General features: G+C 42.7%; 1 protein-coding gene across 1 annotated transcript; it reads left to right on the top strand.

Annotated features, from left to right (window-relative positions):
- The first annotated feature begins 46971 nt into the window (after positions 1 to 46971).
- LOC149444259 (granulocyte-macrophage colony-stimulating factor receptor subunit alpha-like) lies at positions 46972 to 143136 on the top strand. Its single transcript, XM_089654739.1, has 11 exons — positions 46972 to 47138; positions 69255 to 69345; positions 71839 to 71987; positions 80784 to 80916; positions 94179 to 94299; positions 103878 to 104059; positions 110389 to 110513; positions 118249 to 118405; positions 124751 to 124853; positions 131089 to 131173; positions 139924 to 143136. Exons 2-11 carry the CDS (start codon positions 69273 to 69275, stop codon positions 140032 to 140034), a joined length of 1239 nt encoding a protein of 412 aa, XP_089510865.1. The 5' UTR covers positions 46972 to 47138; positions 69255 to 69272; the 3' UTR covers positions 140035 to 143136.
- The last annotated feature ends 1043 nt before the right edge of the window (positions 143137 to 144179 follow it).

Raw genomic sequence — 144179 nt, 5'->3', positions numbered from 1 at the left:
AGCTACTTGCCCTAAAAAAGAGCAAAAAAAAAGATCAGAGTTCTGCATACATTGCAGTCATTTTATTTCTACACAACCAATTTAAACCATTGCAGCAGTCATATTTTCTTTTACTTTTTCCAAAAGACATCAGGCTGGAAAGGCTACGGTAAAAAAAGCTTTTAAAATGATGGAGATGGATTTTGGATGGCCGTAAAAACAATTTTCTAAGTCTACCACGGGAGTTTCTTCTGGAGTTTTATGTACATCCAAATTCTATTGTACAGTTTGTGAAAAGCTGTTTAGTCTGGAGACCAGAAATGGACTTTTTTACTTCTCTGAAAAATTGAAAAAAGCATAATGTGGTGCCAAACATGAACACAGTCATGGCGTTTTCATCTACATATTTGTTTACCAGTTTTGATACCAGCTTTCCATGAATCAGCACAAAAACACAACTCTTCCAAGGAAACGGAGGTCATACTTATCTAAGTTAGAAATTCCTTTAGGGATATTAGGGAAAGCAAAAGCCTCCCTGACTAAATGTCATCACATGTTCTGTAAACTGGGTAATAGGTGCAGAAAACTGTTTGCAAATGCTGTTCGCAGACAGTGGACTTCTACCTCAAATTATCACTTTCCCTGGGAAATTTATATCTCACACAGGAAATATCTATTTTTTTTCCAAAATTAATATACATTTTTGTATATGTAGCAACCTCTAGTGTGCTACTAGGGTTAGTGTAGGTAAATTTATTGTGTATGACTCATGGTAACTGTGTACGTCTGTAATTAGGTTTCTGCAGGTTAGGCAGAATGGTTTAACAGGTTGGGACTCCACCTGGTTCTGGAGAACTGTGGAACCTTCCAGAAGCCAGTGGGTAGAAGGGGTGGAGACCTTTTCTTGATGTTTATGGGAGTCTAACCAATCTCAGGTTTGGAGGCCCTGATAGATGGGTGAGACCAACCCATAAATATGGGAGAGTAAGGCAGGCAGGGGAGTCGGGTGGAAGATGGAGTGCTGAGGAGACTTTCAGTGGCCTGGGAGGGGTCCCCTAGGTCTAGCGGGGCTGGCCTCCAGGCTGGGCTCAGGCTGGCTCAGGAGGATCTATTCAGCATCACAGTATGAACAGGATCAGGAGCAGTGGGAGCAAGGAGGACAGTGTGAGTATATCAAAAAGGTATAGCGAGCGCTACAGACAAAAAAGCACAAGCAGCTAGAACACCAAAAAAGGCAACCAACCCACCTTACAATAATCAATGATAAAAGAAAAGTAGGTGCAGCGCTCAAATCAAAAATGCAAATAATTCTCTATAAAATAAATATGTGAATGTCAGTAGTCAAACAGATATGACACAATGGTAAACAGTGCGTTAATGAAAATGTTGAAGCACACATAAAGTCCTCGTCCCAAATTAATGGTTGTAAAGAGGTGAAAAAAATCCTAGGAGCAGATAGAGTGCGCACTCACCAGAGGTGCGTTAAAATAACGCATGTAGAGAAATAGTTTCTGCAAGATCTCTCCAGCATCAGAGCTCTGGTCAGATCGCACTGCGTCCTATCCTCTGTCTCACCGCGAAGAGCAGTAGCCAAGTTGCATCCAACCGTGTGGGCGTCAAGGAACTCGTTAGTCCAGAGAGGCACTGTGGGAGATGGTGCTCTCAAAGAGAGCCCAATAAAGGACGCCACATAGTGTGATGCTGTTTGACTCAAGTTTGATGGTCAAAAAGGGGTGAAACAAACAAAAATACTGACCATAGAATGTTGGCCACATAAGGTGGCTAGATGTCCATAAGCTGTAGCCCCCCCGACGCGTTTCGTGCGATGCACGTCCTCAGAGGGTCAGGGCTTACAGCAGGACATCATTCCTCATCTATTTATACAGAGAAATGGCAATTGCGCTAGTCGCGGCGGCCATTTTGCCGGCGTCTCGCGCATGCGCAGTTGATCGGCGCCATTTTGCCGTAGATCGTTACGGGGAATACACTTATTCTCCTAGTGTCCTATTGTGTAGAGTGTATACCAGGCAGGCGCCATGATATAGGTGGGAAAAGAAAACAAAATCTTTGGCAAACAGCAAACGAACTGCTGACAAAAATACTGACAAAGATAAACCTAGGTAATATTGCTAAAAGGAGCATTATGCTATCCAGTGACATTGATTACATACCAGGAAGAGCATATCAACATGGGACTGGATGATTTGCTGCGATATATTCAAATAATATATATATATGCATATAGATGCTTGTTGCAGAATTTATATAATATAAAGTTGGGGGAGATTGCTCCATTATTTTGCTTTATTTTACAATATAAATGTCAATAGTTAATCAGTGACTGCCCACTGATGGCTCAGCAAAAGGAGTTAATAAAAGTTAAATATTAATTGAAAAATAAGAAGTTATAAGTGTAAATAGTTATAAAATATTTATGCGATAGCCATTTCTGCTGTGATAAATAGATGTAGGTAATATTAATACATTTAAAATTTAATGAATTTTATTAGGTATATATTTTAAAATAGGTCAGTACGGTATAGTATATTTCATATGGTCAGGAAAAAACACTCATAAAATCCAATAATAATACATAAAAATAGTACATAAAAGTAATATGTTATAAAAATACCTAAAAAACATATATGAACTAGAATAGAATAGGATAGAATTCACAATGACAAATGATGTTAGTGTTGATAAAAGAAGAGAGGTATTGTCAACCACATCTATTAATACAGGGCAAAAATATCAGGGCAACAATATCAATAGTTTCAGGGTAATGTAAACGCACATTAACTGTCATCAATAAAGCAATTCAAGTCAAATTCAATATTGAGACCTTTTGGATATAAGGATCCAAGGTCATATATCCACTTGGACTCTAATTGTGAGATAGCTCTTTTTTTATTTTGGCCTCTCCAATGTGCGTTTATCATTCCTATACCCATGAATATTAATGATGATGGATCTTGGTTATGATGCGTTTTATAGTGCAGGGATAATGAGTGATCCTTATAGCCCTTTCTGATATTGTTCACGTGTTCTTTTAAACGATCCCTCAATCGTCTAGTTGTTCGTCCAATATATTGTAAATGACAGGGACACTGCATTAGGTAAACAACATATTTACTTGTGCAGGTAATACAATCGTCAATCTTAAAGGTCTTGCCATTTGCTGTAGAGTTGAAACTTGTATGTCTGCTTGTAAACTTACTATTAGTACAGATCATACACTTTCTACATGGATAAAAACCTTTCATTTGTGGAAAGAAAGGAGTATATACAGGGGGGTCAAGAACATTTGGGGCTATTCTATTCCCAAGCGGGGTGGCTTTCCTAAAAGCGATCTGCGGTTTATCTGGTAAAAATCGTCTTAAAACTGGATCTGACATCAGAATCTTCCAATTGTTGCGAATTATCCTGGTGACAGATTTATATTGAGTTGAATAGTTTGTCACAAAAGGACAAACTCTCTCAGGTCTCTTGTTATCATTATTCTGCAACATCACATCTCTGTTAGAGTTGCCTACTTCTGTCATGGTTTGTGTTAGAGTATTTTCATCATAACCTTTCTCAAGGAACTTGGTTTTAATGGTGGCAGCCTGTTTATAGTATGTATTGACATCAGTACAATTGCGTCTAATTCTGGTAAACTGGCCCTTTGGTATATTTTGCAACCATGCCGGATGGTGGCAGCTTTCCAAGGGAATGTAACTGTTTCTATCAGTTTTCTTGAAGAATGACTCAGTTATAATTCTTCCTTCCACATTTAGCAAAGTTAGATCTAGAAAATTGATGCTCTCATGACTATAATTAAAAGTAAGACTAATGTTAAGAGAGTTAAAATTCAAAGTGGTAAAAAAATTTAAAAGTGATTCTTCATTGCCATTCCATATGAGGAGGATGTCATCTATGTATCTCCTATAAAAGGAGAGTTCGGGCCAGTCTCTGGCATAGATGACATCCTCCTCCCACCTGGCCATGAACAGATTTGCTAGGCTGGGGGCGAATTTCGCCCCCATAGCCACACCCTTAGTCTGTAGATAAAACTGCTGGTTGAACCAAAAGTGGTTCTTGGTCATTGCGAATTCCAAAAGTGTTAGAATAAAATCCTTCTGTAAAATTGGTATATCACTAAAATCATCTAAGAAAAATCTCACTGCTTCAATACCGTCCGAGTGGTTTATATTTGTATACAGAGAGGCTACATCAGCTGTAACCAGGAATGTGTCCAAATTGGTGGATAAGTCTTTAATATCATAAAGAACCTGCTTGGTGTCTTTAAGATATGCTGGTGTTTTCGTCACAAGTGGCTGTAGGAAATGATCTATATATTTGCCTATTCTAGCCGTTAAAGATCCTATGCCACTTATTATTGGCCTCCCTGGTGGATTAAGTGGATCCTTATGTACCTTAGGTAATATATATAAAATAGGGAGTCTTGGTGATACAGGGCATAGAAATGCTTTTTCTTTTTTACTTATGATATTATCCTCATATCCCCTTTGAATTATAGACTTGAGTTCTTTCTTATATTGAACTACTGGGTTTTTAGGTAACAGTAAGTATGTGTCTCTATCACTGAGGATATTTTGGGCCTCTTTAATATAATCACTTTTATTGAGGACTACAACTCCTCCCCCTTTATCCGCGGGGCGGATCACGAGGTCTCTCTTCTCTAATAAAGAATCAATAGCTCTGCGATTAGCGTCATGCTTATTGATTTTCTTTGTTTTTATAGTCTCTAAGTCACGCAGCACTGTGTCTCTAAAGGCGTTTATATAGGTATTGTTTTGTGGTGGAGGATTAAACAGAGATGGGTTATGAAGGTTAGAATTAATGAATCTACCTTCTTTAGAGGGTATTGGGGGTTTATTGAAAAAGTATTTTTTTAAAGATAATTGTCTAACATATTTTCTAATATCGACATATGTTTGAAACTTATTGAGCGGTTTATTAGGCGCAAATTTTAGTCCTTTATTTAATAATTTGATCTCTTGGGTGGTCAAAACTTTATTACTAAGGTTAAAAATCCCCATATCCTTTACATCTTTCTTTTCTTGAGATTTGTTGACCCTCTTGCCTCCCCATTTACCTCTTCGGTGGCACCTCTTTTTTGTGCCTTGTTCTCCCCTAAAAAATTAGCCTGCGGTTGATTTCTATTAGGCTGTTCCACATAAGTTTGTTGTGTATGTGTCATTCTGTAATCAGGTCTATTAGACTGCGATGCTGGTCCGTAATTCATATTTCTCCACGTAGAGTGGTTGGAGTTTCTCATATTGTTTCTAGGTGAGGAGTAAGGTCTGTTATTATATACCTGTTGGGCTTGGGTAGGTTTAGAGTATTGACGATTCTTATTATGATTGTAATTATAGTTATTTTGATAATTATTATGATATTCAGGTCTAGGGTGCCAGTCCAGGTTGCGTGTTCCTATATTATTAGCACCTTCTGCTAATAAAGGGGCATAGCCATTCTGGATAGGTATGTTATACTGGTAATCAAGTCTGGCAGGTGATTGACCCTGATTGTTAAATCTAGACGATGGGCCCCTTTGTTGCCAAGGGTTTTTTTTAGGTTTATTGGGATAGTAGGTGTTATTTGGCTTAGGAGGAATTTGTATAGAGGTTACTTCCTCTTGCTTGCACTGCCATTTAAACACCTGTTCATTTTGGTAATCCTCAACATCTCTAATATATTTTTTTCTCTTTTTGATTTTTTGTTCCTTTTCCATGTTCTCCATATGGATTCGCAGTTTGTTAGTCTCAGCTTTGTATTCCTCACTATCTTTGAAAGGTGTGAGTTTTTCTCTGACCTTATTTATTTCTTCGTCTAGGTATTGTAGTTTTTTCTGTTTCCTTACAATCAAAAAACGTAACAGCTCAAGGCCAACTTTATTAAAAAATTGATACCACTCTCCAGTTCCATTTATATCCTCAAATTCTGGGGATACTTCCCACCTCAGAGATCTTGGGACCATCCCTTCCTTAATGTACTTCTCTAGGAAGGAGATGTCCCATAAAGCTCTAATTTCAGCTGATGTGAGATTTTGTAAATGTGTAAATGTACTTATGAGGTTATCTGTTGGGTGGTCCGTGGTGAATACTTTGTCAGAAATTTTACCACGCATTGATCTTATTTCAAATATGTCTGCCATTATGGTAACCTTATGTAGCTGCTCAAGCTCAATATTGGTAAAAACAAAAATATGAAAAAGGTATAGCGAGCGCTACAGACAAAAAAGCACAAGCAGCTAGAACACCAAAAAAGGCAACCAACCCACCTTACAATAATCAATGATAAAAGAAAAGTAGGTGCAGCGCTCAAATCAAAAATGCAAATAATTCTCTATAAAATAAATATGTGAATGTCAGTAGTCAAACAGATATGACACAATGGTAAACAGTGCGTTAATGAAAATGTTGAAGCACACATAAAGTCCTCGTCCCAAATTAATGGTTGTAAAGAGGTGAAAAAAATCCTAGGAGCAGATAGAGTGCGCACTCACCAGAGGTGCGTTAAAATAACGCATGTAGAGAAATAGTTTCTGCAAGATCTCTCCAGCATCAGAGCTCTGGTCAGATCGCACTGCGTCCTATCCTCTGTCTCACCGCGAAGAGCAGTAGCCAAGTTGCATCCAACCGTGTGGGCGTCAAGGAACTCGTTAGTCCAGAGAGGCACTGTGGGAGATGGTGCTCTCAAAGAGAGCCCAATAAAGGACGCCACATAGAGTGATGCTGTTTGACTCAAGTTTGATGGTCAAAAAGGGGTGAAACAAACAAAAATACTGACCATAGAATGTTGGCCACATAAGGTGGCTAGATGTCCATAAGCTGTAGCCCCCCCTGACGCGTTTCGTGCGATGCACGTCCTCAGAGGGTCAGGGCTTACAGCAGGACATCATTCCTCATCTATTTATACAGAGAAATGGCAATCGCGCTAGTCGCGGCGGCCATTTTGCCGGCGTCTCGCGCATGCGCAGTTGATCGGCACCATTTTGCCGTAGATCGTTACGGGGAATACACTTATTCTCCTAGTGTCCTATTGTGTAGAGTGTATACCAGGCAGGCGCCATGATATAGGTGGGAAAAGAAAACAAAATCTTTGGCAAACAGCAAACGAACTGCTGACAAAAATACTGAAAAGATAAACCTAGGTAATATTGCTAAAAGGAGCATTATGCTATCCAGTGACATTGATTACATACCAGGAAGAGCATATCAACATGGGACTGGATGATTTGCTGCGAAATTCGCCCCCAGCCTAGCAAATCTGTTCATGGCCAGGTGGGAGGAGGATGTCATCTATGCCAGAGACTGGCCCGAACTCTCCTTTTATAGGAGATACATAGATGACATCCTCCTCATATGGAATGGCAATGAAGAATCACTTTTAAATTTTTTTACCACTTTGAATTTTAACTCTCTTAACATTAGTCTTACTTTTAATTATAGTCATGAGAGCATCAATTTTCTAGATCTAACTTTGCTAAATGTGGAAGGAAGAATTATAACTGAGTCATTCTTCAAGAAAACTGATAGAAACAGTTACATTCCCTTGGAAAGCTGCCACCATCTGGCATGGTTGCAAAATATACCAAAGGGCCAGTTTACCAGAATTAGACGCAATTGTACTGATGTCAATACATACTATAAACAGGCTGCCACCATTAAAACCAAGTTCCTTGAGAAAGGTTATGATGAAAATACTCTAACACAAACCATGACAGAAGTAGGCAACTCTAACAGAGATGTGATGTTGCAGAATAATGATAACAAGAGACCTGAGAGAGTTTGTCCTTTTGTGACAAACTATTCAACTCAATATAAATCTGTCACCAGGATAATTCGCAACAATTGGAAGATTCTGATGTCAGATCCAGTTTTAAGATGATTTTTACCAGATAAACCGCAGATCGCTTTTAGGAAAGCCACCCCGCTTGGGAATAGAATAGCCCCAAATGTTCTTGACTCCCCTGTATATACTCCTTTCTTTCCACAAATGAAAGGTTTTTATCCATGTAGAAAGTGTATGATCTGTACTAATAGTAAGTTTACAAGCAGACATACAAGTTTCAACTCTACAGCAAATGGCAAGACCTTTAAGATTGACGATTGTATTACCTGCACAAGTAAATATGTTGTTTACCTAATGCAGTGTCCCTGTCATTTACAATATATTGGACGAACAACTAGACGATTGAGGGATCGTTTAAAAGAACACGTGAACAATATCAGAAAGGGCTATAAGGATCACTCATTATCCCTGCACTATAAAACGCATCATAACCAAGATCCATCGTCATTAATATTCATGGGTATAGGAATGATAAACGCACATTGGAGAGGCCAAAATAAAAAAAGAGCTATCTCACAATTAGAGTCCAAGTGGATATATGACCTTGGATCCTTATATCCAAAAGGTCTCAATATTGAATTTGACTTGAATTGCTTTATTGATGACAGTTAATGTGCGTTTACATTACCCTGAAACTATTGATATTGTTGCCCTGATATTTTTGCCCTGTATTAATAGATGTGGTTGACAATACCTCTCTTCTTTTATCAACACTAACATCATTTGTCATTGTGAATTCTATCCTATTCTATTCTAGTTCATATATGTTTTTTAGGTATTTTTATAACATATTACTTTTATGTACTATTTTTATGTATTATTATTGGATTTTATGAGTGTTTTTTCCTGACCATATGAAATATACTATACCGTACTGACCTATTTTAAAATATATACCTAATAAAATTCATTAAATTTTAAATGTATTAATATTACCTACATCTATTTATCACAGCAGAAATGGCTATCGCATAAATATTTTATAACTATTTACACTTATAACTTCTTATTTTTCAATTAATATTTAACTTTTATTAACTCCTTTTGCTGAGCCATCAGTGGGCAGTCACTGATTAACTATTGACATTTATATTGTAAAATAAAGCAAAATAATGGAGCAATCTCCCCCAACTTTATATTATATAAATTCTGCAACAAGCATCTATATGCATATATATATATTATTTGAATATATCGCAGCAAATCATCCAGTCCCATGTTGATATGCTCTTCCTGGTATGTAATCAATGTCACTGGATAGCATAATGCTCCTTTTAGCAATATTACCTAGGTTTATCTTTGTCAGTATTTTTGTCAGCAGTTCGTTTGCTGTTTGCCAAAGATTTTGTTTTCTTTTCCCACCTATATCATGGCGCATGCCTGGTATACACTCTACACAATAGGACACTAGGAGAATAAGTGTATTCCCCGTAACGATCTACGGCAAAATGGCGCCGATCAACTGCGCATGCGCGAGACGCCGGCAAAATGGCCGCCGCGACTAGCGCGATTGCCATTTCTCTGTATAAATAGATGAGGAATGATGTCCTGCTGTAAGCCCTGACCCTCTGAGGACGTGCATCGCACGAAACGCGTCGGGGGGGCTACAGCTTATGGACATCTAGCCACCTTATGTGGCCAACATTCTATGGTCAGTATTTTTGTTTGTTTCACCCCTTTTTGACCATCAAACTTGAGTCAAACAGCATCACACTATGTGGCGTCCTTTATTGGGCTCTCTTTGAGAGCACCATCTCCCACAGTGCCTCTCTGGACTAACGAGTTCCTTGACGCCCACACGGTTGGATGCAACTTGGCTACTGCTCTTCGCGGTGAGACAGAGGATAGGACGCAGTGCGATCTGACCAGAGCTCTGATGCTGGAGAGATCTTGCAGAAACTATTTCTCTACATGCGTTATTTTAACGCACCTCTGGTGAGTGCGCACTCTATCTGCTCCTAGGATTTTTTTCACCTCTTTACAACCATTAATTTGGGACGAGGACTTTATGTGTGCTTCAACATTTTCATTAACGCACTGTTTACCATTGTGTCATAACTGTTTGACTACTGACATTCACATATTTATTTTATAGAGAATTATTTGCATTTTTGATTTGAGCGCTGCACCTACTTTTCTTTTATCAGTGTGAGTATATCAGCACACCCAGGGATTTACAAGAGGAGAGTCTGCCACATGTAGCAAGCTCTCAAAGGACAGCTGTCACGTACCTGATTGGAGACTGAAATGATGAGGTCGGTCTCACTTGTGTCACTAGCCCTGACCCCACTGGAAGTGGAACAGAGGGTGTCTAGGGACCAGGGGGACAAGAGTGCCAGAAGATGTTGTTTGCAGCACTTGCAGCTGGAGTTCTTAAAAGACTGATGGACCTCCGATTCAGGAACAGTAGTGATATGCAGAGCTGGTATGGTAGATCGCCAGGTGTGCACCAGAGCAAGGCAGGAAGCTGGGATGGGAGACAGGAGCAATGTCATAGGAATAGCCAGGGTCATCAACGGGTGGACAGTGAGGTACCAAATCATAAGCAAGCCAAAGTCAGGAGCAGGGCCGAAGTCAGGAACCAGTATCAAGCAGGAGAGTAATCAAGAGTCAGGTCAGGAACAAGCCGGGTCAGCAACAAGGAAATCACACAGGAACGAGGAGGAAACGGGGAACAGCTGAAGACCAGTCAGCACTCATCACAGGCAGAGGCACCTTTTAAATAGTCCGTCTGGTGCCAATCTTTGCCGTGCATGCGCACGTGAGTGTGCACGATTGCGCACATCTATTCGCCAGCCGTCTCATGGGAATTTCCTTACAACAGCGCTGTGCTTAATCCTTTATCCTTGTCCTGTGAGATTGTCAGAGCAGCCAGAAGGGCTGGTAGTGTCTGCAGGCTGCGGAGCTAGGAGCAGTTCTAAAGGGGAGAGAAGATTCTTCTGCATGTAGTTTGCAGCAAGCTAAACTAACTTTCAGAGGGGCTGCGACTCCCTAGCCCATAAGGGGCAGTTGCTAATGATCCGTAATGACTGACAGATTTCAAGGAAAAGAACAGTCCAGGATCTGTTTCTGTAAATAGGAAGGAAGTTGTCCCCATGCATTGATTCATTCAAGTTTGGCATCCCATAATCCCTATTACTCTATCCAAGTGTAGCACTACCCCCTAAGGAACCACTTGTATGTTTTCCACGGGCTCCCTTTTACTTGCCTCGCAGCCAGGCACAGTGTACTTCCACAGCCAAATACACTCACACACACTTCAGCTCGATGTCTTCAATAACCAGTCTAAGGGATGTTTTGTTTTTGGATTTTATTGTACAACTGAGGATAGGGATGGGGAATGGGGTAGGATACTCCAAATTAGAACTATTCACACTGAGGGCATGTAGCTGATCTCTTGAGCACATTTGAAGTCTTGGCTGAAAGCAGATAGCAGATTTCTCTCAGAATTGTTGCAGCAAGTAGTTTAGGAGTGAGCATAGTCCCTTTTTGCAGTAGTAGTAGGTACAGGGATGAGCTCCTCAGGTATAAGCCTGTTATGACAGACTGCAACAGTCCAAAAGTAACATAGCTGAGCAAAGTCACTGCAGTAGCAACACGTGGACAAGCTCTTCAGAACACTAGCCAGCGTTTCCCTTTTTTGCCAGACCCACGCTGACTATCAAGCACACAGAGTCCCCAAATTCCTCTATATCAGGACTGTCAGGCCCCACCCAACGGGATCTCTAGTGGTCCACAGTACGGTATTCCCCAGGACGCGGAGTCTAAGTTCTAGTCTGCCTTTTCACCAGAGCCCCTGATGGTGGGGATGGACTTGGTGCAAGACTGGAACCAGGTCGCGCCCCTGGGCGCACCCAGCTATGGTAGAGGGGTCCCGCTGAGGGTATGTGCCCAGGATGAGCCTGCTGTGAAGGGGCTGACGGGTCCAAGTTCGAGCGGGATGGATGGATGACCGCTAGGAGTGACCGTGGTCAGACTAGCCGGGTCGGTAACAGTGGGGACAGGTGCAGTACCAAGCAGTAGGCAAAGAGTAGTCAGGTCACACGCCGGGTTCAGTAACAGAGGGTCTGAATAGCAGTAACTACAGGCAGAGGAATGGTCAGGGACGAGCCGGGGGTCAGAACAGGAGAGGGTCAGCATAAGTCAGGACAGGCAGAGTTTGGCAACAAGGAAACGTACTTTACAGGAACAGGAACAAGACCTTGCGGCAATGAGGACATTGCCTGGCCGGTTTAAATAGCGCGCCCTGCACCATCATTGGTGCCAGGCGCGCACCTGTGTGTGCGAGTGCGCATGCGCGGCCGCAATTGCCGCTGCGGACGACCAGGTCCTACTGCCCGCCCGCTGATGTACCTGGGCGATCTGCACATGCGCAGATTCACGCGCCGCGGCGAAGACCGGGATCCCTGACAAGGACTCAAGAGGCTCATGGACAAAATGGTTGCCTCCTTCCAATCGTCCAGGTGAAATCCTCCAGTGATACCAGACAGGTTTTTCAGCAGATGGCTCCCCTCAGTCAGCTTACTGAAGAACCAAGGTCACTCTCTCTTCCTTCAGGCCTAGGTGGACCTACCTGAGGCAACATGGCAGCAGTTGCCACAGGTGAGACAGCCTGCCTCTAGCCTGTCCTGTGCAATCTGCTCCTGGGAAAGACCCTTAACCCATGTGCTCCTAGAACATAACTACTACTCTCAGCATGCAATGGGACTGCCTTCCCTTTCAATTGGCCAAGGCTGTATGCATATTCATGCTGTTCATTTGCCTAGCCCCTTCTCATGTTCTGGAAGGCTCTCAAAGCTTCCTGAAGGTGGGCAGAACTCAGACTAACTCCAACAGCCCCAGAGCAGCATGAGCAGACCTGACTAATCAATACACATCCTAGCACCTAACTAGGAGGGTGCTACACAAGTTATATCCCCTAATAAATCACAAAAACCAAGCTCATGGACTGTTCACTGACTGTGGATGCAAGGGTGGATTTTTAAAGTTTGTTCCCATGTGTTGCTTCCTGCTGTCCCATCAATGTTTGGCACATATTTTTTTTTTCTCCCAAGGTTTTCTTTTTCTTTCCTATATCTTTATTAGTTTTATAGTACAAAATCCACTTTATATCAAACATCATAAAACACAAAAACACGTATTTATTTATCTTTCCCTGTCACCCTATTAAGCCCCCCCACCCGCCTCCCCTGCTCTTCTTAACCCTTTCATTTACTTTCTGTTCTTCTGATGTTATTCTATCTGGCTTTTTTCCCCCCTCTTATCCTTTTTCCTTCTCTCTTTATCTTTCCCATACTCTTGTTCCTTTGCCTTTTACTTTCTTTTTTCATTACACTCCAACCACTTCAAAATATCTTTTTGATATTTTGAAGTTATGCCATTCTTCCCAGTGTAGCACACCCTTGGGTGGAACTTGGCTAGATATATAGGTTCAGCTCCCACCTGAATGGTGATACCTCCGATTATACCCAGAACACTTCGACACTCTGAGAATATTTTTTATGGGTTTTATTGAAGACAAACCCTGAAAAAGAACTAGCTGATTTAACACAGGTAATGTACATAAAACACAGATACCACTTTGCATAACACAGTTAGTAAGAAGTCACAATTCACTCGCCAAAGACTCCAAAACCTGACTAGTATCACGCTGACTAGAGTGACATATGAGAGTGACATTGACACATGAAACAATAACTGTTATTGAGATTTAGCAGCTTATTGACATTTGCTATAGCAGTACTATCTATAGCGGAAATGTCCTACCTAACCACTGGCCAGTGGGGTGAAACTTAGTCTCTCAACGTTGGGCCCCTTTAATCAATAGAAGAGCGCTCACTCTCTGCATGGGAGAGTATTTGTAATCCAGGGGTAGCAGGATAGCACAGTCTCCTTTTAAGCAGAATCTTCCAGTGAACATTGCAATAGAAGAAAAACAACACTTCAACAAATCTTTACCATACAGGTGAAATCCTGATATACTGACACTTGCTCAGTATATTCAAAACGGCAAGCTTCTGTGGGGATTTGGAACTAAAACACACTCTTCAGCCATAGCACAAGTTTTGAGGAGACAAACCAGTAATATACAGTGACAGAGCTCTCTCATCAATCAGCAGCAGGAAAAGCTAATTCTGAGCAGCTTGGGCTTTCCAAGATCTGTATCACTCTGAGAATTAGAGAGCAGGCTTTCTCATGACCATTCTCCAGAGATGAACAGCAAATGCAACAATATCAAAATCCCCTTTCATCACAGAGTACTCATTGTTTCCGGATTGTCCCCTAGATAGCATTACACAGTAGTAGAAATCCTCTCTCTTTCAGCAGCTCCAGACTTTGAGAGACACATGCACTTGAGTGGCTGTAATCCTGAGTGTCAGGCAGGACAATCCTTGGTTTGCACACTGTGCTCCTGCAACAATTTCTCTGCTACACACTCCCAGCCCAGTTTATGGGCAGCACAGAGAGTGAGACTTCTGTGACTTTACACCAGGAGCCCTTGCTCCATGCGGTCCCCTGAAAATGTCTCCCTCCCCACATGTGTTTCTTCTTCCTTTTTCCTCCCTCCTTTCCTCCGCAGCCAATCATAAGTTCAGCTGCAACAGTGCTGCTATGGGTGGATCCTTCTCAGCTGTAGCAACAACCAATCAGAGCACAGTCCTGCTTTTCCTGTCTGTCACTCACAAAGAGGGAAAAGAAAAAAAAATGCTTTGCAACTGCTGTTTAAAGATTTAAAGCAACCAGCACATCTCTACACCAGGATTTTTTACATTTTTCAATTTTATCCTCATCTATGTGGTACAGTTCTTTCATTATATATATATATATATATATATATATATATATATATATACTTGACTCTATTTATCCTTTCTTTTATTTTTATTATTCTATTGTTTGCCAGGATTTGGGAATGAGCCTTTTGGCTGCGCTTAGTAGATGGAATAATATCGCATTTTTATATTGCTTCACCAAAATCTCTGATTTATGAAATAAAAAACCCATGGGTCTAATGGTATACTAATCTTCAGTATCTCTTGTATATATTGAATTATCACTGGCCAGAACTCCTGCGTTTTAGGACAATCCCACCAAATATGTGCCATTGTACCCTTGCTCCCACACCTTCTCCAACACTGAGGTGAGACCTCTGATCTTATTTTGTGTGTCACGCTAGGTGTAATATACCATCTTACCAGACATTTATAATTCATTTCAACTATATTCATATTCACCGCCCTGTGTGTTAATCTAAACATTTTATTCTTTTGTTGCTCTTTCAATTTTGCTCCAAGCTCCTTTTCCCACTTATCCAGAAACATTTGGGACACCGGTCCATTTTTGTATTGTATTTGAGCTAAACATTTGCTCTAAAGGATACATTTCTTCCTCAGTCCTGTGGGAGTGGCTGTGGGAGCATTGCAACAAAATGTTTTATTTGATAATATCGTCATTCATCCAGTGTAGAAAATATTTCCTTATTTTTTAAATCGTGTAAAGAACATAATACCCCCTTAGCTACAATGTCTTTTAAGTGCGTATATCTATCATTTATCCATTTTCCTGAAATATTATTATTCCCGGATGGGAAAACTTTGTTCCCGCCAACGGAACTGACAATGAATTAAACTACCAATCCTTCGGCTTGTTCATTTCATCCCAAATCCTCAATACATTCCGTGTCAAAGTGCTTGTATCTTCATCCAGTGTGTGAAATTTATGTGCTATCCAAATAGTCCTATATAGTGGTGCCTTACTAAGTGTACTCTCCATTTGTACCCAACTTCCCCCCGGTGAATGATATATCTAGTGTAAGGGATTTCCGGCAAGAAGAATCGCTATCGGGAACGCGCATGCGCATAGGAATTCCTGCTGAAGAATTGTCGGTTGTGCGCATGCGCACAGGAACACGCGATCACGCATACGCACGCGCACATGCACACGCACAGCAAAGATTGGCACCAGACGGCCCATTTAAGGAGTGCCTCTGCTCAGGTTCAGTGCTGACTGGTCTTCAGCTCCCCCCGTGTCCTGCTTGTTCCTGTACGATTCCTCCATTACCAATCCGGCTTGTTCCTGACCCGACTTCGATTACTCTCCTGCTACCGGTTCCTGACTTTGGCTCTGCTCGTGACTTTGGCTTTCCCTTCTGATTCTGTACCGCGCTGCCCAACTGTTGATGACCCTGGCTATCCCATGACTCTGCTCCAGTCTCTTGTCCTCGCTACTTACCTTGCTCTGCTGCACATCTGGCAATCCACAGAACCTGCTCTGTCTATTATTACGGTGTTCAAATCAGAGGATCATCCGCCTTCCAAGGTCATCATCTGCAAGAGCTGCAAGCAACAACCACTGGTGCTCTTGTCTCCCTGGTCACTAGACTCTCTCTGTTCCAACATCAGCGGGGTCAGGGCTAGAGACACAAGCGAGGCCGACCTCGTCAATTCAGTCTCCCATCAGGTACGTGACATCCAGTCTGCAATTCGTGATATTAACACTGAGTTATAGTATATCTTGAAATCCAGCATATTTAATCCCATTTTCTTTTATTACTGCTAGAGATGAGCGAATCGAACTTGGCGAAGTGGAATTCGTTTAGAATATTAGGAAAAATTCGATTCGCACCGAATCCGAATTTTAGCAAACTTCGGATGCACGAATCGAATTTTTCCCGATCAGCCGGCAAAAAATGTCACTGCAGAGAGCTCCGCTATTTCTGACAGTTCTCTGACAGTTCCTTCACATTTACAGCGGTTGAAACATTGTATCTATTTGTTTCCATTTAGGATACAGATGTTTTTATTCGGAAATAAATAGATACAATGTTTCAACCGCTGTAAATGTGAAGGAACTGTCAGAGAACTGTCAGAAATAGCGGAGCTCTCTGCAGATACACTTTTTGCTGTACTGGAATTCTTCTTATTTTCATTCTTCTTCTTCTTTTCATTCTTCTTCTTCTTCTTCTTCTTTTCATTCTTCTTCTTCTTTTCATTCTTCTTCTTTTCATTCTTCTTTTCATTCTTCTTCTTCTTCTTTTCATTCTTCTTCTTCTTCTTTTCATTCTTCTTCTTCTTCTTCTTTTCATTCTTCTTCTTCTTCTTTTCATTCTTCTTTTCATTCTTCTTCTTCTTTTCATTCTTCTTTTCATTCTTCTTCTTCTTCTTTTCATTCTTCTTTTCATTCTTCTCATTCTTCTTTTCATTCTTCTTCTTCTTCTTTTCATTCTTCTTCTTCTTCTTTTCATTCTTCTTTTCATTCTTCTTTTCATTCTTCTTCTCATTCTTCTTTTCATTCTTCTTCTTCTTCTTTTCATTCTTCTTCTTCTTTTCATTCTTCTTTTCATTCTTCTTCTTCTTTTCATTCTTCTTCTTCTTCTTTTCATTCTTCTTTTCATTCTTCTTCTTCTTCTTTTCATTCTTCTTCTTCTTCTTTTCATTCTTCTTTTCATTCTTCTCATTCTTCTTTTCATTCTTCTTTTCATTCTTCTTCTTCTTCTTTTCATTCTTCTTCTTCTTTTCATTCTTCTTCTTCTTCTTTTCATTCTTCTTTTCATTCTTCTCATTCTTCTTTTCATTCTTCTTTTCATTCTTCTTCTTCTTCTTTTCATTCTTCTTCTTCTTCTTTTCATTCTTCTTTTCATTCTTCTCATTCTTCTTTTCATTCTTCTTCTCATTCTTCTTTTCATTCTTCTTTTCATTCTTCTTCTTCTTCTTTTCATTCTTCTTCTTTTCATTCTTCTTTTCATTCTTCTTCTTCTTTTCATTCTTCTTCTTCTTCTTTTCATTCTTCTTCTTCTTCTTTTCATTCTTCTTTTCATTCTTCTTCTTCTTCTTTTCATTCTTCTTCTTCTTCTTTTCATTCTTCTTTTCATTCTTCTCATTCTTCTTTTCATTCTTCTTTTCATTCTTCTTCTCATTCTTCTTTTCATTCTCCTTCTTCTTCTTTTCATTCTTCTTCTTCTTCTTTTCATTCTTCTTTTCATTCTTCTTCTTCTTCTTTTCATTCTTCTTCTTCTTCTTTTCATTCTTCTTTTCATTTTTCTTCTTCTTCTTTTCATTCTTCTTCTTCTTCTTCTTTTCATTCTTCTTTTCATTCTTCTTCTTTTCATTCTTCTTCTTCTTCTTTTCATTCTTCTTTTCCTTCTTCTTTTCATTCTTCTTTTCATTCTTCTTCTTCTTCTTCTTCTTCTTCTTCGTGCCCCGTGACTGCCCAAATGAGTGAAGTGTGCGGTGATTCTAAGATCGACGGCACTCATCTGCATGTCATACTGACTGACAGTATTATTTCTCTTCCCCAGCAGACTCCAAGGGCATTTAAATTAAAGGTACAGTGTTCTGCACTAATATAAAGGCTCTCTGAAGCCTAGAAACCCTTTTAATAAGTTAAATTCGCAGCGAATAAATTCGCATCGAATCGAATTTCTCCCGCAAATTCGGCGAATCAGCCGAATCGAATTTTTGAATAATTCGCTCATCTCTAATTACTGCATAAAACTTTATATTTAACTCTTGGTTTTTTGTTAACCCATACATATCTGAGTATCATTTTTTTGAGGATCCTAAAGAGAGACCCTGGTAAGTTTATTGGGAGCATATTAAATTTATTAAAGACTTTTGGTAATATGATCATCTTTATAATATTTATCTGGCCTATCCAGGGCAACGTTCCCATTGATATTTTCCTCAATTCATCCTTTATCTCATTTATTAATGGGATATAGTTTACCTGATATATATTTTTTATGGGTGACATTAATTTTATTCCCAAATATTTTAATTCTTTTTTCCTTTTTGTAAAATTTGTTTCTCGACCTCTGGTACGTTAATATTTAAAATCTCGCTGTTCGAGGGGTTCATTTTCAGGTTTGATAACTCTCCATAATCTTTTAGTATTCTCATTAAATTTGGTAATGTTAATCTAGGGTAGTATATCCATCTGCATATGTTGCCACTTTATGCTCAAAATCCCCTATCCACATTCCTTTAACATCTATACTATTTCTTACAGTTGCTAATAGCGGTTCCAAGGAAATCACAAACAACAACGGAGAGAGTGGGCATCCCTGTCTTGTTCCATTATACATCCTAAAAAACTTTGATAATGAGGCATTGACATTCACTGTGGCTGCTGGGCTCCTATATAAATCTTTTATCCACCGCATAATTCTGGGCCCAATTCCTAATGTCTTCAGCGTATCTATCATGAATCCCCATTCTACTCTATCAAAGGCCTTTTCAGCATCAATCGATAAGATGACCCCCTGGTACCTCTTCTCTTCCACTTTTTTGCTGAATAAGCAATGTTCTTAGTCCGTTGTCCCTTCCTTATCTACCTGGGATAAATCCCACTTGGTCTAGGTGTATCCAGTCAGGCATCAGCTCTTTCATCCTTAATGCTAATACCTTTGCATATCATTTTGTATCCGTGTTTAGTAAAGATATAGGTCTGTAACTGGTACACTGAGACCAATCCCTTAGGTAGAACTGTGATATATGACTGTAAATGTATAAATGTAAGGTTATGCACTTGGGTGCTAACAATATACATGCATCATACATACTGGGGGGAGGGGGTACAACTGGGGGAATCAATGGTGGAGAAGGATCTGGGAGTTCTGGTAGATCACAGTCTAATAATGGCATGCAATGCCAAGCTGAGGTTTCTAAAGCGAGCAAAATCCTCTCTTGTATTAAAAGAGGTATATACTCCAGAGAGAGAGATATCATATTACCCCGATACAAATCATTAGTAAGACCTCATCTGGAATATGCAGTTGAGTTTTGGTAACCAATTCACAAAAAGAACATTGGGGAACTGGAGAAAGTACAGAGAAGGGCAACCAAACTGTTAAGAAACATGGAGGAGCTCAGCTATGAGGAAAGATTAGAGGAACTGAATTTATTCTCTCTGGAGAAGAGGAGATTAAGGGGGATATGATCAACATGTATAAATACATCAATGGTTCATATAGTGAACTCGGTGTAGAGCTATTTACCCTGAGGTCATCACAGAGGACAAGGGGGCACTCTTTATGTCTGGAGGAAAAGAAATGTAATCTTCAAACATGGAAAGGTTTCTTCACAACGAGAGCTGTGAAAATGTGGAATAGACTAGTTGAATAGAATAGTTGGTTCTGGCCAGCTCAGTGGATTGCTTTAAAAAGTCCTGGATTATTTCTTGGATACACAGAATATAACTGGATGCTAACATTTATAGGTAAAGTTGATCCAGGGAATATCCAATTGCCTCTCAGGGGATTAGGAAGGAATTTTTTTCCCTGCAGGACCAAATTGGATCATGGTTTGCTGGGTTCTTTTTGCCTTCCTCTTGATCAACTGTGGGTACAGGATTATAATTTTTTTTATTTTTTAATGGTTAAAACTGGATGGACTTGTCTTTTTTTCAGCCAGACTAACTATGTAACTATGTAATGACTCCTCCCTCATCTCTGCCTCTTCTCCCAATGCATTCATGTATATACACCGTTTAGGGACTAGTTGTTCTTTGAACTTCTTATAATATCCCACAGTAAAATCATCAGGGCCGGGGCTCTTACCTGCAGCTGTACCCTTCAACGCTAGCTTCTTCTTTTGAAATTAAGCAATCTAAAGCTGTTAGTCTAACTTCATCCTGTCTAGGTAGACCAGCCTCATTCAAATACATTTGCCTTTTTCCCTTTCTCTCTTCCTCTGGTTCCTTCTGGTTCTTGGATTTTGCTCCGTATAGACCACTATAGTATCTCTGGAATGTATTAGTGATATCAGTGGTCAAATAAACCATTTTCTCCTTTTTCATCTTTAATTTTTTCAGTAAAATTCCTCATTTTCTTTTCCCTCAATTTCCTCATTAAGTATTTCCCAGGTTTATTCCCCCAATGATATCTTTCCTTCAAAACCTTATTAAAAATCTTCCTTGTTTCTTGTTGCATGTGATCCTTTAACTCTTCTCTTTTTAATATTATTTCCTGTTGTATATCTATATCTATTTTTCTTTTTATGCAATTGTTCCAACTGATATAGTTCTTCCGTTAATAACCTAATTTTTTTACCCCGTTCTTTCTTTTTCTCCTTCCCTATCACAATCAATATACCCCTAATATAGGCCTTATGTGCTTCCCATACAGTGGCAACCGAAACCTCCCCAGACACTTTAAACTTACAATATTGTTCAATTTCCTGCTTTACTCTTCTTTCCATTTCCAGAATCGCCATATATTTATTTTGTTCTGTTTCTTTCCAAACCATAGTCTCATTGTGACAGGGGCATGGTCCAATATAGATATGACTTCTATGCTAATTTTCACCAGAGACTCCAAGGGGTTTATTTACTAAAGCTGGAGAGTCCAAAATCAGACTCCCTTCTGCATAGAAACCAATCAGCTTCTAACCTCAGCTTCTTCAATGAAGCTTTGGCAATGAAACCTGGAAGCTGATTGGTTTCTATGCAGAAGTGAGTCTGATTTTGCACTCTCCAGCTTTAGTAAATAAACCCCCAAGAGTTTATGTTCAATGAACATATATCCAATCTTGAATACATCCTATGCGCTGCAGAGAAGAAGGTATAGTCTCTTTCTCTTGGATGCTTAACTCTCCAAGTGTCCATCAGCTGACATTGATGCAACTTTTTTTGTTAACATTCTTTAGGCTCCTTTCTCCCTCTGTCCGTGCACACGATGAAGCATCCATCTCCAGGTCCGTGCAAAAATTTAGTCCCCTGCCACAATCAGACTACGCCTTTTAAAGTCTGTAAGTTTTTTTTTCAATATTCCTTTCAAATATACCGTTGGATTTTTGTTAGAGCAATAAATATTTGCTAATGTACACTCCCTTCCCTGCAGGTTTCCGCTTAAGAATAAATATTGGCCTGCTGGATCTGCCAAATTTTCCTCCAAAGTGAATTTTATATTTTTTCCAAAACCTATCGCTACTCCCTTTGCCCGTCTTATTGGTGAGTCTGCATAGTACCAAGCTGGCAGATATTTAGAATATAGCTTAACATTTGAATCTCGGGATATGTGTGTCTCTTGAATACACCACTTGAATAAAACGTTGATGTATTTCCCTTTTAATACCTTATGCCTTTTTGTTGGAGTGTTCAATCCTTTTACATTATATGTCATAAAATTGACCATATTCATTCCTCCCATTTTTATCTGTTCTCCTCTATATTCCCTTTACGGGGGTACCAGTAAGCACAGTTTAGAACAAGAAGACCTTCCCCATTTACCCTTCCCCCCACCCCTCCCCTTCCCAGCCCTCCCCCGCCACCCTCCCCATCCTCCCCTCTTACCCAAAACACCTCTTGAAAACCCCTATGGCCTATTTTTTGCCCTTGAATCAATTGTGACTTACTGTCACGGTTGATTCCTTCTGGGTAAAGCTCTGAACATGACACCCGTTCAGGCCCCGATCTCTCGTATTTGGGTCTGAAATACTCTATCTTCTTCCTCACAGTTCTTCACTCACCTACCTAATCCTCTTTTGTCCCAGCTACAGCTATCTAACCTGTCTAGTATACACTTTTTCCTATGCCTAAGTGCCCCATTTAACCTATTCTCGGGGGAAGAGACCTTTTAAGAGAGAAGTGAGGGAAGGGTAAATCTAAACCTGGAATCACCACCCCCCCATCTTCCCCTTCACCTCTCTTCCAAAACTGTCCCCCCCCCCATCCGTCTATCTCTTTTTAGAAACTCGTTGCCATTTCTCCTCTTCTAACCTTACATTCTCTTTCCCCCCTTCAGACCATAATATCCAGAGTCTGTAATTCTAATTTTTCACAAAAGTCTCTTAAATCTTCTGGGAATCTCAGTTTCGCTGGTTTCCCATCCTTCAACCTGATCAAGCATGCAGGGAATCTTCATTTATAGCAGACATTCTTGTCTCTCATCTGATCTAACAATGGTTTCAGAGATCTCCTTCTAGCAAGTGTCTCCTGAGCTATGTTTGCGAAAATTTGCAACTTTGTTTCTTCATAATTTATGTCTGGTATCCCATGCAGCTTCTTCCATATAGTTTCTTTTTCTTCGTAATAATGAAACCGTACTATCATGTCCCTTGGGATATCTGATGTAACTCTTTGGGATCTACATATCCTGTGCACTCTATTTTCAGCTGTTCCATCTCTCCTCTCCCTATTTTTGGATTAAACAATATTTTCAGTGTCCCGTAGATCTTCTCCTTGAGACACTTCTGGTAAGGCTCTGATCCTTAGATTGTTCCTTCTATCTCAATTTTCCTGATCTTCTAATTTATATGATAGCATTCTCTCTTCCCTTCTCATTTCCTCCACTTGCGCTTCTAGTTTAATTACTTGGGCTTGTTTCGCCAATTTCTCCTGACAGGACTTGTCCCATTTCGCAGTGTAAAACCGCCATTATACTTTTTATGGAGTTCTCTAATTTTGCAAACATTTTTACAATTTCCGATTTTGTGGGCATTTGTAGCCTTGCTTCTTGTTCCTCCATATTCCTTTCCCCCTATTCACTCTTCAACTTTGAAATGTCTTTCAACTGATTCCTATCTGATACCTCAAAAGTCTCCTTTGATCTCCGATTTGCTTCTCCGTGACTCTCTGGGGCTTGTTCCTCTGGGCTTTTCTCATGCAAAGGCATATACCTCTTTATTCTACTTGTATTTAGATTCAGTTGAGGAGTTTTTGCTTCTCCTCCTTTGACAGATCTACTCTTCATATTCTTTAAGTTGTACAATTACTTACAACTTCAGGTAGGAATTTATTTCCAGTTTCCCGGTGTCCTTACTTGCAATACTGATCTTGGTTAGAATCTTTCCCCTCCTGGTTTTTATGAGGGTTACAATTCTCTGCTGTTCCCTTCTTTTTGTTCTTTGCCTTTTGCTTCTTTGGTGCCCCCTCCTTTCTTTTTTTAGACTTACTTTAATGATGTTCCGTTTACACCATTCCATCAACCTCTGAGACCTCTAGAAAACTACTGTTGTGTTCACATTTCTCCCAGCAACGACAATAGCATACATGACCTCAGCATTGGGGATTTACCGCCTCCTGCGGCAACTCACCCGCTCCTATATCCTGTATGCACCGGCCGGGCGTCAGCTGCTGGTTGTTGTCTTCAGGGGTCTCAGGAAATCTCCTTTGATGGTCCGGAGCTCCCCGGCTTGATGGTCTCCACCTCGGGTCTCTTTTCCTTCTGTGCAGCTCCGTCCTCCTGTCTCCGGCACCAGTTTCCTAGGGTCCCAGGCTTCCTTGCCACGGTCACCTGATCGATCACGTGGGTCTACCCGGTTTCCTTCGCTCTTTCGCCAGGTCTCTCTCCTCCTCCCGCCGCACCACAACTCATGGGCTCTCTCCACCGGTACGGACCCCTGGTTCCACCGGACCCACCAGTCACACCAGGCACCCCAGACCAGGCACACTCCAAGGCAGAATGGAAGAATAAGGAGATCAAGTGAGTAACATTGCTCGGCGGGCATCGGGAGCTCCTAGCTCTTGCAGCCGCAGAGTGCCATGCTCACGCCCCTCCTTCTCCCAATATTTCCATACCTTTAGGATGCCTGAAGTACTGCACTTCCGATGTACCTTGCCGCTGCGAGGTACATCACATCATCTTGCCCGTTGGTTACTGGGATATATGTGTCATTATTTCCCAGAAGTCAACAGGCATCCTCTGATCTGCAATGAGTGCGTTGCTCCTCTTTACACTGTGTAGGCGCAACATCAGGAGGTACATGTTTGGTAGATAGCTGCACTGTATCCCGGAAGAAAGTGCTGCACTTTGAAGATGGAAGAATAAAGGATCCTGAGAGGTCATTTTGAATGACAAGTGCGCGGTCATGAAGCACTGTACCCATATAAGATTTTTATCATTTTTTTCACACAAATAGCGCTTTCTTTTGTTGGTATTTAATCACCACTGGGTTCTTTCTTATATATATTAGTTCTTCCTCCTAAATTGTCTATAAACAATGGGCGGACGGGAAGCAGTTAATAATAATAATTAAAAAAAAGTGTGTGGGGGGGGGATTTTTCCAGCACACCACAAAAGGCAGACAGAAGTAAAATTACAAAATCTATTAATTCATTTTATTTCAATACATTTTGTAATTTTACTTTTGTGGTATGCCGTAAAAATCTTTTTTTTTTTTTTTTTTTTTTTGCTGTTGGTATTTATTCTATTTTTTGGATGTGGCACTTACTATAACTAGACCATAACCTAAGCTAATCCTTAAAGTGTTACTAAACCCACAACAGTACAATCAGTCTGTATATGCAGTAAAGAATGCTTGTTATACTCACTGTGGGACCTAAGGGGTTAATCCGCTGCATTGTGTAAAAACGCTGTTTGATCCTGTCTTCTCTGATCCTCCCCTTCTTCCACAGTCACCAATCCATCTGAACAACCCTAGAGGGTGCATGTGATCAGCACAGGACCAACCAGCGCTGTCCAGACAGAGGGTCAGGGGACATACAGTCTCATAGGACAGTCAGAGGTGAGTGAAAACTCTTCCTACAAGCTTTAACCAGTGCTCAGCTGGACACTGATATAAGTCACAAGACTGTTCTAACTGCTGATGAGAAAAAGTATTTTAGCAATTTATATTTACTAAAATAATTGCATTTCCATGTTGTGTGTACTGTGGGAGACCGGATATAGAGGATGCAGGGTCCGGGGAGCCCGGATATAGAGAATGCAGGGTCCTGGGTTTAGTAACACTTTAAGCTTCAAGTTTCTTCCAATACCCAGAATTTCTGTCTCTTCTGTGCCTCCCGTTTTCCAGGGTTTCTCTAATCTTCATGTATCCTCTGTGTGCCTCCAGGAAACCTATGTGCACCTTGGTGTCTCCGCATGCCTCGTGACACCAGAGCACCTTTGTGCATATCAGTGTCTGGAAGTGTACCCATTGGCCGCCGTGTGCGTCTGTATCCCTGTAGCTTCCCATGGTTTCCAATCCCATTTCTATGCTGATGGCACCCAAATCTATCTCTCTACTCCTCAACTCACCCCATCAGCATCCTCACGTATCACTGATTTACTAACAGACGTATCAGACTGGATGTCACACCACTTTTTAAAACTCAATCTATCCAAAACTGAGCTCATATTTTCTCCCCCTCATGCCTCTTCCCCTGATTCCTCGGTCAGGATTAATGGCACAAATATCAACCCATCCCTGCATGCCACGAGTGCTAGGGGTAACCCTGGATTCTGAACTATCCTTTCAGGCCCACATCCAATCCCTGTCCAAATCATGCCGCCTCAACCTCCGCAACATCTCCAGAATACGCCCCTTGTAACCAATGATACCACAAAGCTCCTAATTCACTCCCTGGTTATTTCTCGCCTCGACTACTGCAACTCCTCATTGGCTTACCTTTACATAAGATATCCCCCCTCCAGTCCATTATGAATGCTGCTGCCAGGGTCATCCACCTTACCAACCGTTCAGTGTCCTCCACCCCTCTCTGCCAATCCCTCCACTGACCTCCACTCAGTGTCCTCCACCCCTCTCTGCCAATCCCTCCACTGGCCTCCACTCAGTGTCCTCCACCCCTCTCTGCCAATCCCTCCACAGGCTTCCACTTGCCCAACGAATAAAATTCAAAATACTAACAACAACTTATAAAGCCATCCACAACTCTGCCCCCAGCTACATCACTAACCTGGTCTCAAAATATCAACCAAACCTCTCTCTTTGATCCTCCCAAGACCTTCTGCTCTCTAGTTCCCATGCTCACCTCCAGGACTTTTCCCGAGCTTCTCCTGTCCTATGGAACTTCCTACCCCAATCTCTCCGGCTGTCTCCTAATCTATCCATTTTAAGACGATCCTTGAAGACCCTTCTGTTTAAAGAAGCCTATCCTGCTTCTAACTAATAAACTGCTTTTTACTTCCTCCATCAGCTCACCCCCCCACAGCTATTATCTTTTGTATCACTCAACCCTTCCTCCTAGATTGTAAACTCTAACGAGCCGGGCCCTCTGTATCCTTTTGTACCAAATTGTATTGTAACTGTAATATCTACCTTCATTTTGTAAAGCTCTGTGCAAACTGTTGGCGCTATATAAATCCTATATAATAATCCCCAAGAGCTACCCTGTGCCTGCAGCGTCTTCTATGCGCCTCTGTGTCTCTAAATGCAACCCTTTGCTTCCTTATACTGTACATGAAATATTTCATCTGTGCATTTTGCTGTTTGGCAGGAGTTCAGCTGTAAGATACAAATATAAATGCAGATGACAATACATCTCAGTGAGGTTATAGGCATTTATCTGCAAAGTGAGAGACTCATAAATGAGCCCCGAGTTGATGCAAGTGATTCGTTCTATAATAGTGTAACTCCAGGGAGAGGACTGACAGGTTTTACATCATTATTTACAAAGCAACAAAAACCTAAAGTAGTTCTGTATATCATCTATAACATTATATCGAAAAGTATTTCCTGAGATATAGCAAAATTTGTCAGAGTAAGCAAGGTCTTTGGGTCCTAGAGGAGGGCTGAAAAAAAAACCTTTACATCCACCTGTGCTTCCTAAGCTACACCAAAGAAATTGGAATCCTTTAATACCGGACTGCTGGAGGGAATCTCACAGGTCATTTGATGGTCCTTTGTATAAGCGTCTCAGGCAAGAGTGTTAAATAATATGAGAGCCCCAGAACGGAGTAGTATGACTGTCAGCCATGGACAACACATGCTCTACTTCTTTCTTGGCAGTGACCAGTGCAGACCTCAGGGTCTCCAATGGTGATCAAAACAGATCTCATTGCCACCAGTAGTGATCAGAACAGATCTCAGTGCCACCAGTAATGACCAGAACAGATCTCAGTGCCACCAGTAGTGACCAGAACAGATATCAGTGCCACCAGCAGTAACCAGAACAGATCTCAGTGCCACCAGCATTGACCAGTACAGATCTCAGTGTGCCCAACAGTGACCAGTACAGATCTCAGCGTGCCCAACAGTGACCAGTATAGATCAGTGACCAGTACAGATCTCAGTGTGCCCAACAGTGACCAGTATAGATCATAGTGACCAGCACAGATCTCAGTGTGCCCAACATTGACCAATATAGATCACATTGACCAGTATGGACCTCCGTGTCCCCAACAGTGACCAGTACAGATCTCAGCGTCCCCAACAGTGACCAATACAGTACAGATCTCAGTGCCACCAGTATTGACCAGAACAGATCTCAGTGCCACCAGCAGTAACCAGAACAGATCTCAGTGTGCCTGACAGTGACCAGTATAGATCACAGTGACCAGTACAGATCTCAGTGTGCCCAACAGTGACCAGTATAGATCACAGTGACCAGTACAGATCTCAGTGTGCCCAACAGTGACCAGTATAGATCACAGTGACCAGTACAGATCTCAGTGCCACCAGCATTGACCAGTACAGATCTCCGTGTCCCCAACAGTGACCAGTACAGATCTCAGTGTGCCTGACAGTGACCAGTATAGATCAAAGTGACCAGTACAGATCTCAGTGTGCCCAACAGTGACCAGTATAGATCACAGTGACCAGTACAGATCTCAGTGTGCCCAACAGTGACCAGTATAGATCACAGTGACCCGTACAGATCTCAATGTGCCCAACAGTGACCAGTATAGATCATAGTGACCAGCACAGATCTCAGTGTGCCCAACAGTGACCAATATAGATCACAGTGACCAGTATGGACCTCAGTGTCCCCAACAGTGACCAGAACAGATCTCGGTGTGCCCAACAGTGACCAGTACAGATCTCAGTGTGCCTGAGAGTAACCGGTATAGATCACAGTGACCAGTACAGATCTCAGTATCCTCAACAGTGACCAGTATAGATCACAGTGACCAGTACAGACCTCAGTGTCCCCAACAGTGACCAGTACAGATCTCAGTGCCCCCAACAGTGACCAATACAGATCTCAGGGCAATAGTCAGCTGGGTCAGATTCAGATCAGGGATGAGAGGTTTTGCAGATCAGTTCTTTGATGCCTCCCCTTGCTCTAGAATGTTGAAGAATATTCTAGATGCAGTGGGCAGGGTTTAGGAGGGGCTAATATGCACTTTTAAGCGATTCTGACCAATCCCCAACAGGAGGCTTGGCATAGGGTGAAGTGAATGAGCCTGCTCAGCAGCAGGAGAGTTCATGTGGAAGATGTGAGGAAGCTGAGATGCAGTAGCCTGGAAGTGGTCCAAGTGGGAAAGGGCCTACCTACAGGCAGGGTGTTGGAAAGGAGGATCACTCAGCCTTGCTGGCCCCCAGAGCGAGGACCACCTGTAGAACCAGGAAAGGAGCCAGCCCAGCAGAAGGCCTGAAGGCAGTCACCTACCTAAATCTGCTTGCAGTACTGAGACTGAGTGAGTAGTCCTGCATCCCCTGGGCCAGTTAAGATAAAAAGAGCACTCTGGTGGGAAACCTGATTAGCTCCTTAGCAGGGACTGTTTCATTTTAAAGTGGTAGGCATTGAATTCCCTTACCCAGGGATTCCCTCAGGCAGCTGGATAAGAAGAAGATTATCTAGGGTCTGGGGTGGTATACCAGGAGCGGCTGGAAAGCTCTCCAAGAAGTTCTACTGTGTAAAGACATAGTTTGTCCTCAGTTGCAGTTCCATTGGGCATCCCATACACCCCTTACCCCATCCAAGTTCAATACCCCTAATAAAACTTAAAAAAACAAGCTCAAAGACTGTTTACTGACTCTGAATGCAAGCGACTCCTAAGAGGGTAGTGCTACTCTTGTATGCTGTACATGTACTGTACACGGTGTTCAAAATCCTTTTCATTGAAATCATTTTGCTCATTCTTGCCTGCTGCTCATTGTTAAAGTCAATGAGTCAAGACAATGGGGTTCATTTACTAGCGACAAATGAATTGTGTATTTTGCAAGTGCAATTGCACTCTACAAGGGCATTTGCGCTGAAACTTTGAAATTTGTGGTAAGGCTCTGCTGACTTCCATCGTCCAATCGTGTGCAAGCAAAAATGCTCTTTTAGTTTCCTTGCATGTGATTGGGTATTCTTTAAAAAGTGAAGCTTTACCTAATTTACTAAGCTCTGGAGAAAATACCCTTGCACTGCAATTGCATAGTGCACAGTCTATTTGCCTTAACCACTTGCCCCTCAGAGGATTTACCCCCCTTCCGACCTGGCCATTTTTTTGTGATACAGCGCTGCGTTACTTTAATATACAATTGTGCGGTCATGCCACTCTGCACCCAAATTAAATTTACGTCCTTTTTGCCCACAAATAGAGCTTTCTTTTGGTGGTATTTGATCGCCTCTGCGTTTTTTATTTTTTGCACTCTAAACAAAAAAAACCTGACAATTTTGGAAAAAAAATATATATATTTTTGACTTTTTGCTATAAAACATGTCCAGTAAAAAAAATTTAAAAATCAAATTTCTTCAATTTAGGCCAAAATATATTCTTCTACATGTCTGCTAAAAAAAATCTGAATACGTGTAAATTAATTGGTTTACATGAAAGTTATACTGTCTACAAATGGCGGTATATATTGTATTTTTTTTTATATATATACTAGTATTGGCGGCATTCTGTCACTGGGTGGGGGGGAGGGGGACTGATTAACTGCCACTGACATCCCAATGACACTAATACAGTGATCAATGCTAATAACTGTACTAATGACACTGGGCAGGAAGGGGTTAACATCTGGGGCGATCGAAAGGGTTACCTGTGTGCTGTTTTACTAAGTGTGCTGTGTGTGTTTTACTAGGGAAACATGCTGCTTTGTATTGTTCTGCTATGCAGAGCAATACAAAGCAGCATGTCGGTGCTGACAGGGGAGAGATCTGTGGTTTTTACACACAAACCTCTCCCCTGTCACTGGTCCTCGGAGATTGTGGGGTGCCGGCGGGGAATCTCCGGTCGGGGCCCGGTGATCGACAGCTGTAGACACCAATGGCCCCCTACCTGGAAATACAAAATCACAAATATATACGTGATTTTGCACGGCGCTGCCACCTTGTAGCAGTAGTTCTGCTATAGGGCAGTGGGGACCCAGTTAAAACCCCATAGACACAATGAGAATATCGTACGAAAAATGCCGCTTTTAAAGTGATCATACGATAATCTGATCATTAGTACATAGCAATTGTCCAAAAAATATAGGACAAGCACGAAAATTTTTATCATATGATACCGGATTGCACGATTTTAGTTTAACCAGTACAGTAGTCATCCAAAAAATACAATACAAATACATTACATTGTTCAGAATTTTTATTCTGTCATTAAAGAATTTTTGTAACTTTAGTAACCTCTTCACTTTTGATATGAGACTAGTATGCAGAAAAAAACAGACGGTCATTCGTCTGATATGCTAAATGTGTATACGGGGCATTAGTGAATCAACCCCATTCAGACAGAAGTCGCAGTATGAGGAGAGGATGGCAGGAGGAAGTTGACGTTGAAGGTTACATTTATCCAAGTCATGGTATAGCAGGTGAAAATTAGTCACATCCAACTGGTTTCTACTGGTGGGAGAAGTTCCACTTTTGTTCTTCCTGTTGGGGCTGTGCAATTGAAGAAGCAGACTGGCACAGTCATTCTCCAACCAAAATGGTGTTAAAGTAGATGCAAACACTAAATAACATTAAGGAGCATATTTATAAAACAGCAAATCTGACATTCAACAAACATTCACTGCAGGTGAGTCTTCCAGGTCCACTTGTTTTAAATGAGAGTAATTGATTCACCATCAGTGAATGTTCGGTAAAAGTCAAATTCACTGTTTTATACTTTTATTTTTCTAATGAACTATGTATCATAAACTAATGTCATAAAAATAAGAAAAATGTTGTCATCCTTTGATGTATCCGGGCCCGGACTGGCCATAGGGCACACTGGGCATGTGCCTGGTGGGCTGGGGTCACCGGGCTTAAGATGACTGGGCTGCACAGCGGGAGGCAAGCAGCAACCGTGGTCTGGACGGGGTTAATACAGACCGTGGCCACCGCTCACGTCCCACTGTGCGGCTATGCCCAAAGCAGGGCACACAGGAGAAGCGGCAGTGATGGCTCCTGAAGAGAAGCAGGAAGCTGACACATGGATACCTCCTCGGCCGACCTCTGCACTGAAGGGAGAACGGCGGCCTCTCTTCACCCACAGCCGTCGGCACACTGTGACAGGTCTGTAGGATGGGGCTGTCTCTTTGCTGGAAGGGCTGTCTCTTTGCTGCATGAGCTGTTTCTTTGCTGGATGGGCTATCTCTTTGCTGGATGACCTGTCTTTTTGGATGGCTGTCTATTTGCTGGACGGGCTATCTTTTTGCTGGATGAGCTGTCTCTTTGCTGGATGGGCTGTGTCTTTTCTGGACGGGCTGTCTCTTTGCCCAGTTGGATCCAGCAAAGAGACATCTCAATCCAGGAAAGAAACAGCCCAGTCCAAGGAGGAACATCCCCATCAAGCAAAGAGACGTCCCTGTCCGGCAAAGAGACATCCCATCTTTGCTACATGGGGCTGTCTCTTTGCTGGACGGTCTGTCTCTTTGCTGGACTGGGCTGTCTCTTTGCCCAGTTGGGTCCAGCAAAGAGACAGCCCAGTCAAAGAAGGGACATCCCAATCCAGCACAAAAACAGCCAAATCCTAGAAGGGACATCCCCATCCAGCAAAGAGACATCCCTGTCAGGCAAAGAAACATCTCGTCTTTGCTATAGAGGAATGTCTCATTGCTGGATTGGACCATCTCTTTGAATATATAGGGGGCACTGTGATTAGATCTCTAGGGGCACTGTAATGTAAAGGGGCACTGTGATACAAAGGGGACTGCACTGTAAAGGGACACTGTAATCAATACAGTGCCCCTTTACAGTACAGTCCCCATTATATTACAGTGCCCTTTTATATTACAGTGTGGAGGACCGACTCCGTGAATATTCTGTCACCAACTGCCCCCGCAAATGTTCTTGCCCCCCCTGGAAATTGGCTGCTCAGTCTAAAATGACTATTTTTTGTCCCAATCCGGGCCCGGATGTATCTCAATGCTTTTGATCTTAATTCCGGAGGGTGACTTATCTGTTTTCATGCATTCTTCCCTCTGATCATCAATGGACTAATTTAAGTAGGAATTCCCCAACACCTGAATTATTTTTCAAGGGTTTCTTTGGGGTAAAAATGTTTAGAAAAGCTGCTCTATGAAATAAGTTAGATGTGTATATTTTGGACTGAATGAAGAGTTGGTTGAAACCTGCATGCCCTAAGGATGATATCTAATCTAAAGTCAAACTTTTTTTTTTTAATAATAACCAAAAGCAAACCTTTTTCTTAGTTTGGACAAAGTGGAGAAGGATTAGAACCCCTGTCAGGGTTTTATTGCTGTCTTTACCCCATGACAGAGATTCACCCTCTCTATTTTTCCTGTTTACCCTTAACGTCAAAAGTGAAAGTAAAAGAAAATCCCAGATTTTGCATTGTCCCCTGAAAAGTAACACAGAAGAAATTTCCAAGGAGGGCTGGGTGGCCCCAAAGGACTCCCTTAATTTTCAGGGATGTCCTCTCACTTCCTGTTTTGGACAGCAAGTGAAGATAAATCTCCCCAATGGAACACAGATGGAAAAAAAGCTGACTGAGGTTATGTAATGCTACTCCTGTAGGAGCCGCTGGACAGAATGGGTCTTGTGTTCTATGCCTTGACTTTCTCAAGAACCTCAGCCCCTCTAACACACCAGGTTGAGTGTACAAACATACATTATCACAGGAATTTACTGAAAGTAATACTTAGTACCCAATAGTAGTGCTATATCAATGAAAACGGGCACCAAACCAGGTAGTAAAGGCAAACAATATATTATCACCCAATATAGTTGGTAACTAGGCAAATAAACTGGATTAAAATAGTTAATTACACAATTTAGCATACGTAGTTAACAGTAACAGGACTAGGCATAAAATGACATTTGGTGTCCAGACCAGCATAAATAGTAGCAAAGCCATCCCAAGTGCAGCAGTGAGCAGTAGTAAAGTTTAATCTACTGAGTGCTGGAACCATACTGACTGAGTATGCACTGTAAGAAAAGGAGAATGTTAGCAGAGGGGCCAGAGAAAAAAAGGAATAATTATTAAGGGAAAGGCAGTGCTTTGAGATGTTCTTCTGCCGGCTATCATTGGGGCCCTTTACAAGCATTAGTACACTTAATGACAGTCCCTGTTAACCTGCATGCAGTATAGATACGGAATAGTCTTGGCACAGGTGCATACTGGATGTAGCTCAGATGTCGTAAACGTTTGGTATAATGGGGTATAGGGATGGTATTGGTGCAGTCTAGGTTTGGAATAGGTTCGGTACAGAGTGCAGTATTGGAGCAGTATGGATTGGGTACACTTGATGTCCTGCTCTCAGTGGCTCAGTCCCTGAGCGCATAACCCTCTCACCAGTACCCAGGATGCTGTGATGACCTCCCGCTGTAAAAAGGGGTTGGCCCTTCTCTCTCCACATATTGTCTCTGGTGATCATCAATGGGAATCTCTGGGTGCGAGGAAGCTCTGGGTCTCCCAGCAGCAACAGTGCAAAAGTGATCACCGGGGTCTGTGCTGCACTGCCCTGGGTATCTTTCTTTCAGGTCTCAGGCTTGATCTGGTCTGGCCTGGCCTCTCAGCAGTCTGGTCAGTGTGCAGCAGATGTGCTCTTCTTGGTTCATATAGCTCTAAGCGGAAAAGGGTTTTTGGGCAGTTTGATAAAAACCATCTCACCATAGACATCTATGGGCTTGCTTGTCTTAAAGCTCCCCCCTGCTGGCCAGAGGAGAATGGTGCAGCATAACATCAGTATCCCAGTAGAATGAGAGAAGAATAAAAGACAATGTCTCCTTCAACAGTTATAACCATCCCTTACTCTTTTCACATTTTAAAAAGGTTTTGCCTATAGTTCTGGGCGGGTAATAAAAATGGTGAAAGGTCTGAGGGATAAACATCAGGGAGGAATTCAGGAACTTAATATGTACAGTCTGGAGGAAAGGAGAGATATGATTGAAACGTTTAATACACTATATTGCCAAACGTATTGGCCCCGCCCTCCAAATCATTGGATTCAGGTGTTCCAATCACCTCCATGGCCACAGGTGTATAAAATCAAGCACCTAGGCATGCAGACTGCTTCTACCAACATTTGTGAAAGAATGGGTTGCTCTCAGGAGCTCAGTGAATTTAAGCGTGGTACTGTGATAGGTGGCCACCTGTGCAATAAGACCATCCGAGACATTTCCTGGCTACTAAATATTCCACGCTCAACTGTTAGTGGGATTATAACAAAGTGGAAGCAACTGGGAACAACAGCAACTCAGCCACCAAGTGGTAGGCCACGTAAAATGACACAGCGGGGTCAGTGCATGCTGAAGCGCACAGTGTGCAGAAGTCGACAACTGTCTGCAGAGTCAATAGCTAAAGATCTCCAAACTTCGTGTGGCCTTCAGATTAGCACAACAACAGTGCATAAAGAGCTTCATGGAATGGGTTTCCATGGCTGAGCAGCTACATGCAAGCCTTACAACACGGGTCTGAGTATGGCGATTGCCAGAAGAACAGTACTTCCCTGACTGTATTGTGCCAAGTGTAAAGTTTGGTGGAGGGGGGATTATGGTGTGTGGTTGTTTTTCAGGGGTTTAGCTTCAAATGAAGGGAACTCTTAATGCGTCAGCATACCAAGGCAGTTTGGACAATGTCATGCTCCCAAGTTTGTGGGAACAGTTTGGGGATGGCCTCTTCCTGTTCCAACATGACTGCTCACCAGTGCACAAAGCAAGGTCCATAAAGGCATGGATGAGCGAGTTTAGGGTGGAGGAACTTGACTGGCCTGCACAGAATCCTGCCCTCAACCCCATAGAACACCTTTAGGATGAATTAGAGCAGAGACTGTGATCCAGGTCTTCTCATCTGACATCAGTGTCTGACCTCACAAATGCGCTTCTGGAAGAATGGTCAAACCTTCCCATAGACATGCTCCTAAACCTTGTAGACAGCCTTCCCAGAAGAGCTGAAGCTGGTATAGCTGCTAAGGGTTGGCCAACTCAATATTGAACCCTAAGGGCTAAGACTAGGATGCCATTAAAGTTCATGTGCGTGTAAAGGCAGGCGTCCCCATACTTTTGTCAATATAGTGTACATCAGGGGGATGTGGTCTACAAAACAAGGTTTCTTTACATTCACCTCATTACATTTTCACACAACAGGAAGTAGAAAGATATCTCTTCAGTGAAGTAATTCCCCTCATAGACAGTGGTCACCAGGACAGTAGAAATTTCTCCCCCATCCAACCCACCTGCTATTGTTCTGACAACGCTAAATTTAAAATTTCTCCTCACTTTCAATCCCAATGACAGAGGACAGAAGGACAAAAAGAGAGGATAAATCCGTAAGGACTCGTTTACACTTGCTTCAAACTGTGGCATTGGTCACACTTTTTTAAAGTGCTCTGATTTCCAATTAAAGCTCCTGACACTAAATAAAATGTTATGCTTACAATCCTGTTTACACGTTGTATTTGCTTTGCTTTAAAAATTATATCTCAAGTCCCTTTCTTGGCGCTTGAAAGCATCTCCAAAGCCTCCATAGATGTCTATAACAAAGCTCACTAACAGCACCTGTAGCATTTGAGAGTCATTTATTCAGAGTTAGCTTCACTTTGTTTTGGAGACCAACAAGCAAACCAGCAAAATGTCATCGGCAGTCACTTCTGGCTCATGTGTACATATTCTGGAAGTGTCTGGTGCAGACGTCACATCTGGTATGCAGGCTGGAGCAGCAGGAAGGTAAGCAGGATCCAGACAGGAGCAGAGCAACTAACAGATGGCACACGTGTTCTGACTTAACTACAAGACCATAAACTTTATCTCCAGCGATGGATATGGCTATATGATGTGGTGTTGAATCTATCTCCTGCATCGGGTCACACAGTTTAACTCAATGAATAAACTCACATGTTGAGGAAGTCAGATGATGAAAACCATTTGAATGTTCCATTTAATGGAGGATAATCATAGGTAGAAAAACGTTAACGTTATAATCCTCATGGAAATATGCATTCAGGTAGACAGAATACAGTGGAATGACTACCAGAGAGAGGCAGGGGTATACACTAGTATGGTGAGAGAAAGAGCTCAGCTTAGACAAGAGGAGACAGCTTAAAGACACAGAGCAATAATAAACAAGTGACGGTCACAGAGAAATAATAATAACTCAAAGAGTGTGACACAACAACATGGGAACTCTATAGTGAAAGGTAAGCAGGGACTGGGGTGAGGACTAAGCAGCAGAGGATCAGCAGAGCTGGGGGACCAGAGCAGGAGAAACTAGCAATGTCACATATGCGCAGCGTGGGAGCAATATAGTGGAAGGTGAGTGGGGACCAAAGAGAGAGGAGGATCAGCAAACCAGAGGATCAGCAGAGCTGGGGGTTACTACTGAGTGGGGGATCAGCAAAGCAGGGAGTTACTACTGAGAGGGGGGATCAGCAGAGCTGGGGTTTGCTACAGAGTGGGGATCAGCAGAGCTGGGGGTTACTACAGAGCAGGGCATCAGCAGAGCTGGGGATTACTACTGAGAGGGGGGATCAGCAGAGCTGGCGGTTACTACTGAATGGGGGATCAGCAGAGCTGAGGGTTACTACTAAGTGGGGGGTCAGCAGAGCTGGGGGTTATTACTGAGTGGGGGATCAGCAGAGCTGGGGGTTACTACTGAGCAGGGGATCAGCAGAGCTGGGGGTTACTACTGTGTAGGGGATCTGCTGAACAAGGGTACTAATAAGCTAGAGATCTGTTGCATGGGGGCATTATGAGCTGGGGACCTGCTGAGTGGGGGTACTAATTAGCCCCTTTAACACAATTAAAAAATCAATACACACAAGGCAGCTCAAAAAAGCATGTTAAAGCGGTAGGTGCTTTAATATGTGTTATAGTTAAAGCAAGCATAAACTAACCCTAATAGTGACACAGACAGCAATAAAATATTGACGGGTTCTAACTCCTCACCAATCTATCCAAAATGTAAACAAAAGGTTGGCCTTTAGATTCATGTTGAAGCATAATTGCAATTTGTTTTTTTTTTATTAATTTCTCAGTCCTACAAAAATGAAAATACCCATATTGTTTCCAACTTTTTCCAATATAGAAACTCCACTCCAACACCAGCTATCTGTCATCTTCCAGGTGACCAGCAGCATTCAATCCACTTCCTTTGATCCCAGGTTGTCATGGACTCACCCCCAAGAGGACATGAGCTTCCTGTATAGTACTGCAAAAAGTGTGCAGACATCAAATGAATGCCATTGACACACTCTGCTGTACTGAAGGCCCACCACAGCCACAAAGAGAAGCAGAAGAGGACCCAAGGACAGCACATGACCAGGTAGATGACATAAAAAATAGCTGCGGGAGTGGAATGTTGGAACGGGCGGAGGTGTTGAACCTTCCAAAATTTGAGCAGTGCTGAGGATTCATGAGAAGATTGAGATACACCCAGATCATGAGAGCAGATGAACTTACAGGAAACCTGCACAACACAGTGTGATGTTATCTCTATATACTGTAAGCCCCAATGATGACCCATTACAAAAGAGGATATTACATCTAAAATGACAATCTCAAGGCTAAAACAATTAAAGCTTAAGTATAGCCAAAAACTATTTTGTACATTTCACCGTAAAAATAAGTTGCTATTAATGAAGTCCCCATCTCTGCTTGCTTCAACGTTTGATCAATCTGCACCGCTACCCCCTTGAGGGCTGCTGGAGTCCCCCTAAGCCAGCAATGGGCAAACTACGGCCCGGCGGACCTTTTAATCCGGCCCGCGGAGAACGTGAGGGGAGCTAGGCTCCTCTCACAGTCCGCCCTGAAGACCGCTGTAGCATGAAAATCTGTCTCCTATGAGGATCTGTCCCCCTCGACGTATCTGCGCATGTGCCGGAGATCGCCGATCGGCTGCTAATGCCTGAAACTGGCACATGCGCAGATACGTCAAGGGGGACAGATCCTCATAGGAGACAGATTTTCATGCTACACCGGAACGCGGGAACACGGCGAGAGGAACGCGCGGAGCAAAGGTAAGTGAATTGACACAGAAGGGACTTGGGGACTTAATATGGGGGATGAATTACTATATGGGGGACTTAATATGGGGGATGAATTACTATATGGGGGATGAATTACTATATGGGGGATGAATTACTATGGGGAATGAATTACTATAGGGGGGATGAATTACTATATGGGGATGAATTACTATATGGGGGATGAATTACTATAGGGGGGATGAATTACTATGGGGGGGATGAATTACTATGGAGGATGAATTACTATATGGGGGATGAATTACTATGGGGGATGAATTACTATGGGGGATGAATTACTATATGGGGGATGAATTACTATGGGGGATGAATTACTATATGGGGGATTAATTACTATGCTTACTATGGGGGAATATTACTATACTTACTATGGATGACACATACACTTCATTCATCTACTCTTGGTCCGGACCCCGGGTCCAATATATGAACCCATTGCGGCCCTCAAGTCAAAAAGTTTGCCCACCCCTGCCCTAAGCTCTGCACAGCCAGGCAACACCCATTTTCCACACTTTCTCTAAGAGTCAGTAAAACAGTCCTTGAGCTTGTTTTTATTGTTTTTATTAGATTTTAACAACTTAGATGAGGTCTAAGGGTTTATGGGATGTCCAAGAAACTGTAGAACTTTGAGGACAACTTTTTAACAACAAAATGTACATAAATGTGGACAAAAATCTGCAACAGTCTTAGTAAGGAACACTGAGTCCCCTTTGGTGACCCTCCTCAGGCCCCAGATGAAGCTCTCCTCATCCACCCAGCTGTCCTTAGGATATCCCTGGGCAAGGGATTCCAAGATCTACCCTGGAGTAGTCCCAGATGAGAGCTAGTTGGGTATTGCATCTGACTGTCCTTTCCCTTCTGTGGCCCAGGGGTGTAGAAGTACTCACAATGTCCTGGCCTGTAGCTTAATGGGTTGCAGCTACTTTCAGGTCTTATGCTGGGCTGGCTCCTTCCCTGCTGACAGGCTGTCTCCACCCAAGTAGACTGTAGGGCAATGGAGATCCCTTTTTCCAGCTCCAGCCTGTAGATAGGCCTCTTCCACCCCCAACAGGCTCCATACCAGTAGCTTCCTTCAATCCATCTTCCACCCGACTCCAACTACCTCCCTGCAGATCAGGTTTTCCCACATTTAAGGGCTGTCCTAGCCACCATACCAGGCCTCCTGCCTGGGGATTAACCAGGGTCCCTCAAACATGCAAATCCAGGCCTCCACCCCTTCTCCATCCCTCTTTTAGAAAGGTCCACCAGTTTCTAGAAGGGTGGGAAGGCTCCAGAAGCCCTGAACTGTGAGCCTCCCAGCCTGGATTGAGGTAACCTCACTGCATCACTCCCAGGCTGACTCATCCCAGGCTTTTAGCAAGCCTCTGTCTAACAAACAAAAATCCTACCTAAACTGGAAGGCACTACAAATCTCTTACTTTTCTCCAACTCACAATCTCACAATTCTTTTGTTGGTGCTGAATGTCCAGGTGCTAAGACTTAGAGTTGTGACTGCAGTATACTGATCACAACAGGTCGCTTTTGCTCAGCAACTCCTCCATTCAGAAAAAAAGCTTGTGTTCTTTTCAAAGAATGCAAGGTGTTATGTGACTGGAGAAGGGAGATTATGAAATTCATCTGCAGCTCCTCCATTCACAAAATGCCTTGTATTCATTGAAACTAAATTAAGAATGTTTCTGAATAGAAGAAGTGCAGATTAACATCATGATACTCCCCCCATCTAGTCAGAGAACAACTTGAATTCGCTGAAAGAAATGGAGGTTTTTCTTGTGAATGGAGGAGGTGCTGAGCAAGCAACCCACTGCAGCCAGAACTACAAAAGTTGGTGAAAGTCCAATAGTCCTATATCATTATATTTTATGATTTTCTTTTTTGTGGAAATGCTTTAAAATAACTTTTACTCCAACTGTGAGAGAATGGATAGATGAATTAAACCTTTAATGTGGATGGGAGAGCTAACAGCACAAATATAGCCTGATGAGGGGGTCCTGTGGGGCCCCGAAACGTTGCACTTGTGATGTGACCACCTGAACAAGCATCCGGACATTATTTCAAGGATCCGTGGTGTGCTGGCAATATTTTCTCTGGTACCAATTATGAGCTGGTAATTGCTACAGCATCCATTTACATCTTGCCATTCCCAGAAACGAATGTGATGGAAATATTATACGCATTTTTCTTTTATGAACGGAATTTTTCTGCTGGTTCAGACAGCTTTGTAGGTGTCTTATATTTATCTTATAATTAAATCTTCAATAACAATTAAAATGCTTAAAAATGCTTCTTCCTGTTCCAACACTACAGTGCTCTGTGCAGGCAGAGCTGAGTAATGATCACACCCCCTCAGAACAAGTGTCCTCACACAGATTGTATTGTGAAGGTCTCTGTGTGTTGTCAGTTTATATTAGGAACTGCCTAAACAAGGGCCTTCATGGCAGAATGCTCAGATGATTACTTAAAAGCAGAGTCTAGAAGCCTAGTAAAACTGGGGACTAATGATGAGCCACATTTCCCTGGATCCCTGTGACGTCCTTGACCATATATGGTCAATGACATCATCCTCTGGAACCTGCCCCTTTTTACATATGAGCTGTCATTCTCAGACCTGCCATTTGAGGGGAGTAACGCACCGGGATCAGAGGTGTGCCAGTGTTCGATGAGCTTGTTTTTCTTTTGGTGGATTGGAAGACATCAGGCATCATGACTGATGTAGCTCGACATTGCTGGATGATGTGATTGACAATGGATGTACATTGTGGGACTTTTTTCATTAACTACTTGCCGAATGATGGCTACACTGCGGCCGGCCAGTTCTGGGTAGACATTATATGATGTCCTCCCAGAACACGCTCTCCTGCGCGCCCCCGGGGGCGCGCACCCGGCGATCTCCGGGATCACTGTGTCCTACGGACACAGCTGATCACGTGATGTGGTAAAAGGCCAATCACAGCAGCCTTTTACCACGTGATCAGCCGTGTCCAATGACACACTGATCATCAGGAAATGCAATTGCTGGTTCTCGGCTGCACTTTCCTCACGCTGTCAGATCGTGAGGCAAGTACTGCCGAGAACCGGCAGTTGTTGGAGCAGGGATCGGCACCAATCATCAGGGCACTGATCATCAGTGCCCTGATGATTGGTGCCTAGCAGTGCCACCCACAAGTTCCGCCCACCTGTGCCCAGCAGTGCACCCACCTGTACCACCCAGCAGTGTCACACACCTGTGCCCAGAAGTGCACCCACCTGTGCCCACCCACCAGTGCCACCCACCTGTACCCACCAGTGCCACCCACCAGTGCCCATCAGTGCAGCCCAGCAGTGCTGCCAGTCAGTGCCACCAGTTAGTGCCCAGCGGTTGTGCCAGTCAGTGCTCAGCAGTGCCGCCAGTCAGTGCCCAGCAGTGATGCCAGTCAGTGCCACCTATCAGTGCTGTCTATCAGTACCCATCATCAGTGTCGCCTATCAATGCCGCCTATCCGTGACACCTCATTAGTGCTGCCTATCAGTGCCGCCTATCCGTGACACCTCATTAGTGCTGCCTATCAGTGCTGCCTATCAGTGCCCTTAAGTGGTGCCTATCAGTGCCGACTATCAGTGCCAACTATCAGTGCCCATCAGTGCTGCCTCATCAACGCACATCAGTGAAGGAGAAAAATTACCTGTTTGAAAAATTTTATAATAGAAACAAAGAAACTTTTTTTTTTTCTAATTTTTTAGTGCCCATCGGTAATTAAATACTACCAAAAGAAAGCTCTTTTTGTGAGAAACAAATGCTAAAAATTTCATATGGGTACAATCTTGCATGACCGCGCAATTGTCAATCAAAGTGCGGCAGCGCTGAAAGCTGAAAATTGGCCTGGTAAAGAAGGGGGTATAAGTGCCAGGTAGGCAAGTGGTTAAAGGATGTGCAAAAAACTGTGTATGTGTTTTTATTTCTCCTTACATTTTTTTTTGTTAATGAGTAGGGGTACCAGGGGCGGACTGACAACTCATGGGGCCCCCGGGCAATAGGGGATCATGGGCCCCCTGTGTCCTTGCCCAAACTCAAAAAAGCCTATGAAAAAGGTACCAGGGGCATCTCATGGGGCCCCCTACTGACCCTGGGCCCTCGGCTAGTGCCCGAGTTTCCAAATGGTCAGTCCGCCCTTGAGGGGTACTATGTACCCCTTAATCATTCAAGTTGGGGGGAAGTTGGTGTCTGGGCACCCCCTTAATAAAGGGGACTTCAAGGTTCTGGTAAACCAGACCCCACCCACAGAATCCCACAACCACCAGGCCAGGGTATGAGGAAAAGGTCCTTGTCCTCATCAACATGGGCAGGATACCACCCCATGTTAAGGGCATGTGGTCAGGTATGACTAAGAAGGAGGCCGCATTCTTATTCCCTTCTTCCCTAGCCTGCCAGGCTGCTTGATTGGAAAAGGGTCGGGTGTGGACTGTTGGGGGTACCCCAGGCTATTTGTTCTAATTATGTGCATAGGATTCCTCCTTAAAATGCATACCAGGCTTGAAAAGCTTGATATGAATGATGGGGGAGCTTCCAGGCTTTTTAATTTAAACTATCCCGGGCTAATTTGCATACATGGCCAGGAATGAATGGGGCTGGTGATGTCACTGGTTGCTAAAGACTTTGGCAGTGCCTACACCGTTCAGCGTCCTTAGCAACTATTGACAGCAAGGAGCTATCATGGTAGTAATACTGCTATTCTTCCTAACATTTGACCCCCGCCGAATGGATAAATGTTCTGGAATAACGCCTGACCAGCCAAGGTGCGGTCTGAACTGTGGACCAAATCTTAAAAAGTGACTCCACTTATTTTGTTTTTATTAGGGGTTAAGGGGGGGGGTCTAGGAATATATGGGATGCCCAAGGAACTGCAAACTTGAGGACAACCTGTACACTGTACAAAAATGTGGATCAAAAATTAGCAACTGTCTTTGTTAAGGAACACTGACGTCCCCTTGGTGTACCTCCTCAGGCCCCATATGAATCCTCCTCTTAACCCAGCTGCACTGAGGGTATCCCTGGGCAAGGGATTCCAAGATCTAGCAATTATGTAGTCCCGGATGAGAACTAATTGTGTTTTGTGCCTGACCGCCCTCTCCCTTTGTCTGGTCCAGGGGGTGTAGGAGTACTCACACTGTCCTGTCAGCATGGTGGGCTGGCTCCTTCCTTGCTGCTCAGGATGTCCTCACTAATAGATGGTGGAATAGTGAAGATCCTCCTATCCAGCAACCAGCCTGTAGGTAGGCTCCCCTTCCTGGGGCCCCCTCCCAGGCTCCATACTCCAGTCTTCTTTCAATCCAGCTTCCACCTGACTCCCCTGCTGCTCAGGCTCTGCCCATTTTAAAGGTTGTTCTCGGTCACCATGCCTATCCTGCCTGGGGATTGGCCAAGTTCCCCTAAACATGCAAACCTGGGCCTCCACCCCTCTTCCAGAAAGTTCTCTAAGTTTCTGGAAGGGTGGGAGGGCTCCAGAAGCCCTGACCTGTAGAGCCTCCCAGCTTGTCCTGAGGTGAATTCACTACCTAACTCCCAGGCTGACTCATAGCAGGCTGCTACCCAGCCTCTATCTAACAAAAATCCTATCTAGCTAACCTAGAGGACGTTACTATTGCAGGGATTTTAATAAACTTCGTTGCAGATTACTTCCTCTTGTTATTCTGAAGAATAGCTGTCTGTGTCCTCATGCAGTGTGAATCTAATAGTAGATATTTTATATTTATCAATCAGCTGCTGCACCTGCAGGCTCTAATGAGGAAGGTGGCAGGGTCTGCATCCCTTTAGATGTGATTTCCCTTTGGGAGTATCTCACCAAAAATGACTTTTTTGTTGCAGGGCATACCCAAAATCTGATTTGTATCTTAGTGCAGACTTCTGGGAAAATCAGTGAGCCAATCACATGAGCAGGAAGGGACATGTCTGGGGGCAGATGGTGTGCAGAATGCCTTTAGGTAAACATACTGCATAACATTTTACAGAAATTTACAGCACTGCAGGAAAGGAAAGGAAAGGAAAGGGGAAAAGGGAATAAGGAATGGAAAGGAAAAGGAGAAAGGAAAGGAAAGGAGAAAGAAAGGAGAAGGAAAGGAAAGGAGAAGGAAAGGGGAAAGGAGAAGGAAAGGAAAGGAAAGGACAGGACAGGAAAGGGGAAAGGAGAAGGAAAGGAGAAGGAAAGGAAAGGAGAAAGAGGAAAGGAAAAGAGAAAGGGGAAAGGAAAGGAAAAAGGAGAAAAAGAAAAGGACAGGAAAGGAAAGGGGAAAGGAAAGGAAAGGGGAAAGGAAAGAGGAAATGAAAGAAGGGAAAAGAGGAAAGTAAAGTAAAGGGGAAAGAGGGAAGTAAAGGGGAAAGAGGAAAGGAAAGGAGAAAGTGGAAAGGAAAGGGGAAAAGGGAAAGGAGAAAGGAAAGAGGAAATGAAAGAAGGGAAAAGAGGAAAGGAAAGGAGGGAAAAGAGGAAAGGAGAAAAAGGAAAGGAAATGAGAAAGAGGAAAGGAGAAAATGAAAGGAGAAAGAGGAAAGGAAAGGAGAAAGAGGAGAGGAAAGAAAAGGAAAGGACAGGAAAGGAAAGGGGAAAGGAGAAAGGAAAGGAAAGGAAAGGAAAGGGGAAAAGGGAAGGGGGAAAGAGGAAATGAAAGAAGGGAAAAAAGGAAAGGAGGGAAAAGAGGAAACAAAAGGAGAAAGAGGAAAGGAAAGGAAAGGAAAGGGGAAAAGGGAAAGGAGAAAGGAAAGAGGAAATGAAAGAAGGGAAAAGAGGAAAGGAAAGGCAGGAAAAGAGGAAAGGAGAAAAAGGAAAGGAGAAAGGGGTAAGGAAAGGAAAGGAAAGAGGATAGGAAAGATTTCACAACTTTCAATAACAACACTACTTGTGTCACAATTGTATACACTATATTATTATTATTATTATTATTATTAATAATGTATTTCTATTCTTTTTCCATGAAAATGGAATTTCCCTTTTAGGTCATCCCTACTGGTGACATCTGGTGGTGGTGAAGAATTACTGAATTACTGCTGGAGGTCTGGATTGAAGATAAGTTCTGCAACAAAATCTTTTTTTTATTTATTTAATTAAATTCATTTTTATGTATTTTTGTAGCACAATTCTTTCCTTCAAGTGAATATTTACAAACGTCCATGAATGAGTATGTCTGTAGTGAGTATGTCTGTAGTGAATATGTCCGTAGTGAGTATGTCTGTAGTGAGTATGTCCGTAGTGAGTATGTCCGTAGTGAGTATGTCCGTAGTGAGTATGTCTGTAGTGAGTATGTCTGTAGTGAGTATGTCTGTAGTGAGTATGTCCGTAGTGAGTATGTCTGTAGTGAGTATGTCCGTAGTGAGTATGTCCGTAGTGAGTATGTCCGTAGTGAGTATGTCCGTAGTGAGTATGTCTGTAGTGAGTATGTCTGTAGTGAGTATGTCTGTAGTGAGTATGTCCGTAGTGAGTATGTCTGTAGTGAGTATGTCCGTAGTGAGTATGTCCGTAGTGAGTATGTCCGTAGTGAGTATGTCCGTAGTGAGTATGTCCGTAGTGAGTATGTCCGTAGTGAGTATGTCCGTAGTGAGTATGTCTGTAGTGAGTATGTCCGTAGTGAGTATGTCCGTAGTGAGTATGTCCGTAGTGAGTATGTCCGTAGTGAGTATGTCCGTAGTGAGTATGTCCGTAGTGAGTATGTCCGTAGTGAGTATGTCCGTAGTGAGTATGTCCGTAGTGAGTATGTCCGTAGTGAGTATGTCCGTAGTGAGTATGTCCGTAGTGAGTATGTCCGTAGTGAGTATGTCTGTAGTGAGTATGTCTGTAGTGAGTATGTCCGTAGTGAGTATGTCTGTAGTGAGTATGTCCGTAGTGAGTATGTCCGTAGTGAGTATGTCCGTAGTGAGTATGTCCGTAGCCTTACATTCTCAGACATACAATCCATTCCAGTGGAACGCCTCCAGCTGTGTGATTTGTAAATTCTCTCTTTGAGGAACGTGTTTTTGTGGTGAAGATCCTTCCTGAACTAGGAAAGGATTAGTCTCCTCCCTCCGCTGTGCTGACTATTGCTGTAGAGATACTCCCCTCTAATCTCTTCTCTGAGACACATTGTCACATGAATTCTCCCTACACTAGGACATGTTTTTTCCTCCTCCCTTCTGGCAGATAGAAATCATGGTATTGATAACATGAGCGCTCCGGCCTGAAGCCCGGTCGGTCGCGGTATTGCGGTGAGTCTTCCTGGACTGCGCCGATCGTTGATCTTCGGGACGAAGTCTGCAAAGCTCAGGTGAGGACAGACAGACTCTAAGCATCTCCAAAGACTTTTTTTAAAAAAATCTAACTTTGGCCGCAGAAACTTCTGCAAATGCTGTAGGCTTGAAAAATATTCTCCGTTGATCAGATTGCATTCATGTTTCAGATTGGCTTCCTATGATAGCGAGGTAAATATAGCTGCCACATTTCCTGTACGTGTTTTACACATTCTTTCGCAGAATTAGGAATTTGTACATAATTCTTAGAACACATTTTTGGTATATAAAGCGGTATTAACCCCAAAGCCAAAAATGTCATATATTGCAGCTTACCAATCATTAGATGTGGTGACTGCATTACTTTTCTTTTTTAGGCATTTTTCTCTCTGTTTAAACCTGGTGATCTGGCCAATAAACATACCTCCTGTATTAGAGCGCCCCCACTGTGGATGATGGAGCACAGGGGGCACCTTTAGACAGCAGCATTGTCTGTCGGAAAAGAGGGGAGTGTTAGATGTACTAGCAGATTTAGATACACTAACAAATTGAAGCCGAACTCCAGCTAATACTTTATAATCAGTTACAGCAAACCATTTCATTTTGGGTTTTATATAAATGAAATAAAAGCTGATCATTGTAAGCACCCCTGCCAGTGGTAAATGGTTTGTCTTATCTCTGTAAACTGATACACTCTGCTGGAGAGCTTGGACTTTTGAAAAACAACAGACTTACTGGCAGGATCACCAGATAAAAATACAAAATGAAAGAAAGCCTAAAAAAAGAATACTAATGCAGCCATCACATCTAGGTAATGGATGATGGAGCACAGGGGGCACCTTTAGACAGCAGCATTGTCTGTCGGAAAAGAGGGGAGTGTTAGATGTACTAGCAGATTTAGATACACTAACAAATCGAAGCCGAACTCCAGCTAATACTTTATAATCAGTTACAGGAAACAGTTTGGGTTTTATAAAAAAATGAAATAAAAGCTGATCATTGTAAGCACCTCTGCCAGTGGTAAATGGTTTGTCCTATCTCTGTAAACTGATACACTCTGCTGGAGAGCTTGGACTTTTGAAAAACAACAGACTTACTGGCAGGATCACCAGATAAAAATACAAAATGAAAGAAAGCATAAAAAAGAATACTAATACAGCCGTCACATCTAAGATATGGTAAGCTTCAATATAATGGGCAGCACAGTGGCTAATTGGTTAGCATTTCCACCTGGCAGTACTAGGGTCGTCGGTTCAAATCCCAACCACGGCGCCACCTGCCTGGAGTTTGCATGTTCTCCCTGTGCCTGTGTTGGTTTCTTCTGGGTACTCCGGTTTCCTCCCACACTCCAAAGACATGCTGGTAGGTTAATTGGCTCCTGTCTAAATTGTCCCTAGTATGTGTATGTATGAATGTGAGTTAGGGACCTTAGATTGTACACCCCTTGAGGGTTAGGGACTGATGTGAATGTACAATATATATATAAAGCGCTGCGTAAATTGATGGCGCTATATAAGTACCTGAAATAAATAATATCTCTGTAAACTGATACACTCTGCTGGAGAGCTTCAACTGCTGAAAAACAACAGACTTACTGGCAGGATCACCAAATAAAAATACAAAATGAAAGAAAGCCTAAAAAAAGAATACTAATGCAGCCGTCACATCTAAGATATGGTAAGCTTCAATATAATAAATGTTTGCTTTTGGGTTTAATACCTCTTTAAGGCCCATTTAGAGCTATGCCTGAGCAGAGTTTTTTTTTGGAGGGTGGGGGTTGGGTTATGTCATGCATAATGCATTTTGTTTTTTGTGTTGACATGCGTTTTAATGCAGTTTTTCAATGCGTTTTTTAACAGTTAGAATTTGGAGTAAATAAAGTTGCAAATGCGTCATAACACATATTATATGCGTTTTGATCAGGGGCGAACTGACAACTCATGGGGCCCCCCGGCAATAGGGGATCATGGGGCCCCTGTGTCCTCACCCACACTCAAATCACACCCAAAAAAGCCTATGAAAGGTACCAGGGACATCTCATGGGGCCCCTTACTGACCCCGGGCCCTCGGGCAGTGCCCGAGTTCCCCAATGGTCAGTCCGCCCCTGGTTTTGATGCACTATCATTGACATCTATGCTCTCACTTGCACAGGCATACCTAATGCAGATCATTCATTAGTCAAACTCTGAACAAATTTTCTTTAGAATATCAGAAATTTTGTGCGCTTTGTAACCCGATGGCGCCACCAATGATTTCGGAATTCGACCAACCAAGCCTTCAATTTCACCTCATGTTGCTACAGAAAGAATTTTCGTGGCCAGGAATCTTCTTTTCTTTCCAGGCCACAGCTCAGGCTCGTTTCTTTTTTGATTATATCTGTCATACAATTCTCCCATCATTGATTAGAATTTTGTACATTTTTCAAAACCTTTCCAACATGCCCGATCATTCAAATTTTCATGGCAGCATGTGCACAGAGCCGTGGATAAGAGAGTACCCCCAGTCCTTCTGTATGGGGCCCAGGCCAGCAGGGGGGCCCAGGCAGCTGGCTGAATCAGATGTGGGCAGGGAGGGTGATCAGCACAGGGGGGCAATTACTGGAACCGATCCCCTATATGGCTCTCCCTGCAGCAGCTGAAAGCTGGCTTCTTCCCCTCCACTTCCCGCTGGCTTTTAGCTGCTGCAGAGAGATCCATACAGGGGATTGGTTCCAGTAATTGCCCCCCCCTCCGCTGTGCACCATACATTTCCCCCTGCTGCCCAGGCCCCCTGCCCAGGCCCCCACCCCGGCAGTGCTTTCCCATTTCTCCTTCCCACCGGCAGCTGCAAGCACACAATAGGATCCTTCAGGATGGAAAGTGGGGGAAGGGTCCAATAAATATAACATTTACCAGCCCCTTCTTTTCCTGAATGAGCACAATGAGTGACCGCTAATGATCACTTGCTGTGTTCATTCATAACTGGGTTTTTTTTTTTTTTTTTTTTTTTTTTTTTTTTCTGGTGGGGCCCTGTCAGTATGGCTGTATGGGGCCCCGTGGTTTCTAACAGCAGCCCTGCATGTGCACAGCACTGTACAGGTGTTTGATGTGAGTGAGTGTCCCCGAATGCACACTGTCTGTATTCATGGGCACGCACCTCCATTGGCATCAGACTGGAAGCAGCTGCTGGGTCCGTGCAACCACTGTGTTCCATTGGCAATGAATGGGTCTGCCTGTATGCGGATGCACAGAACAGCGGTGCATTCCATGCAGGCACATGCGGTCCTAGGCAAGGATGCACGCTTGGGTACGCCAGTGTGAATGAGACCTATGGGCCTCCCAACACAATAAAATGCAGAAAAAACCCCCAGATATGATGCATTTTTTTAAAACGCAGAGTTGAAATTATTATTATAATACAGGATTTATATAGTGCCAACAGTTTGCGCAGCGCTTTACAATATAAAAGGCGTACAGTTACAATACAATGCAGGAGGTTTAGAAGGGCTCTGTTCATAAGAGCTTACAATCTAATAGATGGGAACAGACCAGGGGCGGACTGACCATTTGGAAACTCGGGCACTGCCCGAGGGCCCGGGGTCAGTAGGGGGCCCCATGAGATGCCCCTGGTACCTTTTTCATAGGCTTTTTTGAGTTTGTGCAAGGACACAGGGGCCCCATGATCCCCTATTGCCCGGGGGCCCCATGAGTTGTCAGTCCGCCCCTGGAACAGAAACCATTTGTATGATGGGAACACAATGCTTTGTATTGCAGTGTAAATGGGCCCTTAACCCTTTCTCTTTGACCTCACCCATATTTGCGTAGCCTTCTTCCGTGACTCCATGTATATGCGCACCTGTTTGTGCTGGAAGCGTGTTCCATAGCACGCCACTGATACAGAGACTAATCTGTCACCGACAGCTTCTGATCTTGTTCTAAGGCTCCATTCACACTAGCGTGGATTTGCCGCAATTCTGCCCGCGATTTGAAACCGCACTGTGAAAACGCGCAATCACGTGTTCAGGTGCCATTTATTCCAACAGCACCTGAAAAGAGATCACGCAAACAAAATCACGGGACGCCCAGGAAAGGTTCCAAAAAAGGGCATCGGGCAATTTTGTTTGTGATAAAATCGGTGCAGCGCTACCCCAATCCTACCCCAATCCTACCCCAGTCCTACCCCAGTCCTACCCCAGTCCTACCCCACTCCTACCCCAGTCCTACCCCAGTCCTACCCCACTCCTACCCCACTCCTACCCCAGTCCTACCCCAGTCCTACACTAGCATACCCCAATACAGTGCGGATTTAACACCATCACCTGCACTGCATCTGATGCGTTGGAAATATTCGAGGCTTTCAACGTATCTTTGGATTTGACCCTTCTTGGACATTTTTTTTACTTGACACTTTGATCTATTTATTTACTATTATCATTTTTTGATGTCACCTTTGTTGTGATATTACTAATTTATGTTTTCTGGTTATTCTTTGTCTTTTTTGATCACCACACTCATCACAATAATTCAATGTGATAATCTGAAAAATCCCACATTCAGGGATTCACTTATTTATTTTCACATTTTCTTTTGGCTACCAATAGCCTCCTTGGCCACTATATTTATCACAAAATTTAATGTGATAATTGAAAATAATCCCACATTTCATGGATTCCCTTTATATATCAATTTATGTTTCACTATAGAATATTTTAGTTTGGACCTTTTAGAGTCCCATAGGTACATTGTACTTTTTTCTTTCATATTTGTATCACTGACGTTTCTTAATAATTAGTACCGTATTTTTCGCTCTATAAGACGCACTTTTTGTCCCCCAAAAAGGGGGGGGGAATGTCAGTGCGTCTTATGGAGCGAATATAAACCGGCCGGTCTGGTATTTCCACCGCCACCATGTCAGAATACCGCGCTGGCCGCTCAGCTGTTCTCTGCTGCTGGACCTTACCTGGTCCTCGGTCCAGCGCTGTACAGTCTTCCCGTGCCGGCATCTGTCACAGCCGAGTGCCCACTGCGCATGCGTGAGAAGCGCTGCACTTTGTGAATGGTCCGGCGTCTTCTGGAACACATGACAGGTCCCAGAAGACGCCGGGCCATTCACAAAGTGCTGCGCTTTTCACGCATGCGCAGTGGGCACCCGGCTGTCTCAGCCGGGTGCCCACAGTAAAGGGAGGACAACTCCGCGGAAGTGGGAGCGGGTACCTGTCAAATTCAGGTACCCACTCCCCCTCCCTCCCTAAAGGTCCGCAGTCTCTGGTCATCTCCTGTACTGTCTGCAGTCTCTGGTCATCCCCTGCACTGTCTACAGTCTCTGGTCATCCCCTGCACTGTCTGCAGTCTCTGGTCATCTCCTGTACTCTCTGCAGTCTCTGGTCATCCCCTGTACTGTCTGCAGTCTCTGGTCATCTCCTGTACTCTCTGCAGTCTCTGGTCATCCTCTGTACTGTCTGCAGTCTCTGGTCATCTCCTGTACTCTCTGCAGTCTCTGGTCATCCCCTGTACTGTCCGCCGTCTCTGGTCATCCCTTTACTGTGTCCGCAGTCTCTGGTCATCTCCTGTACTGTGTCCGCAGCCTCTGGTCATCCCCTGTACTGTGTCCGCAGCCTCTAGTTGTCTCCTGTACTGTGTCCGCAGTCTCTGGTCGTCTCCTGTACCGTGTCCGCAGTCTCTGGTCATCTCCTGTACCGTGTCCGCAGTCTCTGGTCATCCCCTGTACCGTGTCCGCAGTCTCTGGTCATCCCCTGTACCGTGTCCGCAGTCTCTGGTCATCCCCTGTACCGTGTCCGCAGTCTCTGGTCATCTCCTGTACCGTGTCCGCAGTCTCTGGTCATCTCCTGTACCGTGTCCGCAGTCTCTGGTCATCCCCTGTACCGTGTCCGCAGTCTCTGGTCATCTCCTGTACCGTGTCCGCAGTCTCTGGTCATCCCCTGTACCGTGTCCGCAGTCTCTGGTCATCTCCTGTACCGTGTCCGCAGTCTCTGGTCATCTCCTGTACCGTGTCCGCAGTCTCTGGTCATCCCCTGTACCGTGTCCGCAGTCTCTGGTCATCTCCTGTTCCGTGTCCGCAGTCTCTGGTCATCTCCTGTACCGTGTCCGCAGTCTCTGGTCATCCCCTGTACCGTGTCCGCAGTCTCTGGTCAACTCCTGTACTATGTCCGCAGTCTCTGGTCATCTCCTGTACCGTGTCCGCAGTCTCTGGTCATCCCCTGTACCGTGTCCGCAGTCTCTGGTCATCCCCTGTACCGTGTCCGCAGTCTCTGGTCATCTCCTGTACCATGTCCGCAGTCTCTGGTCATCTCCTGTACTGTGTCCGCAGTCTCTGGTCATCTCCTGTACTGTGTCTGCAGTCTCTGGTCATCTCCTGTACTGTGTCCGCAGTCTCTGGTCATCTCCTGTACTGTGTCCGCAGTCTCTGGTCATCTCCTGTACTGTGTCCGCAGTCTCTGGTCATCTCCTGTACTATGTCCGCAGTCTCTAGTCATCCCCTGTACTGTGTCTGCAGTCCATTGGTTCAGAATATTTTTTTTCTTGTTTCTCTCCTCTAAAACCTAGGTGCGTCTTATGGAGCGAAAAATACGGTATATCATGAGTATTTTTCACCATGGATCCCATTTAGTGGATCATTTCACTTTACTTTTTATTTGTGAGTGATTGTATACTGTACTGTTATTTTGTTTCACTGCACTTGCACTGGTGGCGTACTTAAGTCACGTCTCTTTTTGTGAAATGAGTCATTAGACCACGCTTGGATGATTTATAAAAGTTTTTTGTCTATTCTATTATTTACACAGATTTCTTTAATTGGTTATGCAGCACTATTTATTTGTATATTTTTTACCCTGATGGCATATTGGGGTATGCTGTGTAGGAGTATTGTAGGACTGGGGTAGCGCTGCACCAATGTTCTCTCAAAATTGCGTTTAATATCCATTTGGTATATGGTTGGGGGATAGCAGCCCCCCCCCCCCCACCTGATATTAGTTTATTGTAAGTAGTGCAGGAGGCCCTTATCAATATATTTGCAATTTTGTTTGTGCAATCGCGGTGCGTTTGTCATGCAGGAAAATGTGACAATGATTGAGGTAAAAGAACGCCCTGCGTTTTCAGGTGCCGATGAAATGAATCACATCTGAACACGCGATCGTGCATTTTCACATTTTTACAGTGTGTTTTCTAATCGTGGGCAGAATCGCGGTGATGTAAATGGAGCCTAAAGAGGTTCCTGTTCACATGATCACTATGATGACCTGTGATTGGCTATCACAGTGATCACTAACTGTCAATCCTGCTGAAATGCTCTTTCTATTAATGGCGAGAAAGATACGCTATATTGCCAAAAGTATTGGGCCAGCCCTCCAAATCACTGGATTCAGGTGTTCCAATCACCTCCATGTATGCATTAAAGTACCATCAAAAGTAAAAAATCCAAAGCCTTAATCTATCAGTGAAATATCATAAATAATAAATACAATAAAAAGTGATATTCATAACTCATAATGGTATAGATCCGTGATCAAAATAATTTGTGACAAACTTATATTCCCCTAATTATTTCATCCATCAAATTAATCCGTGATTATTAATCAGAATCAGTGATTATGATTTTCAATAAAAAACTATATAACCATGATAAATATGTGACAAACACATATACCGTATTTTTCGCCGTATAAGACGCACTTTTTCTTCCCCAAAACTGGGGGGGAAATGTCAGTGCGTCTTATGGAGCGAATATGGAGCGGCCGGTCCGGTATTTCCACCGCGGCCGTGTCAGAATACCGGGCCGGCCGCTCAGCTCTGCAGCGGGACCTTACCTGTTCCTCTATCCAGCGGCGCGCTGTCTTCCCGGCTTCTGTAGTATGGGCGCTGGGCATGACAGCTGGGTGCCAAGTGCGCATGCGCAAGAAGCGGTGCTTTTTGTGAATGGTAAGGCGGTACCTGGGACACATGACAGATCCCAGAAGCCGCCGGACCAATCACAAAGCGCAAGTGCTTCTCGCTCATGCGCACTGGGCACCCGGCTGTCATGCCGAGCGCCATTACAGAAGCCGGGAAGACAGCGCGCGGCTGGATCGAGGAACAGGTAAGATCAAACAAAAACTCTGCGGAAGTAAGAGCGGGTACCTGTCAAATTCAGGTACCCGCTCCCCACCTCCCCAAAGGTCAGCAGTCATCTGTACTGTCCGCAGTCTCTGGTCATCCCTGTACTGTCCGCAGTCTCTGGTCATCCCTGTACTGTCCGCAGTCTCTGGTCATCCCTGTGCTGTCCGCAGTCTCTGGTCATCCCTGTGCTGTCCGCAGTCTCTGGTCATCCCTGTGCTGTCCGCAGTCTCTGGTCATCCCTGTGCTGTCCGCAGTCTCTGGTCATCTCCTGTACTGTGTCTGCAGTCCATTAGTTCAGAATTTTTTTTTTCCTGTTTTCTGCCTCTAAAACCTAGGTGCGTCTTATGGTCAGGTGCGTCTTATACGGCAAAAAATACGGTAATCATAATTGTTTCATCTATAAAAATAAAAAAACAGTGATTATTGATCAAAAACAGTGATTATTAATTTCTGTGAGAAACCATACATCCAAATATTTCATAAAAATATTTAGTCCGCTGCTTCTTGTGATTTATACACATAAACCAACACTGTGCATCAAATAAACAAAAAGTCCATGCAATAATGTGAGAAAAGACACTCAGTGATCTTCACTTCTAGTGCTCAAAAGGAATCCTCCAATGGCAGCAATGCCTACTCACCTCCCCATATTGACCCACACAGGGCCACAAGGCTATAGCTCTCCTCAAAGGCAATCCTTTAATCCAGGCAGCTCAGCAAGGGATCACAGGACTTCCACTCCACCTCCAATTTGTTTCCTGTTACAAATCGCTTTCCACCTCATTCCATGGGTGTATTCACATGCAGGAAGGGAAACCAATATGGCCGCTGCGTCCGGACATGCGTCCCCACGTGACCGGAAGTGACTTAACTTCAAACCGGAAATGGCGTACCGACGCGTTGCGTCACGTGCGTCGTGACTTCATCAGGGTAATGAAATAATTAGGGGAATATAAGTTTGTCACAAATTATTTTATGTCACCATTATGAGTTATGAATGTCACTTTTTATCGTATTTTTAATTATTTATGATATTTCACTGATAGATTAAGGCTTTGGATTTTTTACTTTTGATGGTACTTTAATGCATATATAGAGACATTATTTTTAGCGCTTCACTATTTTAAAGGTGTGTAATTATATGACTTAATGGTTTAAGGCAGAGTGACAGCAGCTGTTAGTATAGGGATTTTTATTCATATTAAGCGCAGGAGGATACTTCCATTTTTTAATCACCTCCATGGTCACAGGTGTATACAATCATCCCCTAGGCATGCAGACTGCTTCTACAAACATTGGTGAAAGAATGGGTCGCTCTCAGGAGCTCAGTGACTCCAAGCGTGGTCCCGTGATAGGTGGTCACCTGTGCAATAAGTCCATCCGTGACATTTCCTGGCTACTAAATATTCCACGCTCAACTGTTAGTGGGATTATAACAAAGTGGAAGCAACTGGGAACAACAGAAACTCAGCCACCAACAGGGGCAGACTGACCATTTGGATACTCGGGCACTGCTTGAGGGCCCGGAGGCAGTAGGGGGCCCCATGAGATGCCCCCTGGTACCTTTTTCATAGGCTTTTTTGAGTTTGGGCAAGGACACAGGGGCCTCATGATCCCCTATTGCCCGGGGGCCCCATGAGTTGTCAGTCCGCCTCTGGCCACCAAGTGGTAGGCCACGTCACATGACAGAGCGGGGTCAGCGCATGCTGAAGCACACAGTGCATACGGCAACAAATAATGCAGTCAGAGTGAAGCGCACTGGTCGGCGGTGAAGTGACATAAATAAATAATAATATGGATAACGTGGAACACTGAAGTAGCAGTGCAATAGTGGCAACAAAGATAGTGACTGTAATGACATAAATATACAAGTATGATAAATAAATGACGAACAAAGAGTCCAATCATAGACAACGTAAAATGAGTCCAAATAAGAATCGTGACTTCCAGTGATAAGTGAATCCGTGAAAATGACTTCTTTACAATTCACTCACCAGAAGCGCATGTACAATGTGCATATACAGCAAAGGTAGCAAACTCCTCCACATACAGGTCAGGCTAGGTTCATGTGGGGCAGCACAGTGGCTAAGTGGTTAGCACTTCCGCCTGGCAGTACTAAGGTCACCAGTTCGAATCCCAACCACGGCACCACCTGCCTGGAGTTTGCATGTTCTCCCTGTGCCTGCGTGGGTTTCCTCCGGGTACTCCAGTTTCCTCCCGCACTCCAAAGACATGCTGGTAAGTTAATTGGCTCCTGTCTAAACTAGACCTAGTATGTGTATGTATGAATGTAAGTTAGGGACCTTAGATTGTACACCCCTTGAGGGTTAGGGACTGATGTGAATGTACAATATATATGTAAAGTGCTGCGTAAATTGACGGCGCTATATAAGTACCTGAAATAAATAAATAATAAATGTCAGGCACAGACAGAATGCAGCAATGATGGAGCAGAAAGGGAGATACCTCCAGCACAGCAATCAATCCTCAATGTGAACAATGACAAAATCCTGAAGGAACCAGCTCACAAAAGATCCCAGAAACCGCTAATAGTGTAGTATTTTTATTCCAGTATTAAAAAGCATCCACGTGGAGCAAGCAAATAAGGTAAAACCACTCACAAAGATGGTCGTCGGACCATCATGTGGACGCGGCGGCGTGACGTCAGTACACAGGCTCCCATCTGACGCGTGTCGTGCACATGCACGTTATCAAAGGGTTCCACCTCCTTACTGACGCCATAGACACAAGCCTATATATAGCCCCGGGTGCACAAGTGGCCGGGCGCCATTTACAGGAGACCAGAGGACCGCCAACAGCATAAAAACAGAGCTGAAGTACCAGAGCAAAGATCATAAGCAGCGCTCCGATCTAAATGAATAAAAAACTAATATCAAAAAACAGTACTGTAATAATAATAGATTGAAAAAAGGTCAATTAAAAAGATGGAATGATTTATAAATAAAAGTGACATGTAACGATCGCCATTTTACTGTAGTCAAGGGAGTGAACATGGCCGGCCAGTACCTAAAGGAATGGAGCAATAATCGCTGTCAGAAAATAGCAAAGATAATACATATATAAAACTGAAAAAAGAGATATACATGTATAAAACTAAGGGATATTAATCCGTATCAAGATGTATTAATATAAGATGCTAAAATGCACGCTCTAAAATATAACTATATACTATAAAAATTATATAATATAAAATATATCCATATACTGTAAAATTATACTATAAATTCAATAAGTGCATCGTAATTAATGATAAACATTTATAGAAAAGCCAGTCCTGATAAGCATACTGGTCCAGTGGTGGTAACGAGTAACAATGTATTATATAGTATTATTAAAACAGAAAGGGATCATAAAGCAAAGGATATATGGAACAAAGAAAACTTTCTCAAATTCCAAGAACAGTAACAGGAAAATACAAAGAAAATGATAAAAAACATAGCAATACACTGTAGGAACTGAAAGGCTATATTTCATATAAAACAAAAATATCCTAATGTATAACAGGAAAAAGGGGGGCAGGGGAAGAAAAATAAAATACCTTAAACAATGGAAAAAGTGGAAACGGATAAGTAACCACTACATAGTTACATGTGATGTAATGACCTCAGGGTGAATAGCTCTACGCCGAGTTCACTATATGAACCACTGTTATATTTATACATGGAGATCATATCCCCCCTTATGTATCATACATGGAGATTATATCCCCCCTTATGTATTATACATGGTGATCATATCCCCCCTTATGTATTATACATGGAGATCATATCCCCCCCTTATGTATTATACATGGAGATCATATCCCCCCTTATGTATTATACATGGAGATCATATCCCCCCTTATGTATTATACATGGAGATCATATCCCCCCTTATGTATTATACATGGTGATCATATCTCCCTTATGTATTATACATGGAGATCATATCCCCCCTTATGTATTTTACATGGAGATCATATCCCCCCTTATGTATTATACATGGAGATCATATCCCCCCTTATGTATTATACATGGTGATCATATCCTCCTTATGTATTATACATGGAGATCATATCCCCCCTTATGTATTATACATGGAGATCATATCCCCCCTTATGTATTATACATGGAGATCATATCCCCCTTATGTATTATACATGGAGATCATATCCCCCCTTATGTATTATACATGGAGATCATATCCCTCCTTATGTATTATACATGGAGATCATATCCCCCCTTATGTATTATACATGGTGATCATATCCCCCCCTTATGTATTATACATGGAGATCATATCTCCCCTTATGTATTATACATGGAGATCATATCCCCACTTATGTATTATACATGGAGATCATATCCCCCCTTATGTAATATACATGGAGATCATATCCCCCTTATGTATTATACATGGTGATCATATCCCCCCCTTATGTATTATACATGGAGATCATATCCCCCTTATGTATTATACATGGAGATCATATCCCCCTTATGTATTATACATGGTGATCATATCCCCTCTTATGTATTATACATGGTGATCATATCCCCCCTTATGTATTATACATGGCGGTCATATCTCCCCTTATGTATTATACATGGAGATCATATCCCCCCTTATGTATTATACATGGAGATCATATCCCCCCTTATGTATTATACATGGTGATCATATCCCCCCTTATGTATTATACATGGAGATCATATCCCCCCTTATGTATTATACATGGAGATCATATCCCCCCTTATGTATTATACATGGAGATCATATCCCCCCTTATGTATTATACATGGAGATCATATCCCCCCTTATGTATTATACATGGAGATCATATCCCCCTTATGTATTATACATGGAGGTCATATCCCCCCCTTATGTATTATACATGGAGATCATATCCCCCCTTATGTATTATACATGGTGATCATATCCCCCCTTATGTATTATACATGGTGATCATATCCCCCCTTATGTATTATACATGGAGATCATATCCCCCCTTATGTATTATACATGGAGATCATATCCCCCCCTTAAGTATTATACATGGAGATCATATCCCCCTTATGTATTATACATGGTGATCATATCCCCCTTATGTATTTATACATGGAGATCATATCCCTGTTTATGTATTATACACGGAGATCATATCCCCCCTTATGTATTATACATGGAGATCATATCCCTGTTTATGTATTATACATGGAGATCATATCCCCCTTATGTATTATACATGGAGATCATATCCCCCCCTTATGTATTTATACATGTTGATCATATCCCCCCTTATGTATTATACATGGAGATCATATCCCCCCTTATGTATTATACATGGTGATCATATCCCTCCTTAATCTCTTCTCAAGAGAGAATAAATTCAGTTCCTCTAATCTTTCCTCATAGCTGATCTCCTCCATGCCTCTTATCAGTTTGGTTGCCCTTCTCTGTACTTTCTCCAGTTCCCCAATGTTCTTTTTGTGAATTGGTGCCCAAAACTGAACTGCATATTCCAGATGAGGTCTTACTAATGATTTGTACCCGGGGGGAGGGAAATGATATCTCTCTTTCTGGAGTCTATACCTCTTATAATACAAGAGAGGATTTTGCTCGCTTTAGAACCCGCAGCTTGGCATTGCATGCCATCATTAAGCTTGTGATCTACCAGAACCCCCAGATCCTTCCCCACCATTGATTCCCCCAGTTGTACCCCCCCCTAGTATGTATGATTCATGCATGTTCTTAGCCCCCAAGTGCAGAACCTTACATTTATCAACATTAAACCTCATTTGCCACATAGTTGCCCAATTACACAGAGCATTGAGGTCGGCTTGTAAGTTGGAGACATCCTGTAAGGACATTATTCCCCGGCACAGCTTAGTGTCATCTGCAAAGACTGAAATGGGATTTATAATCCCAGACCCTATATTGTTTATAAATATATTAAAATGTAAGGGTCCCAACACTGAACCTTGGGGTACACCACTGACACCCCGAGACCATTCAGAGTATGAATCATTAACCACTACTCTCTGAATACCATCCTTTAGCCAGTTTTCTATCCATTTACATACAGATTTTTCCAAGCCTGTAGACTTTACCTTACACATTAGCCGTGTGTGGGGGAATGTGCCAATCGCATTTGCAAAATCCAAGCATACCACGTCCACTGCCACCCCTCTGTCCAAGTATACCACGTCCACCGCCACCCCTCTGTCCAAGCATACCACGTCCACCGCCACCCCTCTGTCCAAGTATACCACATCCAATGCCACCCCTCTGTCCAAGTATTCCACGTCCACCGCCACACCTCTGTCCAAGAATACCACGTCCAATGCCACCCCTCTGTCCAAGTATACCACATCCACCGCCACCCCTCTGTCCAAGTATACCACGTCCAATGCCACCCCTCTGTCCAAGTATACCATGTCCACCGCCACCCCTCTGTCCAAGTATACCACGTCCAACGCCACCCCTCTGTCCAAGTATACCATGTCCCCCGCCAACCCTCTGTCCAAGGTTTTGCTCACCCCCTCATAAAAAGAAATCAGATTTGTTTGACAGCTTCTGTCTTTCATGAATCCATGCTGTCTGTTGCTTAAAATATTTTTTCCAGGAAGAACTCATCTATGTGGTCTTTTATTAAACTCTCCAGTATCTTCCCAACTATAGAAGTTACACTAACAGGTCTATAATTACTCGGTAAAGATTTTTACCCCTTTTTAACCACTTCCAGTCTGGACACTTTCACCTCCTTCCTGTCCAGGCCAATTTTCAGCTTTCAGCGCTATCACACTTTTAAGGACAATTGCGCAGTCATGCAACACTGTACCCATATGAATTTTTTAGCATTTTTTGAGACAAATAAAGCTTTATTATGGTGGTATTTATTCACCACTAATTTAACCCAAATTAGTTTATAACCAAAAATTATAATTTAAAATTTTTTTTGTACATTTTTATTTTATTTTTTTTTATATTATTTGTTTTTTTTGTTTTTTACATACTGTCACCCTAGCAGTACAGTGTCACCATGGTGACACTATACTACTTGTGGGGGGTGATGAAGATTTTTTTTTTTTTTACACTGATTACTTTTACACCCATAAAGGCTGTAAAAGCAATCATTTCTCCTTCTCTCTGGCTGCATTCTTGCAGCCATTGAGAAATACTGTGTGAGCTGTGATTGGTCACAGCTTGTCACATGGTACAAGGCTGTTGTGAATGTCTGTTACTGCTGGTCCAATGTGGGCGGATGAGATCAATGCCAATAAACTTCAAAAGAGAAGGGTCCCTATGATGGTGGTACCTAAAATGTCTAGAAAGGGAGTATTTCTTAAAACCTTTCTTAATATTTGTGGCAGAACCATTCCGCCTTGGCTTCCTCGTGCGGAGCGATGCTTCTCAGCCAATGGTCCCCTTGTCTTGCAAGTCTTCCAGTGCTCTGCCAAGGCAGGTATTAGAGCTCAAAACCAATCCTTCCCTGCTATCCCAAACCACGAGTTGGAACTTCGTGTAGGGTGAAATGAATCAATCTTTATTAAACACAGTTCAATATATACAGCTTCACCCCCACCCCCACCAGACTGCCTGGCACCGGGTTTTCCCCACCCACAACAAAACCCTACAACCAACAATACAGTATGAACTCTATAGAAGTGAAAGACTACAAGGTCACATTACCCTAAACAAACAGTGTAGAATGTCTGTCTACATAACAGCTGCTAACATATACAGCTTTACAAAGGAGAGAAAACTGAAACAGAAAGGGCAAAATGTTATCACAAAGGGACGGTTTATCACAATATTATATACATGTTCTCTTAGTCTGTCTCTCAATCTCTTCGTAGTCCTGCCAATATATACTGTTTCTTGCACGGAAATTCCAAAAGATAAACAACACATTTGCTATTGCAGCTGATAAAGGAATTCATATTATAACTCTTTCCGGTAGAATAAGATACGAAGGTGTCTAGCGTCCTTTTGTGGCTACCATCATGCCTACAGATCATACGTTTATTGCATGGATAGAAACCCTTCATATCCCAGAAAAAAGGATGTGGTACTAGGTGGATCTAGTATGTTTGGTGCTATCCTATTCCTCAAAGAACAAGCTCTGTGAAAGGTCATCTCAGGTTTCTCAGGCAAGAAACTTGCTAGCACAGGGTCATTCCTTTATATTACCCAATTGTTTCTGAAAATTCTAGATGTTTCCTTATACTGTATTGAGAAATTAGTGATGAAGGCAGAGATACTTGTGTGCCTGTTTCCATTCGTAGTGGCCAACAAGAAAGATCTATCCATTTCAGCCACATGTTTAATCATCTGATTCAATGATGAATAATCATAACCCCTTCCGAGAAACCTGACTTTCAGAGTCTCAGCCTGGGAAAAAAAGTCATCCAGATTATCACAGTTTTTACGTTTCCTTATAAACTGACCTTTCGGTATATTCTGTAACCAAGAGGGGTGATCTCCTAGATTGTAAGCTCCAAGGATCAGGCCCTCCTTTCCCTCTTGTATTGAACTGTATTGTTGCTGTATTGTCCCCCGTTATATTGTAAAGTGCTGAGCAAACTGTTGGCGCTATATAAATCCTGTATAATAATAATAATGGCAACTTTCTATAGGAATGTAACTGTTCCTATCGGTAGATTTAAAAAATGACCCTAGAACCTTCATTCATTAGGGTAAGGTCTAAAAAATTGATCTCTTTATGATCATATACATATGTAAGTTGGATATTTAAGTTGTTATTGTTCAAGGTACCAAAAAAGTTTTTTAAGGATTCTTGACTTCCTTGCCACAAAAAAAAAATATCATCAATGTATCGCTGGTAAAAGCTTAATTCCGGCCATTCCCTGGAATATATTATATCCTCCTCCCATCTGGCCATGAATAGATTGGCTAGGCTCAGAGCAAATTTTGCTCCCACTGCAACCCCTCGTATCTGAAGATAAAAAATCTTGTCAAAACCAAAATATATAAATCATATATATAATATATAAATCTCGTTTAAATGATGTTAGCAGATTTTTGGATAGGACACAGTATGTATCTTTGTCATCCAAAATTCTATGGACCTCTGTCATATAGTCAGCCTGATCTAGAATAACCACTCCCCCTCCCTTGTCCCCGGGGCGGATAACCAAGTCTTTATTCTCCAGGAGTGTCCTAATCCCAGCGTCTATACATCGCTGGTTATTAGGATTCTTTATCTGTAAGGATTCCGAGTCTTTAATGACCGTCTCTAAAAATGTTAAGATGGGAATGGGTCTGGATAGGAGGGTTATAAAGAGAAGCATTTCTCAGGTTTAAAAATGTAATTTCACTATTCATACTTTGGGTGGGAGGGGGATTAGTCAGGAAATACCTTTTGAGGGAAAGTTGTCTGGTAAACTTATGTAAGTCAACATAAGTCTGAAATTTATTGAGCTTAGCTTTTGGTGCAAATTTAAGCCCTTTGTTCAGCTACTATGTATGTAACTGTCATTAAAGGAGAGGTCCACTCTGTAAAAAAATAAATAAATAAATAAATGTCAGCAACTACAGATCCTGTAGCTGCTGACTTTTAATAAAAGAACGCTTACCTGTCCAGGGATCCAGCACTGTCCTCACCCGGGCTAGTTTTATACTAAACCATCTGGTTGCTGGCTGTCAAGGTCCTACCTTTCCTCAGGGCTGTGCTGCTCCATGTGCTGCCATCCATCTTAGGTGTCTGCAAAGCATTGTGGGATCCTTTATGCTTTCAGCCCTCTGCGGCTCCTCCCCCAGGAGGTGGCAGCTTATCACATAAAAGTCTGCTGTTTGTAGCTGTCCATTGCATTCGTGTCCTGTCTCTTGCACAGCAACAAGCTCCTGTTTAGCTACTCTTTGCTTTCCTGGATACCGACTCGGCTTTGGCTAAGACTCCTCCTGGCTTCTGACCCCGGCTCTGGCGACCATTCTTCCTGGCTCCTGATCCCGGCTCTGGTGACGATTCTTCCTGGCTCCTGATCCCGGCTCTGGTGACGATTCTTCCTGGCTCCTGATCCCGGCTCTGGTGACGATTCTTCCTGGCTCCTGATCCCGGCTCTGGTGACGATTCTTCCTGGCTCCTGATCCCGGCTCTGGTGACGATTCTTCCTGGCTCCTGATCCCGGCTCTGGCGACGATTCTTCCTGGCTCCTGATCCCGGCTCTGGCGATGATTCTTCCTGGCTCCTGATCCCGGCTCTGGCGACGATTCTTCCTGGCTCCTGATCCCGGCTCTGGCGACGATTCTTCCTGGCTCCTGATCCCGGCTCTGGTGACGATTCTTCCTGGCTCCTGATCCCGGCTCTGGCGACGATTCTTCCTGGCTCCTGATCCCGGCTCTGGCGACGATTCTTCCTGGCTCCTGATCCTGGCTCTGGCGTCGATTCTTCCTGGCTCCTGATCCCGGCTCTGGCGACGATTCTTCCTGGCTCCTGATCCCGGCTCTGGCGACGATTCTTCCTGGCTCTTGATCCCGGCTTTGGCTACGATTTCTGCCGTTGGACTTGCATAGACTCTTGTCTTATTTTTATATTAATAAACCTACCTTTAATTGCACCTCCTTGTGTGTCTGGCTCCTCGCTCCCAGACACTGGCACTGGCATCCTAACTGTGGGCTGCTGGCTGCCCACTGCGCATGCACATGCTTTCTGAATGATCCTGCAGTCTTCTGGGACCTGGCACGTGTCCCAGAAGACCGCGGGGAGGGAGGTGGAGTGGAGAACTTCCACTTTAGGAGATTTGAGTGGAAGTGGGATCTGGTACCTGTCAAAACTAGGCACCCATTCCCCCCACGAAAAAAAAATAAAAAATGATATGCTGAACTTGGCAGGGGAGGAGGAGTTAAAGCAGAACTTCCCCTTTTGGGTTGAGTTCCACTTCAAGGACCATCAGGATCAGTAACACCCTTTGACCTCTCCCCCCTCTACTCCCTTTCCTGGTAGAGGCGGGACGAATCCTTGATATAAGGAGGCGGAGAACAGAGTCAAACCAGTTTAGCTCCTCAAAAGTTTTGTTCCTCAAAACACGTCAGCTGCTATCATTCATTTGAACCTATGGGGTTTGAGGGCTGGCTTCTGGTTTCTGAATTGATGATACGCTATCATTCTCATTTGGTTTGTGGGTAAATTTGTATCTTTTACCCTTAAAAAAAGCGCTCTATATAATGCACTAGGAATTTGCACCCATTTTGTTTTTTTGTTGCTTGTGCAATTTTGTGTCTGACATAGACTTATTTCCCCATAGTGTAGGGCTTCATCTTCCCTTAATTATCACCGGCAAAGCTCAGATTGGGTCTAGATAAGTATTGGTTTAAATGCTAACCCTAGTGTGTCGGGTTCCCAGACAGAACTTCCATAATTATTACAGGACCATTTTTCCTGCACTCCCAAATACCCAGATACAATAAAGTATATAACATTTTATGTGAATGGAGCTGTAAGGAGTACATACCATGTGAGCGGTCTTCCATGCAACACAAGCCCAAGGTTTGCCAAGAATGCAAAGGAAATTACTTCCTCGGTTGAATGGCAATCAGGATTCCAACAATGCGTGGAATGCCAAAACATTAATCTTCTATGGGTCAGTCCAACCAAATGTTATTATTTAGTTATAGTTTATCATTTTTAAGGTACATAAATGATTATTAAATTATAATTATTAAGGTGTATATATACGGTATATGGCCAAAAGTGGACACTTGACTGTCACATCTGCCTATATGGCCAAAATTATGTTGACCCCTCTCTATTTTATTGAGCTCAGGTGTTTCCAGTGAAAGGCACTGGTAATGCTACAGAATAAAAAGATGTTCTAGACTTTCAACCAACAGTTTGGGGAAGGTTATTTTGTGTTCTACTATGATTGTGCCCCTGTGTACAAAGCCAGCTCCATAAAGACTTAATTAGATGGGTTTGGTGTGGAGGAACTCAAGTGACCTCCACAGAGTCCTGACCATAACCCTACTGATCACCATTCATAAAGACATGGTTGGATAAGTTTGGTGTGGAGGAACGTGAATGGCCTGCACAGAGCCCTGACTTCAACACTACTGATCAGCATCCATAAAGAAATGGTTTGATGAGTTTGTTGTGGTGGAATTCAAGTGTCTATCACAGAGCCCTGACCTCAACCCTACTCAGGACAGGTTCATCTAGTGCCGAGGGCAAGAATGTGAAACTGTGCCCCATCCCCCACTGTTAATGCATGTTGTAGAATGGGTTTAATGCTCTGTGGCCATTCTCTGCCCCCTTGCTCCACTGTGCCCAGGACAGCTGCCCTCCTGCCCATTCCTTGCCCCGGCTGAACACCTGAACACCTTTTGGGATGAATTAGAACTCCAGCTGCATCAGCTACATCAGTACATGACCTCATAAATGCTTTGGGGAGGTCCTTTTCTATTTCCAGCATGACTGTGCCCTCGATGCACAAAGCCAGCTCCAAAAGACATGGTTTGATGAGTTTGGTATGGAGGAACATAAATGACCTCTATAGGATCCAGATCTTAATCCTACTGAATACCTTTGGGATCAACTGAAACTCCAACAAGTCAGATCTTCTCACCCAACTCATAAATACTATTCTGGCTTAATGGGCATAAATTACCCTAGGCCTTCCCAGAAGAGTGGAAGCCGAACATGTGCGGCATGTTTCCATTATCTTCAGCCCAACCTTTGTATGCAAATGATTCGCCACCCCCAATACTGTGTCATGACCTAACTCTCTATTCTGTCAAACATTTTGCTTCAGTTGATCCTGAATACGGCAGCCAGACTGATCCACCTTACCAACCGCTCCGTTTCCGCCACCCCCCTCTGCCAATCCCTCCACTGGCTTCCGATTGCGCAACATCAAATTCAAAATCCTAACACTGACGTACAAAGCGGTCCATCATACTGCCTCAAACTACATCACCGACCTAATATCCAAGTACCACCCTATACGCACACTCCGCTCCTCACAAGACCTCCTTCTCTCTAATTCCCTAGTCTCCTCCTCCTCTCCGCCTCCAGGACTTCTCGAGGGCGTCACCCATACTCTGGAACTCCCTACCCCAATCCATCAGACTATCACCTACTCTCCTCTCCTTTAGGCGCACCCTGAAAACCCACCTCTTCAGGGAAGCCTACCCCACCCCCTGCTAATTCCCAACCTCCTCCACTCTTCCTACCATTCCATCCCCCATAGCTATTTCCTCCTGTGCCACCATCCCCTCCCTCCTAGATTGTAAGCTCCAAGGAGCAGGGCCCTTGAACCCCTCATGTATCACATTGTATTGTTGTTGTTCTGTCGCATGTTCTGTCTCCCATTGTAATGTACAGCGCTGAGCGAACTGTTGGCGCTTTTTAAGTACTGTATAATTATTATTATTATTATACAGTATTTATAAAGCGCCAATAGTTTGCTCAGCGCTGTACATTACAAAGGGGGACAGAACATGTGACAGAACAATACCAATACAATGCAAAACATGAGGGGATTGAGGGCCCTGCTCTTTCGAGCTTACAATCTAGGAGGTATAATAATAATAATTTCAATTGTACAAGCTGTATGCTGTTTTTGAGCGGAGGTATTAGTTGTATGGGATACAGTATTTTTGGATATTTGACATCTTGCACTAATCACATTGAATCCGGATTTCCTCGTTTTTAATTGATAACATTATCATGTGTTTAATGGTGATTGGTGGAGACTCATATTTTTGGAATGTGAATTCTCATGATGTTGCATTTACAAAGCTTAACTTTTTTAGCCAGACTACCTGGGTCACCTTGTAGTACCTTTCTTTTTTAGGGGCTCTTCCCTAATTATGGTACTTTTCTAGTGGAAGCTGTCATAGCCTCAAAAAGAAAGAGGGCGTTCCAAATTAGGACCCATGGTTTTTGAATGGGATATCCAACAAGCTCATGTACTGATGGTGTGGTCAGGAAAACACACACTTTTGGATATACAGTATAGTGTATTAAAACGTGTCAAACATTATACATAGTGTTCTATAAAGTTTAACATGCATTGTCTTTCTATCACAAAAAAAACACAGATAAAAGACCTGAATCGCATGAAAATGGAGCAACCATCCTATCTGCTCATTCTGATCACTTTGTGGTTTTTACTCGAACTGGCTCTCCCTGGTAAGTTTTCACAATATTAGCTGTTTAAGATTTTAATATATATATTGTACATGTAGTGACCTTTGTTAACTAACTTGTGTAAGAAAGATGTATATACTTACCTATTTTTAGGCTGCTCTGGTCCAGTTACAGTTGCAAGAAAAAGTATGTGAACCCCTTGGGAATACGTGGAGTTTTGCATGAATTGGGCATAAAATGTGCTCTGAACGTCATCTAAGTCACAACAATAGAAGAACACAGTCTGCTGAAAATAATACTACACAAACATTAGATGTTGCCATGGTTTAATTGCACATAACATGTAAACATTCACAGTGCAGGGAGGAAAAAGTATGTGAACCTTTGGACTTAATAACTGGTTGACCCTCCTTTGGCAGCAATAACCTCAACCAAACGTTTCCTGTAGTTGCAGATCAGACCTGCACAACGATCTGGAGTAATTTTGGACCACTCCTCTTCACAAAACTGTTTCAATGTAGCAATATTCTTGGGATGTCTGGTGTGAATCGCTCTCTTAAGGTCATGCCACAGCATTTCAAACGGGTTGAGGTCAGGACTCTAACTGGGCCACTCCAGAAGGCGTATTCTGTGCTGTTGCAGCCATTGTTTTGTTGAATTACTTGTATGCTTTGGGTCATTGTCCTGTTGCATCACCCATCCTCTGCGGAGCTTCAGTTGGCGGACAGATGGTCGTACGTTTTCCTGCAAAATGTCTTGATGAACTCTGGAATTCATTTTCCCATCAATGACAACAATCCGTCCAGGCCCTGAGGCAGCAAAGCAGCCCCAAACCATGATGCTCCCTCCGCCATGTTTTACAGTGGGGATGAGGTTTTGATGTTGGTGTGCTGGGCCTTTTTTTCTCCACACATAGTGTTATGTGTTCTTCCCAAACAACTCAATCTTGGTTTCATCTGTCCACAGTATATTTTGCCAGTAGTGCTGTGGAACATCCAGGTGCTCTTTTGCAAACTTCAAACGTGCTGCAATATTCTTTTTGGACAGCAATGGCTTCCTCCGTGGTGTCCTCCCATGTACTCCATTCTTGTTTAATGTTTTCCTTATTGTAGATGTGTCAACAAAAATGTTAGCATGTGCCAGAGATTTCTGTAGGTCTTCAGCTGACACTCTGGAATTCTTCTTTACCTCATGCAGCATTCTACGCTGTGCTCTTGCAGTTATTTTTACAGGACGACCACGCCTAGGGAGAGTAGCAACAGTGCTAAACTTTCTCCATTTGTAGACAGTCTATCTTACCATGGACACATGAACATCAAGGCTTTTGGAGATACTTTTGTAACCCTTTCCAGCTTCATGCAAGTCAACAATTCTTGATCGTAGGTCTTCTGAGAGCTCTTTTCTGCGAGGCATGGTTCACATCAGACAGTGCTTCTTGAAACCAGTAAACCCAAAACAGTTGTGTGTTTTTTAAGGGCAGGACAGCTTTCAGCAACACATCCAATATCATCACACTGATTGGAGTCAAGGTTGGCTCACTCCTGGCTCCAATTAGCTCTGGGAGAAGTCATTAAGCTAGGGCATCACATACTTTTTCCTCCCTGCACTGTGAATGTTTACATGTTATGTGCAATTAAACCATGGCAACATCTAATGTTTGTGTAGTATTATGTTCAGCAGACTGTATTCTTCTATTGTTGTGACTTAGATGACGTTCAGAGCACATTTTATGCCCAATTCATGCAAAACTCCACGTAATCCCAAGGGGTTCACATACTTTTTCTTGCAACTGTATATATATATATATTTTTTTTTTTAATTTTCCTGCTAGTGATATTTCAGAGAAACAGCGCATTATGGCATTAACAAACATAGCATATTAGACACATTACAGGGATTAATCGAGACAGCTGCATTGATAGCTCCAAGCACCTGCCAAAAGACAAGCACCAGCAACAGGGATGGGAATCTAACAGCCCCTCCTCCATCTCCCTCTGTATTCCTCTTGGTTGTGCTTGTCTCAGGCAAGTTCTTGAAGCTGGAGATAAGTGGCAGGTATCAATGTAGCCATCTCCTTGCTAGCTGCGTTGTTGGATGGCCATGGTGGGGGTGGGGTACCCAGTCCAGCATTAAACAGCACATATGGTGATGGGACCAAGTGCACATAGTAAAAAAAAAAAAAAGAAATGAGAAAAAAAGAGAATTCTTTAAAGTGAACCTTAGGGTAAATGTTATGTTAAAGCACAACTTTACTTTTTTTTTAGTAAAATTGTCTATTACGTCAACCTCCTGAGTGAAACCCACCCAGTCCTTTCTCCATGGTTCAGGAGTCTTTCCTGGGCGGGCCAAGCTTGACACCACAAACCCTTTTGCAAGGTAAATGGCCTGGCCCCATTCAATGCTATGGGTCAGCCGAGCACAGCTGCATCATAGGAATGAATGAGGCGCACATATGCAGTGGGGGTGGGGCCCGGCCAGGGTTGTCTTTTTAAAACTAAAAAAAATATATATATATACCTTTTTATTACCTTTTAGAGAAAGAGATTTCCCTTCTACCTACAAATATGAAGATCCATTTATACCCAGGACTTGTCGAGGTCACATGGGACTGCAACATAACCGAATCTATGAAGAACTCTGAATACTATATTTTCTTGAAGAATAAAGTTGAGAAAAAATTCAGTGTAAGCATTAAAAATATAAGTATTTCCATATGCATGTACTTTACTGATGAGTAGCGGATGCCTGGAACAGACTTCCTGCAGAGGTAGTGAGTCAAGCAAAAACAAAAATATAATATTTTGCAGCTTACCAATTCTAAAATGTGGTGGCTGCATTAGTTTTCTTTTTTTTTTTTGCTGTTTTTTTTAGACTTTTTTCCTTTAATTTTACCTGGTGATCTTGCCAGTAAGTCTGTTATTTTTAAACTTCCTTTAACAGCAAAAGTGGCAGGTAGAGGGTTAAGACAAACCATTTACCACTGACAGGGGTGCTTACAAAGATCAGCATTTATTCATTTATGTAAAATCTTTATCCCCAAAGAAACAAAAAAAAAAAAACGTGTTGCCGTTAAATGCTTAAAAAGCGTTAGCTGGTGTTTAGCTTTAATTTTCTAATCAAGTCTACTTAAATCTGCTAGTCCAGGGGTGGGCAACTGTGGCCCTCCAGCTGTTGTAGAACTACAAGTCCCATGAGGCATTGCAATCTGACAGTTCCAAGCATGACTCCCAAAGGCAGAGGCATGATGGGACTTGTAGTTCACCATCAGCTGGAGGGCCACAGTTGCCCACCCCTGTGCTAGTCCATCTAACACTGCCCTCCCCCAAGACTGACAATGCTGCTGTTCAAAGGCGTCTCCATTGATCCACCATCCAGGTTGGAGACACGCTAAGACAGTAATGCAGGTCATACATGGTTTGAATTCCAAACGATTTTCGTACAAAAATTGGACCTAAGAATAATTGGCGGATTTTCGCTCTGTTTTCAAATACTGTAGCTGCTGACTTTAAATATTAGGTCACTTACCTGTGCAGGGGTTCAGCGGTGTCCTCACCTTGAGCCGATCCTTCAATCGGCTGTCGGGTGCTGGCGCCGCCATCTTGACTAAGGGAAACCAGCAGTGAAGCCTTACAGCTTCCTACTGAGCTGAACTTTGTGAATGGACCGCAGTCCTGGGAGGGCCAAATGGGCCATGGCGAACTGAGCCAGAAGCAGAGTTCAGGTCCCTATCCCTCCCCCCCCCCCCAAAAAAAAAAATAAAAGTCAGCAGCTACAAATACTGTAGCTGCTGACTTTAAATATTATGTCACTTACCTGTCCAGGGGTCCAGCGGTGTCCTCACCTTGAGCCGATCCTTCAATCGGCTTTCGGGTGCTGGCACCGCCATCTTGACTAAGGGAAACCAGCAGTGAAGCCTTACAGCTTCCTACTGAGCTGCACTTTGTGAATGGGCTGCAGTCCTGGGAGGGCCAAATGGGCCATGGCGAACTGAGCCAGAAGTGGGAGCCTGTACCTGTCAAATCCAGGTACCCACACACCCCCAAACGGTGCCACATGTGGCAATGGGGGGGTAAGAATAGGCTGAAATGTACAGGAAGGTTTTTTTCATACAGCAATTAGGAGCACCTGGTCTTCGATGACACAGCAATGGCAGAACAGTTTTTAAAAGGAAGAACAGGCCTAACTGATCTATGTCTAACTTTTAATTGCTATGCGGCTAGGGGGTGCTGTGAAAGTCAGTGACATAATATTAGGTGGTTTTGGTGCAAACTGTTTTTGGACATTTGTTTATATTTTAAACCAAGCATTGACATGCTATGAACAAAAGAAAGTTCCAAAAAAAGAGTACTGCACTTCGAGCGAAAAATGAAAGGTCCTAAAAACATAAAAAAAACAAATCTAGCATTGGCTGGAGCTTCTGTATAAGCTGCCCAGCCAAAAGAAAAAAAGAAATAGACACAGCTTTTGACAAGCCCTATATATATATAAATAAAATAAAAAGTTTCATGATGATGCCTGATTCCTGTTGAAGGAAAGAACCCAATGACCCAAACCACCTGATGCCACATACCATATGACAGCTCCCCCAGCTGGTATTTGCAATATAAGGGAAAGGGCAGAGATAGTGGTGACATCATTGCCTAAATATAGCCAAGACTATATTTGGGCAATGTTATTACCCAGATATAGCCGTGTGGCCATATTTAGGCAATGATGTAACCCCAACAATCTCTGCCCATTTGCTTCCATGGGATTACTGGCCAGGTAAGTGAATGGGCCGGGTGACGTCACTGCTTGTTAAGATAATGGTAGGTGCAAGCGCGTGCTGCTTTCTTAGCAACCATTGAAAGAGAGAAGTTGTCACATTGGTCCACACCAAATGCCCTAAATGTGTGGCGTTCAGGCAAATGTCCAAGCAGCCAGTGTTTGGTCCAAACTTATGTTCGGGCTGAACACTGAGCTCATCCCTACCCATAAACTGTATGCCTGAATGTTTGTGAACACCCAATCATCACACCTACTGTACGGTATATGAGTGTATTGGACATCCAATTCCAAAACCATGGCCATTGGAGTTGGCTTCTCCAATCGTATAGAAAGGCTTTGCACAGGATTTTGGAGTGTTTGGGGAAATTTAAACCCATTTAGCCAGAAGAACATTTGTAAAATCAGGTGCTGATGTTGGATGAGAAAACTTGGCTTGCAATCAGCTTTCAAATTCATCCCAAAGATGTTCAGTAGGGGTGAGTTCAGGGCTTTGTGAAGGGTTTTAGGCGTTTCTTCCTCTGGAGGAACTATTTCAGGTTAGAAATGTGTTGGATTTATATGGTGGTAATGAGGGTGCCAGAATTTGTCATCTTAACCAATGACTTGATCGCCAACAGCCACCTGGACATCTGGTCCACACACTGGTCCACACATTGGTCCACACACTGGTCCACACACTAAGCCTGCCATTGTTTTGTCCATTGTGAGCACATTGGCCTTTTTTATGCAGGTTGTTTTTGAAAAAGAAAAATAGTATTGTACAAGATCAGGCAGGAGTGTTGATGAAAGAATTAAACAGAATACTTTCACTTTCAGTCCATCTGAAAGGAGACGTTTTCTATACTGTGTGTATATATATATATATATTACATTAACCACTATCATACCTTCCGACTTTCTGAGATGGTAATGAGGGACACCTATATGCAAAAGCAAAAATAAAGATCCATATGACACGCCCCCTTACATGGAAAAGTAATAGGCAAAAAATGATTGGTTAAGCCCACAAGTGCTTTTGTTACCACCACTATTCCTTTATATTGGCCTTTGAAATGTACAAATGCAACAATTTAGAAATTGGATAAAAGGTTTAGTACTCTAAAACGCCTTTTGTTAGATAAATAGCGCATTTTTAATACAGGTATACACATCAGACCAAAATGAGGGACAAATGAGGAGGATAAAGAAAGAGAGGGACTTTGTTCCAAATGAGGGACAGTTGGGAGCCATGCCACTAGCCTCCCATGTATATGCATGGCGGCAAAGAGGGTGAGATTTAACTGCCACGCGCTGCGCATTTTTGTGATTTCTGTGCTAAGTTACTGCACTCTCCCAAAACACAGGGGACGGGCTGTCTTGGACAGCTCCCTGTCTCTGGGTATGATCCAGGTCCTGATCATGTGAACACTGTGGCAACCAATGTGAGTAGTCACATGATCAGGCAGACATTCCTACCCCTAGGGCGTAATAGCCCAGTTATGAAGGGATTCCAGGGCTGGGTGGGACAGCTGACAATGTCATGTATGGTTTTCTGATTCCTATCAGTTACAATGTTTCCGGTTCCCTCTATAAACCACAGAAAGGCTCTTACCATATTATGGAGAGGAAACAAGGGGGGGTTCTGTAATCCTGTATAAAATTGTGCCAAAATAGGTACCACATCCCTAAAATTGTACTAAAGAAAAAAGAAGGGAGAAGGGTAGGACTCTCTAGGTACCAGCCAACAACATCATAAAAATACAAAATGTATACATATACTGAACCCGTTTATGCTACATAAAATAGTAGATAACATTCCATCCGTTGCGAAGTTTCCAGATGGATAAAGTAGACCTTGGAACCTCAACGCGTTTCAGCTCTTAACGAGCCTTCATCAGGAGTGGTCCAAAAAGGGATACATAAGAGAAAACCAAGAGAGATGCTCGTCGTATATGGCAGATCTCAGATGAAAATCGGGTAAAATGCAGAGAATAAAGCCAGCCGGCTAGCACAGCAGATAGAAGTATCAAACCTGCCAGAACCAAGGTGTAAAAAAACATTGACTTTAAGAATCCTAAAATAGTCACAGTGGAAATACCGTTCTGTATCTGCCACCCCTCTCTGCCAATCCCTCCACTGGCCTCCACTCAGTGTCCTACACCCCTCTCTGCCAATCCCTCCACTGGTTTCCATTCAGTGTCCTCCACCCTTCTCTGCCAATCCCTCCAGTGGCCCCCATTCAGTGTCCTCCACCCCTCTCTGCCAATACTTCCACTGGCCCCCATTCAGTGTCGTCCACCCCTCTCTGCCAATCCCTCCACTGACCTCATCTCAGTGTCCTCCACCCCTCTCTGCCAATCCCTCCAGTGGCCCCCATTCAGTGTCCTCCACCGCTCTCTGTCAATCCCTCCACTGACCTCCACTCAGTGTCCTCCACCCCTCTCTGACAATCCCTCCACTGGCCCCCATTCAGTGTCCTCCACCCCTCTCTGCCAATCCCTCCACTGGACCCATTCAGTGTCCTCCACCCCTCTCTGCCAATCCCTCCAGTGGCCCCCATTCAGTGTCCTCCACCGCTCTCTGCCAATCCCTCCACTGACCTCCACTCAGTGTCCTCCACCGCTCTCTGCCAATCCCTCCACTGGCTTCCCATTGCCTAACGGATAAAATTCCAAACACTAACAATAACATATAAAGCCATTTATAACTCTGCCCCAAATTACATCAACGATCTTGTCTCCAAATATCACCCAAACCGTACTCTCTGCTCCTCGCACGACCTCCTGCTCTCTAGCTCCCTTCTCTCCTCCTCCCATGCTCATGTCCAGGATTTCTCCAGAGCTTGCCCCATCCTCTGGAACTCTCTACCCCAATTTATCAGACTATCGCCTTCTCTGCTCACTTTTAGGTGATCTTTGAAAACCTCTCTCTTCAGGGAATCCTGCCATCAGCTAATAATGGAATCTTCTACTCTTCCTACCAGTCTATCCCCTACAGTTACTACCTTTTGTACCACTAGCCCCTCCCTCTTAGATTGTAAGCTCCGAGGAGCAGGGCCCTCCTAACCCTCTTGTATTATTATTATTACACAGTATTTATATAGAGCTAAAAGGTTTGCTCAGCGCTGTACATTATAGTGAGGGACAGAACATGAGACAATACAGTAACAAAACAAAACACGAGGGGGTCAAGGGCCCTGCTCTTTCGAGCTTACAATCGAGGAAAATTGAGTATTGAACTGTATTGTTGCTGTATTGTCTCCCGTTATATTGTAAATCTCTGAGCAAACTGTTGGCGCCATAAATCCTGTATAAAAAAAATATTTTATGTAGCACAAACTGGTTCAGTATATGTGTTTTGTAGTACGGGCGTACCTCGGTTTACGAATGCCTCTGTTAATGTAATTTTTGGTTTACGAACGAAAATCCATTGAAAATAACGCCTTGGTTTACCAATTTTTTTTACGAATTTTTTTCGCAATACGAAGTGTACGTCGGTGCCGATTTTTAAATGCAATTGCCGGCTTTTTTTTTTTCTTCACTATAGCTCACAGAATTATATTTATATCATACATTTCACTTTACAAATTGGATATAATTTTATATGATTTTTGTGTCACGGAATCACGTATATATATTTCAGGTACTTATATAGTGCTGTCAATTTACTCAGCGCTTTACATATATATTGTACATTCACATCAGTCCCTAACCCTCAAGGGGTGTACAATCTAAGGTCCCTAACTCACATTCATACATACACATACTAGGGCCAATTTAGACAGGATCCAATTCACCTACCAGCATGTTTTTGGAGTGTGGGAGGAAACCAGAGTACCCGGAGGAAACCCACTCAGGCACAGGGAGAACATGCAAACTCCAAGCAGGAGGTGCCGTGGTTGGGATTTGAACCAGCAACCCTAGTACTGCCAGGCAGAAGTGCTAACCATTTAGCCACTGTGCTGCCCTTATATATATCACTTACTTTCAATTTTTATCCCCACATTTGGGGTCCCGTTTATTTTTCTTCTCTGTTCTTTATGTTTATGGGCTGTGTGACTTATAAACACTTCTCCACATACAAAGATTCTATTAGTGTCACTTAGCCACTAATTGTTCACTTTATCCCCAATTAGGGGTCACTGCTATATGGTTCACATTTTTTCTTTAATGAATCATTTATCTGCAGAATTTGGATGTTGCAATTTTGATTATGTTGTGTTATACTAGCTTTGCGGTTTTTCACGATTATCCACTTCTTCAAATTATTTTTCTTCACTTATGAGCATTATAAGTGTTTTTTTTCAGGTAGTTTTCTTGGCAATTACCAGTTTGGCACGGAATATACATGTAGGTATACTTTCTATATCACTAGTCATTTGTGCAATTTAGCACAGTAGTGGTGGGATTTTATTTTATTTTATCACTTATTTGGCACTTTTAGGGTATACTTAGGTTACACCTTAGATATATTTTGGGGGTTTCACCATCATATATGATTTTGCACATTCATATGTATTCTATTCTATATATATTTTTATATATATTTTGATATCCATTAGTCACCTATTTAAGGTGCATGTAGGTAACACCCTAGATCTAGTACTTTGGGGGTTCCACGGTTATATATTTTCATGTGTATTCTATTCTATATTTATTTTGAGATTTATATGCTCTTTCTGTGATATTTTTCTGCTTATTTTATTTCAAAGGATTAATTATTAGCGCAGCACCAAGTTACTATAGCTCACAGAATTAGCTGTCAATTTTCCCGGAGCTAAAGGAAACTTTGTTTCTTTTATCTTGGGAAACAAACTAAAAGGAAACAGTGTTTCTTTTAACTCAGGAAAGAAACAAAAAGGAAACATTGTTTCTTTTAACTCGGGGAAACAAACTAAAAGGAAACTTTGTTTCCTTTAACTCGGGGAAACAAACGAAAAGGAAACTTTGTTTCCTTTAACTTGGGGAAACAAACTAAAAGGAAACATTGTTTCCTTTAACTCAGGAAACAAATGAAAAGGAAACATTGTTTCCTTTAACTCAGGGAAACAAACAAAAAGGAAACTTTGTTTCCTTTAACTCGGGGAAACAAACGAAAAGGAAACATTGTTTCCTTTAACTCGGGGAAACAAACTAAAAGGTAACATTGTTTCATTTAACTCAGGAAACAAACGAAAAGGAAACATTGTTTCCTTTAACTCGGGGAAACAAACAAAAAGGAAACATTGTTTCCTTTAACTCGGAGAAACAAACTAAAAGGAAACATTGTTTCTTTTAACTTAGGGAAACAAACTAAAAGGAAACTTTCTTTCTTTTAGCTAGAGGGAAAGTGACAGCTAATTCTCTGAGCTTTAGTGAAAAGAAAATAAAAGCCGGTAATTACATTTAAAAACCGGCACTGACCTATAGTGACAGCGACTTTTTTTTTACTTTTTTCTGAACGGGATTAATTGGTCTTCAATGCATTGCTATGGGAAACCGCGTTTCGGTTTACGAATTTTTAGCAATACGAAACATCCCGGAGAATGCATTAGATTCGTAAACCGAGGTACACCTGTACTTGTAATTTTGCTCAATAAAGTTTGTATTTCTATGATGTTGTTGGTTGGTACCTAGAAAGTCCTACCCTTCTTCCTTCTTTTATCTTGGGAAACAAACTAAAAGGAAACAGTATTTATTTTAACTCAGGAAAGAAATAAAAAGGAAAGATTGTTTCTTTTAACTCGGGGAAACAAACGAAAAGGAAACTTTGTTTCCTTTAACTTGGGGAAACAAATGAAAAGGAAACATTGTTTCCTTTAATTCAGGGAAACAAACTAAAAGGAAACTTTGTTTCCTTTAACTCGGGGAAACAAACGAAAAGGAAACATTGTTTCCTTTAACTCGGGGAAACAAACTAAAAGGAAACATTGTTTCATTTAACTCAGGAAACAAACGAAAAGGAAACATTGTTTCATTTAACTCAGGAAACAAACGAAAAGGAAACATTGTTTCCTTTAACTCGGGGAAACAAACAAAAAGGAAACATTGTTTCCTTTAACTCGGGGAAACAAACTAAAAGGAAACATTGTTTCTTTTAACTCAGGGAAACAAACTAAAAGGAAACTTTCTTTCTTTTAGCTGGAGGGAAAGTGACAGCTGATTCTCTGAGCTTTAGTGAAAAGAAAATAAAAGCCGGTAATTACATTTAAAAACCGGCACTGACCTATAGTGACAGCGACTTTTTTTAAACTTTTTTCTGAATGGGATTAATTGGTCTTCAATGCATTGCTATGGGAAACCGCGTTTCGGTTTACGAATTTTTAGCAATACGAAACGTCCCGGAGAATGCATTAGATTCGTAAACCGAGGTACACCTGTACTTGTAATTTTGCTCAATAAAGTTTGTATTTCTATGATGTTGTTGGTTGGTACCTAGAGAGTCCTACCCTTCTTCCTTTTTTTTTTCTTTAGTGTTCTATAATCCTAACACACTTCCTATACTAGGATGGCATTGCTGCTCTTCTATAGACACAATACAATGAGCAAGCGTTGTCACCCCAGAAAGTGTTTCTAGTAGGGTAACCAGGTGAAAATAAAGTAAAAAAAAAAAAGCCTGAAAAAAGAAAAGTAATGCAGCCAGCACACCTAGAGATTGGTCAGCTTCAATATTTGAACTTTTTTTTTTTAACTTGGGTTTAGATACACTTTAATTTAATACATACTTTCAGTAACGTGTTTTGCACATTTTTACAGGTGTCTGCTTGTATCTTTGAGTATATTGTTTCTGATCACATGGATATTACAATTCACAATGGATTGGCTGCAGAGATTTCCATTCCACGTACATCTGGTATTGAGAAGAAGGAGCTAACAGCAATTCCTGAAGGTAATATCTATTTAAAGTGATCTGTCATTTATCTGTATGATGAAGATATGATAATGTGTGGAAATGGAGAAAATGTACAGCTGTGAAAGCATCATAGTTCACAGTCTGGATCCTATATGTATGACAGCAGTTGGTATTTATTCCATTTTATTGCATTTGTCCCTATCAACCCACATGGAAGAAAAACATATTTGAAATATTTTTAAAAAATATTCTTCCCAAATATATTGCCATATATTTGAAATGCTACAATTTTGGCCATATTCAATATATCTAAAAAAAAAAAAATATATATATATATATATATATATATATATATATATACAGTGGGGCAAAAAAGTATTTAGTCACCACCAATTGTGCAAGTTCTCCCACTTAAAAAGATGAGAGAGGCCTGTAATTGGCATCATAGGTAGACCTCAACTATGAGAGACAAAATGAGAAAAAAAATCCAGACAATCACATTGGCTGATTTGGAAAGAATTTATTTGCAAATTATGGTGGAAAATAAGTATTTGGTTACCTACAAACAAACAAGATTTCTGGCTCTCACAGACCTGTACCTTCTTCTTTAAGAGGCTCCTCTGTCCTGCACTCATTACCTGTATCAATGGCACCTGTTTTAAATTGTTATCAGTATAAAAGACACCTGTCCACAACCTCAAACAGTCACACTCCAAACTCCACTATGGTGAAGACCAAGGAGCTGTCGAAGGACACCAGAAACAAAATTGTAGACCTGCACCAGACTGGGAAGACTGAATCTGCAATAGGCAAGCAGCTTGGTGTGAACAAATCAACTGTGGGAGCAATAATTAGAAAATGGAAGACATACAAGACCACTGATAATCTCCCTCGATCTGGGGCTCCATGCAAGATCTCACCCCGTGGGGTCAAAATGATCACAAGAATGGTGAGAAAAAATCTCAGGACCACACGGGGGGGACCTAGTGAATGACCTGCAGAGAGCTGGGACCAACATTACAAAGGCTACCATCAGTAACACACTACACCACCAGGGACTCAGATCCTGCAGTGCCAGACGTGTCACCCTGCTTAAGCCAGTACATGTCCGGGCCCGTCTGAAGTTTGCTAGAGAGCATTTGGATGATCCAGAAGAGGATTGGGAGAATGTCATATGGTCAGATGAAACCAAAATAGAACTGTTTGGTAGAAACACAACTTGTCGTGTTTAGAGGAGAGAGAATGCTGAGTTGCATCCAAAGAACACTATACCTACTGTGAAGCATGGGGGTGGCAACATCATGCTTTGGAGCTCCGCAAAGGGACCAGGACGACTGATCCATGTACAGGACAGAATGAATGGGGCCATGTATCGTGAGATTTTGAGTGCAAACCTCCTTCCATCAGCAAGGGCATTAAAGATGAAACGTGGCTGGGTCTTCCAACATGACAATGATCCCAAACATACCGCCCGGGCAGCGAAGGAGTGGCTTCGTAAGAAGCATTTCAAGGTCCTGGAGTGGCCTAGCCAGTCTCCAGATCTCAACCCCATAGAAAACCTTTGGAGGGAGTTGAAAGTCCGAGTTGCCCAGCGACAGCCCCAAAAAATCACTGCTCTAGAGGAGATCTGCATGGAGGATGGGCCAACATACCAGCAACAGTGTGTGCCAACCTTGTGAAGACTTCCAGGAAACGTCTGACCTCTGTCATTGCCAACAAAGGATATATAACAAAGTATTGAGATGAACTTTTGATATTCACCAAATACTTATTTTCCACCATAATTTGCAAATAAATTCTTTCCAAATCAGCCAATGTGATTGTCTGGATTTGTTTTCTCATTTTGTCTCTCATAGTTGAGGTCTACCTATGATGCCAATTACAGGCCTCTCTCATCTTTTTAAGTGGGAGAACTTGCACAATTGGTGGCTGACTAAATACTTTTTTGCCCCACTGTATATATATACTGCATGTTGAAATGTGTTTTTATTGAAAAATATATGCAAAATATTTTTTAAATCAAGGAAAAAAGAATTACAAATGAGAATTTCACATGTATTTTTCTAATACAAGCTGTTGCAGTACCTGAATGTGACCTGGTATCAGCCTATTGCTGTCCCTGTACAGCAGGGCTGGAGTGTGAGAGGATGAAGAAGCACAAGGAGCCAGTCAGTATCACTACAGCCCACATGGAAGAAAAATATATTTGAAATATATTTTAAAAACATCCTTCCCAAATATATTGCCATATATTTGAAATACTACAATTTTGGCCATATTTAATATATTTAAAAAAAAAAAAAAAAAAATATATATATATATATATATATATATATATATATATATATATATATATATATACACTGCATGTTGAAATGCGTTTTTATTGAAAAATAACTGCAAAATATTTTTAAAAATACATTTCAAATACACTGTATGTTTAAAAATACAAATCTACATTTTTTGGAATGCATTTACAATTATATGTAAAAATGTATGTTAAAATGACTTTTTTATATGTTAAAATAAAACTGAAGAATATATTTTAATAAAATATATTTTTGTATACTCGGGCTCTTCCTTCCATACACGCGTTGTTATTTGCAACCGTACTCTGTGTTTACTGCTGCCGCACCACACTGTAACTCCCTGAATGCTGGTAATGTATCCAATTCCTGAGTCCTGTTGTGGGCTGACAACACACAACATTTTTATGGACTGAGTGTTGTCAGCCCTGCCCAGTTGTGGATATTACAACAGCTATTATACATGACAGCTTCCTTCTGGCAATGGTTGTTAAGAAAGCTGGCAGGTGCAGGAACCCCCAGGCCCATAACAACCAGTTAAGGACATCACTGGTCCCATTCACTTACACAGCCATAAATCCCAAGGCTTGTAAGCAAATGGGTGGGGATAGTTTAAAAAAAAAACTACCCCCCCATAATTTATTAGCAGAAAAGAGAAAACTTGTACAAGCTTCTCTCCTATTGACTTGAGCTTTCCTAGTCCCCAACTATAAGAGAAAGCTTACCACTAAATATAGAGAATCTAGAAACCTTGGGGTTGGTTTACTAACCCACATGTAAGAAAAATATATTTGAAATATATTTTAAAAATATTATTCCCAAATATATTGACATATATTTGAAATACTACAATTTTTGCCTTATTCAATATATTTCAATACACGCACACACATATATATATATATATATACATACTGCATGTTGAAATGTTTTCTTTATATATTACAAAATATATGAAACAAATTGTTATTAATATATATTTTTTAAATATATTCTTTTGATTTTTTTAACATATGAAAAAGTCATTTTAACATATATGTTTACATATATTTGTAAATGCATTCCAAAAATTTAGCATAAATGTATTTTTAACCACCTTCTGCCCGCCATATAGTACAATGACGGGTGCAAGGCGGTTCTCTCGTTCTGATAGGATGTCATATGACGTCCTTCGATTCTCACCGCGCATGCGTGGCTCAAGGAGCGCGCAGCGCGGCGATCACCGGTGCTCTGTGTCCCTCGGGCACAGCGGATCACAGAGAAAGAGCCGAAGATGTCGGCTCGGTCATGTGATCAGCTGTGTGCAATCACAGCTGATCACATAGAAACACGGAAATGCCGGTTATCGGCATTTCTCTCCTCTCGAGCTGTCACACTGACAGAGGAGAGGAGAGCCGGTAATCGACTTTCCGCGGAGGGGACATCTACACTGATCATCAGGGCACTGATGCTCAGTGTGCCCTGATGATCAGTGTGGCCCCAGAAGTGCCACCTGTCAGTGTCCATCAGTGCCAGCAGTCAGTGCCACGTGCCAGTGCCCACAAGTGCCACATATCAGTGCATACCAGTGCACATCAATGCCACATATCAGTGCCCATCTGAGCTGTCTTTCAATGTCACCCATCAGTGCCAGTCAGTGCCACCTATCAATGCCAATCAGTGCCACCCATCAGTGTTGCCAATCAGTGCCACCTATCAGTGCCAGTCAATGTCACCTATCAGTGCTGCCTATCAGTGCCAGTCAGTGCTGCCTAACAGTGCCAGTCAGTGCCCCCTAACAGTGCCATACATCAGCGTCATGTATCAGTGCTGCCTTTCAGTGCCCATCAGTGATACCTGTCAATGCCCATCAGTGCAACCTACCAGTGCCTCCTCATCAGTGCCCATCAGTGCCACCTATCAGTGTCCATCAGTACAGCCTATCAGTGCCCATCACAGCAGCCTCATTAGCACACATGAGTGAAGGAGAACAATCACATATTTACAAAACTGTATCACAAAAACTAAGAAAACATTTTTTTTTCTACATTTTCTGTGGTTTTTGGTTTGTTTAAGAAAAAATTAAAATCCCAGGGGTGATTAAATACCACCAAAAGAAAGCTCTATCTGTCTCAAAAAAATGATAAAAATTTAATATGGGTACAGTGTTGCATGACCGCGCAATTGTCATTCAAAGTGTGACAGTGCTGAAAGCTGGAAATTGGCCTGGGCAGGAAGGGGGTGAAAGTGCCCTGTAGGCTAGTGGTTAAAGACATACAGTATATTGGAAAATGTATTAACAAAAAGGCATTTCAACATACAGTGTAAATATATATATATACAGTTGCAAGAAAAAGTATGTGAACCCCTTGGGATTACGTGGAGTTTTGCATGAATTGGGCATAAAATGTGCTTTGAACGTCATCTAAGTCACAACAATAGAAGAACACAGTCTGCTGAACATAATACTACACAAACATTAGATGTTGCCATGGTTTAATTGCACATAACATGTAAACATTCACAGTGCAGGGAGGAAAAGGTATGTGAGGCCCTAGCTTAATGACTTCTCCCAGAGCTAATTGGAGCCAGGAGTGAGCCAACCTTGACTCCAATCAGTGTGATGATATTGGATGTGTTGCTGACAGCTGTCCTGCCCTTAAAAAACACACACCTGTTTTGGGTTTACTGGTTTAAAGAAGCACTGTCTGATGTGAACCATGCCTCGCAGATAAGAGCTCTCAGAAGACCTACGATCAAGAATTGTTGACTTGCATGAAGCTGGAAAGGGTTACAAAAGTATCTCCAAAAGCCTTGATGTTCATGTGTCCACGGTAAGACAGACTGTCTACAAATGGAGAAAGTTTAGCACTGTTGCTACTCTCCCTAGGCGTGGTCATCCTGTAAAAATGACTGCAAAAGCACAGCGCAGAATGCTGCATGAGGTAAAGAAGAATCCCAGAGTGTCAGCTAAAGACCTACAGAAATCTCTGGCACATGCTAACATTTTTGTTGACACATCTACAATAAGGAAAACATTAAACAAGAATGGAGTACATGGGAGGACACCACGGAGGAAGCCATTGCTGTCCAAACAGAATATTGCAGCACGTTTGAAGTTTGCAAAAGAGCACCTGGATGTTCCACAGCACTACTGGCAAAATATACTGTGGACAGATGAAACCAAGATTGAGTTGTTTGGGAAGAACACACAACACTGTGTGGAGAAAAAAAGGCCCAGCACACCAACATCAAAACCTCATCCCCACTGTAAAACATGGCGGAGGGAGCATCATGGTTTGGGGCTGCTTTGCTGCCTCAGGGCCTGGACGGATTGTTGTCATTGATGGGAAAATGAATTCCAGAGTTTATCAAGACATTTTGCAGGAAAACGTACGACCATCTGTCTGCCAATTGAAGCTCCGCAGAGGATGGGTGATGCAACAGGACAATGACCCAAAGCATACAAGTAATTCAACAAAACAATGGCTGCAACAGCACAGAATACGCCTTCTGGAGTGGCCCAGTCAGAGTCCTGACCTCAACCCGATTGAAATGCTGTGGCATGACCTTAAGAGAGCGATTCACACCAGACATCCCAAGAATATTGCTACACTGAAACAGTTTTGTGAAGAGGAGTGGTCCAAAATGACTCCAGATTGTTGTGCAGGTCTGATCTGCAACTACAGGAAACGTTTGGTTGAGGTTATTGCTGCCAAAGGAGGGTCAACCAGTTATTAAGTCCAAAGGTTCACATACTTTTTCCTCCCTGCACTGTGAATGTTTACATGTTATGTGCAATTAAACCATGGCAACATCTAATGTTTGTGTAGTATTATGTTCAGCAGACTGTGTTCTTCTATTGTTGTGACTTAGATGATGTTCAGAGCACATTTTATGCCCAATTCATGCAAAACTCCACGTAATCCCAAGGGGTTCACATACTTTTTCTTGCAACTGTATATATATATATATATATATATATATATATATATATATATATATATATATTTTTTTTTTTTTTTTTTTTTAAATATATTGAATATGGCCAAAATTGTAGTATTTCAAATATATGCTAATATATTTTGGAAGAATATTTTTACAATATATTTAAAATATTTTTTTTTACATGTGGGAAAGGCCAAACAGGCCATTTGCTTTGCATTTTGTGGGATAATTTTCCCCAGAATTTAGTGGATGTGGTAAAATTTCACTTTGCAAAGAATACCAAATTCCGTGCAGGAAAAATAAAAATATTTTGCTAGCACATGATTGGAAGATGGAAGTCAGCAGAACTTCATCTCATTCATTAAGTTCTGGGGTCAATTACCTTGGAAAGTGCAAATTCCCCTGCAAAGTGATCAGTCTGTTTATCTTTAGTAAGTCAGCCCCATTGTTCCCATTAGAACACCCACCGCCAACAATGAAGAGAAGTGAAAGAATCTAAATTTCTATCTTCGCATTCACAACAAACCACATCCTCACAGGAAATGTCCTGCATTCAAGGGAAAGCCCTTTGAAGAACATAATACATTTCTAAGGAATCTTCAGATGTAATGAATCTACAGAGCATTTCACTGGAGACTTCAAGGCTACAGTTCAGTGCCCAGGATGCCGAAGGGACATGCATGTGTCAGCTTTACATGGAGGCCTCTTTGACCATTTGACTGTTGGAAGGTTCTACCCCCTTCACGACCAGGGCATTTTTTTTGCTATTCAGCACTGCACTACTTTAACTGGCAATTGTTCAGTCATGCAATGCTGTACCCAAATGAAATGTATTTTTTTTTTTTACACAAATACAGATTTCTCTTGATGATATTTGATCACCTTTGAGTTTTTATTGTATAAACAAAAAAAAGACAAAAAAGTTTGAAAAAATATATATTTTTTATTTTCTGTTATAAAACATATCCAATAAAAAACAAATCTAATTTCTCCATAAATTTAGGTCAAAATGTATTCTGCTACATGTCTTTGGTAACATAATCCCAATAAGTGTATATTAATTGTCTTGTGTGAAAGTTATAGCGTCTACAAACTATGGCATATATACTGGAATTTACACAGCTATGACGCTATACTGGTAATGGCGGGGATCAGCGAATTATAGTGGGGCTGTGATAGTGTGGCGGGCAATCTGGTGCTAACAGATACTGGGTCATTAACTGACACTGACGTCGCTAGTGACACTAATACAGTGATCAGATTTAATGCTGTATGCTGTCACTGCACTAATGACACTGGTTTGGAAGGCATGGGAATGAGGGTCACCAATTAGCAAAAGTACGAAGGCATAGGATACGTTCCCCCCCAGCCACAATAATAATAATAATAATAGGATACGTTCCCCCCCAGTCACAATAATAATAATAATAATAATAGGATACGTTCCCCCCCAGCCACAATAATAATAACAATAGGATACGTTCCCCCCCAGCCACAATAATAATAATAGGACATGTTTCCCCCCCAGCCACACCCCCTTAAGGGAGAATGATCCAAAAAAAGTATTTTTTTACCACTACTATTCCTTTACATTTTGAATTTTACAAATGTAGCAATTTAGAAATTGGATGAATGGTTCAGCACTAGGAAACACTTTTTTGAAGATAAAAAGTGCCTTTTATATACAGCTATATAATACAGACCAAAATGAGGGCCAAATGAGGAGAAAGGAGGGACAGTCCCTCAAAATCAGGGACAGTTGGTAGCTATGGGGAATGGGTTAACACCAATGGGAAATCAAGGGGTTAGCTGTGGGTCTAACAAGCGTAATGTGTGTAATATGTGCTGCTTTTACTTACAGATCTGGCTGTTTTTTTCTCCCTGCTTTGCAGAGAGAAGAGACAGCCAGATCACTGTTCTGTGTACAGAGTTCTGTGTGTTAGTAAACACAGGACTCTGTTCTGTGATTGGCCACAGCCAATCAGCTGGTACACAGCCAAAATCATTGGCTGTTATCGGCTAACCAACAGATTGTCAGGGGGTTAGCGCACCCAAAACCCAGAAGCAGGCTTGCGATATACATGTATGTGGCGTGTCTGCACTTGCATCCAGCTCACAGTAGAGTTACTGCGAGGGATTCGGCAAGTGGTTCAACAAGATTCTACATCCACTACCATCAGATCATGGCAGGAAGAGCTATGAACAATCACCTCCACCAATCAGAACTAAATATAATGAGCTTCATAAAATTAGACTTTCAGAGAAAAGCGAAGCTAAAATATGTCTGGTTAAGGTGTTCCTCAAGGTCAAAAAATAAAGTTCTCAAGATGTATGCTCATTTGGATGATCAACACAATCATCCATTTGCCTCCTCAGAGTTCTTAAAGCAGAGCTCCACCCAAAAGGGAAAGTTCCACTTTAAGGACTGTCCCCCCACTCCCCATTAAGGATTGGCGCCTTTGGGGAGCGGGTACCCGAATTTGACAGGTACCCACTCCCACTTCTGGTCCTATCGCCTAGGGGATCAGAAACGGAAGGTTTCCTCCCTCCCTGTAGTCCTTTGGGACATGTAACGGGTCCCAGAAGACTACAGGACCATTCATGAAGTGCAGCGCTACACGCGCATGCGCAGTGGGTACCCGGCTGTGAAGCCGCAAGCTGTCACAGCCGGGTGCCTACACTGAAGATGCCGGCCTCCTGGAATACAGGATGGCCGGTGAAACGAGCTGTGGGGGATACACTGAGGGACAGGTAAGTGGCTGTTTTTTAAAAGTCAGCAGCTACAGTTTTTGTAGCTGCTGACTTTTATTTTTTGACAGGTGAGTGGAACTCCGCTTTAAGTATGTTTAAGGTTCATAGTTACATAGCTATTTAGGTTGAAAAAAAGACACACCCTCATCTAATTCAATTGTTCAAGAAACAATGAATAGAACAAATAATTAGAAAACCTTCATATACAGAATTCTATATCCACATGCAGTAGTGTGTTACTAGGGTAGCGTAGGTAAATCTATTGTGTATGACTCATGGTAACTGTGTGAGTCTGTAATTAGGTCGGTATACTGCAGTTGAGGCTGGATGGCTAAACAGGTTGGGGCTCTTTCGTCTCCACCTGGTTCTGGAGGACTGTGGAACCTTCCAGAAGCCAGTGGGCAGAAGGGGTGGAGACCTTATCTTGATGTTTATGGGAGTCTAACCAATCTCAGGTTTGGAGGCCCTGATTGATGGGTGAGACCAGCCCATAAATATGGGAGAGTAAGGCAGGCAGGGGAGTTGAGTGGAAGATGGAGTGCTGAGGAGACTGTTGGTGGCCTGGGAGGGGTCCCCTAGGTCTAGGGGGGGGCTTGCCTCCAGGCTGGGCTCAGGCTGGCTCAGGAGGATCCATTCAGCATCACGGTATGAACAGGATCAGGAGCAGTGGGAGCAAGGAGGACAGAGTGAGTATATCAGCACACCCAGAGATTTACAAGAGAAGAGTCTGATAGAGTGGTGAGACTAACCCATAAATAGGGCAGAGTCAGGCTGGCAGGTGGAAGATGGACTGCTGAGGAAACTGGCAGTGACTTGGGAGGGGTCCCCTAGGTCTAGGGTGGGGCTGGCCTCCAGGCTGGGCTCAGGAGGGTCCATTCAGCATCACAACATGAACAGTATCAAGGCCTGGGAGCAGTGGGAGCAAGGAGGACAGCATGAGTACATCAGCACACCCAGGGATTTACAAATGGAGAAACTGTCATATGTAGCAAGCTGTCAAAGGACAGCGCTGTGCTTAATCCTCGATCCTTGTGCTGGGAGATCTTCAGAGCAGCCAGGAGGGTTGGTAGTGTCTTTAGGCTGTGGAGCTGGGAGCGGTTCTACAGGGCAGAGGAGATATCTCTGCATGTAGTTGCAACAAGCTAAGCTAACTTTCAGAGGGGCTGAATGTTCCTATGCCGTAAGGGGCAGTTGCTACCGATCCGTAATTACTGACTGCTCTCAAGGAAAAGAACAGTCCAGGATCTATTTCTTTAAATAGGAAGGAAGTTGTTCCTGTGGAATCAACAGTCTCTGGGAAATCTTTACTCTAGAAGACACGTCTTTGTTGATTGCACAGGCTACAGCCCTCCACTTGACAATAATGCGAAAATCGTGTCTTTGCTGGGAAAACATATATGAAGAGTACACAAAATATATAAACAGCGCAATAGTTTTAAAAACAATGCCTATGCTCAAAGAACCGAGTGAGGTTGGGTCATTATCAGTGCTTCTTGTTCAATTAAGAAGCTGAGTTCAGAGTTCAGTCTTTTGTTAAGAGAATGCAAGACATTCCCTTCATTTCCCAAAACTCATGCTACTGGTAGAATTCAGAAGAGTTACCCACTCTGACAGAAAGACTTCCTGCAGGAAAAAAAAAATACTATAGAAAGAAAAGCAGCTAACAGAAACCACTGACCTCCAATGAAGCACAAAATATAATTAAAGACAAAAAAGCAGAAAAAGGGTTAATGGCCCAAAGAACTAGCAGTTAATATACAGTTTCCTAACTGACTCTAATCTCTTCCTCTGCAGTTTCCTATCCTTTCCCTACAACAGCTTACAATACACTATGGCTGCTCTGTGGTCCCCTTCTATAGTAATGGGCGTGGCTTATACAGTTGTGTTCAAAATAATAGCAGTGTGTTGAAAAAAGTGAATAAAGCTGAAACTCCTTCTAATAGCTTTTATTTCCATCCACACAAATGCATTGGGAACACGACACATTCTATTCCAAATCAAAACATGAAGAAAAATAGAGCAAATTTGTGTTGTTCCTCTAAAAAAATTGAAGGAAAGTGAATATTAGACGGTTCAAAAAAATCGCAGTGTTTGTATTCTTCTTTACAAACTCAAACATTCACTATATAAACTGAGAAATGTTTGAAGATTTTGCTTTCCTTTGAATGACTTCATGAATATTTGGTTGTAGTCGCACTGTTTCTGAGAACTGCTGTACATCTGTGTTGCATGGAGTCACCCAACTTCTGGCCCCTGTGATCAGGTATTCCAGCCCAGGATGATTGGACGACATTCCACAGTTCTTCTCTATTTCTTGGTTTTGCCTCAGAAACAGCATTTTTCATGTCACCCCACAAGTTTTCTATTGGATTAAGATCCGGGGATTGGGCTGGCCACTCCATAACGTCAATCTTGTTGGTCTGGAACCAAGATGTTGCACGTTTACTGGTGTGTTTGGGGTCGTTGTCTTGTTGGAACACCCATTTCAAGGGCATTTCCTCTTCAGCATAAGGCAGCATGACCTCTTCAAGTATTCTGATGTATTCAAACTGATCCATGATCCCTGGTATGCGATAAATAGGCCCAACACCGTAGTATGAGAAACATCCCCATATCATGATGCTTGCACCACCATGCTTCACTGTCTTCACAGTGTACTGTGGCTTGAATTCAGTGTTTGGGGGTCGTCTGACAAACTGTCTCCGGCCACTAGACCCAAAAAGAACAATCTTACTTTCATCAGTCCACAAAATGTTGCGCCATTTCTCTTTAGGCCAGTCAATGTGCTCTTTGGCAGATTGTAACCTCTTCAGCACTTCTTTTTTCCCAACAGTGGGACTTTGCGGGGGCTTCTTGCAGATAGCTTGGCTTCACATAGGCGTCTTCTAATTGTAACAGTCCTCACAGGGAACTTTACACCTTCTTTCATCTTCCTGGAGCTGATTGTTGGCTGAGTCCGCGCCATTTTGGCTATTCTTCTATCCATTCGAATGGTAGTTTTTCGCTTTCTTCCACATCTTTCGGGTTTTGGTTGCCATTTTAAAGCATTTGCGATCATTTTAGCTGAGCAGCCGATCATTTTCTGCACTTCTTTATATGTTTTCCCCTCTCCAATCAACTTTTTAATCAAGGTACACTGTTCTTCTGAACAATGTGTGGAACGACCCATTTTCCTCAGAATTTCAGAGAGAAATGCACTGTAACCAGCATGTCCAACATTTGCTGCCTTCCTTCCTTAAATAGGGGCAATAATTGCCACCTGTTTTTCAAAGAATGAATGACCTCACTAATAGAACTCCACACTGCTATTATTTTGAACATGCCCCTTTCAATGAGTGATTCAATGACACAAAATCAGCAGCATGCATGTCATGACTGTTGGGTCTGTTGGATTTCTATTACTCTACTACACCTGCTAGCAAATTATTTGCCATGTAGAAATATCATCTCTACCAAAAACAGTGATTGATCCGGTTAGTGATGTCTGACTGCTATTATTTTGAACACAACTGTACAAAAAAATGTTGGCCATTCTAAAACTGCAAAATATAGCTCAGAGACCATGCAGTTTTTAAAAATTCTCCTCTTTGAGTCCTCATGCACACGGGATGTTTTTACAGCGGCTGTTTTTGGCTTTTGACATTTTTTTTCTATAGCCAGTAGACTCCCCAGCATGTTATCCTACTGTATGTATCCATGCTCACATAGACTGGAATCAACGTTTTTCGGCTTGCAAAAAAACCCAGAACTAGTGGGTTTCTAGAGGAGTTTTTTAGCTGTAAAAACGCTCTAATGATGAAAAACACAGCAAAATACGCCAAACTGCGGCAAAATGGTGTTTTTGGACTTTTTTTGATGCAAAAAATAAAAAAAAAAATGCTACAAAATACCGCTAAATGCTAATGCAAAAACGCTAAAAAATGCTGAAAAACACGTTTTTAACGTGACTTTCCACAACTAACGTTACCGGTGTTATCAAAACGCCCCGTGTGCACGGAGCCTGAATCTGCACATAAATTTACCAAGATCACACCTCCAGCCCATGGTAGTAGTGAACCTGAATCTCAAACCCAGTCTGTAATATTGAGTTTTTGAAAAATACACATTTCTTTTGTTGGTTCATAAACTATATTCTGGTAGTGGTGGTAGTACTACATCAAATTGCTTCCAAAGTACCTGGGGATAGAAGGTTTCCACTAGAAATGTTTTTCATTTTGAGAAATCCTGACTATGCAAACTCCTCTTCCTGACTGTACTGGCACATCTTGTCTTGAGGGTTCCGGAGTTCATTATATTTGTTTTTGTTTTTTTTAGGCACAGAGAACACCGCTGCAGAAAACTTTTCCTGTGAGGTTTATAAGGTCTCTATTGTAAATTGTTCATGGATTGCGGGTAGAGAAGCCCCAAAAGGCACCCAATATGACTTGGTCATCAGGTAAAATCAATAACCTACATAACACTAGTGGTCTCCAAGCAGCGGCCCTTTTCTTGTCTTTATCCAGCCCGTGAGGCATCATTCCTGCTGCTGACACCAGGGCTGTCTTACTGGCATCATGGGCCCCTGGGCAAAGTAATGCTCTGGGGCCCCTACAAGCCTGCCCCAATTTATGAACCTACACTCAAGAATTAAAGTAAAAAGTTGATAGAATTAAAACATATATTTATTAGTACTTTCAATAACAATAAGAAAACATGCCATAAAACTAAACCACACCAAGTAATGGGAGGGCAGAAGGGCACAGTACAGGGGGAGTCAGGAGGACACAGTACTGGTTCTGGGATGCTGCCCGGGCCAACCTTGGTAAAAAGCATGACTGTCCCAGCAAATTTTGGATAGTTTGCAAGTATGATGTAATGCAAAATTATCATGGGCCCATGTGAAGTGCCCATCCATTAACCACTTCCAGACCGGACACTTTTACCCCCTTCCTGACCAGGGCAATTTTCAGCTTTTAGCGCTATCACACTTTGAATGACAATTGCGCGGTCATGCAACACTGTACCCAAATTAATTTTTTACCATTTTTTAAGATAGATAAAGCTTTATTTTGGTGGTATTTATTCACCACTGGGATTTGTATTTTTTTTGCTATGTAAATGAAATGTCCAAAATATTTGAAAAAAAGTGTTTTTTTTTTCATACAATTTTGCAAATAAATAATATTTCATCATAAATCTTAGCCAAAATTTATTCCGTTATCTTTTTAGTAAAAAAAAAAAAAATCCAAATTAGTTTATAAGCAAAAATTATAATTTTTAAACATTTCTTTTACATTTTTATTTTATTTTTTTATATTATTATTTTTTATTTTTATTTTTTTTTTACATACTGTCACCCTAGCAGTACAGTGTCACCATGGTGACACTGTACTACTTGTGAGGGGTGATGAAGATTTATTTATTTTTGGAGCTGAGCTGTGATTGGTCACAGCTTGTCACATGGTACAAGGCTTTTGTGAATAGCCTTGTACCATGTGACCTCTGTGATCATTCACAGATTTCACACATAGTAAGCAATGATGTCAGAAGTGGCATCTTGCTTACTACTTTGCATGTGATCACTGATTGGCCAATCAGTGATCACATGATCGGGACCTCGTACAGAGGTCCCGTCCGACGATCGGTGTTTCACTGTGTCCGGAGGACACAGCAGGCACCGGATCGCGGTGCTGCGCGCTCCCAGGGAGCGCGCACAAGCAGGGTGTGGGGAGGCCGTTTATAGACGGCCACCCGACCCTGCAGTGCCACCGTCCGGCCGTTTATATACAACGGCCGGTCGGGAAGTGGTAAAAACAGCCCTGACTGACACCAACAATGGGTCATACTTTCTGCCACTGACACCAACAATGGGGCACTATTCCTCCCACTGTTGCCAACTATTTTTTTCCCCAATACCAAAAATCAGTCATTGTTCACTCCCTCTGGGCACAGTCTGACCCCCCTAAAGTCTGAAGGACAGTAAACAACCTTTTCTTTAGAAAGTTTAGAGACCCCTGCTATATGCCATTTGAAAAACAGTAAGATGACAATGGTGTTGTGTTACAGTAAGGACTTTGGACTTTTAACGCTTGGTCCACCTGGAAAGTTGAACTAATTTATGGGTCTACATCCCTTTGTGCCTATAATGAGGGGCTCCCACTATCATTGCTGAATTTTTGAAAATTCTTAAGTTCAGAGCCTGTATACAACCATTGCATGATATCAAAGACCAATGCAGATCCAAAACAGTTTGTGGCAAAGGACATACTTGGGTAACAGGCTTACACAAGTATAATACTACGTCTCTGTAGCATTGTAGAAATGTAGCACTACCCCCCTAGGAGTCGTTAGAGATTTGGGTCCCCTATAGTCCTACACAGCCAGGCAGTTCACATTTTTTTCCACAGACTTGCATTCAGAGTCAGTAAACGGTCATTGAGCTTGGATTTTATGTTTTATGAAGAGATGGTGAACTTGAATGGGATAAGGGGTGTACGGGATGTCCAATGGAATTGCAAATTCCAGGATGAACTCTTTAACAACTATGTACAAGTCTTTACACAGCAGAAACCCTTCTTGGAAAGCTCTCCAGCCTCTCTTGGTGTACCACCCCAGACTCCAGATGATCCTCTTCTTATCCAACTGACTGAGGGAATCCCTGGGCAAAGGAATCCAGTGCTTGCCACCTCAAATGAAACAGTCTCCGATGAGGTCCTCATCTTTCCTACTTTCTAGCTGCACTATCCTGTAGGTGAGCCCCTCCCCAATTTGGCCCCCTCCCAGGCTCTTGCTCCTCAGCTTTCATTCTCCATCTTCCACTCAAATTCTCCTGCTGCTGAGCTTCTCACTTAAAAGCTGCCCTGGCCCCATGCCAAGCCTCCTACTTGTGGATTGGCAAGAGTCCTCTAAATGTGCAGGCCAGTCCCTCCTCAACCCAGCCCACTACTTCTAGAATCTATTCCAAGATTCTAGAGCAGGGGAGGTATCAGGGAACTGACCAGCAGAGCCTCTCAGCCCTGATTCAAATTTGACCCTGATGACTATTTCACCAGGCTGCTGCTCAGCCTTTCTTACTAAAACTTTACTAAAACTTAGCAACTAGCTCCCCATGGCTACCTAGGAGGGTGCTACAGAAGTAACTCAGCACATCCAAGCAGTAATTTCTCCAAAAAGAAATGTAAATGCAGCATTGTTGCACTTGTCTCCAGTTTGGTAAAGCCACAGCAAATGTTCATTCAAATAGACTAGAAGAAAAACTTTAATAAGGACACAGGTGATTTTTTCTGGGGATATTGATGAAGACTGGGGAGAACTCGAAACAAGAGAAAGGAAGGGACAAAGGGGACAATTAATCAGAACAAAGAGCCAGAGATTCTCTGGCTACATGGAATAGAGTGGGAGGTACATTCACTTATTAGGATCCAGGAGAGATTTACCCATATCTGAGAATATAAACCTATTCCAATGCAACCAAGTTATAGAATAGATTTCATGTTTGCTTAAAGTCTGTTTCTTGTAATCCAGTACTTATGGTCAATCCACTTGCTGTCCAACTCATGTACATAAACGGCCGGACGGGAGCAATGCAGGAGAGGGTGGCTAGTTATAAAGTCCTCCCACTTCCCTGTCTGTGCGCACTCCCTGGGAGCACGCAGCTCCGCGATCCGGTGCCTGCTGTGTTCTCCGGACACAGTGGAACACCGATCGTTGTACGTGACCTCTGTGCGAGGTCCGGATCATGTGATCACTGATTGGCCAATAAGTGATCACATGAATAGTAGTAAGCAAGATGTCACTTCTGACATCATTGCTTACTACGTGTGAAATCTGTGAATGGTCACAGAGGTCAGATGGTACAAGCCTATTCACAACAGCCTTGTACCATGTGACAAGCTGAGACCAATCACAGCTCGCACAGTATTTCTCAATGGCTGCAGGAATTCAACCAGAGAGAAGGAGAAATGATTGCTTTCACAACCTTTATGGGTGCAAAAGCAATCAGTGTAAGAAAAAAAAAATCTTCATCACCCCCACAAGTAGTACAGTGTCACCATGGTAACACTATACTGCTATGGTAACAATATGTAAAAAAAACATAAATAATAATATAAAAAACCAAAATAAAATGTAAAAAAATGTTTTGAACAATTATAATTTTTGGTTATAAACTAATTTGGGTTATTATTTTTTTTACTAAAAAGATATCTGAATACATTTTTGGCCAAGATTTATGAAGAAAGATTATTTATTTGCAAAATTTTATAAGAAAAACACTTTTTTTTCAAAATGTTTGGACTTTTTCATTTATATATATAAAAAAAAAAATACAAATCCCAGCGGTGAATAAATACTACCAAAATAAAGTTTTATCTGTCTCAAAAAATGCTAAAAAACTCATACGGGTACAGTGTTGCATGACCGCGCAATTGTCATTCAAAGTGTGATAGCGCTGAAAGCTGAAAATTGTCCTGGGCAGGAAGGGGGTGAAAGTGTCCGGACTGGAAGTAGTTAAGTGAGAAATGAAGAATGTTCCTGCATTGTTCCGTGTTAAAGGATTCTTGTAATTCAGATTCCAATTTCTGGAGGTAGGGTTGTTTGAAATCGTTTGGGGGGGGGGGGGGGGGAGTCAGAAGAGTAAAACAGACAATGCTGTAAAAGTCTGATATCAGGATTTTTTTTTCTTTTTTTTTTGATGGAGGATGTCACACAAGGAGCTAGAAACACACAAAGGAGGGTGGGAGCACTCAAAACTCCATGGTACAAAGATAGTTGGAGTTGGGTTGGGAATCGTGGCAGGGAGATTTGTTTGGAGTATCTAAGACATACAAGAAGCCAAGAGCTGACAAAGGTCACAAGGCTCCACCTATAACTAAAAGATCACTTTCAGTGGACTGACCCTTTAAAGAGTACCTGTAAGATGACAATTTCTCAGTTACAGACACAATACACTACATTTTCCTACCAAGAACTTTATATCTGGAACTGGTACCTGAATTTCCTTGTAATCTCTCCAAAGTGGTCAATGTATATGTCTCACATAGGTTTCTCACCTACACACTGTGAAGGGTTCCCGGGTTGATGTTTTATTAGATCTTAATAAGTTCTGGATTGGCTCATTGAGCCTGGAGGCTTTGTAGAGCTTTGGGTGGGATAACGCCACCATTCCTAGGTCCATATCTTACCTGGCAGCTAGACCAATTTATTCATGTTATCTGTCCAAAGGCCTATATATATATATACACACACAGTATATATAATGACTGATGATCGGGGCTCTCTCCTTTATATGTGATCTGAATGATGATCGGGGCTCACTCCTTTATATATGGGATCTGACTGATGATCGGGGCTCTCTCCTTTATATATGCGATCTGACTGATGATCGGGGCTCTCTCCTTTATATATGTGATCTGACTGATGATCGGGGCTCTCTCCTTTATATATGCGATCTGACTGATGATTGGGGCTCTCTCCTTTATATATGGGATCTGACTGATGATCGGGGCTCTCTCCTTTATATATGGGATCTGACTGATGATCGGGGCTCTCTCCTTTATATATGCGATCTGAATGATGATCGGGGCTCTCTCCTTTATATATGCGATCTGACTGATGATCGGGGCTCTCTCCTTTATATATGGGATCTGACTGATGATCGGGGCTCTCTCCTTTATATATGGGATCTGACTGATGATCGGGGCTCTCTCCTTTATATATGGGATCTGACTGATGATCGGGGCTCTCTCCTTTTATATGGGATCTGACTGATGATCGAGGCTCTCTCCTTTATAATTGTGATCTGACTGATGATCGGGGCTCTCTCCTTTATACATGCGATCTGACTGATGATCGGGGCTCTCTCCTTTATATATGATATTTGACTGATGATCGGGGCTCTCTCCTTTATATATGCGATCTGACTGATGATCGGAGCTCTTTCCTTTATATATGCGATCTGACTGATGATCGGGGCTCTCTCCTTTATATATGTGATCTGACTGATGATCGGGGCTCTCTCCTTTATATATGTGATCTGAATGATGATCGGGGCTCTCTCCTTTATATATGTGATCTGACTGATGATCGGGGCTCTCTCCTTTATATATGGGATCTGACTGATGATCGGGGCTCTTTCCTTTATATATGCGATCTGACTGATGATCGGGGCTCTTTCCTTTGTATATGAGATTTGACTGATGATCAGAGCTCTTTCCTTTATATATGCTATCTGACTGATAAACGGGGCTCTCTCCTTTATATATGGGATCTGACTGATGATCGGGGCTCTCTCCTTTTATATGGGATCTGACTGATGATCGGGGCTCTCTCCTTTATATATGGGATCTGACTGATGATCGGGGCTCTCTCCTTTATATATGCGATCTGACTGATGATCGGGGCTCTCTCCTTTATATATGGGATCTGACTGATGATCGGGCTCACTCCTTTATATATGCGATCTGACTGATGATCGGGCTCTCTCCTTTATATATGCGATCTGACTGATGATCGGGGCTCTCTCCTTTATATATGGGATCTGACTGATGATCGGGCTCACTCCTTTATATATGCGATCTGACTGATGATCGGGCTCTCTCCTTTATATATGCGATCTGACTGATGATCGGGGCTCTCTCCTTTATATATGCGATCTGACTGATGATCGGGGCTCTCTCCTTTATATATGGGATCTGACTGATGATCGGGGCTCTCTCCTTTATATATGTGATCTGACTGATGATCGGGCTCTCTCCTTTATATATGCGATCTGACTGATGATCGGGGCTCTCTCCTTTATATATGTGACCTGATTGATGATCGGGGCTGTCTCCTTTATATATGCGATCTGACTGATGATCGGGGCTCTCTCCTTTATATATGCGATCTGACTGATGATCGGGGCTCTCTCCTTTATATATGTGATCTGACTGATGATCGGGCTCTCTCCTTTATATATGTGATCTGACTGATGATCGGGCTCTCTCCTTTTATATACGTGATCTGACTGATGATCGGGGCTGTCTCCTTTATATGTGATCTGATTGATGATCGGGGCTCTCTCCTTTATATATGTGATCTGACTGATGATCGGGGCTGTCCCCTTTATATATGTGATCTGACTGATGATCGGGGCTCTTTCCTTTATATATGCGATCTGACTGATGATCGGGGCTCTCTCCTTTATATATGCGATCTGACTGATGATCGGGGCTCTCTCCTTTATATATGCGATCTGACTGATGATCGGGGCTCTCTCCTTTATATATGTGATCTGACTGATGATCGGGGCTCTCTCCTTTATATATGTGATCTGACTGATGATCGGGGCTCTCTCCTTTATATATGCGATCTGACTGATGATCGGGGCTCTTTCCTTTATATATGCGATCTGACTGATGATCGGGGCTCTCTCCTTTATATATGCGATCTGACTGATGATCGGGGCTCTTTCCTTTATATATGCGATCTGACTGATGATCGGGGCTCTCTCCTTTATATATGTGATCTGACTGATGATCGGGGCTCTCTCCTTTATATATGCGATCTGACTGATGATCGGGGCTCTCTCCTTTATATATGCGATCTGACTGATGATCGGGCTCTTTCCTTTATATATGAGATTTGACTGATGATCGGGGCTCTCTCCATTATATATGAGATTTGACTGATGATCGGAGCTCTTTCCTTTATATATGCAATCTGACTGATGATCGGAACTCTCTCCATTTATATATGCAATCTGACTGATGATCGGGGCTCTCTCCTTTATATATGGGATCTGACTGATGATCGGGGCTCTCTTCTTTATATATGTGATATGCAATCATCAGCTCCATCTAGTGTTCATAATGCTGTATTTTATTAAAATACCTCAATCAGTTACAGTATATACCACACTCTGGTCAGTAGGTGGAGCTGACGATGATAGGAAATAAACATATTACACAGTACTGCAATTATTTGTGATGGCTGTGCAAGTACTTGAGGCTTTTGCACAGCAAATTTTTATAAATAGACCCCCTAAGTGTTTTTCTTTTCTATAAATTATTTTTATTCATTTGGAATGTACCTTTGAACTTTCTGGCAAATTTGATTTCTTCAGTAAGTCACCTCCCTCCTTGCACATTGTAGCCCTCTCCTCTTCTTCGAGCGTCAAACTAGTCTTTGCTGGTCCAGCTCCTCTATCCCTCCTCTCACACTACCTTTTATGTAGCTGCCTGGGAAGAAGTGAAGGGAAATACTACAGAGCAGCATTTCTCAAACTTTTTACCCCAGAGGAACCCTCAAAATAATTTTCAAGTTTCACGGAACCCCTTCTAAAATTAATTTGTCAGGAGTCACGGGGGAAATACCCCTTACATTAATGGTTGAATGGAAGAATGCCCCCTTTACAGTGGTGGTCATAATTTCACCCTAATGGACTAAGATCATTGATGATCTGCAGGATCTGCTAAGCGGCATTGGACCAGAAACAATGGTGGCACCAGATTGGAGGTCTTTTAGCCACAGCTCAAGTAACACTTAACAACCCCTGGAGGAACATTCCCTGGTTGAGAATGGCTGCTATAGAGTGTCACTTGAGTCTGCTGGGGCTGCTGACTTCACATTCGAGATGTCTGCAACCATCAGCAGTCTTGTGGATTTTGGAAGTCTACACAAGGGAGGATTTTAACCCCTCGCCTACCGAGCACTTATACCCCCTTCCTGCCCAGGCCAATTTTCAGCTTTCAGCACTGTGGCACTTTGAATGACAATTGTGCGGTCATGCAATACTGTACCCATATGAAATTTTTATCATTTTGTTCACACAAGCAGAGCTTGCTTTTGGTGGTATTTAATAGCCACTGGAGGGGGAAGGGGGGGGGGGGGGGTTGCGCTATAAACAAAAAAAAAGCAAAACATTTGAAAAAAAAAGTTTTTCTTTCTTTTTATTATAAAATTTTGCAAACAGGTAATTTTTCTCCTTCATTGACGTGCATTGATTAGGCTGCACTGATAGGCAGCACTGATGGGCACTGATAGGCAGCACTAATGGGCACTGATGAGGTGGCATGGGTAGGCAGCACTGATGGGCACTGATAGGCAGCATTGATAGGTGGCACTGATGAACTGGGGGGGGGGGGGGGGGGTTGTGCTATAAACAAAAAAAAGCAAAACATTTGAAAAAAAAAGTTTTTCTTTCTTTTAATTATAAAATTTTGCAAACAGGTAATTTTTCTCCTTCATTAATGTGTATTGATTAGGCTACACTGATAGGCAGCACTGATGGGCACTGATAGGCAGCACTGATGGGCACTGATAGGCAGCACTGATGAACTGGTACTGATGATGCTGGACTAATAGGCAGCATTGATGGACAGCACTGATGGGTGGCACTGACTGATGGCACTGATGGGTGACACTGACTGATGGCACTGATGGGTGGCACTGCTGGGCAGCACTGAAGGGTGGCACTGCTGGGCAGCACTGAAGGGTGGCACTGCAGGGCACAGGTGGGTGGCACTGATGGGCACAGGTGGGTGGCACTGATGGGCACAGGTGGGCGGCACTGTTGGGCACTCATCATCAGTGCCCAGATGATCAGTGCTGATCACTTCTCTGACAATTGCCTGTGACAGCGTGAAGAAAGTGCAGCCGATAACCGGCAACTGTATTTATCCGGTGATCTGCTGTGTCAGTGGACACAGCTGATTACGTGGAAAAAGTCCGCTGTGATTGGCCATTTACCGTATCACGTGTCTGTAGGACACAGCAATCACTGGTGGTTCCGTGTTTGCGCTACTGGGGGTGTGCAGGGTGCGTGTTCTGGGAGGACGTCCATGGATGTCCTTCCGAGAACTAGACAACCGCGCTGCAGCGGGCTTTCGGCTATAGCGTGGTAGAGAAGAGGTTCAGAGGTAAATAACATGCATAAAGTATAGTAAATGCACCAAAAATCTTACGGGAAGATTGCTGTTGACATGAATGGTCTGGTGACAGAGTCTCTTTAAATATTGTGAATGCATTTACTGTATGCATTTCTTTTGCTATTAGGAATCACAACATTTCCATACCATGTGAAGACTACAGAAAGGATTCTTTTGGCAGACATGTTGGGTGTGTCCTGATATCTCCAAACATTCCTTTTAATAAGGTTAATTACATACAATTGGTGGGATCAAGTAAGGAAACTTCCATCCGATTTTATGACGAATTACTCACGCTGAACAATTATGGTAAATTCATTTTTTTTTTCTTTCTGTGAATGAATATGAAACTGTAACAATGAAAAGTACTATGGGGTTGATATACTACAACTGGAGAGTGCAAAATCTGGTGCAGCTCTGCATAGAAACCAATCAGCTTCCAGGTTTTATTGTCAAAGCTTAACCACTTCAAGTCCGGACACTTTTACCCCCTTCCTGTCCAGGCCAATTTTCATCTTTCACACTTTGAATGACCATTGCGCGGTCATGCAACACTGTACCCATATGTATTTTTTAGCATTTGTTTTACTTTTTTTTAACTTTATTATGTTGGTATTTATTCACCACTGGGATTTTTATGTTTTTGCTATATAAATGAAAAAGTCCAAACATTTTGAAAAAAAAAGTGTTTTTCTTATAACATTTTGCAAATAAATAATCTTTCTTCATAAAAATTAGCCTAAATGTTTTCTGTTATCTTTTTAGTACAAAATAAAATCACCCAAATTAGTTTATAACCAAAAATTATAATTTAAAAAAAAAAATTTTACATTTGTATTTTTTTTTTATATTATTATTTATGGGTTTTTTTTTAAAACATACTGTCATCCTAGCAGTACTGTGTCACCATAGTAACACTGTACTACTTGTGGGGGGTGATGATTTTTTTTTTTTTTTACACTGATTGCTTTTACAATGTGTAAACGCAATCATTTCTCCTTCTCTCTGGCTGCATTCTTGCAGTCATTGAGAACTACTGTGTGAGCTGTGATTGGTCACAGGTTGTCACATGGTACAAGGCTGTTGTGAATAGCATTGTACCATGTGACCTCTGTGATCATTCACAGATTTCACACGTAGTAAGCAATGATATCAGAAGTGACATCTTGCCTACTACTATTCATGTGATCACTGATTGGCCAATCAGTGATCACATGATCGGGACCTCACACAGAGGTCCTGTACAATGATCAGTGGGGCTGCGTGCTCCCAGGGAGCGTGCACAAGCAGGGAAGCGGGGAGGACGTTTATAAATGGACATCCGCCCCTGCACTGCTCCCATCTGGACGTTTATATACATGGAACGGACGGGAAGGGGTTAATTGAACAAGCTGAAGTTAGAAGCTGATTGACTACCATGTACCACCGCACCAGATTTTGCACTCTCCGGTTTTAGAAAATCGACCCGTGTTGGGCATTTAAAGAATTAGGCCTCATGTACACAGACGGACTGACAACTCAAAAGGCCCCCGGGCAATAAGGGATCATGGGGCCCCTGTGTCCTTGCCCAAACTCAAAAAAGCCTATGAAAAAGGTACCAGGGGCATCTCATTGGGCCCCCTACTGACCCCAGGCCCTCAGGCAGTGCTCGAGTTTCCAAATGGTCAGTCCGCCCCTGCTCATGTACACTGCTGCTCCTAAACATGAGTTGGCATTTTTTTTGCCAAAGCCCCTGAACTCAGCTCATTAAAAGCCTATGTGTCCGTTTAGAAGCAGCAGAGTTTAGGGGCAATTAAATGTCCCTCTCCTGAACACAGAAGAATTGCATTGAGGAGAGAAACATTTTGGCCAAAAAAACTCTAAACGTGGCAAAAACACATGTAAACACGTCTACAGGCTAGCTACATTTAGCACTTGGGCACTTATCCATGTCAAAATACTCTGGCCAATCAAATGAATAAATGTCCAAGCACTAAATGTGGGTAAATGCAGTACCACGTTTACATGCATTTTTTCGTTTAGGGTTTTGCTGCTGCCAGGAGAGCTTAACATCTAGGGGAGTTCATGTGTACATGAGACATAAAAAGCTTTCTATAGGTGAGCCTATACTTGCCTCTCTGTTGGTCTACGTCTCCACTTCTCTGTCCCAATGCTGCAGCCTCGGAAAGTCTCTTCGGCATCCAGCACTATCAGTGTCCTGCAATCTGACTCCTTACTATGACCTTTAAATCACAACTATGTCCTATATTAACCCCTTCACGCCTAAGGGTAAAACAAATCTAAATGCCTAAGCACAATTTTGCAATGTTGACATGTGTTAGTAAAACCGTACATATCATCACCGCTACTTTGTACATTGAGGTGGATTATACCTTGTTTTTTTCAGGACAAATTGGGCTTTTATTTGGTGGTAAATGGTAAAATGGTAATGGATAGCTACTGATTTTTTTTATTATCAAAGGAAAACTGGCCTAAAGTAAAAAGAATATTTTTATTATTTAGCTGTGTGTTTCTTGTTACTACCATACCCTACCACCAAAAAACAACCCAAAATAAATTTTCCAGCTGTTGATGATCGCAGCGATACCATAGATGTGTATGTTTTTTGATGTTTGTACCCATAGTACAGCCCAGAAACAATAGTGCGCATTTTGTTTTTGTTTTTTTTCACCTAAAACACACTGACACCGACACTAACTGACACTGATACCAATTTTTTTTAAATCCTGACCTTTGACCCTGACTTTTGACCTTAAAAATCCTGACCTTTGACCCTAAAAAGCAGGTGAGCCTAAACTTGCCTCTCTGTTGGTCTACGTCTCCACTTCTCTGTCCCAATGCTGCGGCCTCGGAAAGTCTCTTCGGCATCCGTCACTATCAGTGTCTTGCAATCTGGCTCCTTACTATGACCTTGACCTTAAACTTTGACCCTGACCTTGACCCAAACATTAACCCTGGCACTGAACTAGATCAAACCTTGAACTAGGTATTTTTTTCTTTATTTTTTATTTTATGTGTTAATAGTTATTGATTTATTTATTTATTTAATTTTTTTGCAAACATTTTTTCCCCCTCTTTGCCAGGAGCTAGAGAGATACAATATATCTCTCTCCTCCATTCATAGAGAGAAAAAAAAAAACAAGGGAGCCAGGCTATACAGTGACTGATCACTGTGATAGTCAATCAGAGGCTATCACAGCGATCATGTGACCCGGAATCGGGAGTCCTGGGTCCTGATCGTTAGAACAGGACCCAGAATCAGGAGTCCCGGGTTCCGATCGTTAGAACGGGACCCGGGGCTCTCAGTGACACTGCGGTCTTTGGGCTGGGAGCGCACCGTGAGGCGCACTCCCAGCAGAAAGACAGGTATGCAAATATGCGGCCCCACGGAAAAAAGCCCAGTTCTGTGAGGCCGCATATTTATGTCGGCGTCAAGGGGTTAAGGTAGTTGATGGGGGAAGGAACCAACAAATGGCAGAGAACACAGGCATGGAGTTTGCATGTTCTCCCCGTACTTGCGTGAGTCTTCTCTGATACTCTGTTTTCCTCCCACACTCCAAAGACATGCTGGAAGGTTAATTCGCTCCTGTCTAAATCGGTCCTAGTATACAGTCAGGTCCATAAATATTGGGACATCGACACAATTGTAATATTTTTGGCTCTATACACCACCGCAATGGATTTAAAATGAAAGGAACAAGATGTGCTTTAACTGCAGACTGTCAGCTTTAATTTGAGGGTATTTACATCCAAATCAGGTGAACGGTGTAGGAATTACAACAGTTTGCATATGTGCCTCCCACTTGTTAAGGGACAGAATAATGATCATAAATCAAACTTTCACTTTTTAATACTTGGTTGCAAATCCTTTGCAGTCAATTACAGCCTGAAGTCTAGAACGCATAGACATCACCAGACGCTGGGTTTCATCCCTGGTGATGCTCTGCCAGGCCTCTACTGCAACTGTCTTCAGTTCCTGCTTGTTCTTGGGGCATTTTCCCTTCAGTTTTGTATTCAGCAAGTGAAATGCATGCTCAATCGGATTCAGGTCAGGTGATTGACTTGGCCATTGCATAACATTCCACTTCTTTCCCTTAAAAAACTCTTTGGTTGCTTTTGCAGTCTGCTTTGGGTCATTGTCCATCTGCACTGTGAAGCGTCCAATGAGTTGTGAAGCATTTGGCTGAATATGAGCAGATAATATTCCCGAAACACTTCACAATTCATCCGGCTGCTTTTGTCAGCAGTCACATCATCAATAAATACAAGAGAAGCAGTTCCATTGGCAGCCATACATGCCCACGCCATGACACTACCACCACCATGCTTCACTGATGAGGTGGTATGCTTAGGATCATGAGCAGTTCCTTTCCTTCTCCATACTCTTCTCTTCCCATCACTCTGGTACAAGTTGATGTTGGTCTCATCTGTCCATAGGATGTTGTTCCAGAACTGTGAAGGCTTTTTTACATGTCGTTTGGCAAACTCTAATCTGGCCTTCCTGTTTTTGAGGCTCACCAATGGTTTCCATCTTGTGGTGAACCCTCTGTATTCACTCTGGTGAAGTCTTCTCTTGATTGTTGACTTTGACACACATACACCTACCTCCTGGAGAGTGTTCTTGATCTGGCCAACTGTTGTGAAGGGTGTTTTCTTCACCATGGAAAGAATTCTTCGGTCATCCACCACAGTTGTTTTCCGTGGTCTTCCGGGTCTTTTGGTGTTGCTGAGCTCATCAGTGCGTTCCTTCTTTTTAAGAATGTTCCAAACAGTTGTTTTGGCCACGCCTAATGTTTTTGCTATCTCTCTGATGGGTTTGTTTTGTTTTTTCAGCCTAATGATGGCTTGCTTCACTGATAGTGACAGCTCTTTGGATCTCATCTTGAGAGTTGACAGCAACAGATTCCTAATGAAAATAGCACACTTGAAATGAACTCTGGACCTTTTATCTGCTCATTGTAATTGGGATAATGAGGGAATAACACACACCTGGCCATGGAACAGCTGAGAAGCCAATTGTCCCATTACTTTTGGTCCCTTAACAAGTGGGAGGCACATATGCAAACTGTTGTAATTCCTACACCGTTCACCTGATTTGGATGTAAATACCCTCAAATTAAAGCTGGCAGTCTGCAGTTAAAGCACATCTTGTTTGGTTCATTTCAAATTCTGTTGGTGTATAGAGCCAAAAATGTTAGAATTGTGTCAACGTCCCAATATTTATGGACATGACTGTATGTGAATATAAAACAGGAGCCCTATATCGTAAAATAAATCCTTGATATATTGTAAGCTCCTTGAAGCCAAGGATTGATGTAGATGAATAGCATACACGCGGTGTACATTAATGACACTATATAAATAAATAATAAGCGTTGCATTCCCGAAGACACTGACAGAGGAGAGGGAGGAAAAATGGACCACAGGAGTGGTGAGTGTAAACCATCTTCTATGGTAGGAGCTTTTACGTTTTTATGTTTTATAAAAAAAGGGTTTGGGGTCTCTTGAAGTGTGTATCTCCAGTCAAAACTAAACTTCCCGTTTTTAGAGTTGGATAGTTTGGAGGATTAGCACCTGTGTTAGTTTTTCTTTTTTGTTTGAAGGCCCACTGGGGAGATTTCACCTCAATTCCTGCCCCAGTGACATCTGTGTCAACAAGAAAGCTAGTGAAAGAGGTCTCCAGCAGAGAATATAAAGAGCGGACAGGGGCTCTTCTCTTCCCCATATGCTAATAATAATTCTTGATTGTTGTCTGTTTCCCTTTTGGAGATATACACTTCCTGTACAGGTACCAATGTTATCATCAGGACTGGAAACATTTCTCCAGACAGGGTGCAATTCTTCCCTACTTTATGAAACAAAAAAGTTTTGGCTGAAAATATAATTGAACAGAATAACAAGATAACAAAAAGATACATTTCTATTATTTTGTATCCGGTGTTATTACTATAGCTTGACATTTTGTTAGAGTAAATGCACTGATAGTATTAGAATGTATAGCTGTCTTTTTCAACCTGTTAATCCCAAAGGAACCCCTTTAAATCATTTTTGGGTGTCAAGGAGCTCTTAGAAACCATTTTAACACCATTTAATTGGGGGCCGATGGCAAAAAATGTCTTACATTGGTGGTCATTGGAAAGAATGTCCCTTACATTAGTGATCAGTAAGAAGAATGTCCCTTCCTTTGGTAATCAGTGGGGAGAATGTCCCTTAAAGGGGCGTAACTACAGAGGTTGCAAGGGCCGCATTTGCAACCTGGCCTCATGCTCCAGGGGGCCCATGCAGCCCCTATGTAAACCTAGATAGGAGGGGCAGTGGGGGGGGGGGGCATATAGAGAAACTAATTCCCTTCATATTCCCCTGCAGCCACTAAAAGTTCACTTCTCCTCCTTTCGCTCCTGCAGGCATTCAGCCTAACAGTCTACCCCCAGCTGGCATCCGCTTCTCAAAATGCCTTGTATCAGAATGAGCTCACTGGCGCCCCCATCCATACAGTAAACCGCTGTGCCCAGGGCAGCCACCCCTTCTGTCCACCCCTTTGTCCTGGCCCTGATACTATAGATAACTTTGGTAGCACACATATTGTGCATGGATGGGAGGACTTTGCATAGATGAGTAACAACCATTTTTGTTTCCAGTTATTTTAGATCCTCCAAGAAACATACGTCTGAATTATAGCTTGAATGAAATTACATGGGAGAGGCCAGAGACATACAGCATTGCAACAGGACAGTGTTTTGAATACAACATTAATATAAATGGGGTAATGTCATCAGTTCATACTTTTCATGCTTTCGGGACCAGAGGTTATTGGTACCTCCACTGATCAGCCAGAACATTATGACCACTGGCACTGAATGCCATCGATAATCTTGTTACAATTCCACCTGAAGGTGGGTGAGATATATTTGGCATCAAGTGAACATGTTGTCCCTGAAGTTAACCAAAAAATGTGTAAGCGTAAGGATTTGAACAATTTTGACAAGGGCCAAATTGTAACGGCTAGATGACTGGGACAGAGCAAACTACAGCTTTTTTTTGGCTGTTCTTGGCCAGCGGTGGTCTGGACCGACCAAAAGTGGCCCAAGGATGGAAAACTGGAGACAGGGTGATGGGCAGTCGAGGCTCATTGATGCACGTGGGGAGCTTGTTGAGAAAGTGAATGCCGGTTCTGATAGAAAGGTGTCAGAACACACAGAGCACCACAATTTGTTTTCTATGGGGCTGGGTAGACTGGTCAGGGTGCCCATGATGTCCACAGCCAAAGGTGCCTACAATGAACATGAGCCTCACCACATGAGCCTCACCACTGGACCACGGAGCAATGGAAGAAGGTGGCCTGGTCTGATGAATTCAGGAATGGTTTGAGGAACACAACAACGAGTTGGAGGTACTGACTTGGCCTCTAAATTCTCCAGATCTCAATCCTATCGATAATCTGTGGGATGTGCTGGAAAAACGAGTCTGATCCATGGAGGCCCCACCTCGCAACTTCCAGGACTTGAAGGATCTTCTACTGACAGCTTGGTGCCAGATACCACAGCATACCTTCCGAGGTCTAGTGTTGTCCATGTCTTGATGGATTATGGTGGGTGATCACAATGTTATGGCTGGTCGGAGTAGATATGTAGGCTCCTGACAGGCAGTGAGGAAGCAATGTGAACTTTTGCCAACAAACACCCCCTACTGCATGCATTGCACATGGCTGCTGGGTGTTTGCGGCACTTTCCCATGTACTGGAATGTGTAGCGTTCGGCGTGCTCCCCACCCTCCACCCAAAACCACAAGCCTTACCTAACTGCAGCAGAGAAAAATCAGGTCTCCTCCTTATCCAGACAGAGCTGTACTGCCTGGCAGAGATTTGGAAATCTCAGGACTGGATTACTTTGGGTGGTAAAACGGCTTCCATATATTCATTCCATTAGTGTATTTAGCTGTTTACCTGCTGTTCAGGCTTTCATGGTATGACTGTCATATTTGTCCTTGTGCTCTGCAAAGAACTAAATGACAAATCCCAGGCTGAAACATTTCACAAAATCACCTGATTATACTACAGTTAGTGATTGATTGCCCATTGGAATCAGTGAGATAATAATAAAACCAATGGCCACTACTCCGTACTCTTACTACTTGACCTCTCTGCGGCTTTTGATACGGATGACCATCCCCTCCTCCTCAAAAAACGCCACTCTCTTGGCCTCAGAGACTCTGCTCTCTCCTGGTTCTCCTCCTACCTATCACAGCGCTCCTTCAGTGTTACCTATAACGCTGCCTCCTCATCTTCACTCCCTCTGTCTGTAGGGGTCCCTCAAGGTTCTGTCCTCGGGCCCCTACTCTTCTCCATCTACACCTCCTCCCTTGGTCACTTGATAAACTCCCATGGCTTTAAGTACCATATCTATGCTGATGACACACAAATCTATCTTTCTACCCCTCACCTCACCCCTTCAGTCTCCTCTCGCATTACTAACCTACTAAGCGACATATCGGCATGGATGTCACTCCACTTCCTCAAACTCAATCTTTCCAAACTGAGCTCTTAATATTCCCTCCAGCCCGTGCCCCCTCCCCTGACTTCTCCATCAAGATCAATAACACAATCATCAGTCCCTCCCCTCATGCCAGGGTGCTAGGTGTAATCCTAGACTCCCATCTGTCCTTTCAGCCCCAAATCCAATCACTGTCCAAATCTTGTAGACTTCACCTCCGCAACATCTCCAAGATACGCCCGTTCCTAACCCCGGAAACCACTAAGCAACTTATTCACTCCCTTGTTATATCTCGCCTTGACTATTGTAACTCCCTCCTCATTGGCCGACCTTACCACAGGCTATACCCTCTTCAGACTCATCCACCTTACTAACCGCTCTGTATCTGCCACCCCTCTCTGCCAATCCCTCCACTGGTCCCCATTCAGTGTCCTCCACCCCTCTCTGCCAATCCCTCCTCTGGCCTCCACTCAGTGTCCTCCACCCCTCTCTGCCAATCCCTCCACTGGCCTCCACTCAGTGTCCTCCACCCCTCTCTGCCAATCCCTCCACTGGCCTCCACTCAGTGTCCTCCACCCCTCTCTGCCAATCCCTCCACTGGCCTCCACTCAGTGTCCTCCACCCCTCTCTGCCAATCCCTCCACTGGCTTCCTGTTGCCCAACGGATAAAATTCAAAAAATTAACAATAAAGCCATTTATAAACCTGCCCCAAATTACATCACCGGTCTTGTCTCTAAATATCACCCAAACCGTACTCTCTGCTCCTCGCAAGACCTCCTACTCTCTAGCTCCCTTGTCTCCTCCTCCCATGCTCATCTCCAGGACTTCTCCAGAGCTTCCCCCATCCTCTGGAACTCTCTACCCCAATTTATCAGACTATCGCCTACTCTGCTCACTTTTAGGCGATCTCTGAAAGCCTATCTCTTCAGGGAAGCCTATCCTGCCCTCAGCTAATAATGGAATCTTCTACTCTTCCAACCAGTCCATCCCCCATAGTTACTACCGTTTGTACCACTAGCCCCTCCCTCCTATATCCAGCTCCAAGGAGCAGGGCCCTCCTAACCCTTTTGTATTGAACTGTAGTGTTGCTGTATTGTCTCCCTTTATATTGTAAAGCGCTGAGCAAACTGTTGGGTGGACATGATCTCCATGTATAATATATAAGGGGGGATATGATCTCCATGTAAAATACATAAGGGGGGATGTGATCACCATGTATAATACATAAGGGGGGATATGATCTCCATGTATAATACATAAGGGGGGATATGATCTCCATGTATAATACATAAGGGGGGATATGATCACCATGTATAATACATAAGGGGGGATATGATCTCCATGTATAATACATAAGGGGGGGGGATATGATCTCCATGTATAATACATAAGGGGGGATATGATCTCCATGTATAATACATAAGGGGGGATATGATCACCATGTATAATACATAAGGGGGGATATGATCTCCATGTATAATACATAAGGGGGATATGATCTCCGTGTATAATACATTATTATTATTATTATTATTATACAGTATTTATAAAGCGCCAATAGTTCGCTCAGCGCTGTACATTACAAAGGGGGACAGAACATGTGACAGAACAATACCAATACAATGCAAAACATGAGGGGATCGAGGGCCCTGCTCCTTGGAGCTTACAATCTAGGAGGGAGGGGATGGTAGCACAGGAGCAGATAGCTGTGGGGGATGGAGTGGTAGGAAGAGTGGAGGAGGTCGGCAAGTTAGCACGGGGTGGGGTAGGCTTCCCTGAAGAGATGGGTTTTCAGGGTGCGCCTAAAGGAGAAGAGAGTAGGTGATAATCTGATGGGTTGGGGCAGGGAGTTCCAGAGGATGAGTGACACCCTGGAGAAGTCCTGGAGGCGAGCATGGGAGGAGGAGACCAGGAAACTAGAGAGAAGGAGGTCTTGTGAGGAGCGGAGTGTGCGTGCTGGGTGGTACTTGGATATTAGGTCGGTGATGTAGTTCGGGGCAGTATGGTGGACAGCTTTGTACGTCAGTGTTAGGATTTTGAATTTGATCCGTTGTGCAATCGGAAGCCAGTGGAGGGATTGGCAGAGGGGGGTGGTGGAAACGGAGCCCAACCCCTCTCAACTCCCCACCTCACCCCCTCACTCTCTGCCCGAATCACACACCTACTGAGCGACATAATACATAAGGGGGGATATGATCTCCATGTATAATACACAAGGGGGAATATGATCTCCATGTATAATACATAAGGGGGGGATTTGATCATCATGTATAATACATAAGGGGGGATATGATCTCCATGTATAATACATAAGGAGGGGTATGATCTCCATGTATAATACATAAGGAGGGATATGATCTTCATGTATAATACATAAGGGGGGATATGATCTCCATGTATAATACATAAGGGGGATATGATCTCCATGTATAATACATAAGGGGGGATATGATCTTCATGTATAATACATAAGGGGGGATATGATCTCCATGTATAATACATAAGGGGGATATGATCTCCATGTATAATACATAAGGGGGGATATGATCTCCATGTATAATACATAAGGGGGGATATGATCTCCATGTATAATACATAAGGGGGGATATGATCACCATATATAATACATAAGGGGGGGGTATGATCTCCATGTATAATACATAAGGGGGATATGAGCTCCATGTATAATACATAAGGGGGGATATGATCTCCATGTATAATACATAAGGGGGATATGATCTCCATGTATAATACATAAGGGGGGATATGATCTCCATGTATAATACATGAGGGGGGATATGATCTTCATCACCATGTATAATACATAAGGGGGGATATGATCACCATGTATAATACATAAGGGGGGATATGATCTCCATGTATAATACATAAGGGGGGATATGATCTCCATGTATAATACATAAGGGGGGATATGATCTCCATGTATAATACATAAGGGGGGATATGATCTCCATGTATAATGCATAAGGGGGGATATGATTACCATGTATAATACATAAGGGGGGATATGATCTCCATGTATAATACATAAGGGGGGATATGATCTCTATGTATAATACATAAGGGGGGATATGATCTTCATCACCATGTATAATACATAAGGGGGGATATGATCACCATGTATAATACATAAGGGGGGATATGATCACCATGTATAATACATAAGGGGGATATGATCTCTATGTATAATACATAAGGGGGGGATATGATCTCCATGTATAATACATAAGGGGGGATTTGATCTCCATGTATAATACATAAGGGGGGATATGATCTCCATGTATAATACATAAGGGGGGATATGATTTCCATGTATAATACATAAGGGGGGATATGATCTCCATGTATAATACATAAGGGGGATATGGTCTCCATGTATAATACATAAGGGGGGATATGATCTCCATGTATAATACATAAGGGGGGATATGATCTCCATGTATAATACATAAGGGGGGATATGATCTCCATGTGTAATACATAAGGGGGGATATGATCTCTATGTATAATACATAAGGGGGGATATGATCTTCATCACCATGTATAATACATAAGGGGGGATATGATCACCATGTATAATACATAAGGGGGGATATGATCACCATGTATAATACATAAGGGGGGATATGATCTCTATGTATAATACATAAGGGGGGGATATGATCTCCATGTATAATACATAAGGGGGGGATATGATCTCCATGTATAATACATAAGGGGGGGATATGATCTCCATGTATAATACATAAGGGGGGATATGATCTCCATGTATAATACATAAGGGGGGATATGATCTCCATGTATAATACATAAGGGGGGATATGATCTCCATGTATGAATACATCAGTGGTTCATATAGTGAACTCAGTGTAGTTATTCCCCCTGAGGTCATCACAGAGGACAAGGGGGCGCTCTTTACATCTGGAGGACACAGAATATAACTGGATATAACATTTATAGGTAAAGTTGATCCAGGGAATATCTGATTGCCACTCGGGGGATCAGGAAGTAATTGTTTCCCCTGCAGGAGCAAATTGGATCATGCTTTGCTGGGTTTTTTTTTGCCTTCCTCTGGATCAACTGTGGGTATAGGATTATAACTTTTTCTTTTTTAATGGTTGAACTGGATGGACTTTTGTCTTTTTTCATCCAGACTAACTATGTAACTATGTCAAAATAAAATAATTAAATAATAATAATAGTAATATAAAAAAAATTAAAACTCTGCCAGGATAGCTGCCATTGGGGCTGACTTTGAAGCATGTGCTGCTATCCTGTGGTTGATCTCTTGCAAACATGCAGCTAAAACTCATCCATGTGTTCTCAGACACTAGTAGATTTTTTGAATGATGAACACTTTCCCGAAAATCACATTGACTATTAGAAATTTGTTCGTTCGAGGACATGCACCACTTTTAAAACACATCATACAATTTGGTGCCTGCGAACGCACTGCGTATGTGAACTGCATTTGGGGTGCATCTTTCCTGCACTGTGTTCTGGTGTGAACTGACCCCTTAAGTGGTTGTAAACCTGAACAAAGCATATCCCTCTATAGTCTCAATCCAGAGCACTACAGTAAGTGTCATTTTTGTCTGCTGCCTACTTCCTCTGCTATCTGCATGAAACACTTCTGACAAGTTTTCTTGACACCAAGAGAAAATAGTGACTGGCAAGGGTGCTCCAGCACACAGCCTGTGATTGACAGCCTCAGCTCTGTTCCTGTGAGCTGTGTGGAGGGGAGGGATGTCCCCCCTTCCCTCCAATCAGCACTCAGAGCTCTCTGCACTGAGATTTGCAGTGTGTCATTTCAGTTTTCTGCCCTGTTTTGAAAAGCTCAGACAAACTGTATCAAGAGAAGACAGCAGATAAACAGGTACAACTTATGTAGGAGGATTTGTTTCATCTCTGTGTATCCCCTGAGGCTAGTCACATCCAGTGGCGTCCCAAGGCAGGTGCGGGGGGTGCGGCCCACACCGGGTGACACCTACCGCACGAGGTGACACCGGACCCACTCCACGAAAAGGTAAGTTGTAAAGCAAACCGATGATCCCCACAGGATGGATCCAATCCATCCTGCGGGTGACACCTACCGCACGGGGTGACACCGGACCCACTCCACGAAAAGGTAAGTTGTAAACAGGGGTGGACTGACAACTCATGGGACTTCCGGGCAATAGGGGATCATGGGGCCCCTGTGTCCTTGCCCAAACTCAAAAAAGCCTATGAAAAAGGTACCAGGGGCATCTCATGGGGCCCCCTACTGACCCCGGGCCCTCGGGCAGTGCCCGAGTTTCCAAATGGTCAGTCCGCCCCTGGTTGTAAAGCAAACCAATGATCCCCATAGGATGGATCCAATCCATCCTGGGGGGATTGCTGGCTGTCACCCCGTATAGGTTGCATGCCAACGATCCCAGCAGGATGGATCAGATCTGCTGATTGAGCATAATGGATCGGACTCTGATCCATTATGCTCCCCAATCCAAAGTTCCAATCCATCCTGCGGGGATCGTCGGCTTTCTTTGCAACTTACCTTTTCGTGGAGCACTTGGTGACACCCCCTCTGACGATCCCTGCAGGATGGATGGGATCTGCGGATTGGGGAGCATAATGGATCGGAGTCCGATCCATTATGCTCAATCTGCAGATCTGATCCATTCTGCGGGGATCGTCGTAGGGGGTGTCACCAAGTGTTATCGCACTGGGTGACACCAACCCTAGGGACGTCCCTGGTCACGTCACTGGGTATATATACGAGTTTACAACCACTTTACTTTATCACCCCCCCCCCTCCTTTTAGATTGCAAGCTCTATGAGCAAGGTCCTCCTATTCCTTCCGTATTGAACTGTATTGTAATTGTACCGCCCCCCTTTATATTGTTGGCTCTATATAAATCCTGTATAATAAATATCTGATATAAATCAGTCACGATCCATAGGATGCACTCATACTCCATGTTATACTCACTCCAGTCATTTCATTTCAGGTGATTGTAGAGGTGGCAGGTAAGCGAAGGGGGGATTCTTACATATCACAAAAACTGCTTGAAAATGAAAAACTTTCCATATCCATGAGAGCGAAGTGGAAGCAAAACTGCTCAAAGAATGAAAAGTGGAGTGAATGGAGCAAACCGCTCATACATGGCAAGTAATCATAGTATTAATCAGAACATTGAAGTTTAATCTGATTATTGTTTGCCTCCCTCCTCCTCCCCCCCCCCCATCATCAGCATGAGATTTTGAAATTAAAGTTTGCTGTTTTCATTACGTAAATAACAATGTAACACTTCCACCTTATATATGTGTAGCCTCCCTAGCGGTCTGATTATGTCCATATTTCTGTGCTCAAAGCGGTACATTTTTTTGCATGGAAATATGTATTTTTTTTATTGTTGGCCTGTAATTTTTAGGAATAACTCACTGAAATCTGTCCCAACAAGAGTCTAGTAAACATCCCGGGTATGATAAAATTTGAAACACGAAATCATAAATTATAATTTAATAAATAATCATAAAAAATTATAATATAATAATAAATGTAATTCAATAATATAATCAAACCAAAAACACTGACATTTGAAATAGAGCGCCAAGTTCGCACATCACTGAGCAAAGTCGCAGAATCGTTTTCAGTGTCTGATGAGGAATTTCCCCCACGAATCATTATCACTCAATTCTGCAAGTGGTTCTGATTTACTATCGCTGTTCTCTAGCCGGTCTAAAACCGCTTTTGACCTAAAGGGACGCTTTTTGGACGCCATGGAGGTTTCTCAGTTTCCAGGCAGAAAGAACAGTAAAAATGCAGGCAGGGCGCCGGACAAAGCACTCGGGACAAAATGTATGTGAAATGGTTTGATACAGGAATGTTATACTATGTGATTTTAGTGATTTTAGCAAATGTCACTTTTTGTCATTTTTAAATTTCCCGCTGTTCCGTCCCCCGTACGTCCCGACGTCACAGGGAACGGAACCCGGAAGACAGATGCCGGCATCGGCCGGAGGACATTGCCGGGGACACTGCAGGGGGGACATCGCGGGAGCGCAGGACAAGGTAAGTGCAGAAGAGATCCCGGAGCAACGCTGCAGTGTATTCCCGAGTGTAGCTTGGGGTTACCGCTTGTGGTGCTGAAACTTTACCCCGAGCTACACTCGGGAATACCGCCAGGGGGGTTAAATGTCATTCAAAATAACAAAAAAAAAGCAGCCAGCACAGTATCGCAGGTATCAATACATAAAACGTATAAAACAAAAAAAAGGTACGGCACTACAAGTACAAAACTACAACTAGACAAAAATAAATGAAAATGATAAATTATAATGTCCAATGATGTGCAGAAAAAAGAGAAAAAATAAAATATAAAGTTTCTCGCGACAAATAAAAATTCAAAATAGTTGAAAAAAAACACCTTGGGAATCCACCATCACCAGCACCTCCAGAAATACTGCCTCTTAGCAGACTTGAATGACCCCACAATGAAGTGGCGGTCAGTAAACGCGTAGTGCAGAATGCGGATATCAAATTAGGATGACGAACTCCGTCACTGTTGACTCTGGGAGGAGACGGTGAACTCCAAATACTGGATGTAGATAGACGCCAATTGGATCCCGCTCATTAGATTCACAAATCAAGGCATTAGCTCCAGGGGCGGACTGACCATTTGGAAACTCGGACACTGCCCGAGGGCCCGGGGTCAGTAGGGGGCCCCATGAGATAGGCTTTTTTGAGTTTGGGCAAGGACACAGGGGCCCCATAATCCCCTATTGCCCGGGGGCCCCATGAGTTGTCAGTCCGCCCCTGATTAGCTCCCAACTGATACTTCAGATAAATTGCCAAATATAGACCTAAAGTAATGAATTATCCTCGAAGAGGAAAAAATCATCCAAAAAGCAAAATAATCCTCACAGTGTAGTATGATTAGCAGGATTTATTGCCTTACAACGTAGTATTAAGTGTAAATCAAAAGATAGTTAAAACAGCATGTCACCATATAACCAAATGGTAAGTTTCTAACCAACAAGATGGCCGCCATATTCCGGTGTGTATAGTATCACGGATGATGTCAGTGGCAGTTAGTTCCCCCCAGCATCAGTTAGTGTCAGATTGCCTACCGCACTATCGCAGTCTCACTATAAGTTAGCGATCACTGCCATTAGTCTCTCCTCTGGGCTTATTTTAAATCTAGTGACATCATCTCTTTTCAGTGCTTCTCTATGCAGTGCAGGCAGATCATGGCTGGTGGGCGGGGCTGGCAGGGTGCTGTACATAGCTTTCTGATGACATCACAGCACCCTGCCTCAGCACTCCTCCCGAAAGCCCTCAACCCTGGTACCAGCAATGAAGCTGGCTTCTGGGAGGAGGGATGCAAATATTAAAATGCTGTGATGGATGGGTGTCAGTCTGGAGGAGTGGTCGTTCCTAGGCAGGCTGTATTTGCATGGTATCGCCCACATGTGATGGTGAGCCTTCGTGATAGAAAGAACTGAAATCCAATGAAAGCGGCAGGCCAGGGATAGTCATGGTGGGGAGGAAATGGCTAGATAATTTTCTCTGCTGCAGTTCTGTAACATTTACAGGTCTTGTCCCTCCCCCAGCCTGTGATTGGACAGTGAAAGGAGAAGCAGCAGGCTGATGAGCTCATCTTTCTGTCACTCTGCTCTCTCCTCCTATCAGCACGTACCCTTTGTTAGCATATGGGCACTCCCACATGGAAGAAAAATATATTTGAAATATATATTAAAAATATTCTTCCCAAATATATTGACATATATTTGAAATACTACAATTTTGGCCTTATACAATATATTTCAAAATATGTTTCAATAAATATATATACTGTATACACTGCGTGTTGAAATGAGTTGTTATTACAACATATATGAAAAATATTTTTAAAAAATACATTTCAAACATACTGTATGTCTTTAAAAATACAAATCTACATTTTTGGAATGCATTTACAAATATATGTAAAAATATATGTTAAAAATGACTTTTTTATATGTTAAAAAAATGTGAACAATATATTAAAAAAAAAAAAAAATATATATATATATATATATATATATACAGTGGAGATGGAAAGTTTGGGCACCCCAGCTAAAAATTTGTATTAATGTGCATAAAGAAGCCAAGGAAAGATGGAGAAATCTCCAAAAGGCATCAAATTACAGATTAGACATTCTTATAATATGTCAACAAAAGTTAGATTTTATTTCCATCATTTACACTTTCAAAATAACAGAAAACAAAAAAATGGCGTCTGCAAAAGTTTGGGCACCCTGCAGAGTTAATATCTTGTACTGCCCCCTTTGGCAAGTATCACAGCTTGTAAACGCTTTTTGTAGCCAGCCAAGAGTCTTTCAATTCTTGTTTGAGGTATCTTTGCCCATTCTTCCTTACAAAAGTCTTCCAGTTCTTTGAGATTTCTGGGCTGTCTGTCACGCACTGCTCTTTTAAGGTCTATCCATAGATTTTCAATGATGTTGAGGTCAGGAGATTGTGAAGGCCATGGCAAAACCTTCAGTTTACGCCTCTTGATGTAATCCCCCGTGGATTTCGAGGTGTGTTTAGGATCATTATCCATTTGTAGAAGCCATCCTCTCTTTAACTTCAGCTTTTTCACAGATGGCATCAAGTTACCATCCAAAATTTGCTGAAATTTTATTGAATCCATTTTTCCTTCTACTCGTGAAATGTTCCCTGTGCCACTGGCTGCAACACAACCCCAAAGCATGATTGATCCAACCCCATGCTTAACAGTTGGACAGAGGTTCTTTTCATTAAATTCTGTGCCCCTTCTTCTCCAAACGTACCTTTGCTCATTCCGGCCAAAAAGTTCAATTTTAACCTCATCGGTCCACAGAACTTGTTTCCAAAATGCATCAGGCTTGTCTATATGTTCATTTGCAAAGTTCAAACAATGATTTTTGTGGTGAGGACGTAGAAGAGGTTTTCTTCTGATGACTCTTCCATGAAGACCATATTTGTACAAGTATCTCTTTATAGTGGAATAGTGTACCACAACTCCAGTGTCTGCAAGATCTTTCTGGAGGGATCGTGCAGTCAAACGTGGGTTTTGAATTATTTTTCTCACAATCCTGCGAGCTGTTCTGTCTGATATTTTTCCTGGTCTTCCAGATGTTGCTTTAACTTCCACTGTTCCTGATGACTGCCATTTCTTAATTACATTCCGAACAGAGGATATTGACATCTGAAAACGCTTTGCTATCTTCTTATAGCCTTCTCCAGCTTTGTGAGCGTCAACTATTTTCAGTTTCAGTTTTCTAGACAACTGCTTAGAAGAACCCATGGTGCTGATTGTTGGGGCAAGGTCAGATGAGTCTGGGCATTTAAAACCTTTGAGATTGACATCACCTGGTCTTCCCAGACGATGATTGAGAACAATCCATGACACTGGCAGGTCTCAGCTTGGCAAAGGGGGCAGTGCATGCTATAAACTCTGCAGGGTGCCCAAACTTTTGCAGACGCCATTTTTTTGTTTTCTGTGATTTTGAAAGTGTAAATGAGGGAAATAAAATCTAACTTTTGTTGACATATTATAAGAATGTCTAATCTGTAATTTGATGCCTTTTGGAGATTTTTCCATCTTTCCTTGGCTTCTTTATGCACATTAATACAAATTTTTAGCTGGGGTGCCCAAACTTTCGATCCCCACTGTATATATATATATTGTTTTTAAATATATTCTTCAGATTTTTTTTAACATATAAAAAAGTCATTCTAACACCTTTCCACCGACATCACACAAAAATGCACAGTTTTTCCCATTGGGCTGTATAGCTGCGTACCAGTCTTTCTGCTGGGAGTGCGCCGCTCGGCGCGCTCCCAGCACTGAGACTGCAGTGTCAATGAGAGCACCGGGGCCCGTTCTAACGATCGGGACCCGGGACTCCCGATCCCGGGTCACATGATCGCTGTGATAGCCTCTAATTGGCTATCACAGTGATCAGTCACTGTGCAGCCCGGCCCCCTTGTTTTTTTCTCTCTATATAAATGGAGAAGAGAGATACATTGTATCTCTCTAACTCCTGGCATAGAGAGAAAAAAAAAAGTTTGTAAAAAAAAAGAAGATAAATATTAAAAAATAAAAGAAAAAATAAAGAAAAATACCTAGATCAAGGTTTGATCTAGTTCAGTGCCAGGGTTAGTGTTTAGGTCAAGGTCAGGATTAAAAAAAAATTGGTATCAGTGTCACTTAGTGTCAGTATCAGTGTGTTTTAGGTGAAAAAAAAGACAAAAACAAAATGCGCACTATTGTTTCTGGGCTGTACTACAGGTACAAACAACAAATAACATACACATATATGGTATCGCTGCGATCGTCAAGAGCTGGAGAATTTATTTTGGGTTGCTCTTTGGTGATAGGTTATGGTCGTAACAAGAAACACACAGCGAAATAAAAAAAAGGATTTTTTTTTACTATTTTGGACCAGTTTTTCTTTGATAATAAAAGAAAACCAGGAGATATCCATTACCATTTACCACTAATTGAAAGCCCAATTTGTCCTGAAAATAACACGGTATAATCCACCTGGATGTACAAAGTAGTTGTGATGATATGGACGGTTATACTAACACATGTCAAAGTTGCAGTATTGTGCTTAGGCATTTAGATTTGTTTTACCCTTAGGCGTGATGGGGTTAACATATATTTTTACATATATTTGTAAATGCATTCCAAAAATGTAGATTTGTATTTTTAAAGACATACAGAATATTTTAAATGTATTTTTAAAAATAGTTTTCATATATTTTGTAATAAAAACACATTTCAACATGCAGTATAAATATATTTATTGAAATATATTTTGAAATATATTGAATATGGCCAAAATTGTAGTATTTCAAATATGTGACATTATATTTGGGAAGCATATTTTTAAAATATATTTCAAATATATTTTTCTTCCATGTGGGAGTGCCCATGTGCTAACAAAGGGGACGTGCTGATAGGAGGAGAGAGCAGAGTGACAGAGAGATGAGCTCATCAGCCTGCTGCTTCTCCTTTCACTGTCCAATCACAGGCTGGGGGAGGGACAAGACCTGTAAATGTTACAGAACTGCAGCAGAGAAAATTATCTAGCCCTTTCCTCCCCACCATGACTATCCCTGGCCTGCCGTTTTCATTGGATTTCAGTTCTTTCTATCACGAAGGCTCACCATCACATGTGGGCGATACCATGCAAATACAGCCTGCCTAGGAACGACCACTCCTCCAGACTGACACCCATCCATCACAGCATTTTAATATTTGCATCCCTCCTCCCAGAAGCCAGCTTCATTGCTGGTACCAGGGTTGAGGGCTGTAGCGATACTGATTGGCTCCTTGTGCTGCTTCATCCTCTCACACTCCAGTCCTGCTGTACAGGGACAGCAATAGGCTGATACCAGGTCACATTCAGGTACTGACTCTGCTTGTATTAGAAAAATACATGTGAAATTCTAATTTGTAATTCTTTTTTCCTCAGACCGCAGTTCTGGTTCTACGCCTCTTCCTCCTCACCACCTTCTAATTGTCCTGGGAGTGGTGACAGCGGCTGTCCTGTTCATCCTCATATTCCTGAGTCACAGGTGATCCCCTGATTGCTGCCAATCCCCGGAGCTCCATTTCAGGGCTCATGCAACCTCCACGAAAAAACTTCCCTGGGACCCGCCGCGGCTGTGTACCGCCGCCCGTATACGGCATGTGTAGCCTGCCTGTATTTGGCCATGCGTCTGTACACGTGCCTACCTGATTACAACTGCATCTTGTAATTGGTGTCTATGGGCGGCTGTACGCAGCAGCTGCTGGAAGCAGACGTTCTGGACACTGTACGACACTCTTGCCTCCATGTGCATGAACCCTTAAAGTGATTTTTTTTATTTTTTTTAACCACTTGCCCTCCAGAGGATCTCCCCCCTTTCCTGACCAGGCCATTTTTTGCATTGCGCGCTGCGTTACTTTAACTGATAATTGCGCGGTCATGCACCCAAATGAAATTTACGTCTTTTTTCCTCCACAAATAGAGCTTTTTTCCACTGGTATTTGATCACCTCTGCGTTTTACATTTTTTGCGTTATATAAAAAAAGACCGACAATTTTGAGAAAAAAACAATATTTTTTACTTTTTCTCATAAATTTAGGCCAAAATGTATTCTGCTCCGTGTCTTTGCTAAAAAAAATCCCAATCCCAATACGTGTAAATTAATTGGTTTACGTGAAAGTTATAGCGTTTACAAATGACGGTTTATATACTGGGATTTAAATTTTTTTAAAATTTTTACTAGTAATGGCGGCGATCAGCGACTTATAGTGGGACTGCAGCGGGCATTCTGACACTGTACTAATGGCACTGGGCAGGAAGGGGTTAACATGTAGGGCGATCAAAGGGTTAACTGTGTGCTGTGTGCTATTTGTTATTCTGTGGCTGTTTGTATGTCACGGTAAGCACACTGCTTTGTATGGCTTTTCTATGCAGAGCCACACAAAGCAGTGTGCAGGAGCTGACAGGGGAGAGAACTATATTGTTTGCAAACAGTTCTCCCACCCCATCGGAGATGGTCGGCAATCACCAGGTGCCAGTGAGTAAGCACTGGCTGGGACCCGGTGATTGACAGCCGAGGCCAAGAATGGCAGCGCGGGTAGGGCACACACGCCCCCTACCAGGAAATGCAAAATCACATACAGTGTGTATATATATATATATATATATATATATATATATATGTGTGTGTGTGTGTGTGATTTTGCACACCCGTGCCACCCTTTAGCAGTACTTCTGCTATAGGACGGACAGGAAGCGGAACAAACATGTTATGCTTACCTGCCATGTGTAATGGTTTTGCATAGAGCAGCCCCGATCCTCCTCTTCTTGGGTCTCCCGCCGGCTCTCCTTGCTCCTCCCCCTCGAGCAGTGCCCACAATGCTTGCTGCGTTGAGAACGCATCATTAAAAAACGCGCTCCTGTAAAAATGCCTCCATTATATATTGGTTTTGCTGTCTGGACTCAACGAAGGGTTCTGGTCATGCTTTCTGTCCCAGTGACATGGCAGGAAGTGAGAAGAAATCTCCCCAGACACAGACAGCAATGGAAACATAAATAAAACATTAAAGTAATATTTTATTAAAATGAAATACACAATATATACTGGATATCACAATATATATATATTTATTTATTTTTTAATTATTTATTTATTTTTTGGAGGTGGGAGGAGATGTACTGTATATACAGTGCCTTGAAAAAGTATTCATACCCCTTGAGATTTTCCACATTTTGTCATGTTACAACCTAAAACGTCAATGTATTTTATTGGGATTTGATGTGATGGACCAACACAAAGTGGCACATAATTGTGAAGTGGAAGGAAAATGATAAATGGTTTTCAACATTTTATACAAATAAATCCATGAAAAGTGTGGCAGCATTTGTATTCAGCCCCCCGGAGCCAATACTTTGTAGGACCCCCTTTCTCTGCAATTCCAGCTGCAAGTCTTTTTGGGGATGTCTCTACCAACTTTGCACATCTAGAGAGGGACATTTCTGTTCGTTCTTCTCTGCAGAATCGCTCTGTCAGATTGGATGGAGAGCATCAGCGAACAGCAAAGTCTTGCCACAGATTCTCCATTGGATTTAGGTCTGGACTGTGACTGGGCCATTCTAACACATGAATATGCTTTGATCTAAACCATTCCATTGTAGCTCTGGCTGGATGTTTCGGGTTGTTGTCCTGCTGGAAGGTGAACCTCCACCCCGGTCTCAAGTCTTTTGCAGACCCTAACAGGTTTTCTTCTAAAATTGCCCTGTATTTGGCTCCATCCATCTTCCCATCAACTTTGACCAGCTTCCCTGTCCCTGCTGAAGAAAAGCATCCCCACCACATGATGCTGCCACCACCACCATGTTTCACGGTGGGGATGGTGTGTTCAGGGTGATGTGCAGTGTTAGTTTTCCACCACACATAGTGTTTTGCTTTTAGGCCAGAAAGTTAAATTTTGGTCTCATCTGACCAGAGCACCTTCTTCCACGTGTTTGCTGTGTCCCCCACATGGCTTCTCGCAAACTGCAAACAGGAGTTCTTATGGCTTTCTTTCAACAATGGTTTTCTTCTTGCCACTCTTCCATAAAGACCAGATTTGTGGAGCACGACTAATAGTTGTCCTGTGGACAGATTCTCTCACCTGATCTGTGGATCTCTGCAGCTCCTCCAGAGTTCCCATGGGCCTCTTGGCTGCTTCTCCGATTAATGCTCTCCTTGCCCGGCCTGTCAGTTTAGGTGGACGGCCATGTCTTGGTAGGTTTGCAGTTGTTCCATCCATTTTCAGATGATGGATTAAACAGTGCTCCATGAGATGGTCAAAGCTTGGGATTTTTTTTATAACCTAACCTTGCTTTAAACTTCCCCACAACTTTATCCCTGACCTGTCTGTTGTGTTCCTTGGCCTTCATGATGCTGTTTGTTCACTAATGTTCTCTAACAAACCTTTTCCTTCCACTTCACAATTATGTGTCACTTAGTGTTGGTCTAATTCCCAATAAAATACATTGACATGTTTGGTTGTAACATGACAAAATGTGGAAAATTTCAAGGGGTATGAAAACTTTTCAAGGCACTGTATATACTCAGTGAAGATGTATTGTATCTATATAAGCACTGCATAGCCAGATTTTTTTAGGACTATCCTACCTACACTATACAGGGGTTGGACAATATTATGGAAACACCAAGTAAAAGAAAAAAATTGTTACCTAATATGGTGTTGGACCGCCTTTGGCATCCAAGACAGCCTGAATTCTCCTGGTAATTGACAATCCAATAAGGCTTGGATGGTGGATAGTGAAATTTGATACCACTCATGCAAAAATCATTCCAGGTCTCACAGAGATGCAACAGAGATGCCAGAAGAGGAAAACAAGCCTGAATCTTGCTCTCCAAAATTGACCATAGCGGCTCTATGAAATTGAGGTTTGGCCACTGCAGAGCCCAAGGAAGGTGTAAGGGAAGGTCTGCTCACCAGACCACAATTTTACATCACCAGCTGTGTGAATCAGAGCATTATAGTCTTGGTGAATGGCAATGTCTTTGGGAAACAATATCTGCACCATGGGGTGTACATGGTCGGCCAATATTTGTACATAGTCGCTCTTAGTGACTCTACCTTTTTTTAAGGTGATGATGGGGCCTGCAGAATACCAAGATATGGCTGCCCAAATGAGGATTGCACTGCAACCACCCTTTACAGTTAGCACAAGACAGCCCTGGTCATAAACTTGGGACGGTGTTGGCCACACATAATAACGTCCAGTGGTTGGGAATAGTGTGAAGCTCGATTGATTGGACTTTATTACAGTCTTCCATTGATCAATGGGTGTTGCACCACTCTCTCCTCTTCTGTGCATCAATATCAGTCACTAGTGGTTTGGCAAATGCAGCTCACCCAAATGTTTTGCTTATGGAGTTCTCCCTGCACAGTTTTTGTGGACACAGGCTTTGGAGGACTGAGATTGAGCTCTGCAGTCCTTTTGCAGCAGTTGTTTTCTTATTCTGGGTCGCAATCCTGCGCAATATCATTTTGTCTCCTCACTTATGCTTATTAGTTGGCGTTTTCCCGGAAACTGTATATGCCGTCATAACCTTTGATACTGTACGGCAAATAAAATGGTAACTTCAGTCACAGAGGCATCTGCTAAGCGGCACAAACAATTTGCCCTCTTTGAAGCCCATAAGCTCTGACATGACTCGGTATTACTAGCAGCGCACACAGTCAATGACGAAAGTGAGGCTTCCCACCTGTCAGCTAGGTGTCTCATCACACAGCGGAAGTAAAACAATGTTACTAATGATTTATTACCTGCTAAAACCAATGGAGACTACTCCATAATCTTACTACTAGACCTCTCTGTGACTTTTGATACTGTTAACTATCTTCTCCTACTCAAAAAAACTCCACTCTCTTTGTCTTCAAGACTCTGCTCTCTCCTGGTTCTCCTCCTACCTATCACCTCCTACCTATCACAGCACTCCTTTAGTGTTACCTATAACTCTGTCACCTCCTTTCCACTTCCTCTTGCTGTAGGGGTCCCTCAAGGTTCTGTCCTTGGACCTCTTCTCTTCTCCATCTACACCTCCTCCCTTGGTCACTTGATAAACTCCTATGGCTTCAAGCACAGCTCTATGCTGATGATACGCAAACCTATCTCTCTATTCCTCACCTCACCCCTTCAGTCTCCTCTCGCATTACTAACTGACATATCAGCATGGATGTCACTCCACTTCCTCAAACTCAATCTTTCTAAAAGTGAGCTCATAATATTCCCTCCAACCCGTGCCTCCTCCCCTGACTTCTCCATCAACATCAATAATTCAACCATCAGTCCATCCGCTCATGCCAGGGTACTAGGCGTAATCCTAGACTCTGGTCTGTCCTTTTAGCCCAAAATCCAATCACTGTCCAAATCTTGTAGACTTCACCTCTGCAACATCTGCAAAATATGCCCCTTTTTAACCACTGAAACCACTAAGCAACTTATTCACTCCCTTGTTATCTATCACCTTGACTATTGTAACTCCCTCCTCATAGGCCTACCGAATCACAGGCTATCCTCTCTTCAGTCTATCATGAATGCTGCTGCCAGACTCATCCATCTTACCAACTATCACATGTCTGCCATCCCTCTCTACCAATCCCTCCACTGGCTTCCCATTGCCCAACAAATAAAATTCAAAACATTAACAATAACATATAAAGCTATTTACACCTCTGCCCCAAATTACATCACTAATCTTGTCTCCAAATATCACCCAAATCGTCCTCTCCGACCTGCTCTTTAGCTACCTTGGCTCCTTCTCTCATGCTCATCTCCAGGACTTTTCCAGAGCCTCTCCCATCCTCTTGAACTCCCTACCCCAATTGGTCCAACTATCACCTACTCTGTCCACTTTTAGGCAATCCATGAAAACCTATCTCTTCAGGGAAGTCTATCCTGCCTTCAGCTAATAACCAAATCTTCTATTTCTCTCATCAATTCATCCCCCACAGTTATTACCTTTTGTTCTGCCAGCCCCTCCCTGTTAGATTGTAAACTCCCAGGAGCAGGGACCTCCTAACCCTCTTGTATTGAACTGTATCATTGCTGTACTGTTGGCGCCATATAAATCCTGTATATTAATGATACATGTTACATCACTTTCAACGCAAAACAGGTCATGACTTTTACACCTGCAAATCAAGTAGTATTTCCATATTTTTGTCCAACCCCTGTATGTACTGTATGTATAAGTATGTGGATTACCCTCCAAATTATTGAGTTCATCAAAGGACACTGATATAATACTATGACATACAAAGACATTTTGGAAAACTGTGCCCTACCAACCTTGTGCCAACCTTGTTCCAGCATGACTGTATCTGGTTTGATGTGGAGGAACTTGAGTGATCTCCTTCGATCCCTGACCTCAACCCTGAACACCTTTGGGATGAATTAGAATACTAATAGTGATCTAGGCTTTTTTTTTTGATGTTCAACATTAGTGGGAATCAGGTCTTCTTATCCAACACTAGTACCTAACCTCACAAATGTTTTTCTGGTTGCATAGGAATAAATTCTCACAGATAAACTCCAAAATCTTATGAAAGGTGTTCATAATATTATGGCCCTATAGTATATGCCAGCATGCTATGTATTATGGGTTTTAGCCAAGCTCAGGATGCTGATTTTTATCTATGAATTTTGTCCACCTAAGAAGCTTTATATTACCTTTTTTATTTTAGCTTTTATATAAATTTATATTCTTTTCTTTTTCTTTATTTTTTTTTTCTGTTCAGATTCCGGATATGGAAGAGGTTATTTCCACAAGTTCCACAGCCAGCAATGAAGTTTTTTGATCATGCTGTAGATAAAGAATTTTCGGTAATACCCATACTTTGACTTTTATGTGATCAATGTGGAAACAAAGAAACAATATATTGTCATGTCAGGTTTACTCTTATCACCAAGGGTGAAACTAAAAATCCCTAATTTTGGGTTGTCACCAAAACAGGAAAAGAGAGGAAAATTTCCCAATGTGGCCATAGTGGGTTAACAATTTCACCAGCATCCCTACCTTGCAGCCACACGTAAAAGAGGCGCCTGATGACATCATTGGCCTAATATGGTCACATGGCCATACTAGCTCAATGCAATTATCCATAAAGGGCCATGTGGTCATATTAGGTCATTCCTGCACCTTTGTTATATGTGACTACAGAGAAGGATGCTGAAGACATCATTGCCCATTGGACAATGCCATTTACAAAATATGGCCATGTGGTTATAGTAGGTCAATGATGTTACCAGCATCCTCACCCCACAGCTGTACATAACAAAGGTGCGAGGATGCTGTGGACATTATTTACCCAATATGGCCACGAAACCATATTTTGGTCAATGGCATTTTGGTCATATTTGGTCAATGATTTCCTAGTATCAGTGCCCCTTTGTTACGTGTGGCTGTGGGGAGGGGAAGCTGGTGACATCATTGACATAATATGGCCATACTTGGACATCTGATTGAGTCAGTGGCATGCTATTATGTGACTCTTCCCATAGGTTTGGACTGAACTCAGTTTGGCCTGAACCTTAGCTTATCCCTATATGGGAGTAATGAAATGAACAGTTTTAGCAAACCCTAAAGCCACACATAGGGTCAGGGGCGTATTTACCACAAGGCAAACAAGGCATTTGCCTAGGGTGGCATTTTTCAGGGGGGCAACAGAATTTTTCAGGGGGGCAGTGGCATTTTTCAGGGGGCAGCGCCGCCCCCCGAAAGAAGGGATGGAAGAAAGGACACACGCAGCACGGGGACCAGGTAGGATCTGAGAGAGGCTGCAGGCTGCTTGATGGTGTATGCAGAGCCTGACTCTTGTTCCCGGAGATGTCCAGAGCTGTGAAGGTGATTGTATTCTCTCTTGCCAGGGTGGTGAAGGGGGGGTTGCCAGTGTGTATGAGGTGGTGGTAGTGGAAGGCTCTCTTGGGTGGGGGGGGGGGAGGTGTTGTTGGTCAATGTCAGGCTCTTATCGTGGGGAAGGGGGGTAATTGTCAGGGTCTCTTCGTGGGGGTGGGAGTCGATTTTTGTATTGCCTAGGGCAGCATGAAACCTAAATACACCCCTGCATAGGGCATACATCCTCAACGAGAACTTAGGCTAGGTTTAGACTAGTGTCTAAACTTCTGTGCCTCTGATCTGGGATCAAATCGCTTTTCAGAGGTATTTCACAGACAATAAGGGCGCAATATGACTTCTCACTACATGTTTTAGCCCTGTAAATGCCACATCATTGTGCTGTAACCATGTGCATTCTGCGTGGTTGCTGAGAGTTTGCAGAGCACCCCCAAGAATGAGTTGCATTCGATGACGGTATTGGCTGCTGAAGGCAACAAGAGTAATAGTTATTGCCACAGTTGCAATACTTTGCATGTGAACTGCTGCTTTTTCAGCTTACAGCTAGGTTCACATATGTGCGGGTGGTGCCTCTGCGGATCCACGCGAAAATCCGTGCAGCTGCACCACCCACACAGAGGACTACGGACCCGTGGGCGGGTGCCATTAGTTCTAATGGAAAACTGGAAAACGCAACCGTACTGGGAATCGAGGTTCCCGTGCGGGCTGCATTTTCCAAAGAACTGCAGGGACTTCTTTTCTGCGTGTCACGGGGCACGGGAGTCCATTCAAATGAATGGACTCTGGTGCCCACGCAAAATGCGGCCCGCACAGATGCATATATGTGAACCAGGGGTTAGGGGGCGGCAGTTGGGGGTGCTAAAAACACAGTCCACCCACGTATTTTATTAAGAGCCGCAACCAAAGCCTAAACAAACCTTAATTTATAGGAGCCCTGAAAAACGTCCTATCAGGCAAAACACGTTGGGCAGAGCCTCGCTAACTATGGCATGTCCATTTACGCCACTTCTGATAACATGGCCATCTTAAATTCAGCACTCTATGCATGAAGGTAAAAAACCTTCTGTGCGCAGCAGCCCCCCCATACTTACCCGAGCTCCCTCTCCATTCAGCGATGTGCACAAGAGCCTCAGCTGTCCCGGAACTCCCTCTCCTCATTGGCTGAGACAGCAACAGGAGCCATTGGCTCCCACTGCTGTCAATCACAGTCAATGAGCCAATAAGGAGACAGTGGGGACGGGGCGGAGCTGAGCCACAAATCTATGTGTCTTATGGACGCATTGAGCCAGGCTCGAGAGCGAACGCGCACCATTGCCCCCATAACAGGCAGTTTGCTATTGGGGCACTGGTCAAGGGGGAGGAGCAGAGGACCTAAAAAGAAGAGGATCTGGGCTGCTCTGTGCAAAACAACTGCACAGAGCAGGTAAGTATAACATGTTTGTTATTTAAAAAAAAAAGCCAAACCCTTAGTACCACTTTAACACTAATAAAAATGGTATTACACTACTGGGAGTCCTCTTTTTATGGTGGACCTGTTGGGACCTGGTGGAGAGTTGGTAAAGAACAGGAAGGAGAAAACCTTGGAAGCATGATACAAGTGCAAAAGACCTTCTATGTAAGGGGTCACATGAGATTTGGTGAGTGGCACCCACTATGGGGTGGTGGAAGGTGATCCACAAGCACTAGAGTGTTTGTGGAGCAAGTCACTGGTTCAAGAACACTTTATTGCAGTCACAATTATATGCATTTCAAGAGCACTTTATTTTAAGAACACTGCATTGCAATCATGATCATGTGCATTTTCTAATGAACTATGGCATTTTTGGAAGATGCACATGAGAAGAAACGTATTAGATGGACATTTTAGCACTTTATGAATAATGCACTTTATTATTGTACTTTAGGTTGAATGCATTTTATGTTTTTTGCCTGTTTGTAAATAATTATATATGTCAGGAGTTTATTTGGAGCATACAGTGCCTTGAAAAAGTATTCATACCCCTTGAAATTCTCCACATTTTGTCATGTTACAACCTAAAACGTAAATGTATTTTATTGGGATTTTATGTGATAGACCAACACAAAGTGGCACATAATTGTGAAGCAGAAGGAAAATGATAAATAGGTTTCAACATTTTTTACAAACAAATATCTGAAAAGTGTGTTGTGCATTTATATTCAGCCCCCTTTACTCTGATACCCCTAACTAAAATCTAGTAGAACTAATTGCCTTCAGAAGTTACTTAATTAGTAAATAGAGTCCACCTGTGTGTAATGTAATCTCAGTATAAATACAGTTGTTCTGTGAAGCCCTCAGAGGTTTGTTAGAGAACATTAGTGAACAAACAGCATCATGATGGCCAAGGAACACACCAGACAGGTCAGGGATAAAGTTGTCGAGAAGTTTAAAACTTCTAGCTAGGTTATAAAAAAAATATTCCAAGCTTTGAATATCTCACGGAGCACTGTTCAATCCATCATCCATAAATGGAAAGATATGGCACAACTACAAACCTATCAAGACATGGCCGTCCACCTAAACTGACAGGCAAGGAGAGCATTCATCAGAGAAGTAGCCAAGAGGCCCATGATAACTCTGGAGGAGCTGCAGAGATCCACAGCTCTGGTGGGAGAATCTGTCCACAGGACAACTATTAGTTGTGCACTCCACAAATCTGACCTTTATGGAAGAGTGGCAAAAAGAAAGCCATAAGAAGTCCTGATTGCAGTTTGCGAGAAGCTATGTGGGGGACACAGCAAACGTGGAAGAAGGTGCTCTGGTCAGATGAGACCAAAATTGAATTTTTTGGCCTAAAAGCAAAATGCTATGTGTGGCGGAAAACTAACATTGCACATCACCCTGAGCACACCATCCCCACTGTGAAACATGGTGGTGGAAGCATCATGTTGTGGGGATGCTTTTCTTCAGCAGGGACAGGGAAGCTGGTCAGAGTTGATGGGAAGATGGATGGAGCCAATTACAGGGCAATCTTAGAAGAAAACCTGTTAGAGTCTGCAAAAGACTTGAGACTGGGGCGGAGGTTCACCTTCCAGCAGGACAACGACCCGAAACATCAGCCAGAGCAACAATGGAATGGTTTAGATCAAAGCATATTCATGTGTTAGAATGGCCCAGTCACAGTCCAGACCTAAATACAATGGAGAATCTGTGGAAAGACTTGAAGATTGCTGTTCACAGACACTCTCCATCCAATCTGACAGAGCTTGAGCGATTCTGCAAAGAAGAATGAGCAGAAATGTCCCTCTCTAGATGTGCAAAGCTGGTAGAGACATCCCCAAAAAGACATGCAGCTGGAATTGCAGTGAAAGGGGGTTCTACAAAGTACTGACTCCGGGGGCTGAATACAAATGCCGCCACACTTTTCACAGATTTATTTGTATAAAATGTTGAAAACCATTTATCATTTTCCTTCCACTTCACAATTATGTGCCACTTTGTGTTGGTCCATCACATCAAATCCCAATAAAATACATTTACGTTTTAGGTTGTAACATGACAAAATGTGGAAAATTTCAAGGGGTATGAATACTTTTTCAAGGCACTGTATTTAATATAACTCTAAGTGCAGCACCATTTTTGGTTAGACTTACTCTTATATTGCAAATGTCCAAAAAGTTTTTTTCCTGGAGTTCAGCTCTAATATCCTACTATGTGCAAAGTAATTAGAATGAGAAAGTGTAAAGAGGCCGCTTCTGGTAACCAGATTATTGCAGAAGCAACATATGACGAGTAGGAGGAGCGCAGGCTTCATTGTCATCTCTCTCTCCTTTTATCTTGGTGACATAGCCTTTCATAAGAACAATATTAGAGAAGTAAGCGCTGACCCCATATGATGCCATTTTGTAACTAAAATATCCAAAGTACGCTTTCCAGTAGAGACAATGGCAGGAAACAATGTTGCAACTGAGCAAGTGGTGAAATAGGAAGTCGCTTTTCCTTTACACAACTAAAGTTGTATCAAGTATTAGAAGTAAGACCTTTTGAACAATTTTCCTGGGACAGGGGTGAAATGTTAACCACAACTATGATGTACAAGAACTCAGAATGAATCAACCTGAAGTGACACAAACTCAAGTTTAAAAAAAGAAAATTTTAATCAAGTCTGTATTCTGAAAGCAGAACTCCACCCACAAGGGGAAGTTCAGCTTTAAGGCTTTGTCCCCCGTTCCCCATTAAGGATTAGCCTATCACAGTGCCCCTTTACATTACAGTGCCCCTAGAGATCTAATCACAGTGCCCTCTATTCAAAGAGACAACCCAATCCAGCAAAGAGACATCCTAATCCAGAAAAGAAACATCTCCATATAGCAAATAGATATCCCCATCCAGCAAAGAGACATTCCCATATAGCAAAGAGACAGCCCAGTCCAGCAAACAGACATCCCCATTTAGTAAAGAGATATCGCAATCCACAAAAAGATGGGATGTCTCTTTGTTGGACAGGGATTTCTCTTTGCTGGATGGGGATGTTTTTTCTTGGACTCAGCTGTCTCTTTGCTAGATTGGGATGTCTCTTTGCTGGATCCAACTGAGCAAAGAGACAGCCCAATGCAGCAAACACACATCCGCATCTAACAAAGAGACATCTCCATCCAGCAAAGAGACATCCCCATGCAGCAAAGAGACTGCCCAATCCAGAAAAGAGACATCCCATCCAGCAAAGAGACATCCTAACAAGCAAAGAGACATCTCATCCAGCAAAGAGACAGTCCGTCCAGCAAAGAGACACCCCCTTATAGCAGAGGCATCCCCATTTAGCAAAGAGACATCCCAAGCCACAAAAAGATAGGATGTCTCTTTGCTGGATGGGGATGCCCCTTCTTGGACTCGGCTGTCTCTTTGCTGGATTGGGATGTCTCTTTGCTGGATCCAACTAAACAAAGAGATAGCCCAGTCCAGCAAAGATACATTCCCATCCAACAAAGAGAAAGCCAAGTGCAGAAAATACACATCCCTATCCAACAAAGAGACATCTCCATGCAGCAAAGAGACATCCTGTCCAGCAAAGAGTCATCCCAACAAGCAAAAAGACATCTCATCCAGCAAAGAGACTGCCCAATCCAGAAAAGAGACATCCCATCCAGCAAAGAGACATCCTAACAAGCAAAGAGACATCTCGTCCAGCAAAGAGACAGTCCGTCCAGCAAAGAGACATCCCCATATAGCAGAGACATCCCCATTTAGCAAAGAGACATCCAAGCCACAAAAAGATAGGATGTCTCTTTGCTGGATGGGGATGCCCCTTCTTGGACTCGGCTGTCTCTTTTATAGATTGGGATGTCTCTTTGCTGGATCCAACTAAACAAAGAGATAGCCCAGTCCAGCAAAGACACATCCCCATCCAACAAAGAGACAGCCAAGTGCAGAAAATACACATCCCTATCCAACAAAGAGACATCTCCATGCAGCAAAGAGACATCCTGTCCAGCAAAGAGTCATCCCAACAAGCAAAGAGACATCCCATCCAGCAAAGAGACAGCCCAATCCAGAAAACAGACATCCCATCCAGCACAGAGACATTCCAAAAAGCAAAGAGATATCCCATCCAGCAAATAGACAGCCATCCAGGAAAGAGACAGCCCGTCCAACAAAAAGACATCCTTCCCAGCAGAGACAGCCTGTCCAGCAAAGAGTCAGCCCATCCAGCAAACAGCCAGCTCAACCAGCAAAGAGACATTCTGCCCAGCAAAAAGACAGCCCTTCCAGCAAAGAGACAACCCGTCCAGCAAAGAGACAGCCCGTCCAGCAAAGGGACAGCCCATCCAGCAAAGAGACAGCCCCGCCCAGCAAAGAGACAGCTCAACCAGCAAAGAGACAGTCCGCCCAGCAAAGAGACAACCCAATCCTGCAAAGAGACAGCCCATCCAGCAAAGAGGCAGCCTGTCCAGCAAAGAGACAGCCGTTCATCAAAGAGACAGCTCAACCAGTAAAGAGACAGCCTGCCCAGCAAAGAGATAGCCTGTCCAGGAAAGAGACAGCCCATCCAGCAAAGAGACAGCCTAAGCCAGCAAAGAGACAGCTCGTCCAGCAAAGAGATAGCCCATCCACTGCCACTACAGACCTGTCACAGTGTACCGGCCGGAGAGAGCTCGTCGTTGTCCCTTCAGTCCAGCTATGTGTGCAGCAGCCAGCCGAGGACGTGTCTGTGTGTCCTCGGCAGTGCTTCCTACTTGTCACTGGAGTCGTCACTGCCGCTCCTCCTGTCGGCCCTGCTTTGGGCATAGCCACACAGCGGGAGGTAAGTGGCGGCCACGGTCTGTGTTAGCCCCGTTCAGACTGCTGCTGTGTGGCCCGGTGATCAACAGGCCACTCTTCTTTAGCCTGGGGGCCCCAGCCCATCTGGCAAATGCCCGGTGTGCCCTATAGCCAGTCCAGGCCTAGTGGCTACGTTCATTCTCCAGGGTCCCACTGTATGTAGGAATGTTGCCACCCTCGGTTGCTCCCTCCTGAAACGTACTATTGGATGTGTAGTGTGCATAGAGACAAGTCCATGACCACAACTGATGTGGCCTGCTTTTTCCAAAGGGAAGTGAGGGGGAAAAGGAGCTTACAGTAATGGACCTGTAATATACTGTTCATTACAAATCCCATAGTCCATCTGAAGAGTGTGCAAGAGAGATTGGCTGAGAACAATAGAAGTAACACTTACAGGTCCGCTCTCCCCCTCACCCCCCCTTCTTAAAGGCTTGTATCTAAACAGTAAAAATAGAAGCAACAGACTGATGGGCTTATTTTTTTGTCACTCTGCTCTCTTCTCCAATCAGCATGTTCCTTGTAGGCACATGAGTGCTACAGCAAAGATCGGCTTCTTGTTCTGCTTCTCCATCCCCCAGTTTGAGCTCTGCTGTACAGGGAAGAAGCTGATACAAAGTTGGATTCAGGTTCTTACACTGCTTGAATTTAAAGAAAAAAATACATTTAGGCTCCATGCACACTATCTGAAAAAAAAAACCGCTGGATAAAAACGCCGGTAATAGCAATTTTAGTAGCGTTCAGAAGCATTTAGGAGCATTAGTGTTTTATTAGCGTTTTTACAAAAGCTGGCAAAAAACTGTTAGGAGGGTTTTAATAGCGTTTAGTTCGTTTAGGAGCTTTTAGCTTTTTTTTTAATCCAGCAAAGAGACATCCTAATATAGCAAAGAGACATCTCCATCCAGCAAAGAGACATCCCCATATAGCAAAGAGACATCCCCATTTAGCAAAGAGGCATCCCCATTTAGCAAACAGACATCCCAATCCACAAACAGATGGGATGTCTCTTTGCTGGATGGGGATGTCCCTTCTTGAACTCGGCTGTCTCTTTGCTAGAATTGGATGTCTCTTTGCTGGATCAAACTAAGCAAAGAGATAGCCCAGTCCAGCAAAGACACATCCCCATTCAACAAAGAGACATCATCAGGGAGCAAAGAGACAGCCCAATCCAGAAAAGAGACATCCCGTCCAGCAAAGAGACCATAGTCCATCTGAAGAGCGCACAAGAGAGGGTGGCACTTCTTACACTTACACTGTTTGCATTAAAAAAAAAAAAAGTTTTTTTATATCTGCCTGGAGTTGTTTCAATGAAAGATAAAAACAAAATGAAGATCTAAATTAAAAGCCCAATTACAGCCAAATTGCTTTTTATTTTAATAGGGGGGAGAAGGGTTTCATTTTGACGGTTTTTTTTAACCTGTATTTAATTCTACTGTTTGGTTTTAGGAACAGAACATGTCAAAGATGGAAAGTCTGCCCAAAAAAGATGAAGAAGATTGCATTTGCTCACCTATAACAGAAATATCTCAAAATGATCAACTTGAACTCATGGCTTGAACTCGGGGGTCCTGTGCTGCTATTGATACATATAACTTTGTCCATGTACTTTGGGCTTGTGTGGATGGCATCAGTTTAAGATGCCTCGGACAACATATAGAATTCGTTGATAGGTGTCTTCAACCTTCGTGTGACCGCGTGGTGAACTGCATTGGAGCAGTTTCAAGTGACATTTACATTCCTATTATTTTTTATGGAAATGCAAAGCCTGTTTGAAGCCAACAAAAGCCTGTCAAGTGGACCTTCTACCTTATCCAGTGGGGTCATCTTCTTCCTAAATACTGCATAAAGGTCCATTCAAGGACCTGTGGGTTGAAAATAGTTTGATAATATACTCACCTTTCCCTGATTTTTGTTGCAAACATAATCCTCCTGCTGACAAGATCCCTGGGAATGCTGAGTAGGCCAAATCTTAGAAGAAGACATTGAAGCACAATACAAGATCATGACCTTTAGAGATTTCGGCTTCTCAACATTCTTCAAGCTCCGTGTCAAAAGGTGGATGACCTCACCCTTGCCTATGCGCCTTGGAAGGAAACCAGGGAAATATAAGTTTATTATCTACCTTTCCCCCCTACAGGTTTTTTTTTTCTTAACCTTTACCCAACCTTTTAGGAAGGGAGAGTTCAGCACCTTAATTAGCGGTCCTTGTCTGTGAGGTAGAAGGTCCACTTTTCTGTCAACACAAAACCATTATGTTATGGAAAGTGTTTGAGGAGCCTCTGCGTGAATTAATATGACCTTCTCTGTCTTCTTGGGAATATTTTCCTGGTCCAAAGGAACTATTTCCTAATTAACAGATGCACTTGCTGTGTGCACTGTATAAACTGTATGTACAGTATACAGCTTTGTTCCAGCAGGGAGATGGAGGCTTCCCATCCCGTTCCCGAAACAAAATCTTTTATGGAAATGCAAAGCCTGCTTGAAGCCAACGAAAGCCTGTCAAGTGGACCTTCTACCTTATCCATTGGGGTCATCTCCTTCCTATACACTGCATAAAGGTCCATTCAAGGACCTGTGGGTTGAAAATAGTTTGATAACATACTCACCTTTCCCTGATTTTTGTTGCAAACATAATCCTCCTGCTGACAAGATCCCTGGGAATGCTGAGTAGGCCAAATCTTAGAAGAAGACATTGAAGCACAATACAAGATCATGACCTTTAGAGATTTCGGCTTCTCAACATTCTTCAAGCTCCGTGTCGAAAGGTGGATGACCTCACCCTTGCCTCACCCGCCCCCTGGAAGGAAACCAGGGAAATATAAGTTTATTATCTACCCTTCCCCCCTACAGGTTTTTTTTTTCTTAACCTTTACCTAACCTTTTAGGAAGGGAGAGTGGAGCACCTTAATTAGCGGCCCTTGTCTGTGAGGTAGAAGGTCCACTTTTCTGTCAACACAAAACCATTATGTTATAGAAAGTGTTTGAGGAGCCTCTGCATGAATTTATATGACCTTCTCTGTCTTCTTGGGAATATTTTCCTGGTCCAAAGGAACTATTTCCTAATTAACAGATGCACTTGCTGTGTGCACTGTATAAACTGTATGTACAGTATACAGCTTTGTTCCAGCAGGGGGATGGAGACGTCCCAACCCGTTCCCGAAACAAAATCGAGTTGGGCTGAGTACTGCTAATCCAATCATAGGAAGCTTTGCATTTTCTGAATAAATATAAGGCTTCCTCTGATTGGTATGACATCAACCTCTCATCTCTTTATCCCAACCAATCAGCGGAAGTCTTCATTGAGAAAATACAAAGAGTCACGTGAATGGCTGAGCAGCGTTTGGCCCAACTTGGTTTTGTTCTGGGTAAGGGACGGGAAGTCCTCAAACCGCTGCTGGCGCAAAGTGCTGTGTACTGTATGCAGCTGATGCTGTATGTCTAGTTTTGACTATAGAGGGGAAGTGTAAGGCTCCATTCACACTTATGCAAATTGTCATGCGACTTTGGACATAAGTCACATGAAAGGTCGCAGCCCATTATTTTCAATGGCACCTGTACATATCAGTGCAACTTTAAGTTGCAGCAATTTTGAAAAGGTGTCTTCACTACTTTGATGTGACTTTCGATGCTACTTAGAGCCATAGAGTGTAAAGTTGGATCAAAGTCATACTCCAAAATCGCATGGGAAATTGTGCGACTTTGGAGATGCATGAGTGTGAATGGAGCCTTAACATTCTTCAGGTGGTGAGGAGTGGAGAATGTTTATTTAAATTGGCATATTGGAGTTGACTAGCAGCTCTATTTTTCCTAAGACTTCTATGAATGGTCCTTAGGAAAAGGGACTGCAAAATAAGGAATAACAGCGTCATGCCACAGAGTCCAGAGTAAAATTTATTTAAAATAGTTAAGGAAAATCCAATGCGTTTTGAAGGTTGTGGTACCCCCATTACATATTGATTATACTTACAGTTTTATATGTTTAATGCACTGAAGAAGGACTTCCACAAACTCTGAAATGTGTTGCCTTTTCCTTGGATAAGGTAAATAAACATTACATGTGGAGTGGCGCTTCTATTTCTTGTCTTACAGTTAAAGGTTTTATTTAGGTCTGTGACCCCATTGTAGAGACTTGTTCTCACTTCCTGTCCCTGTGACACCCAAAAAAGAAATATGGGAAATTACTGGGAATATGGACACCAATACAGATATTGATGGAAATTCTAACCTTCACTCACGTTTTCTTTTTCTGCTAGAAAAGTTTTTCATCACTTCCTCTCCTGACAGATGTAAAGTAAGAATCTCTTCAATAAAGATACAGACATAAAAAGCTGATGGGGGCTCTAACCCTTCCCAACAGGGGCGGACTGACAACTCATGGGGCCCCCGGGCAATAGGGGATCATGGGGCCCCTGTGTCCTTGCCCAAACTCAAAAAAGGCTATGAAAAAGGTACCAAGGGCATCTCATGGGGCCCCCTACTGACCCCGGGCCCTCAGGCAGTGCCCGAGTTTCCAAATGGTCAGTCCGCCCCTGTACACAATATATCCAAAATAAAGTTTTGGCTGGAGTTGAACCTTTTTTGTAGTTTTGGATAGAAGGAAGGGTTAAACCCCCTCTAAGATTATTATATATACAGTGAGGAAAAGAAGTATTTGAACACCCTGCGTTTTTGCAAGTTCTCCCACTTAGAAATCATGGAGGTGTCTGAAATTCACATTGTAGGTGCATTCCCCACTCTGAGAGACAGAATTAAAAAAAAAAATTCAGGAAATCACATTGTATGATTTGTAAAGAATGTATTTGTCTTGCACTGCTGAACATAAGTATTTGAACACCTGAGAAAATCAGTGTTAATATTTGGTACAGAAGCCTTTGTTTGCAATTACAGAGGTCAGACGTTTCCTGTAGTCCTTGACCAGGTTTGCACTGCAACAGGGATTTTGGCCGACTCCTCCACACAGATCTCCTCTAGATCTGTCAGGTTTCGGGGCTGTCGCTGAGCAACACAGAGTTTCAGCTCCCTCCAAAGATGTTCTAATGGATTTAGGTCTGGAGACTGGCTAGGCCACTCCAGAACCTTGATATGCTTCTTACGGAGCCACTCCTTGGTTATCCTGGCTGTGTGCTTCGGGTCGTTGTCATGTTGGAAGACCCAGCCACGACCCATCTTCAATGCTCTGACTGAGGGAAGGAGGTTGTTGCTCAAAATCTCACAATAAATGGCCCCATTCATCCTCCCCTTAATACAGTGCAGTCGCCCTGTCCCCTTTGCAGAAAAGCACCCCCAAAGCATGATGTTACCACCCCCATGCTTCACAGTAGGGATGGTGTTCTTGGAATGCAACTCATCCTTCTTTTTCCTCCAAACACGACGACTGAAGTTTAGACCAAAAAGTTCTACTTTGGTCTCATCTGACCACATGACTTTCTCCCGTGCCTCCTCTAGATCATCCAGATGGTCATTGGCAAACTTCAGGCGGGCCTGGACATGTGATGACTTGAGCAGGGGAACCTTCCGTGCAATGCATGATTTGAAACCATATCTTTTCGATACTCCCTGAGTATCGAAATGCCTGAAGGCATGCTGGGAGTCTGTAAAAATTCTGAGTCTTTTCCTGCTGAGGATCAGTTCAGCTTGGAGGGTTGCTGCCCTCTTGGGCAACACTGCCATGAGCTCATCTAGATACTGAAGCTAGAGAGAGC

Source organism: Staurois parvus, unplaced genomic scaffold (assembly GCF_062004578.1).
Source record: "Staurois parvus isolate SC_StPar_1 unplaced genomic scaffold, SC_StPar_1.0 ptg000795l, whole genome shotgun sequence".
Taxonomy (NCBI): Eukaryota; Metazoa; Chordata; class Amphibia; order Anura; family Ranidae; genus Staurois; species Staurois parvus.
This window is presented reverse-complemented; position numbering and strand designations above follow the sequence as displayed.

Coding starts and splice junctions, on each gene's coding strand:
- LOC149444259 (XM_089654739.1), top strand. CDS start 69,273: ATGAAAATGGAGCAACCATCCTATCTGCTCATTCTGATCACTTTGTGG. Junction 104,060..110,388: donor ACTCACGCTGAACAATTATG/GTAAATTCATTT, acceptor TTTTGTTTCCAG/TTATTTTAGATCCTCCAAGA. Junction 124,854..131,088: donor CTCATATTCCTGAGTCACAG/GTGATCCCCTGA, acceptor TTTTCTGTTCAG/ATTCCGGATATGGAAGAGGT.